This window comes from Zootoca vivipara, chromosome 1, assembly GCF_965207765.1.
Source record: "Zootoca vivipara chromosome 1, rZooViv2.hap1.1, whole genome shotgun sequence".
NCBI classification, from domain to species: domain Eukaryota; kingdom Metazoa; phylum Chordata; class Lepidosauria; order Squamata; family Lacertidae; genus Zootoca; species Zootoca vivipara.
Genome location: NC_142582.1, coordinates 131,253,034 through 131,378,780, shown reverse-complemented (window position 1 = coordinate 131,378,780; position 125,747 = coordinate 131,253,034). Strand labels below are relative to the sequence as shown.

The following is a 125,747-nucleotide window of genomic DNA, read 5'->3' as shown; positions in this document are numbered from 1 at the left end:
TGCAGAATTCATCATGCGAAAGGCTGGACTAGATGAATCCCAAGCCGGAATTAAGATTGCCGGAAGAAATATCAACAACCTCAGATATGCAGATGACACAACCTTGATGGCAGAAAGCGAGGAGGAATTAAAGAACCTTTTAATGAGGGTGAAAGAGGAGAGCGCAAAATATGGTCTGAAGTTCAACATCAAAAAAACCAAGATCATGGCCACTGGTCCCGTCACCTCCTGGCAAATAGAAGGGGAAGAAATGGAGGCAGTGAGAGATTTCACCTTCTTGGGCTCCTTGATCACTGCAGATGGTGACAGCAGTCACGAAATTAAAAGACGCCTGCTTCTTGGGAGAAAAGCAATGACAAACCTAGACAGCATCTTAAAAAGCAGAGACATCACCTTGCCGACAAAGGTCCGTATAGTTAAAGCTATGGTTTTCCCAGTAGTGATGTATGGAAGTGAGAGCTGGACCATAAAGAAGGCTGATCGCCGAAGAATTGATGCTTTTGAATTATGGTGCTGGAGGAGACTCTTGAGAGTCCCATGGACTGCAAGAAGATCAAACCTATCCATTCAGAAGGAAATCAGCCCTGAGTGCTCACTGGAAGGACAGATCGTGAAGCTGAGGCTCCAATACTTTGGCCACCTCATGAGAAGAGAAGACTCCCTGGAAAAGACCTTGATGTTGGGAAAGATTGAGGGCACAAGGAGAAGGGGACGACAGAGGACGAGATGGTTGGACAGTGTTCTCGAAACTACGAACATGAGTTTGACCAAACTGCGGGAGGCAGTGCAAGACAGGAGTGCCTGGCGTGCTATGGTCCATGGGGTCACGAAGAGTCGGACACGACTAAACGACTAAACAACAACAACAAATTCAGCTGTGGCTCCTGCCTGTGATCCCAGCTCCTTGGGAGGCTGAGGCTGGAGGATTGCTTGAGCCCAGGAGTTCTAGGCTGCGGCGGGCTACGTGGAGCAGGTGTCCTCGCTAAGGTCAGCATCAATATGGGGGCCCTCTGGGGAGCCAGGGGCTGCCAGGTTGCCTAAGGAGGGGCGAACCGGCCCAGGCTGGAGACAGAGCAAGCCAAAGCTCCCGTGCTGAGCAGTTGTGGGACTGCACCTATCCGGTATGAGTAGCGCCTGCAGTGTAGCCTGGGCAAGAAAGCAAGACCCAGCCTTTCTCTTTTGGATGCTGTTTATGTCTCTGAGCACAATGTTATTCCTTTTCTCAGCATTGGCAACGGATGTAGTGGAAGGCGTTACAGGAATTCTAAGGTCTCTGAGATATATGTATCTCATATATATAAATCATATATAAGAGTTTGGGTGTAACCTTCGACCCCTCCCTTTCCATGGAGGCGCAGGTTGCAGCCACAACAAAGGTGGCCTTTTTCCATCTCCGCCGTATTAAGCAGTTGGTCCCTTAACTCTCTCGCCCTGATCTGGCCACAGTGATCCATGCGACGGTCACCTCCAGGCTTGATTATTGTAACTCGCTCTACGCGGGGCTGCCCTCGAAGCTGACCCAGGAACTCCAGCGGGTGCAGAATGCCGCGGCGAGGCTCCTTACGGGGTCCCGGCCGCGGGATCACATTCATCCAGTGCTTTACCAGCTGCACTGGCTCCCGGTGGAGTACAGAATCAGGTTTAAGGTGCTGGTTTTGACCTTAAAAGCCCTATGCGGCTTGGGACCCTCGTACCTACGGGACCGCCTCTCCTGGTATGCCCCGCAGAGGACCTTAAGGTCCACAAACAACAATATTCTGGAGATCCCGAGCCATAAGGTGGCTAGATTGGCCTCTACTAGGGCCAGGGCCTTTTCAGTATTGGCCCCAACTTGGTGGAACGCTCTTTCACAGGAGACCAGGGCCCTGCGGGATTTGTCATCTTTCCGCAGGGCCTGCAAGACAGAGCTGTTCCGCCTGGCTTTTGGGTTGGACTTAGTCTGACCCCTGTGTTTTCCTCCCTCATGGCTTGGATTTATGGACTACTTAAAACCAGGCTGCATTTTAAACTTAAATTTTTAATTTTAATACTGTATTTTAAACATGTATTTTAATCAATTGCTTTTTATGTTTTATTGTAATTTTATTGGTGTGAGCCGCCCTGAGCCTGGTTTTGACTGGGGAGGGCGGGGTATAAATAAAAATTTATTATTATTATTATTATTATTATTATTAGTTCATAAATGTACAAGGCAAATGCACACATAAGTATATAAACCACATGCCTGAAATAGTACAGGAGAGCGATTCTGAAGCCATTTGGACTCCTCCAGTGACCTCAAATAATTCTCTGTAGTGAGGAAGGAAATGGGAAACGCCGCCCCATTCACTGGTGGAGGAACAGGGGTGTGGCGGGAGCATACTGCCCCCGGCGGCACGATCCCGGTAGGGTGCCATCACAGCTCCCCCCTTGCTGGACACGCACACACCATGCCCCCGGGATGCGCACCAGCCACGCACACACCTGTTCTCCACCCGCCCGCCCCCCACTGGAGCTTGAAGCTCTGCCACTGCCCCCATTGTCTCTTTAAAAAATCCTGTCTTAAGGGGGTATTTGTGCATGAATAGAGTGAGCCTGTGACCCGTATTCAGGAACGAAACTTTTAGCCATCACAAAAGAATGGCCAGGCTGCCCATGTAAAGCAATCAATGACCATTATAAGGTATCCTGGCGGACAGGATTGGTGCTGTCCTCCTTCTGTGATGCATGTATGATGTTTTGGGGTGGTGGTTTTGAGCTACAAGGTGGGAAGTTTCAAAAGCCTATATAGGGGCTTGCACCCCATTGTTCTGGGTTCCTCCTCCCTCCTTCATCTAGTGAGTGAGCACCCTGTTGCAACAGTTTAATAAAGGTCAGGCTTACTAGCTGCTTTGCTTCTCAATATTCTCTGGTTGGCGTCTGTTATTTTCTCCTACCAATAGAGAACCTACTTAAGGACTCAATATGGGCTCTTGGGTACCCCATAAGGGGGAAGGAGCAGTTTTTTTCTTATAACAAAGGGATTTGGAGGAATGGAACTCTGGGACATCCCCTCGCCCCCCCTGGTCAGGAGCTATGCCATCATCTGCTGGAGCACTGGGGCAACTGATGGGCTGTTGCTCTGACGGTGATAAAGAGGCTTTCAAGTTTGTTCAGAGGAAGTCTGAGAATGAGAAATAACCCTGAGATAGAGGCTGGGATCTCCTTCCTCTTTCTTTGATGGGTTTCCCCTTTCGCACGAGCAGTTTTACAAACGTCAACACTTCTTTGCAAAATGGTTTGCGTTTTTTAATTTGAATATTTTTTTTTGTTCATTTGTTGAAGGCTCAGGGTGTTTTGCAAACTTTTATGGAACGAAACGCAGCCGTTTCTGAAAACTGAAAGAATCTGCATGTTCAAAAAATGACACTTGCCTCATTTTTAAAAAATTGATTTATATTTATTGTCTGTCCAAAGGGCTCAAGATGGGATAACAAGGCAACAAACATCTGTGAGAGTTACCATTAAAATTAGTCCCAGCGGACGTAGCATAGCCCAGATACACAGAGGTAACCACCCAAGATAGTCCATGTGAACAAAAACTAGGTTTGCAGTGCTTCCAGAAGTACTCAGGCTAGGACTTTGCTGAACCTCGATGGAGCATTTTTTCACCATGAGGCTGTTTCTCGGGACAAATAGTTTCCTTGCCTCTAGAGGTTTTTTAAAAATCATTTTTATTAATTTTCCAATATTCCAATAATTTTCCAGCCAATTAACATATCCATAATCATAATCCAATTAAAAACAATGAACTAAAAAAAATTACAATCCAAATTATTAATTATTAATTTTTCCAGGCTCCCCATAGTCTGGACCTCTTGAAATATATCTCCAATATATTTGTTCCTGCCTTCTTCTTCTTGTTCTCGTATTTTCCACATTCCGATCTTAACACTTTAAAGTTCTCCGTCCCTGGCTATGTGATTCTCAGTCATGTCAGAAATCATCTATCCTTTCATCAATCAAATACAGCTTTATTTGTAAATATGTATTTTTCCAACTGTCTATTTGCCAGTGCAGCTTTTTCTGACTTCATTCCAATCTTCCAATCCGGGCTGTTGTGCAAGTCTATCGTTTAGAGTTTAATGACGCAGCAACTCCCATGTTGTTAAGTTATTCCAGTCCGGGATGTTGTCCAAGCCTGTCATTTGATGTTAAGCATACTGTTTGCATATTGCAATGTAAATGAACTGTATTCCACGGATATAAATCATTTGGTGATCGATCAGCTTTCGGAGACCACACAACCCCTCCTTCTGCGCCCTAGAAGGGGGACTGCTAGACATCCATTTAGCCTTCTCTCTTGCTCATAATGAAGAGATTCTGCAAACAGATGCACTCTATGTTATCCCAAATTATTGTCTCAAGTCACTACAAAGTCAGCCAGCAAGCATCTCCCACTTCCCTCGAAAAAGGGAGTAACTCTCATTTTTCTGTGCTGCGTCATATTAACAAGCACCATCTTGTATCTTCTTTTATCTTTATCAAGTCTTTCAAGTCTAAATAAAGCTGACCGATTGAATACTTAATTATAAATAAAAGTCCACCTGTACTTTTTTTAAAAAAATAGGTTTCTTAATGAAGCTTGGCGTAGAAAAACAATTGTAGGTATTGAGAAGAGAAAAAGAATGTACCTATCACCCCATAATCCAAACACCATGATGAGAATCTCTTTGAAGTCCGAGCTTAAACACCAGGGACTGTGCCATTCTGCAGGTTTTTTCTCAGTCTTCTTCGGTCCAGACTATTTCTGTTTATTGTCCAAATCTAATTATTTTATCAAACAGATCTTTCCGGCTATGAGAGTGGCTTCGGAGAGTGGCAGCCGTGTCGTGCTCTGGGACCCAGCATCCTGCCGCTTGCACCTTGATGCAAGCTGACAATCTCAGACAATCTGCAAGTCTACGAGACAGTCCTCCCCCACCCTGGGGAGTCTGCCAGGGCTAATTACCCCCATATCAGCCCTGAATAACTGGCACGGCTGAGGTCTGATCGTATGGGAGTCAGCCATTTCTCACCGTCGGAAACAGGAAGGCCCTTGCCCCGAGAGTTTCAATCACATCATAGGAATAAAGAACCATAGATGGTGAATGGCTTGATTCCCCTAAAACTGCCATCCCCAAGGAGTGTGTGGGACTTGCCCCTCTAAACAGGTTAGGGGAATGCACCGGTTCAATCGCAGGAAGAGGAATCATAGAATTGTGGAGTTGGAGGGGACCCCAATGATCATCTAGACCAACCCCCTGCAATGTAGGAATCTCAACTGATGCCTGGCCTCTGTATTAAGGCAACTGGTGGGTTTCAGCATTCACATCCTCCAGGGTATAGAAGGAATATGTGGAGCTGCCTTGTGCAGTATTAGACTAACAAGCCTTGGACATGGGCCAGAGGGCTCCCTGCTCTGGCTGGCTGGCGATGGGTCTCCCTAGCAGCAACTCGGTAGAGGGTTTGGTGCTCACGTGAAGTCGGAAGAAAGGACTCACGCGAAGCTACATGGCTATAGGATCTGTGTGCTGTTCCCTGAGCATTCCCCTATGGTGTTGACACCAGAGATGAGGCCACAGCTAAATGCACAAGTTAAGGCATGCTCAAGTTTCATTGTCTCTAAGCTGTGGTCCACGGCAGGGTGTCCAGCCTGAGGAAAGGCTTCTAGAGCTCCATTTTCCCCTGGAAAATGGTCATACGTTTGGCAGTAACAACAGCCAGGCGCCAGTTGCAAATAAGTCTTGGGCAAACTTGGCATTTTACGAAGTTGTCTGCTTCGTTTGTAAAATAAAATGTGTAAAATGAACCAGCTGAGTGAGATCACTTAGGTCACCAGAAAACTTTCCGATGCAACTGACCCTCATTTGCATGGAGAATTTCCCAGGCCAGGGAACCCACAGGACTGATGGTTCCTGACTGAGTCATGGAACTGTTTAACCTGCCTACAATGATCAACCGTGACTCTCAGCGACTACCCAGAATGCAGGCATAATTTTTATCGTGCGTTTGCCCTTATGATGTCATAGTGGGGCGGTTATACACAACCCCGCTTTCAATATTGTTTGTGCCTGGAGAAGTTTTGGAGGTAGGCATACTTGTTTATCTCCAGCCCTGTAACTTTTTAGACCCCCCCAAACCTCCTGGTTTATTTTTTTTGTCCCACTTCTGCTGTGCAAGAGTGCCCCCCCCCCAAGACAGCAATAAAACACTGGGGAAACATTGCAAAATAATAAACCAGAAGGAAGGGCGGATGGTCCACTGTTAATCCACTACGAAGACACTTTTATTGCGTCAATGGCATGTTGCAAAAGAAACCCATGGAAAATGTCAGGAACTGAAATTCCTGACATTTAAAACACTCAGACCACATTAACTGAAGCACCTGTCCTGAGATGGCATTTACAATTGTTCATTTGACCATGTGCATGGAATTGGGGTTATTGAGAATTCCGGTATTCACAGAATTTTAGAGTTGGAAGGGACCCTCGAGAGTCATTTAGTCCAACCCCCTGCAATGCAGGGATCACAATTCACTTGGGGACAGATGAATAAAAATGGTCAGATAGGCCTTAAAAACCAGACAGGCTCAATAAAGCCTTTATTTGTGAAGGGGGAGTTACGGTGCTACTGTTTAATATGATACTGCCATATACAGGCTATGGCTCCCTGAGATTCTTGAGGTTTGAGGCAGGAACTGGCTGCATGCACAAAGTGCCTTTGACCACCAAACGATGCCCCTTCCAAACTGCAAATCAATTATCCCCCCTTCCCGAAGAGAGCCAGTGTGGTGTAGTGGTTAAGAGCGGCAGACTCGTAATCTGGGGAACTGGGTTCGCGTCTCCGCTCCTCCACATGCAGCTGCTGGGTGACCTTGGGCTAATCACACTTCTCTGATGTCTCTCAGCCTCACTCACCTCACAGAGTGTTTGTTGTGGGGGAAGAAGGGAAAGGAGAATGTTAGCCGCTTTGAGACTCCTTAGGGTAGTGATAAAGCGGGATATCAAATCCAAACTCTTCTTCTTCTTCTTTGAAGGGGACCATGGGTGCCACCTGCAGAAAGGAGGACCTTAGGACCTCTACTCGGCTTCCGTTTGTGGTGGCCAACCATCTCCCCTCGCCCACACAACCACTCCACAACCCCAGGACGTGCTTCTCCTCTTTCTGCCACACTGACTTTGGGGTTGGGGAGGCGGTCTGAGGCGAAGAGACCCACCTGTAGGCTCCCCTTAATCCCAAAAGGCAGGGGTGGGGAACCTTTTTCAACCCAAGGGTTGCGGGAAAATTTGGGCAGGGGGCGAGGCATCTCGGAGGCAAAAGAGCAGGTAGAGTATTGATGCAGCTCTTACGCTTATGTACTGCAGGTACATTCCAGGCACATGAAAGCCAGAGATATTCTCTCTCTCTCTCTCTCTCTCTCTCTCTCTCTCTCTCTCTCTCTCTCTCTCTCTCTCTCTCTCTCTCTCTCTCTCTCCCTCTCTCAGATGCCACACTGGCACATTAGAGCCTTAGACTGAATCAGACCATTGGTCCACCCAGCTCAGTCTACACCAACTGGCAGCAGCTCTCCAGAGCCTCCCCCAGCCCGACTGGGGGGGGGGGTTGAACCTGGGACATTCTGCTTGCAAGGCAGGTGCCCTACCACTGAGCTACAACCCTTCCCTAAAGGGATGCACAGCCTTGCAGACACGCAGAAGGAATTATCCTGCCCTCATGGGCACATTCCAGCCAGGCAAGGAACCTCAGGAGGTGTGTGGAGCAGGGCTGGGGAGGGGCTGTGGCTTGTGGGGAGGGGATGTGGCCTAGGGGCCATCCGGAGGGGCATCTAGAGAGGCAAAGATGGGGTGCAATTGGTTCCCAGGCCTGTGGCTCCCCACCCTTGATTAAACATTCTCCAGGCTTGGTTCACCTGTCTGAGCAATGTGGCCCTTTGAGCAGTGATGCTTGTGGGCTACGGGGCGCCCTGAGGTCCACGTTTGGATCCTGGCCCTGAGATTCCCTGAAGAGATCCATCTACAGATCTCCCCTTAATCCCCAAGAGCCTGGGGTTCAAATCTCCCTTGTCCTCAGCTGGTCTTCTCTGCTCTGCCCACTTCCCATCTGTTTTCTCACCTCTGCTGCCCCGTCAGATCAGGAAACGAGAAACTCTAAGAGCTCTGGCGTTTCCTGAGCCCCCTGATGAGAAGATAAGCCTCGGTCTGGCCACCTTCTGGGGCTGGCAGAGCGACATTGCGCCAAAACGCATCTGGGGATAATGTGCACCCAATAACAGAATCGGGGTTTCTTTGGGGCGGCGAATGAACAGCCCAAAGGGCAGCCTTTGTCACTACTGTTAAAAGGGCAGCATTGAAAAGGCAGTTTTAAGTAAAGTGTGCTCCGAGCTGTGCAGAGACAGGCGGGTATGGCTTTGCTAAGACCCCAGCTGAGCCGCGGAGCCCAAGGTGGGCGAGGTCAGGTTCTTGACGATCCTGCCAAGGTTGGCAATCTTTTCTTCCAGCAAGTAGTTCTTCTTCTCCACCGTCTTCTGCCTCTGCTCGGTCATCTCCAAGGCCTTCAGAAGCTGTGCGTTCTCCACAAAGAGGTCCTTCACCATCTCGTCGGCTTTCGTGTTCTTGGCAAGCTGGAAAACACAGGCAGCAAATGAGGGCTTGCTCCCCAAGGGTGCAAAACAAGGGGGGGGGTACTTTGGCCAGCTTGGTGAACCTGAGCAAGAGCTGTGTTCCGTAACGCTCTGCCCTGACCCTAACCCCATAACCCCAGGAGCCCATCCCATCTCAACCCAAAATAATCTGCAGGAATGTCATTGTGTTGTGTGTTTTTTAAATGTTTGGTTGTAATTGGCTAAAAAGAAGAAAAGGGGAATTCCTCTCATTTCTAGATCCAGGTTTGGGACAAATACTCTCTTGGCGAGAAGCAAGCAAAATAAAGTGTGCAAATATAATTTGTTAGACCTTTACAATATCCTCTACTAAGTTTCTTTCCAAAGTTCCCCTTTCTTCCCTTAGCATTGAAAGAGACCACCTGTTTGGTAAGTTAAAAATGCTTTTACTTACTAACTCTTCAAAGGTCAGATTCATATGCTTTTCCATACAGCAGCAAGACAACACAGGCAGCAAAACTTAGCTTCAAAATTGATAAATGTTTCTAAATTATTTGTATAGAAACACAAAGACGACTTGGTAAAGCCACATGGCCAGGGCTCAGAGCAATCAGCTCAGACAATTCACCCAGATTTGCCAAAATGTTCTCCCAGGGTGAGGGGGTGTGACTTAGCAAAGCCTGGGAGGATGGCTTACTCTGTGGTGTTAACCCCTTCATGCATTTACTAAAGCTAAGCATGCTGGGTTTTTTTTTGCGGCTGATATTTATCCCACATATTGGTGATTCCCTGAGCTGTTGAGGAACTATCGCTTGATGACTGGAACAGGAGTGGGAACCCTTTGCCCTCCAGTTGTTGCTGGACTCCAACTCCCACCAGCCCCAGAAGCCAGCATGACCAGTGGTCAGGAATGATGGGAACTAGAATCCTGCAACCACAGGTTAGCTGCTCCAGATCTAGGGCAAAGGTTCACCTGTTCTTTCAACTGATTGACTTTGTCTTGGAGAAGCCTCTTCACAAGCCTCAGCTGCTGTTCAACATCCATCATGCGCTTTTCCATGGTTTTGAGCAGATGCTTTTGTCCACCCTAAAAAGAAACATAAGGGCACTTTATGAAGACTCAGTCCTGCTAGGCTGCAGGGCAATTAACTGGTCTTTTTAAAAATTAGTTTTTATTAAATATTTTCTTGCATTGCAAAACGAATAACAAGGAAAAGAACAATTTAAAACACACACCCCAAATAAACAACACCCACCCAAGTTAAAACCCCATTCCATGGCTGTAGCCAGGATTTAGGGGCCCGGGGGCCCAGAACCGAGCTATCTGCAATGCGACTGGTCAGTTAGTTAGGTATTTTCATTATTTTACTTGATTTGGGGGGGGCAGCTGCCCCCCTGCACCCGATGGCTACGTCCATGTCCCATTCCCATTGAAACCATAATTTTAGCACAAGGGGATTGGCCCAGGCCCTCGTTCCATTCCCAACGTGCCGCCCCCAGAAGGGACAACTCCCTTTGGTGTCACCCCTTTGGTGACAGCCCTCCCCCAGGGCAGGAGGGCTTAATAGAGCTGCCCCAGCAACTGGCACATGCCCAGCTGGGGCAGCAAGTGTTTCCAATGCTGGGTCCTGGTAGTTGGATGATGGGAGTTGTAGTACAACAACGTCTAGAGAGCCACAGGTCCCCCCCCACCTCCGATCTGGGTTGTCCAGCATCTCATTTGCAGCGGTGACCAGCCAAAAGATTATGGGAAACCCAAAACAGCCCCCCCCTGCGGCTCGCCCCTCCAGAATGTTATCTCAGATAGCCTGCCTCTGTACATGGAAGCTCCTTTTAACTTGTGGCGATTCGTAGCAGTTGAAATGACCTTTCTCCCATGGCTTGGCCCAGTCCCCCTTTGGAAGCCAACTGAGCTGGCAGACATCAACTCAGGAAGGGGCAGCAAATTCTGTAACTTGCTTAATGCTCTACGTGAAAGGTCTTTCTGTCAATCAATCCCTGGCCTTATGAGAGGAGAAAAACATCTCTATCTGCTTTCTCTACACCATGCATAATTGTATAAACCTCTATCATGCTGTTACTGGCATCCTAACACCCTTCATGGGAGGTTGCTAATCCGAGGATGGATGGGATTCTTTAGCTGTGATTCCTGCACTGCAGAGGGTTGGACTAGATGACATTTGGGGGTCCCGTCTTCCAATTCTATGGTCTCAGTTGCTCTCTCCTGTACTTTCCCCGGAGCTATAATGTCCTTTTTGAGGTGATCAGAACCGCATGCGCTATTCCAGGTGCGGTTACACCATAAGGAACAGAGGAAGCTGCTTTATCGAGAGTCAGAGCACTGCTCCATTGAGCTCAGTACTGTCTACACTGACTGGCAGCGACTCTCCAGGGTTCCGGAAACTGGAGTCACTCCCAACCCTGCCAGGGATTGAACCAGGGACCTTCTGCACGCAAAGCAGATGCTCTACCACTGAGCCACAGCACTTCCAGCAAGGAGGCGCTACAATAAAGGCGGTTGCTTCGGCTGAGAGTCCTGCATTGCATGGGGTTGGACTAGATGACCTACAGGGTCCCTTCCAACTCCTCAATTCTATGCTTCTACAATCCCTGGTGTGGGATTTGCCTTTCACAGCTGAAGCAGGTGGGGCGGATGTTTCCTTTGAGTTATCCCCCACCACGACCCCAAGATCCGTTTCCTCATAGGTCACGGATATCTGGACCTAGTCTGTCCATGTGAGCAGGGCCGGATTTAGGTTTGATGAGGCCCTGAGCTACTGAAGGTAATGGGGCTCTCTATATGTCCAGCTGTCATTTGTCAACAACAAATTGTCCCCGTTTTTTTGTGCTGAAGATATGCTATATGGTAATTTATGGACCTAATAGGTATCTATTTTTTATTTTTGTAATTTTTTATTGAATTTTCAAATTATAACAATAACATGAGCTCCCATGACTTGTGTTTACTGTGCATTTGTTTAGAAACAGTTGTAATTTTAGATACAGTTGTACTTTTATCCATTCCATGTTCACAGTATTTCCAGGTCTTGACTTGCACAAGGCACCTTAGTATGTTTGTTGTTTGAATGGTTACTAGCCCATCTCTTTTCTAGCTATTATTCCAGTATATTTCATTTTATATTGACTAGCCAGTTTGTGGTGTTGTTGTTTTGTTTCGTTGTACTATTATTATTGTCACCACATTTGATACTTTGTAATTGACATATACAATTGACATATAATTGACATTGCAAACACGACATCTAACTTCACCGCAAAGGTATCAGGATGAATATTGAGAAGCAAAGCAGCTAGTAAGCCTGATTTTTATTAACTGTTGCAACAGGGTGCTCCCCCACACACAGGAGAGAGGAAGAGGACCCAGAACAAAGGTGCGCCCGCCCTTATATAGACATTTTAAATTGCCCGCCCTGGAGTCCAAGACCACCCCCAGAAGCATCATACATACATCACAGAAGGGGTGTAGCCCAGATACATCATACCTACATCACAGAAAAGGCGGTCTACAACAGAAATCTGAGTCCGGTCTGGCAAGTTACCTGATTGCATTACAGTGGTACCTCGCAAGACAAAAATAATTCGTTCCACGGGTCGTGCTGTCTTACGAAAATTTTCATCTTGTGGAAACAAACTGCAGACGACAAAAAAAAAGCAGGGGGAAAAATCGTCTTGCGAGATGCGGCCATAGAAAGCTTTGTCTTGCGAGGCAACAAAGAATCTCTAGATGCTTTCATCTAGCGAGTTTTTCGTTGCATGAGGCATTCGTCTTGCGAGGTATCACTGTATCTGGGTTTTGGCCACTCTTTTGTTATTGGGTAAAGGTACCCCTGACCATTAGGTCCAGTCGCGGACGACTCTGGCGTTGTGCACTCATCTCGCTCTATAGGCCAAGGGAGCTGATCTGAACTGAGTGACTCTGATGAATGATCATTATGTGCTAATGACTGATTGTAAATACTGTAAGGTAAAAGTAAAGGAACCACTGACCATTAGGTCCAGTCGTGACCGACTCTGGGGTTGTGGCGCTCATCTCGCTTTATTGGCTGAGGGAGCCGGCGTACAGCTTCCTGGTCATGTGGCCAGCATGACAAAGCCGCTTCTGGCGAACCAGAGCAGCACATGGAAACGCCATTTACCTTCCCGCCGTAGCGGTCCCTATTTATCTACTTGCACATTGATGTGCTTTCAAACTGCTAGGTGGGCAGATCAGAGGTCACAGGTTCACACCCTGTTCATATCTTGAATGTCACCTTAAGGCAGGATTTGTGAGGAAAGAGACAATGGGGAGGTTTCCCACTTTGACCTTGCAGAGAAATATTTGAGGTCAATTTGTTCAGGACCTTTTCTATGGGGTTCCAGACATGTGGTTTATATATACAGTTATGAACATTATATATATATATATATATATATATATATATATATATATATATATATATATGGTAAAGGGACCCCTGACCATTAGGTCCAGTCGTGACCGTCTCTGGGGTTGCGCGCTCATCTCGCATTATTGGCCGAGGGAGCCGGCGTACAGCTTCCAGGTCATGTGGCCAGCATGACAAAGCCGCTTCTGGCAAACCAGAGCAGCACATGGAAACTGGACCATTTTTTCATTTTTTATTTCAAATGCGTCAGACCAACACGGCTACCTACCTGAACCTTGTCAAATCTGACTGTGTTGCCTTAGGCCCAGCCTTTCCAATTAAGACTACAGCCTAATAGTTACAATAAGCCCTATGGCAGGGATTGAGGAAGCTCTTTCAAGCCGGGGGCCACATTCCCTTTTGAGCAATGTTCCAGAGGCCAGCTGGTGGTGGTGGGCGGGGCAAGAGGCAAAAGTGGGCAGAGCAACATACATTTCTACAATAGGGGTGTGGCCTGAGGAGAGGGGGTGTGGCATGGGAAGAATTCCAAGGGCCTGGGAGGCAAGATTGAGCCCCGGACTGGTGGTTCCACCCCACCTCCCCCCATGGTTTAGTAAGAGAAGACACACACATATTTAAAATGTGTATTTTATTTGTCCAATTAAAATAAAAAAGAGTAGCTCTTTCCCCGTTTAAAAAGTATTGATACATCTTGTACAAAACTTTGTATAAATAACCCAAAATTTCTTCTTCAAATCCAATATATAAAAAATTTGTACCTTTTTGTTCAAAAAATAGTTACAGCATAAAATTTGAGGGCAAAAAATAACGTGTCTCTTTCCAAACTCCCCTGGATAAGCAATTTTTAAATAACATAAATAAATTTTTAAAAAATTGATTCGTAAGAAATTTAAGGGAAAAAAATAGACAACAATGTGTGATTCTTTTTTTCCCCTCCACGCACAAAAAGAAACAAAAATAGATTACGAGAAAAAAATAAATAAGGGGGAATAAAACATAATACTGGAGAGGTTTTAAATTAAAATAACTTAACAAGAAAACAAAGCGAAAAAGAAAAAGCAATTTGATCCCTGGGTTTCTCAGCTTATGCCAGTTTGTGTGAGTAAGGAATGAGGTGCATTTAGCAGCCAAGGGCAGTCAGAGGTGACCGATCCGTCTGTACGTATCTGCGTGAACTGATCTCTGCTCCGGAAGCAAGGCCTAGGGAGAGAAGGCAAGGAGGACACACCTTCACACACAGCCCTTGGCAAAACAGCACGTCACACGTTAGTAATGCAAACAAACAGCTCCACTAAAGCCATCGCAGCAAGACAGACACATCAGTGAGCGCCGGGGAATAATAAGGGAAGACCAGCAAGCCCAACATTTAGGGAAGAGCAAGCCCAGCTCCCGGGGAATAGCAAGCTTAACATGCAGGGGAATCACAAGCAACATCTGGTTAAAGATTAGTCTCGGCTTTGCAGAAAGGGCGGGCAATGGGACACCTGCCAGGTGCGCACCTCCAGATGTGATGCTTCTGGAGAGCTGGCAGGTTCTTATGCCCAATTCACACATTAGGCCAGTTTGGTCACTGGGCCTTGGGCTTGTGCGCTCTTATGAGGAACGGCTTAGGCAAGTGGGTATGTTTAGCCTGGAGAAGAGAAGGTTAAGGGGTGATATGATAGCCATGTTCAAATATATGAAAGGATGTCATATGGAGGAGGGAGAAAGGTTGTTTTCTGCTGCTCCAGAGAAGCGGACACGGAGCAATGGATTCAAACTACAAGAAAGAAGATTCCACCTAAACATTAGGAAGAACTTCCTGACAGTAAGAGCTGTTCGGCAGTGGAATTTGCTACCAAGGAGTGTGGTGGAGTCTCCTTCTTTGGAGGTCTCTAAGCAGAGGCTTGACAGGCATATGTTAAGAATGCTTTGATGGTGTTTCCTGCTTGGCAGGGGGTTGGACTGGATGGCCCTTGTGGTCTCTTCCAACTATATGATTCTATGATTCTTGTTGTGGGCCCCAACTCCCCCCCCCCAACGTCCCTTCTCAAGCAGAGTCTGGCTTTGGCACATCATAATCTGCCTGCAGAGCAGCGCTGGAAGTCCACGGAGACCATGGCTTCCAATTCTGGTTTGGAGAGCAAGACAAAGCACTGTTTGTCGATTTGGATGAACAAGGCTGGGAGGCCAGCTGTCAAGGATGCTATCGCTGAGACCCCACAAATCAGGGGGGGGGGCAACCCGAAGGGACCACGAGGGTCATCTAGTCCAGGCATAGGCAAACTCTGGCCCTCCAGCTGTTTGGGACTACGATTCCCATCATCCCTAGCTAAGAGGACCAGGGGTCAGGGATGATGGGAATTGTAGTCCCAAACATCTGGAGGGCCGGAGTTTGCCTATGCCTGATTTAGTCCAACCCCCTGCAATGCAGGAATCTTTTGCCCAACACGAGGCTCAAACCCACGACCCTGAGATTAAAAGTCTCATGCTCTACCAACTGAACTCTCCCAGCTTCAGTTGCCCCTTCCCTGGGTGAATTGCATGCCCAACTTTCTTTTCTTTCTTTCTTTCTTTCTTTCTTTCTTTCTTTCTTTCTTTCTTTCTTTCTTTCTTTCTTTCTTTTTTTAAGAGCAAGTGCCTAGCATTTGTGGAACCTGAGATCTGAAGCAAACTGTACCGTCACAATTCTTCCTTACCCTCCTCCTCCCCAAAGAAACTACAGTGGTGCCTCGCTAGGCGAATTTAATTCGTTCCACGGGTCTTTTCTTATAACGAAAAATTCGTCTAGCGAATCCCATAGGAATGCATTGATTTTTTTTGGATTTTTTTGCCCATAGGAACGCATTAATTGAATTTCAATGCATTCCTAAGGGAAACTGCGATTCGCTAGACGAATTTTTCATAAAACGAATTCGTCAAGCGAGGCAACCTCCGCTAGAAAAAAACCTTTCGTTAAGCGGAAATTTCGTTAAGCAGGGCATTCGTTAAGTGAGGCACCACTGTACTCTGCTCCTGCCTCCCAGCGTTTCATAAGAACCTGCTGGATCAGGCCAATGGCCCATCTAGTCCAGCATCCTGTTCTTACAGTGGCCCACCAGATGCCTCTTCTGCCAAACCCTTTGCGCAGGATCTAAGCACAAAGGCAGCCCTCTCCCCTCCTGCAATCTCCACCAATTGGGATTCAGAAAGACAGTATGCTGCTTCCAACTGTGGAAGGAAAGCATGTCTGTCCTAGCTAGTAGCCACCAATAGTCCTCTCCTCCTCCACAAATGTCCCATCCTATTATTTTATTAAAGATTTCTTGGTTTACAAAAGTATGTGCAATGTCTCCTTTTTCCAAGTTGCATTTTCTACAGATCAGTTTCATTTGTTGAGACATTAGTGTTACGTTAGGAAGAAAAGGGGGGAAGAGGTGGAGGGGGGGGGCATGGTGAGTGGGGGTGGAGTCAGGGGCCAATATTTCTATCTTACTTAATGTATGTGTGGGGGGTTTGTGTCAGCGTCGCTTGTGCAAGTTCTCTTTGCTATTCGCTTGTGCTCCTTTGGTGGTGAGAGAGGTTGGGGTTGGCCATGGGTGTGGTTGTCCATTTGTGATTGGCTATGATGGTCTTTGTTTTCATGTGTGCGTGGGGTGTGTGTGGGTGTGTGTTTGAATCAGGTTAGCCATATTGATTCATATGCTGTTGGGGGATTCTTGTCGTTGTCTTGTTGGGCTGTGTATGTGATAAAGGGGAGCCATACCAGGGTGAAGGCTTCTTCTTCCATTTGTCCCCGTGTCAGTTTCAGTTTATTGGTTAATTTTTCTAGTAAGGCTGTTTCCCATACTATTTGGTACCATTGGTCCATGCTTACTCCTGACAGGTATCTCCAGTGTCTGGCTATGATGTTTCTGGCTGCTCAGAGTAGGTGGGCTATGAGCTCGTTGTGATGTGTGTGGGCATTGTTGCCTTGGAAGATGTTTAGTAGGGCCAGTTCTGGGGAAACTTCTAAAACTTGCTTAGTTATCTTGCATATTTCTCGTATGGTTGTTGTCCAGAATAGTTGGATTTTGGGGCATTCCCACCACATGTGGAGGCCTCTTTTAAAGCCATCCAAGTGGGTGGCACCCATTGCCTCATGTGGGAGAGAGTTCCACAGTCCATGCGCTGCGTGAAGAAGGACTTTGCCCCACTCTGCAGAAATACAAATCCTGCGGGTTTTCCGGGACTCTGCGGCACCTTTTTTGGCAATGAAGAGCCAGCTATAAATATTGCTAGTGAATAAACGAACAAACACTGATCACAGTAATGCAGGAGGGGGAGGTCATGCTTTGGTGCAACAAACAGAAGGATAGTATCTACGGAGCATTTTAGGGAAGGGTGGGGTTTGCAACTGGCATAAACAGAGAAAAGGGTCACCATGATGAGAAAAGGAGAAATGGGGAGGCGCCTACTGGAGGTGAAGGGTCTCTACGCCCCAGGACCATGAAGGGGAAAGAGAAAGAGTGTGTGCATGGAGAACATACCTGGGCCATGTTCGTCTCCAAGGGCCGGTTTTCGAGCTCCTCCTGCAGACGCTGGCACCTCCTCTCCTCCTGCAGTAACTGGCGCTGGAGCTGCTGGTGCTCTTCCCGGGGGACCATAGGGCAGCCTTGCTGCTGGAGGTCGCGAGGATGCTGAGACGGGCTAAGCATCACGCTGGAGCTCGAGTGTAGCAGCTGCTGTGCGAGAGGAAAGGGGCAGGAGGGAGGGGGTTAAAGGACGCCTTGCAAGGACACGCCTTGGAAGATCACTCAGAACCCCAATATCCCTGCTCAATCAACCGAGATCATCTGCAGGAGCGTCACCGGCTGTTCCTTGCGTTGGGCAGGAGACTCCTTTGACAACAATGAGTAACCAAGCCTTTAGTGTCACAGGTCTGCTCTTTTCCCAGAAAAAAAAAACCAACTTCTTTCTAAAGCTCAATTGGAACAAACAGCAATTCGAGTATACCACAGATGGCTGTTTGCTCCGATTCAGCAGGAAAGAGCAGGGGGGTGGGGGTTGAGGAGAAAGCACCAGGGCAAAAAACAAAAAAAAAACCACAACTGTTCGGATACGAAGTTTTAAAGCGCAGGCCTGTGGCTAGAAAAGGAAGCCTGGAGAATTTACTTTAGAAATAGTAATTATTGATTTATTGCGGATTGATAATTTGTTGAGTAACCTCCCTTGCACATACTGGAAATGTTAAAATATCATGCATTGGCAAGTGGATAGCTGATGGTTAAGGATTATAAGTTAAAAACAACCAAAAAAACTATTGCAATATAAGGCTAATTGTAAGGAGTGGAATGCGAATTAGAAATAACTGGTAAAATAATGCAGCAACAAGAGGAAACTATGGACATATAGAAAACAGGAGTGCGGGAAACCAGCTTTTGGATTTTTAAAATTAAATTTGCTTTAATTTGGGGTTGATTTGTTAAAAATTGGAAAATCGATAAAAACAATTTTTTTGGGGGGAAAATGAAGTCGGGATGAGTCCAGCAGCTCTGCAGGGTTTCGGACCAGGTGTGTCTCTCTCTCAGTCCTATCTCTTTTTGCACCTGGTCTTCTTTTAAGCATTTCACCTTGCTGGCTGGGCAAGGCCAGCTCTGCACGGGGGCTCTGGGAGAATGGGGGAGTCTCTCTCTTTGCCTTCTGCTGATAGCTATAGCGGTGGCTCTAAGGGTTTTGTGCCTATGCAAAACCCTTGGAACCAAACCTGCACGTAAAACGTGATTACGCTGCACTTAAAAACACAAAGCATTTCTCAATCACAGCAACGTTAGAAAGCACACATTCACTGGCATTCTGTGCGGAAGCCCAGAAACCCTTGAGAACTGCATTTTCCAGAGACCTCAGAACATCCAGACATGCAAACGTCAATGGGCTCATTCCAAGAAAGGCATGCAAAAACGAGACCATGGAAGGGCAACGGCAATTGTCACAAATGGCATTTCCAAGAATGAAAGAACAGAAAATGGGATATCAGAGCCACTCTTCATTCCCCCCCAAAAAAAACACCTGGTTTTGAGTTTAAGAAAGCTTCCCCAGTATTCCTTGTAAGATCAAACTTAGAATCATAGGGTTGGAAGAGACCACAAGGGCCATCCAGTCCAACCCCCTGCCAAGCAGGAAAGACCATCAAAGCATTCTTGACATATGCCTGTCAAGCCTCCGCTTAAAGACTTCCAAAGAAGGAGACTCCACCACAATCCTTGGTAGCAAATTCCACTGCCGAACAGCTCTTACTGTCAGGAAGTTCTTCCTAATGTTTAGGTGGAATCTTCTTTCTTGTACTTAAAAAAGCTTAAACTTAAAAGCTAAGGCTTAACCTTTTTCTTTCTGAGCCCACAAGAATCAACAAGGACAGCCAGGATCCCTCCATTTCCCCTTTTTGCCCATTAAAATGAAGAGCGGCTCCTTCGCAAGAGGCATGCCAATCGCCTTTCATATTAATTCTTTAAAGAAATATAAGGAGGGGCAGAAAAGGCATGGCACTGAAGAGCTTTCTCTCTCACACACTCATTCATTCTCTCTCTCTCTCTCTCCATGCATGTGGGCTTATGGCAAGGGGAAAAGATTTCCTCTACCTTCGCACGCTACTTCAGGCAGAGCACTACGCTCCTCTCTGCTAGCTCCAGCCACCGAGGTCTGGGTACAGGTTAGCCAGGAGGGGGGGGGGAAGCACAAGGGGGAGAGAGAAGGTTATGGGGCTTCCGAGGTACCGGTAAGAAACAGCCAAGGGAGAAGCTTCCACAGGAGAGAAAAAGACAAACCAAAGGACAAGGAATATTGTGCAGAAATCAGAAGAGCTGAGGTGGGGGAAGAGACACAAATGGACCATCATTTTCAGGCTCATGGCCCACAACAGAATAGCATACAAGCCAGGGATTGGGGGTGGGGGAACCCTGCAAAACTACAACTCCCATTGCCCATGATAGCTGTTCACGGTGGCTGACGAAACTGATGGGAGCTCATGTCCAACAGCAACCACAAGTTAGGTCTCCCTGCCACCGCTCAGCCCCAATGGCTGTGCTCTACACATGCAATGCTGTGCACAGAATCCGACTTCTTAAAAACTTCACAGGGTCTTCCTTGTTCTGCCATCTCCCCCAGATAAAGGCAACCAGCCCCATTGCCCAGCCCAGACATGGAAATCTATTCTGCCGGTTCCCCCACTTTGAGAAGTGAAGCCACAGAGAACCAGGCAGAGGGCCTCCTCGGTGGTGGCGCCCTCCCTGTGGAATGCCCTCCTCTCAGATGTCAAGGAAATAAACATCTATCTGACTTCTTTTAGAAGACACCTGAAGGCAGCTCTGTATAGGGAGGTTTTTAATGTTCGGAGTTTTTTGTGTTTTAATATTTTGTTGGAAGCCACCTGGAGCGGCTAGGACAACCTAGTCATTTAAAAACGTTGACAACCCAGAAGTGAATGCTTCCATTTTTGAACAATTTTCCCCACGGGAAAATTCAAACAATTTTCAGAAGCCAAATGGTCCTCTGAGCTACGTTTTTTTTATTTTTTCCCATTGAATTTGCAGTCAGCCCAATGATACTCGGTTTTCAAACTTTTCGGAAGCCGAATGGCCTTCCGGAATGGATTAAGTTCAAAAACTGAGGTTCCACTGTACTGCCTTTCTACACGGAAGTCCCATGTAGATATTTATCTTTTAATGTTTTTTTAATACATTTCACTAATTTTACAATCATTTTAACATTTCAAAACTTTACTTCCTTTCCCCTCTTTCTGCGGTTCCTTAAATTTGTTTTGAATATCTTCTGCATATCCAGATTAACTTAATTTGCTCATTTATTCATCTACTTTAAATATATACTCTTATAAAACTGCAGGTTATTACAATAACAACAAATGTAGATATTTATCATCACAGGTAGCTGTTGACAGATGTGTCCTCCCTGATTCTGTCTATGTGAAGCTGGTGCATTAATTCCTCTTTGGAAAACTCAGCCAAAGGCCTCTTCTTTAGATGTATGTATTCTGTTGTGGGACAATCCATCTCATAAAGACCGTCATCTCATACAGCCCTTAGACCTGCAAGCTCAAATAAATAAATCCCTTAGCCTAAATCCTCAAGCAAAACGATTCCCAGTTCATTTCTTTTCTGCAGAGCGACATCAGAAATACACCGTCTAGTGAAACAGACCTCCATCACCTGTTCGTCCCGTTTGACCTGCTTCTTCCGTAGGCCTTCGTTTTCTAGATTGATGGCTTCCAGCTCGTGCTCGAGGGAATTCATCTGGCTGATCTGTCAGGGGATTTAAGGCTCGTTTTAGGAAAGATGAGGACAGAGCGGGATTCTTTTGTTTGGTTAGCTTGTTTCGCTGTGGCCAAGCACCGGTTTACGTCAAAATATCCGAAGTGCCTGCATGAGGATTTCTGCCTACATCCAGACAGCTACCAGGAAGAGCCAACATGTGCTCTAGCAAAGAGGTTCTTGGAGCAAACTGGTTGCTCCACTGTGGATCCTCTGCATGGATCTGATGGAGGGCGGGCTGAGGTATTGCTTACGTAAAGTAAGGTATGAAGCCAAAGAACATCCTGCCGCAAAAGATGGCCACAGAGACAGGGACTAAGAACTTCAGAACACACACAAAAAGAGCTTGACTGCTGGATCAGGCAAATGACCCATCGGGTCTAGCATCCTGTTCTCACAGTGGCTGCCCAGATGCCTCTGGGAAACCAGCAAGCAGGATCTGAGCACAAGAGCCCTCTCTCTTCCTGTAGTGCCCAGAAACTGGTCTTCAGGAGCACTGCTGACTCCGAATGTGGAGGCATAGCAAAGTCATAATGGCTAGTAGCCATCGATAGCCCTCTCCTCTGTGAATTTACTGCTCTCTAGAAAGTCCACAAGACAATAGTCTTCTCCCACTGTTATTCTTATTGTCCTTATTCCTCAATTCCTATAGAGGTATTCAGAGGTATCCTGCCTTAGGACATACAGGGTGGTATTCAGAAATGCTTCTTTCAAGTAGACCCCTTGAAATTAAGGAACAACACTAAAGCCATTCATTTTGATAGGCCTACTAAGAGCAGAACATCCAGGTGTTATTCAGCTACCTAACTATCCTGGTCAATGGCCTTACCCCCTGTGAATCTACCCACAAATCTGTAAACAGCAACTACTTGCCTATGGTGAGCAAGGACCAGCCCCAGGTGACCAACCCAGAAAACTATTGGAAACTGGAAGAGAGATGCATAGGTTTTTGAAGTGGTGTGTGCTTGAGTGCTTATTTTCTTTAAAGTCACCCAGGTGACATAAGCAGTAGAGTAGAAACTTGTTTTAGCGTGCAGATTTTGAAAACAGCAAGAAGATAATAATTGAGTGTTCCTTGGGCACAATGTAAGGGTTTATTTGCCACCCCAGAACTTTTTGTATATGCTGCAAGCTGCTCAGAGGGGCTGGGGCAACCCAGTCAGATGGGTGGGGTACTAATAATAATAATAATAATAATAATAATAATAATAATAATAATAATTAATAATTAGAACTGCTTGGAACTGACTGTCATGGATGAGCCAGAGGTTTCAAGTTTCCCAGAGGGAGGGGGAGACGTAGGGTTGGAGAAAGGAGGAAGAAGGAAGGAGGTGTACCCAAGGGGATATGGAGGAGAGAGTTATTGAAGTCAGTCTATAGCAGGCATCCCCAAACTTTGGCCCTCCAGATGTTTTGGACTACAATTCCCATCTTCCCCGACCACTGGTCCTGTTAGCTAGGAATCATGGGAGTTGTAGGCCAAAACATCTGGAGGGCCGCAGTTTGGGGATGCCTGGTCTATAGGAACAAGCAGGGAGGGATATAGAGCCAGGAAGTTCACAGGAGGAACAAGGGTTAAGTTCTGGTTCAGACTCGGGGGGGGGGGAGAGGTTTAAGCCAGCTCTCTCAAGGCATGTAGAGAAGAGGAGGGGCGAAAGAGGGAGCGAGAGGGTTTGCCATTTCCTGTCTTGTTGGAAGGGCAAACGCAGACCTCAGCAGAGATCTGAACCGAGTGACTCTGATGAATGATCATTATGTGCTAATGACTGATTGTAAATACTGTAAGGTAAAAGTAAAGGGACTCCTGACCATTAGGTCCAGTCATGACCGACTCTGGGGTTGTGGCGCTCATCTCCCTTAATTGGCCGAGGGAGCTGGCGTACGGTTTCCTGGTCAAGTGGCCAGCATGACGAAGCCGCTTCTGGTGAACCAGAGCAGCACACGGAAACACCGTTTACCTTCCCACCAGAGTGGTACCCATTTATCTACTTGCACTTTGGTGTGGTTTTGAACTGCTAGGTTGGCAGGAGCTGGGACCAAGCAACAGGAGCTCACCCCGTCACAGGGATTCGATCCGCCGATCGGCAAGCCCTAGGCTCTGTGGTTTAACCCACAGTGCCACCCGCTCTAAATAAAGGCTATAAAAACGTCAGGAGACTCTTGTGGTGATTTGTGAAGAGAGGAGGCCCGTCAGCCCTGACACTGACCTTCCGGTTAGCTGAGGCCAGCTCCTTCTGCAGCCTCTCACACTCCCTCTTCAGGCTCAGCTTCTCCTGCTCAATGGCGTTCACGATACCCGAATGGCTTTGGTGTTTTAAGTGCTTCTGGGTCAGGATGGCGGATTCCAGCTGACGGATCTGGCAAGAGAAGAGGCCAAATCACATTTTGTTTATAAGGATGGGAGAAGTGAGCGTGTGCGCGTGGAGGGGGGGGGGACAAACCCACCAGGAAAGCATTGTGGGCTGGCCTGGTGGCCAAGCTTCAGGAGCTGACTTGATGGGGAGTGTCCACACGCATCGTACAACAGCATCTTACATTTAACACACACAATTTCAACCGTACCAGGTTGAAGGTCAGCTGGTTGCAATCAGGGCCGGTGCTAGGGTTTTTTTGCGGCCTAGGCGAGATCACCTTCTGGCGCCCCGCCCCCCCCAAAAAAACAATAAATAAATAAATAGAAATAGAAAATAGAAGAATAGAAAAAACAAAAATAGAAAATAGAAAAAATAAAAAGTAGAAAAAATAAAAATAAAATAAAAAACAGCTGAGAGGCGCAGCGAGGTGGCCCCCGTGGGGAGTGCGAGCCAGGGGCCGCCTCCACTGCGCCTGTCAGCTGTAGCCTGTAGAGCGGCTTCAGGCCGCTCTCTGGAGGCATGCACACGCCTCGGGATAGCGGTCTGAAGCCACTCTACAGCTGACAGGCGCAGCGAGGTGGCCCCAGGCTCGCGCTCCCACGCACCTGCGGAGCTTTGCGCAGGGAGCGTGAGCCTGGGGCCGCCTCCACTGCGCCTGTCAGCTGTAGAGCAGCTTGAAGCCGCTCAGCACCGGTGGGTGGTGGGCAGGCTGGCCAGCGCCCCCTCCATTCTGGCGCCCTAGGCAGCTGCCTAGTTCGCCTGAATGGACGCGCCGGCCCTGGTTGCAATTCCACAAGTTAAATGCAAGCAAGGCAGGAGAGCTTAAAGGCTCTTTTTGCACTGGGTTTCCCCAGCATGTTGCTCCACTCAAGGTTTTGCCTCTGACCCTGCCCACCTCTGGCATGCGGCCCCCAGAAAGTTTCCCACAAGATCAGAGAAAGGTTCTCTATTCCTCCATGAGCAAGACAGAGCAGCATAGCTGCCAAGTCTCCTGTATTCCCCGGGAAACCCCCGTTTTTCCAGCCGTTTCCCCCCAGTTTACTTACCGCCCGGGGGTGGGGTGGGGGGCTCCTTCTGCGCATGTCTGGAGTCTCTGGACATGCGCAGAAGCGATTTCTGGCGCGGCAGACATTTTGGAACTGGGCAGAGCAGCATCGAAAGTCGCTTCTGAGCATGCTCCGCCCAGTTCCAAAATGGCGGCAACGCTACTTCCACTCTGCCGATCCCTTAATTTTCCCGCAGGAACTTGGCAGGTATGCAGAGCAGGCTCAATATGGACAGATTTCCCTCTCGGCTGCCGTCCCGGTTTGCCAGCTGAGCCCACAGACAGAAGGAGTTCAGCTGATTTGACCATTTGACTGTTTACCTTCCCACTGTTATCTTGGAAGGTGTTCAGTAGGGCCAGTTCTGGGGTGACGTCTAATACTTGCTGAGTTATTTTGCAGACTTCTTGTGAGCAGCAGTGATTTGATATTTACCAGCTAGATACAAGGTAAATAGATACAAGATACAAGGCACGACATGCACACCTGGAAGGAATTCCCCGTTTACCTTCTCTCTGGAATGAGCGAGATCTGATTTGGCGCTCTGGAGCTCTTGCTGGAGCCGCTCGTTGTCCTGCCTCAAGAGCTGCTGGTCTTGCTTGGCCAGGAGACCCAGTTCGTCCCAGCACAGCTGCTTCTGTTGGCTCTGCAGCCCCGCCGAATGTACAGCTGCTTCAAGGGCCCGATTCTGATGGCAAAGAGCACACACGGCGCAGGGTCAGAGCACCTGCGGCACACGGCTAGGGAGAGAAGGGCTGGCAGGGCCCGGGTTCCTTGTAGCCAGGGACAAGTCTTCATGCACTGCACAGTTAAACTGTGGAACTCTCTGCCACAGGAGGCAGCGATGGCCACCAGCTTGGATGGCTTTAAAAGAGGATTGGACAAATTCACGGAGGAGGAGAGGGCTGTGTCAATGACTGCTAGCCATGAGGACTATGGTCTCTCTCTTTGCAGCTAGAGGGAGCAAATCCTGCTTGTGGGTTCGCACAATGGTCAACCAGTTCCCTCTTCTGGGAATCCCATAAGCAGGACCCGATCAACAGCCAGACACTGCCTTCTCCTCCGTGAATTTGTCTAATCCTCTTTTAAAGCCACCCAACTAGGTGGCCATAACTACATTTATTGGGCTCAGAAGCCTTGATCAAATGAGGACCAAGAAAGAATGAAAACCTAATCAACTCTGCAAATGCAAATGGAGGCTAACAATAAGTCAATAAGCCAAAGAAGAATTTAAGAAGGAAGTTTGCTGAGGCCGGTTCAAGGCCCACCTTATCACTGCTGGTCTGCAACTGCTGGTGTAACGACATCACTTCCTGCTTCAGAGCCTCCTTCTCCTGCTGGGACACCCGGAGGTCAGACTTGAGCCTGGACACCTGGGTATTCTGCACAGCATCGTCAAAATTCTGCATCTGGGGGAAAGAAGGCCAAAGTGGAAGAAGATCACAGTGATGTCAACAGGGCCCTTACAGGATCTCCAAACCAGCAAGGGAGAAACGCAGGCCAGGTGGGAGGCACCCTGAAACCCACCACTCCTATTAAGTCCCAACTGGACAGAATCAAATTTGCTGGTGAATTCTAGCTCAGCCGTTTCAAGGTTTTGAAGTGTTCTTGTGGATGTGTAGGCCGAAAGGAACACTGCGCAGAGACTTCAGAGGAGGGAAGCCAACACCACAAAACACACACCTTGTCTTGCGACGCTGCCTTCTGAGTTTTCAGAGTCTGATTCTGGCGCTCCAGAGACGACTTCTCCTGCTTCAGGGAAGCGACGAGATCCTCCAGGAAGGCCACTTTGGCTACCTGCAACGTAAAGAGAACACATGGGAACCATAAAGAGCTGCCTTGCGCTGAGCCGGGCCACTGGCCCACCTAGGCATCTCTACACTGACTGGCAGCAGCTCTCCAGAGTTTTCGCTGCAACGACCCTGTCAGGTAGCGTAAGCCGAGAGTGAGCAGCTGGTCCGAGGTCACACCCAGAGAGCTTTGTGGGGATTTGAACCCTGGTCTCCCAGGCCCCAACCCAGCACTCTAACCACTACACAACACTGCCTCTTGATGTAGTATTGCTGTAAACTCTCACCTTCTGCGCACATCTGTTCAGCTCCTCACTGAGGGCTTCGTTCTCTTTCAAAAGCTTCTCGTTTTTCACAATTACACCGGAAATCTCATTCTGGAGGTCAGAGAGGTCCGGGCACCTGGGAATCTGTGGAAGGCAGGTATGTTTCAACCAGGGGACACCTGGTTCTTCTCTGTGCCCTCCACAGGCTGTGCTGCCATGGAGACCCCGAGGATGGTCAGCAAGGGAATCTATACTTTTTAAAAAATACTTGGGCATCCCTTGGTTGATTTGCATCAGTTATAGATTTACAGTATTGCCCTCAGAGCCAGGCAAATATGTCAGTTTTGGTGTCTTTCAGTTTCTCATTTTTCCAAGCTTAAAATTCACAATTCAGCGTCGGATTGCATTAAAAAGAAATCTCATGAAAATTCAACAACATTTTAGTGTGAATTTCCAATACATACTTTTTAAATGCAAGTTGGAGGAATGCACAGGCAATTTCCCCTAATAAAACACCATTTTTGCCTGTTGTGTCCACTCATATATGTAATCTTATGTCCACTTCACCCTGGAATATCCATCTTTGCACATGTTACTCGGCAGCACTGCAAAATTTGGAAAAGTGCAAATTTTGAAAGATGGATGTGTTTCGGTCCGTCTGTTTCAGAAAGTGCAAATTAGGTACGCTCAGACTTGCTCTGTGGTCCCTGTCCCACTGTACAGCAGAAAACAAACTAGGGTTCCTGCTGGGCACTTTGCTTTATATTTCTCGGTCTTGGCTTTTATTCAATATTCCTGCCTGGGTCACAAACTGCTTGTGTGGCTTCTCATGACATCCCTCACCCGCCATTGCCCCTGTCCCTCCCCCACCCTTGAGAAGGCTTACCTGCTTTCCCTTTTCCAGCTCTTCCTTGAGGAAGTAGTTCTCCTGCTCCAGGGCAAGGGCCTGAGCCCTGAGCTGAGACAGCTCCATCTCCAGTGTCTAAGAAGGGAATGAGAGAGGTGGCATCCTGACCTCCAAATACTATAAATCATTAAAAAACTGGTTGATACAGCCATTAACGGAGGTCGCAAATGAGATTCTAGGGGGGGGGCAGGGCACCAGAGACTTGGAAAGATGCATATATCTCTCTGATTCCAAAACCAGATGTGGATAAGACTCAGGTTAAGAACTATAGACCAATCTCATTACTGAATGTGGATTACAAAATATATGCCAGTATTCTGGCATCAAGATTGAAAAGAGTGTTGAAAGGTTTGATACATAAGGACCAGGCAGGATTCCTGCCTGGGAGGCATATGAAAGACAATATAAGAAACATAATTGACATTCTGGAGAGATTAGAAATGAAAATAAATACCAAAGCGATGTTAATTTTTGTGGACGCTGAAAAAGCCTTTGACAATATTTCTTGGACTTTTATGAAACAAAACTTAGTCAAAATGGAGGTTGGACAAAATTTTGTCAATGGTATCAATGGTATTTATTCTGAGCAAAGAGCAAAAATTATTGTAAACAATGTGGTTTCAGAAGAGATAAGAATTGAAAAAGGAACAAGACAAGGGTGCCCACTCTCCCCCCTTCTATTTATTTCAGTTTTAGAGGTCCTATTGAACATGATAAGGAGTGATGAAGGGGTTAAAGGTATTACAGTAGGTACAAAGCATTATAAGTTAAAAGCCTTTGCAGATGACTTAGTACTAACCCTGCAGAATCCTGAACACAGTGCAGTAAGAGCATTGCAGATAATACAAGAGTTTGGCAAGGTGGCGGGTTTTAAGTTAAATAAAGGGAAAACTAAAGTTTTAGAAAAGAATTTGACAATGCAAGAAAGACAAATGGTAGAGGACTGTACAGGACTGAAATGTGTGAAAAAGGTGGCAACTCGAGAACAGGGCCTTCTCTGCGGTGGCTCCCCGTTTGTGGCATGCTCTCTGCAGGAATTTCAGCTTGTGCCTTCATTATACACTTTTAGGCACCGGGCAAAAAACGTTTCTCTTCAACCAGGCCTTGGGCTGATTAACATCCTGTACTCTTTTTGTGCCCTTTTAAATGTGTTTGTGTGAGAGAGGGGTTATTGGTTTGGTTAGCTCTTGTTCTGACTGCGTAGTTTGTGTGTTCATTTTGTGTTTTTATACTGCTAGCCACCCTGAGATCCATGGATGAGGGGCGATCTACAGGTTTAATACCTAAAAATAATAATACAATAATAAGTAGCAGCCTATTGGCTTCAGGGTTGCAAATAGCCTGAAGCAAAACACAGAGGGAGAGAGACGATGGACTGGCTGCCCTTCACTGCTCCTACTGAACCATGCTAAAAGTTTTTGCTACCCTGGATCGCTCCTAAAAAGGAGAGTCCTCAAACAGCAATCGACATTCCATAGAGAACACAGAAAAAGGTCTGGAAGATCAAATCGCCTGCTGAGTGAAAACCCGCAGGATTACCAAGAAGGAACGGGATAATAATAGAATCGTAGAGTTGGAAGAGACCACAAGGGCCATCCAGTCCAACCCCCTGCCAAGCAGGAAACACCATCAAAGCATTCTTGACATATGCCTGTCAAGCCTCTGCTTCAAGACCTCCAAAGAAGGAGACTCCACCACACTCCTTGGTAGCAAATTCCACTGCCGAACAGCTCTTACTGTCAGGAAGTTCTTCCTAATGTTTAGGTGGAATCTTCTTTCTTGTAGTTTGAATCCATTGCTCCGTGTCCACTTCTCTGGAGCAGCAGAAAACAACCTTTCTCCCTCCTCCATATGACATCCTTTCATATATTTGAACATGGCTATCATATCACCCCTTAACCTTCTCTTCTCCAGGCTAAACATACCCAGCTCCCTATGCCGTTCCTCATAAGGCATCGTTTCCAGGCCTTTGACCATTTGGGTTGCCCTCCTCTGGACACGTTCCAGCTTGTCAGTATCCTTCTTGAACTGTGGTGCCCAGAACTGGACACAGCACTCCAGGTGAGGTCTGACCAGAGCAGAAGACAGTGGTACTATTACTTCCCTTGATCTAGATGCTATACTCCTATTGATGCAGCCCAGAATTAATAAAATTTACAAAGGGGATTACTAAGTGTTTCACAAACAGCTCTACAAGATTGCTTTGCAGTTTTCTCTGGCAGGACCTCATTATAAATCACCGAAATACCTGGAGTTTGCAGTTTTCCAGTTCCTCCCGGAGCCAGGAGCCTTCCCTCTCCTCCGGCACACCCTTCCCCGCCTCCTTCTGCCGAAGGACCTTCCGCAGCCGTTGGTTAAGATCCTGTGCATCCACTTGGTGGGGAGACGTTTTTCGGTCAAGCTCTGCATTCTCAAACTCCAGCTGCTGATTCCGGGCTTTCAGTTCTGAGGCCTGATCAGAAAACAAGAGCCCAGGAAAGAAATCAACGGCAAGGAAACCCTACTCCATAAAAAAACATTACTTACAACAGCTGTTTGCATGACTCACTAAGGAAAATACTCAATCAAATCCAAACCAGTAACAATTAATTGCACATTTATTCAAAATCCAATTAAAACTACAGGCAACTCCCAATTTACATGGCGGTTACCTTCCAAGGTACCCAGTATACCTGAAGGAGCATCTCCACCCCCATTGTTCTGCATGGACACTGAGGTCCAGCTCTGGGGGCCTTCTGGTGGTTCCCTCACTGTGAGAAGCAAAGTTACATGGAACCAGGCAGAGGGCCTTCTCAGTAGTGGCACCTGCCCTGTGGAACGCCCTCCTATCAGATGTCAAGGAAATAAACTACTATCTGACTTTTAGAAGACATCTGAAGGCAGCCCTATTTAGGGAAGCTTTAAAGCCCTAAATGGCCTCGGTCCAGTATACCTGAAGGAGCATCTCCACCCCCATCGTTCTGCCCGGACACTGAGGTCCAGCGCCGAGGGCCTTCTGGCGGGTCCCTCACTACGAGAAGCCAAGTTGCAGGGAACCAGGCAGAGGGCCTTCTCGGTAGTGGCACCCACCCTGTGGAACGCCCTCCCACCACATGTCAAAGAGATAAACAACTACCAGACTTTTAGAAGACATCTGAAGGCAGCCCTGTTTAGGGAAGCTTTTAATGTTTAATATACTATTGTATTTTAATATTCTGTTGGAAGCCGCCCATAGTGGCTGGGGAAACCCAGCCAGATTGGCGGGGTATAAATAATAAATTGTTGTTGTTGTTGTTAGTGAAATCACATATATTTAAAACTCCACTGAAAAAAGCCTGCAAACACCTCCTTCTGCCCCTTTTTGTGATGCTTTTGGGTCACTTCCAGGTTTGGTGCAGTGACACACATATTGAACATGCATAAATGTGGGGGGCACCTGTATTGCGTTTAATTGATTCAACAAACTTGCTGAACTTGACCCAGCAACAGTCTGATACATTGAGACCTCCTGTGCTCCCGTGCCTTTTGCTGCCCCCCAGGGGGTGGCACAACCCTCTCTGGGCACCACTGATTTATAGTGTATCCTCACAAAGATACAAAATGAAGACTTGGCTAAGGGCTTACCTGCTTCTTCAGGTTCTTGGCCAATTTTTGCGCCGCAACTTTCTCTTTCTGCACAGACTCCACTTGCTGCCTGAGGTACACAGTGTGAACAGAAATGTTACTCCTTAATATTTAGCAACAACTTCATTTGCCTTAAATAAGCATGCGCGGGGAAGCATGCATGCGTGTGCAAGGGAGCATGAGCGCAAAGGCACCTTGGGCGGCAGCATGAAGAACAGTGAAAACAGCAGGAGCATCTCATAACAGCTAAACTGAATCCTGATAGACCATCAACACTTTGGCATTTATTGGACAAGATGCAGAGGCCATCTAAACAAGACCAAAGACAAAGAGCAAGCTTTACCTGTTTGGGTTCAGAGTCCATTCTTCCACTTCCTAGTCACTTTATCTCCCCTCAGGGCCGCCCTCCTTTGGGGCTGGATGTGAGCGGTGGGGGGAGCCAGATCAGGCAGGAGGCGGTACCAGAGCCAAAACCGGAGGGCCACCCTCTTCTCGCCATTTGCCACCTCCCATTTACCCCCCCCCAAAAAAATTAAGCTGGGGGGGGGGGCGCACATGGCCTCCCTTGCTGCTGGTTCCTCGCTTCCGGTTTAGAGAGACTTACCAGAGTTCTTCTCGAGACCCGTTAAGCTCCCTCAAGCGCAGGTCGCAAATGCTGCCTTCCTCGTTCATAAAGGCGATTTCGTTCCGTAAAACAGCATTTTCCTCTCTGAGGCGATCCATCTCACACCTGGGGTGCCAAAATAGAGAGGTGCTGAAGCTCCCGTGAATTCCTCCGGCCTGGGTTTGTGTGCCGGAGTGTGCATTGCTTATAGCATAATCCCAGCTTTTTCCTAACTGCGTTGGGGGAATTCTTGACAGATTGACTCGCCTTAAGCAAGGAAACGGGAGTACCTTCCACAGAAAATTAAGTGTCTCTCTATTGTCCTATCCAGCCCCGGGGACTGTCCCCAGGTAGTGTTCCTCGTCACCCCCGAGTTGTATCCTCCTGAACTGCTCTTGCCTGGCTGGAATGTGTCCTCAGACTGAGATACTGTGGTGTGTGTGTGTGGCGAAATATCTGACTAGCTCAGCTGGCTAGAGCATGGTGCTGATAATGCCAAGGTGGCAGGTTCGATCCCCGTATGGGACAGCGGCATATTCTTGCATTGCAGGGCGTTGGAGTAGATCAGGGTTCCCCGAACTTGGGTCTCCAGCCTTTTGGGGACTACAACTCCCAGCATCCCTAGCTAGCAAGACCAGTGGTCAGGGATGATGGGAATTGTAGTCCCAAGGTGCTGGAGACCCAAGTTTGGGAAACACAGGACTAGATCTTCCTCAAAGTCCCTTCCAACACTACAATTTTACGATTCTATGACTGTTGCATGGCTGGAATGCAGCCCTGATGCAAGGCTAAGACTCACAGCCATGCCCCCCTCCCCACTTTTGCCTCCGTTCTGTTCCCACCTGCTGGGAGGGTTGCCCTGAGAAGTCTCCCCCGTCTTAACTGGACTAAGAGTCTTTGCTCCTGCGGCTGCAGATTGCAGGAGAAGATCAGCAATGGTGGTCAGGACATCTTTCCAACAAGGCCTGGATGCCATGGTGGAGTTTTCCTTCCTTCTGAGGAAACCTCAACAAGCTCAGGCTTTCCCTGAGGCGGGGGGGGGAACCCCACTGATCTAGCCTTGAGCCAAACATTCAATCATCCGTTACGTTTAACTGGCATTTAGATGCGTGAGATCTCATTGGATAAAAATAAGACAAATGCTATTTTTCTACCGACTGCAATTAAGGCAGGTTAAAAAGAGATAATGAGCCAAAAGAAGAGGACAGGAAAGAGCAGGGGTCAGCAACCTTTTTCAGCCGTGGGCCGGTCCACCGTCCCTCAGACCATGTGGTGGGCCAGACTATTTTTTTGGGGGGGGGATGAACAAATTCCTATGCCCCACAAATAACCCAGAGATGTGTTTTAAATAAAAGCACACATTCTACTCATGTAAACACACCAGGGCATAGTTGAAAACCCTCCCCCCCCCTTTTTGCGGGAAACTCCCTTATTCCAAGCCACAGCTGTCAACCTTCCCTATTGTTGCTGGAAATTCCTTTATTCCAGCCCCGTTTCCCGCTGCTATCCTGGATTGTTAGATATACCATAGACTTTCCCCGGGACAGGTGAAGCTGCTGCTGATCCCTTATTTTCAAATCCAAAAGTTGACAGCTATGCACCAGGGAGGCCCCACAAATAACCCAGAGATGCATTTTAAACAAAAGGACACATTCTACTCATGTAAAAACATGCCGATTCCCGGACCGTCGGTGGGCTGGATCCGGCCCCCGGGCCTTAGGTTGCCTACCCCTGGGAAAGAGCTACGGTGTTAAGAGAGGCACAATAGAGAAGCATCAGGCTAAGGGGGACTCAGATATTGACATCAGGAAAATTTGAGCAGCCTTTGGTGGGCGAAGGAAGCAAACCACCCCCTGGGCTGTGCCACTTGAGATATGCATCAAAACACACATGCGCACACTTTTCAAAGCTGCATTAGGAAGTGATTGGTTTCTGTTAGAATCCCAGAAGGCGCACAAGGTCTTCTAAGCCAAAGTTAAGTTACTGGTTAATACAAGAAGCCCAGAGAAGTCAGTGGAAGCAGCAAGGAGGCGGTGAATACGGGAGAAGTGGTTAGTTTCAGAAAGCAGAGTGGGGGCCAGGATCCCTGGTTACCTCATGAGATCCAGCTCCCGCCGCTGCTCGCCACAGGCGCTCTTCAAGCCCCACAGCGCTGCGTTCAAGTCCTCCCTCTCCTGAGCGTGGGTCCCCTTCTGCTTCAGCAGCGCCGCCACCTTTTCCTTGAGCTTCCTGTTCAGCTCAAGGAGCCCCCTTGCCTCCGTCTCCGCGTCCCGGGCTCCGTTCTCACCCCAGCCGTGGCGCCGCCCTGATTTCGGGGTGGTCTTCAGGGTCGCCATAAAGGCTTCCATCTTGCCGAGCCGGCTCTGCAGGACCAGGTTGGTGCTCAGAAGCTCGGCGTTCTCCGCGGACACCTGTCCGTGGGCTTCTTCCAGCTCCATCACCCGCTCCTGCAGCTGCACCTTCTCCTGCGTCAGCGCGAGACTCTCTCGGTCGCTCTCTTCCAGCCTGCTCTGCAGATGCAGCAGCTGGGGCAGGTGGTCTTCCAGCCTGGCATTCTGCTCGAGCAACTTGCCCACCTCGGCTTTCAAGGTCTGGTTCTGCAGCTCGAGTTCTTCTGGCACGGGGAAACCTTTGTTCTCCGCCCTGGAGCTCGCGTCTCTCTCGGCGGCCGCGCCCCAAAGCTCTGGCGCCTGGTTTTCCAGCTCTCCCTTCTCAGACCCAATTGCCCCTCTGTGGTCTGCCATATCCACAGCGTGGAGTTCGGCCTCTGGGGCTCCGGCCGAGGGCCTTTTGCTCCCTCTGACGCAATCTGGGTGCAGTTTTGCAACACTGGCTTGTCCCCGACAGAGACTCTCCTTGCACTCCTCGCTTCCGCAGGGCAAGGCGTTAGGCTGGGGGATCGTCTTGAGGATCTCGTCCAGCTCCTTCTCCACCTGGGAAGCCATGTCTTGCCGGTCCAGAGTGGCCTGGTCACATTCGGCCTCTAGGAGGCTGATTCGCTCTCGAAGCTGGCGCTGCTGGCGCTTGAGGGTATCGTTCTCCACCCAGATCTCCTCATAGGCCTTCTCCAAGACAAGCGTCGTCTCCATGGGTCCTTCCAGGATTGTCTCTTCAATTTCCATCGCCAGGCTGCCTGACTCTCCGATGCCACCGTCCGTTTTCACTTGAGCGTCTTCTTGGTCCCTTACGTTCAGCAACCGCGAGTCCCCCAACGATTCTGGAACCAGTGCGATAAAACTAGGAGAGCGACCTGGGCTTCTCAGCAGCTTCCCCTCTGTGGAGACAGCTGCTGCTGCGCCACCTTCTGCTGAGGGATCTTGGTCCTTTTTCTGGTCCGCAAGAAAGTCCATCAGTTCCCTTGGCTCCTGGGGCTTTGCTGGCCCTGGGAAATCACCCCTCTGCGTGTCTGCTTCTCTGTTCAAAAAAGCTAAATTTCTTTGCAGTTTGGACAGACATTGCAGCTCCTGCTGAAGCTCGTCAATGTTGCCTTCAAGAGTCAGCTCCTCCTCCTCTTCAGCCGCTCTGCTGAGCGCCTCCTGTTCCAGGTGTTCCACGGTGGCGAGCCTTGAAGTCAGCTTGCTTTTCTCCTGCTTGAATTCAGCCTCCAGCCTCCTGAGCTTCCGGAGAAGGAGCTGCTGATCTTCCTCAACTCCGGACATTTCTCCTTCGTCTCCTCTCTTCTGGAGCTCCTGCTCGTGGACCTCTTGCCTTCGCTGGAGTCCCCGGTGGAGCTCGCGCTCCCTTTCCGTCACATCCTCCAGCTGCTTCTGCAGCTGCTCCTTCTCCAGGACCAGAGAGCTCACGCACTCCTCAAAACGCTTCTCCAGAAGATGCTTCTCTTCCGTGAGGGCCGACAAAGCCTCTTTCTCCTTCGCCAGCATTTCCTTCCACCTCTCCTGGGCCTCGGCGTCTTCCTGGGCCGTTTCATCCTTCTCAAACTCCCACTGAGATTTCTCCTCAGAGGCTTCGCGCAACTCCCGCTGGTAGCGCTCCTCGAGGCCTTTCAGGGCCTCCCCGTACTTGCTCACAAGCGCCTGTCGGTCCACGGCAAACTGCTCCTCCATCCGAGAAACTCTTCCGTTAAATTCATTTTCCATTTTTGCCCTGGATGTGGTCAACACAACACATTACTGAAGCCTCCGCCAAGCGAGGGACAGGCGGCTGCAGAACACTGAGTGCCCTAGGCCTCAGCCTTTGAAGACCACAGGCCAAGATGGAGTCTCAACAAAGGTCCAAATGCAGTTTGGATCTTCATTTTTAATCCTCTCTCCTTTTGAATATTATTCCTCCCACCTCCTCTTAAATCCACCCCACAGCAACTGAAGACCAAGAATTTAACAAGATGGGGGCTTGTTTACAGCTTAGTCCAATATATTGGAGGCAATTTAACTTAAGATTGCAAGAAAAGTCTGCTGGGTCATGCAAGCAACCTATCTAGTAGTCCACCATCCTGTTCTCACAGTGGCCAACTAGAAGCTTGTGCGAAACTCACAAACAGCATCATTGATGGCCTTGTCCTGAATTCCCTGGTCCTGAATGGGGTCACTGTGCCCCTGAAGGACCAGGTGCGCAGCCTGGGAGTCATTTTGGACTCACAGCTGTCCATGGAGGCGCAGGTCAATTCTGTGTCCAGGGCGGCTGTCTATCAGCTCCATCTGGTACGCAGGGTGAGACAATACCTGCCTGCAGACTGTCTCACTAGAGTGGTGCATGCAGTCTAGTTATCTCCCGCTTGGACTACTGCAATGCGCTCTATGTGGGGCTACCTTAGAAGGTGACCCGGAAACTGCAATTAATCCAGAATGCGGCAGCTAGACTAGTGACTGGGAGCGGCCGCCGGGACCACATAACACCGGTCCTGAGAGATCTACACTGGCTCCCAGTACGTTTCCGAGCACAATTCAAAGTGTTGGTACTGACCTTTAAAGCCCTAAACGGCCTCGGTCCTGTATACCTGAAGGAGCGTCTCCACCCCCATCATTCAGCCCGGACACTGAGATCCAGCACCGAGGGCCTTCTGGCGGTTCCCTCATGGCGAGAGGTGAGGTTGCAGGGAACCAGGCAGAGGGCCTTCTCAGTAGTGGCACCCGCCCTGTGGAACGCCCTCCCAGCAGATGTCAAGACAATAAGCAATTATTTTACTTTTAGAAGACAACTGTTTAGGGAAGTTTTTAATGTTTGATGCTGTACTGTTTTTAATATTCGGTTGGAAGCCGCCCAGAGTGGCTGGGGAAACCCAGCCAGATGGGCAGGGTATAAATAATAAATTATTATTATTATTATTATTATTATTATTATTATTATTATTATTATTATTATCATCATCATCATCATCATCATCATCAATGAATTTCTCTAGTCCTCTTCTAAAGCCATCTAAGAGGTTGGTGGCCTTCAGCCGTGAGTTCCATAGTTCAACTTAAGTTCTTCAACAGTGCAGAGTTAAACTATGGAACTCTCTGCCACAGGAGGCAGACATGACCACCCAACTAGATAGCTTTAGAAAAAAAACTGGACAAATTCATGGAGGAGAGGGCTATCGATGGCTATTAGCCAGGATGGCTGTGCTCTGCCATGCTTCTGAATCCCAGTTGCTCAAAACCACAGGAAGGGAGAGCCCCTCCTGTTCTTGGGTCCTGCTTGCTGGCTTCTAGTTGGTCACTGGACGTTGGCCCAGATGGGCCACTGGCCTGATCCAGCAGGCTCTTCTTATGGCCCTGTGTTAGCTTGCCCCCCATTGCCAGCCTGGGGGGGGGCAGGCAGCTGCTGCAGAACGCAGCCCCCTCACCTTTCCTCCTGGAGCTCCTCCCGATACTTCCCCGCCAGCTCTTGCTGCAGCGCCTCCTTCTCCAGGACTTGCTTCTCCTCCAGCCTCTGCAGCTGCTCGTGGAAGCCGCCCTCCATCTCTGCTTTCTCTTCCTGCACGACCTGCACCATGGCTCTCATTTTCTCTTCCAGCCGGACCCTGGCGTGGACCAGCTCTTCCCGCTCACGGCCGAAACCCTCGCGGGCCTCCTGCAACCTGGCCTGCAGCTCCTCCTGGTGCTGGAACTTCAGCTGGTCCACCAGGCTGGCCTTCTCCTCCAAGGACGCCTGCAGGCTGCCCGTCTCCGCCTTCTGCTGGGAGTCGGCCTCCTGCCACTCTTGCCTGAGCCTCCCCAGCTCCTCCTGGAGCTCAGACACCTGGGCTTGCAGCCGGTCAACCTGCTCTTCCAAGGCCTGCCTTTCCTGGGCGTGATGCTGCTGCAGGATCTCTTGCTCCTGGCCGCAGCGAGTCTTGCTCTCCTCCAGCTGCTTCTGATAATGGCACAGCTGGAGGGAGGGAGAAAGAGAGAGAGGGAGAAAGAGAAAGAGAGAGAAAAGAGCATAATCAAAAAATGAATGTTGGAAATGTAAATATCTTTATTGCTTGTATCTATTGATCTGATTTAATAAATGACATCTGACAGATGGTTAAAAGAGTCTGCTTTCTTTCTATAGGGCTAATCAGTGTCACCTACAAGTCTACATATTGTTTACCCTTGTTGTATTATTTTTATTCAGTCCATGACTAGTTGAATATGCAGAGCTAGCCCAATTATCCAAAAAATGAAAGATTTAAGTCTAAACAAGTATTTATTGCAAAATGGGAAGTTTTCAAAACATATCTTAAAAACAACTGTTGCAATATGAACTTGGGAGCTGCCTTTGAAAAAACTTCTGCAGTTGTATTACGTAAGAAACATGGAAATAGGAGAATAATACTTTATTATAAAGTGAACAGACAGGTTTATGCATCAAGTTTGTAAATATCAAACAAAATTTGGAGAAGACGGGAAGTTAGTTGTACTTTAAGAATATTTATTGTCAGAAAACATGTCCCCCCCCTTTTTGTTATTGTTGTTTAGTTTGTATTTTGTGTAATAAGTGACGTAAATTTTCTTTCATTTTTTAAATAAATAAGGATAAATGGAAAAAGTGCTGTTTGAAAACCAAGGCGCGACTTCCGATGGGCCGCAGGAGCTTCCTGCACTCAATCAGAAATCACGAAAGCCGCATCGGATGTCCAGCTTCCAAAAAACGTTCGCAAACCAGAACGCTCACTTCTGGGCTTGTGGCATCCGGGAGCTGATTTGTTCAGGAGCCAAGCCGTTCGACAACCAAGGTGCCACTGTATTCAGAAACTGCGGAGACAGCGCTCAGCCATCGCACAGTTTGGAAAGCGATAGGAAAATGCATTGACAAGTATGGGATGACTAATGGGAAGACACGTGAGCAGCTGACAAGCAAATCGGGATGAACGCAGCGTGCCTGCTCAATTGTCGCTTAACTAACCTGCAAGCAAATCAGAAGGATTTGCTCCATAAAATCAGGAGATAAACCTAATTTTCAGGCGAGCTTTGGGCAAGAAAATCAGGTTGGCTGCTCAATAAAGATCTCATCTGGAGGGAAGTCTGGAATACTGTTTGCAGTTCTGCCTCGCGTGTTTTCATGTTAACGGACAATTAAAAAGGAGGCTTTGCACAAATCATGACAGGCAGCGGAATGAAAGTGAAAGTGGGGTGGCTATAAACAGCACTCCAGGGTCCCACCACCACAATGGGCCTGGACCAACCCCTTCAGAAGTGTCCCAAGCAAACACCACGAAGGCCTTTGATGAAGACCCTGCTCTTCAAGGGGGGCGGGCGGTTGAAGAGGTCAGCTTACCCTGTTCTGAAGCTCCTCCTGCAAGCTGCAGAGGTCCTGTTGGTGCTGATCTTTCAATTGCTCGATAGCCATTTCGGCTTCTATGCTCATATTTAGTGGGTTGCAGTCTTCAGAATCAGGCGCTAAAATGCAAAATCAGCAAGAGAGAAATGCAGGCGTTCTTGGTTTTCTACACAACGTTTGCCTTTAAAGGGGACAACAGGCCGCTAGTTAACTTTCAGCAGCTTTCCATTTTCTTCAGAATCTATTCCCAGCCCCATCGGGAGATGCCTGGGATTGAACCTGGGACGACCTGCATTCCAAACCAATGCTCTGAAACTGATCTACGACCCTTCGCCACATCCTGGCTCCCAGGGGAGAGCTCTTCTCTTGCTTCTGATCGGGCGATGCACCCTCTCAACCCAAGCTAACCTTTATCCAGAATGCGGCAGCTAGACTGGTGACTGGGAGCGGCCACCGAGACCACATAACACCGGTCTTGAAAGATCTACATTGGCTCCCAGTACGTTTCCGAGCACAATTCAAAGAGTTGGTGCTGACCTTTAAAGCCCTAAATGGCCTCGGTCCAGTATACCTGAAGGAGCGTCTCCACCTCCATCATTCTGCCCGGACACTGAGGTCCAGCACCGAGGGCCTTCTGGCAGTTCCCTCGTTGCGAGAAGCCAAGTTGCAGGGAACTAGGCAGAGGGCCTTCTCGGTGGTGGTGCCTGCCCTGTGGAACACCCTCCCAACAGATGTCAAAGAGGAAAACAACTACCAGACTTTTAGAAGACATCTGAAGGCAGCCCTGTTCAGGGAGGCTTTTAATGTTTAATAGATTATTGTGTTTTATTCTTCTGTTGGAAGCCACCCAGAGTGGCTGGGGAGACCCGGCCAGATGGGGGGGGATATAAATAATAAATTATTATTATTATTATTATTATTATTACTCTATTACTTTATTATCTCCCTCCTAGCAAGGCTTCTATTTTGCTGGCTCTAGATTATCTCTGGCATTTACACGCCATTCAATATTCAGGATGTCTATGGAACAACTGTGAACATCTACAGGATGATGGCTCTGAGGCCCCCGAGGACAGTTAAACCAAACCCCCTCCTCTCCCCACAGACACACGCGGGAGCTGATCATCATTTTACCTTGAGAGCTATCGTCCAGCTCCTCGTAGAGAGAGGCATTCAGAGGCAGCCGGACAACTCTGCCTTGACCCTGGTACTCTTCCAGCTGAGACTGAAGCTCGTCGATTTGGTCTTGGAGTTCCTGGGCACAGCAGAACAGATGCAAACAGATGTTGCGGCGCTACAGCCAAACTCAGGGCACACAAACGCAGGACTTCAAAGGCAATCTCTTACTTACCCTGCACTGCCGTTCATATGTATTCTTCATCTGCATCAGCCGCTCCTCCTGGAGGAAGAACTCTGCGCTGCCAGGATCGAGATCCCCATACTAGAGGCAAAGAACACTTCATCACCACCCTCTTCCTCCGCAACAGTGGTCCCCAAATCTTTTTGGGCCACCGCCCTGTTGGGTCAGCAACTTGGGCCACTGTTTACCATTGGTAAGAGTTCTCCCAAAAGTCCTGAATGGGAGAATCTCAGTAAACAGGATTTGCACCTCTCACGGAGGTCTGAAAGGATTTCTGGAGGACCTAAGAGGTCCTCCAAGGAGTTTGCCAACACAGCAATTGCTAATATAGCTGTGCTTCACACTCCAACACAGGCATCAGTCACACAGGCTAAGCACACAACTGTGACTAAGCCACAACAACAGGTTGTGAGACGCAACACTGTTTTAGCCAACAGAGCAAAAGCTCTGGTCCCCTGGAAAATTGGCGCACAAAAGCCTAAACTGGAAAATCCAGTCTCAGAGAGTGCCACAGCAGGAAAGTCGTATCATGTTTATGACAACTGTTTGTTTACTTCTCTCAATGATGCTTTTGCATTTGCAGCTTTTTTGATTCAGAATTCAGGGGAGATGTTAGCATTCAATTCTGTCCACTGCCCAGCTGCATGCGAGACAGGATAATTGTTTACTGTTTAGATGTGTGACTGCTGTACTTTCCCACACAGGAGAACGGATGTAAACTGATCTCCTGTCATGTGATGTACTATGTTCTCTCTCCCCCCCCCCCACTTCTGACTGAGAGTGATGGCCTACGCACTTTTCCATCGCTCTCTGGAAGCGAAAGGAAAGTCCGATGCTGTAAAGAAAAATATTGCATAGGAACCTGGAATGTAAGAACCATGAATAGAGGTAAGCTGGATGTGGTCAAAAATGAGATGACAAGAATAAATATCGACATCCTGGGCATCAGTGAACTAAAATGGAAGGGAATGGGTGAATTCAGTTCGGGTGACTATCATATCTACTACTGTGGGCAAGAATCCTGTAGAAGAAATGGAGTGGCCCTCATAGTCAACAAAAGAGTGGCAAAAGCTGTAATGGGATGCAATCTCAAAAATGACAGAATGATCTCGATACGAATCCAAGGCAGACCTTTTAACATCACAGTAATCCAAGTTTATGCACCAACTACCGGTGCTGAAGAAAGTGAAATTGACCAATTCTATGAAGACCTACAACACCTTCTAGAAATGACACCAAAGAAGGATGTTCTTCTCATTACAGGGGATTGGAATGCTAAAGTAGGGAATCAAGAGATAAAAGGAACAACTGGCAAGTTTGGCCTTGGAGTTCAAAATGAAGCAGGGCAAAGGCTAATAGAGTTCTGTCAAGAGAACAAGCTGGTCATCACAAACACACTCTTCCAACAACACAAGAGACGACTCTACACATGGATATCACCAAATGGGCAGCATCGAAATCAGATTGATTATATTCTCTGCAGCCAAAGATGGAGAAGCTCTATACAATCAGCAAAAACAAGACCTGGAGCTGACTGTAACTCAGATCATCAGCTTCTTATAGCAAAATTCCAGCTTAAACTGAAGAAAGTAGGAAAAACCACTGGGCCAGTAAGATACAATCTGAATCAAATCCCTTATGAATACACAGTGGAAGTGAGGAACAGGTTTAAGGATTTAGATTTGGTGGACAGAGTGCCTGAAGAACTATGGATGGAGGCTCGTAACATTATACAGGAGGCAGCAACGAAAACCATCCCAAGGAAAAGGAAATGCAAGAAGGCAAAATGGCTGTCCAACGAGGCCTTACAAATAGCGGAGGAGAGGAGGCAAGCAAAATGCAAGGGAGATAGGGAAAGATACAGGAAACTGAATGCAGATTTCCAAAAAACAGCAAGGAGAGATAAGAGGGTCTTCTTAAATGAGCAATGCAAAGAAATAGAGGAAAACAATAGAATGGGGAAAACCAGAGATCTGTTCAAGAAAATTGGAGATATGAAAGGAACATTTCGTACAAAGATTACCATAATCAAGGACAAAAGTGGTAAGGACCTAACAGAAGCAGAAGACATCAAGAAGAGGTGGCAAGAATACACAGAGGAATTATACCAGAAAGATATGGAGGTCTCGTACACCCCAGGTAGTGTGTTTGCTGACCTTGAGCCAGACATCTTGGAGAGTGAAGTCAAATGGGCCTTAGAAAGCACTGCTAATAACAAAGCCAGTGGAAGTGATGATATTCCAGCTGAACTATTTAAAATTTTAAAAGATGATGCTGTTAAGGTGCTACACCCAATATGCCAGCAAGTTTGGAAAACTCAGCAATGGCCAGAGGATTGGAGAAGATCAGTCTACGTCCCAATTCCAAAGAAGGGCAGTGCCAAAGAATGCTCCAACTACCGCACAATTGCGCTCATTTCACACGCTAGCAAGGTCATGCTTAAAATTCTACAAGGCAGGCTTAGGCAGTATGTGGACCGAGAACTCCCAGAAGTGCAAGCTGGATTTCGAAAGGGCAGAGGAACCAGAGACCAAATAGCAAACATGCGCTGGATTATGGAGAAAGCTAGAGAGTTCCAGAAAAACGTCTACTTCTGCTTCATTGACTATGCAAAAGCCTTTGACTGTGTCGACCACAGCAAACTATGGCAAGTTCTTAAAGAAATGGGAGTGCCTGATCACCTCATCTGTCTCCTGAGAAATCTCTATGTGGGACAAGAAGCTACAGTTAGAACTGGATATGGAACAACTGATTGGTTCAAAATTGGGAAAGGAGTACGACAAGGTTGTATATTGTCTCCCTGCTTATTTAACTTATATGCAGAATTCATCATGCGAAAGGCTGGACTAGATGAATCCCAAGCAGGAATTAAGATTGCCGGAAGAAATATCAACAACCTCAGATATGCAGATGACACAACCTTGATGGCAGAAAGTGAGGAGGAATTAAAGAACCTTTTAATGAGGGTGAAAGAGGAGAGCGCAAAATATGGTCTGAAGCTCAACATCAAAAAAACCAAGATCATGGCCACTGGTCCCATCACCTCCTGGCAAATAGAAGGGGAAGAAATGGAGGCAGTGAGAGATTTTACTTTCTTGGGCTCCTTGATCACTGCAGATGGTGACAGCAGTCACGAAATTAAAAGACGCCTGCTTCTTGGGAGAAAAGCAATGACAAACCTAGACAGCATCTTAAAAAGCAGAGACATCACCTTGCCGACGAAGGTCCGTATAGTTAAAGCTATGGTTTTCCCAGTAGTGATGTATGGAAGTGAGAGCTGGACCATAAAGAAGGCTGATCGCCGAAGAATTGATGCTTTTGAATTATGGTGCTGGAGGAGACCCTTGAGAGTCCCATGGACTGCTAGAAGATCAAACCTATCAATTCTTAAGGAAATCAGCCCTGAGTGCTCCCTGGAAGGACAGATCGTGAAGCTGAGGCTCCAATACTTTGGCCACCTCATGAGAAGAGAAGAATCCTTGGAAAAGACCCTGATGTTGGGAAAGATTGAGGGCACTAGGAGAAGGGGACGACAGAGGACAAGATGGTTGGACAGTGTTCTCGAAGCTACGAACATGAGTTTGACCAAACTACGGGAGGCAGTGCAAGACAGGAGTGCCTGGCGTGCTATGGTCCATGGGGTCACGAAGAGTCGGACACGACTAAACGACTAAACAACAACAACAACAGCCACAACTATTTACTGTCTTCTTTATCGGAGCCAGTGGCAGCAAAGAATCTAGGGCTTTACACCCCTATATTCTAACACAGCCTACCTTCTCCGCTAGGACGTTCTCCCAGTTCTTCTGCAGTTTGCTGATGGTGCCCTGGCATTTCAGTAGCTTCTCTCCGGTTTCCTGGAGTTCGTTCTCCAAGCGGCTGTTCTCCTAGGGAAAAGCCAAAGGAAAGAAAGAGGTCGGGAGCCGTATTGCAAATCGGTAAACAGAACAGGGCAGGTTTTCTAGGTAGGTGACGAAGGCAACCAACCCTAAGAGCCTGATTCAATGACTGTGCCCTTTTAAAATGGGATTATTTTATTGCGGGTGTTAATAAATAATAATAATAATAATAATAATAATAATAATAATAATAATAATAATACATTTTTATTTATACCCCGTCCTCCCCAATCAAAACCAGGTTCAGGGCGGCTAACACCAATAAAATTACAATAAGACATAAAAGAAAAGAAAACAATTAAAATCGGCATTTAATTATCAGCATTTATAGTTTTGTTTTGGTTGTGGGTTTTTTGTGTGTGCGAAACTGGTGTTTATTCCTGTAAACTACTTAGAAAGCTATTTTGGTTGTTGTTTAGTCATTTAGTCGTGTCCGACGTTTCGTGACCCCATGGACCATAGCATTTTGGTAGTAAGATCAATCGATCAATCAATCAATCGATCAATCAATCAATCAATCAATCAAGGAGTGAGCTCGGGGGCAAGCAGCTGCCTCTCAACCTAACCTACTTTGCGAGGCTGTTGTGGGGATTAAAATGAGGAGGGTGAGAGAACCGTCTGAGCTTCTTGAGCTCCTTGGAGGAAAAAAAAAGGTGGGATATAAATGCAACAAATATGATTGGCCTCTGTCTGTCCTGCAAGGCAATGGAGTGCTCCTCTGGGGGTGAAGTTAAACCGCTGTGTTAGCAGCACCGAAGTGACCTCCCTGGCGTGCTAGCCTGGGCAGTGTGTCTGGAGGTCCTGGGCTGCCCAGATGACAAGACCTCCATCTTGACCTCACTGATGTGGTCCAAAGGAAAGCAGAGCAAGATGTTTGGCCCCGGCTTGGCTGCAGGAGTTGCCACAAGGAGTCATACAAGGCTCCAGCCCAACTGCCTTAGGGACTCCAACCCAGATTTGTGTGGGGTTTACTCCTTAACCTTTTCCCTAACCTATCCCATAAGGCAGCAGAGGTTTAGGATCAGAGTTCTCCTTCTCCTAGATGGGCTCCCACCTGCACCTAATGCTATCTTTAGCCGTCTCGAGCACAGTTTCTTTCCTTAAATGGAAATTCTGGACTTCGAAGTCATTTTCTTTTATTTGTTTATTGTTCTGTATTGTATTGTGCTTATTAGTGTTTTAATTCATGTGGAGTGTCTTATCTGAGTTGATACAGCAACCGAGAAATTTAGTTGTTCACGCAAGGAGACAATGACAATAAAGATTTATCCTATCCTATCCTCTCCATCTTTCCAAAAAGGTAAAGGGACCCCTGACCATTAGGTCCAGTCGTGACCAACTCTGGGGTTGCGCGCTCATCTCGCATTATTGGCCGAGGGAGGCGGCGTACAGCTTCCAGGTCATGTGGCCAGCATGACTAAGCCGCTTCTGGCAAACCAGAGCAGCACACGGAAACGCCGTTTACCTTCCCACTGTAGCGGTTCCTATTTATCTACTTGCATTTTGACGTGCTTTCGAACTGCTAGGTTGGCAGGAGCTGGGACCAAGCAACAGGAGTTCACCCCGTCGCAGGGATTCGAACTGTCGACCTTCTGATCAGCAAGCCCTAGGCTCAGTGGTTTAACCCACAGCGCCACCTGGGTCCCTCTCCATCTTTCTATCAGTGCTATTTCTCCAGCTTATAATGGCAGATGCTCTACCACCCAACTACCTCCCGAACTCTCCTCTAACTCTGGTAACCTACTTTTAACCAGCATCTTGGGAGTAGGTTTGCAGCTTCTTGGTTACAAATGCAGACGCAAAAAAGGACATGAGTGCCCATAGTCAGTGCTATTTTTCTATATAAAGAGAGAGAGAGAGAGAGATGCTGGAACTCACCATGAATGCCTCCCTCTTTCTCTTAGAATGGCAAAGGTGCCCACCTGAGAGATGCCCAAGTTCTGGAGAGTTCCAGTTGGAAAAAAGCCCTTGGGAGCTTGGATTACAGGACCCACTGCCTTTATTGAGATTGAGGAATGTGGGTTGGCCAGGCACCGTGGCTCCTGTGAAGCCTCATCTCAGACGCCCTTCCCGCTCACCTTCAGCGTCAGAGCCAGGCAGTCCCGCAAGTCGTTCTCCTCGGTCCTCAGCTTCGCCATCTCCTGCTCCAGGTCGGCCTGCTGCTTGCTGGCTTGCTGCTGGATCTGCTCGCGCTCTCTCTGCAGCTCGCTCTTGAGCGCTGCCACCCTCTCCTTGTACTCATCTTCCAGCTTGCTGCACACACAGATCGAGAGAGGTTGCTCAGGATCAAGCCCTCGGCTCACCAGGGACCAGTAGCCTGGTTCCTGAAGTTTAACTTGTTCGGTTTCTGTTAATTGGTTCTCATGGGAAACTTACAGATTCTTGCTTCACACAATTAACTCAAGGCAGTGTCAATTTACTCTTGGCAGAAAGCCAAGGTCTGCCTGACCTGGAAACTACTCTCTGATTGGTTAACGACCAGCACTGAACTCTGTTATCTAGGAATGCTAGCACAGTTGTTTCTTGTTGGGTGTTAAGTGTAGGAGTGCTTTGTGTGGTTGGAGAGAGAGAGACAGAGAGGATTTATTTTGCTTTGCTTTGTATGCAGAAACTCTGCTGGTTTTATTTTCTTTTAATAAATACTGTAAATAGTTATTCTGCATCTAGCCGACTAGTCATTTCCACCTCAACTAGCTTCTGCACTGTGCAGGAAAACTCTGCTACGTTTGGGCTAAAGCCACTAGAGCTATGCCTGACACTTCAAAATTCTAAGATAACTGGAGTCTCCTTTCTTGTCATTTGACTCCATCGGCTTGGCTCCTGCCCTCGGGAGCAGCGGGAAACAAGCTCGCTCCACACCTCCCATGCGGCAGCCCTTCAGATATTTGAAGACGGCTCTCGTGTCACCTCTCTGTCTCCTCTTCTTCAGGCTAAACACACAGAGTTCCCACCCTCTCCCACGGACATTCTGAGCATGTGCAAAAAGCAGATCAGGAACGGGACCAGCCCAGTCAAGCTGCCCATCATCTATGGCCCTCCAGTTGCCCAGCCTGGCCAGTTTCTGCTTCTATGTTCCCAAGAGGTCTTAGGGACCCTTAAGTGACTGAGATGCTGTGAACGGAGAAGGGAAATCCCGAGAAGGGGGCAAGCTACCTTAGGTTGTATTCGTTTTGGCGCTCGATGGCAGAGTGCCGCTCATCCACCTCGGAGGTCATGAACAGTTTCCATTTCTCCGCCTTCTCCAAGTCCAAACGGAGCTTCTCCTTCTCTCGGGCTTCTTGGTCCGCTTGCTCCCTAGTGAAGGGAAAGAAGCTCTGCATTATCAGACATGCCTGCCTGACCCCAGCTAGGCCTGTGTTAGTGGCGAAGAGTTCGAAGAGTGTCTCAAGGCAAATATAAAAGAACTAGTATCTTGAAGCCCGTTAAATTAACGGGTGCTAGAACATGCAATTCCCCCCGCCCATTCCCCCCTCTCTCCCCCTCCCTTCTTTTCTCCACCCACACGTGCCGGGACTCTCCTGGGCTGCCACCAGCGCTGCTCCTCTGTCGCTGCTCCGCCTCCTCCTCCTCCGCTGCTGCGGTCCATGCCTAGGCAGGGGAGGGGGGAAGGTAGGGGCGGCCAGGGCCCTCTTTCCTTCCTGCCCTCCCCCTGGGCTCGAGCCTGCTTTTGCGAAGGGTTAGTGGGGAAGGATGAGCAGCATCCCTCCGCTGCCACCGGCTTCTTGCTGAATGCAGCGGAGGCACAGGGTAGCAGAGGAGATGCTTCACGGAGCAGGGAAAGAGGGGCGGGCGGCGGGCGGCTGCCACCCGCCCCTCCTTCCCTGCTCCCTGTCAAACATCTCCTCCCCCCCCCGGGCTGCTCTTCCTCCCCCCCCATGCGCTGTCCCCGCTTCTGTCTGCCTCTGACCCTGCACCATGAGGGAAACGGTAGGCAGAGGGGTGGGGTGGGGGAGAGAGAGCGCGTGTGCGTGACGCCCGCTTGCTGCTGATCGTCGGGGGGGGGAGCGTAGGAGAGAAAAAAAGGGGGGAAAGCAGCCTCCTTCTCCTCGCCTTTCCCAACCCACCCAGAGCTGAGCCCGCCACACGCCAGGTGGGGGGAGGGGTTGGGATGCGGCGATGGGGTGGGGGTGGGGAACGGCGGCGGCGGCGGGGACACGAATGCCCCGGCGGTGGCGGGGAACGCGCGCTCGTGTCTCAATCCCTCACGGTCCCTTCCCCTCGCGCCATTAATCGGGAGGCGAGGCGCGGAACGGCAGTTTGGAGGGGAAGCCGTTGAGGGAGAGAGAACCGCATTCCGCCCGCCCCCCCCGGCTCTGTGTGCGTCCAGTCTCTGCGTCCAATCCCTGTGTCCCTGGGGCACATGCTCAGTAGCGCGGAAAACGGGACACACAGAATCTGGATGCAGAGACACAGGGACTTTATTATATAGGATGTGGTATAAATACCAACAATTGGGAAACACTGGCCTGAGAGCGCTCTAATTGAAGAACAGTCATAGGCTTTGAAGACACTCGGACTCAGGACGCAAGGTAGAAACGTGCTAAGAGGAGAACACACTTGGCAAATCCACACCTGCCCAGAAACCAATGTCCCCACTGTGGAAGGATGTGTGGATCCAGAATTGGCCTCCACAGTCACTTACGGACTCCCTGTTAAAACTGTGTTTATGGAAGACAATCTTACTCGGCTACAAGGGATCGCCAAAGAAAAAATGGCAAAGAGACTGAACTGCGGATCAGGAAACTCCGGGTTCAAGCCTCGCCTCTTTCACAAACTCACAAGGGACACAGACGCATCACAACAACAAGAACTACATCAACAACAACAACAACTTTATTATTTGTACCCCACCCACCTGACTGGGAAAGGAGTACGACAAGGTTGTATATTGTCTCCCTGCTTATTTAACTTATATGCAGAATTCATCATGCGAAAGGCTGGACTAGATGAATCCCAAGCCGGAATTAAGATTGCCGGAAGAAATATCAACAACCTCAGATATGCAGATGACACAACCTTGATGGCAGAAAGTGAGGAGGAATTAAAGAACCTTTTAATGAGGGTGAAAGAGGAGAGCACAAAATATGGTCTGAAGCTCAACATCAAAAAAACCAAGATCATGGCCACTGGTCCCATCACCTCCTGGCAGATAGAAGGGGAAGAAATGGAGGCAGTGAGAGATTTTATTTTCTTGGGCTCCTTGATCACTGCAGATGGTGACAGCAGTCACGAAATTAAAAGACGCCTGCTTCTTGGGAGAAAAGCAATGACAAAGATAGACAGCATCTTAAAAAGCAGAGACATCACCTTGCCGACAAAGGTCCGTATAGTTAAAGCTATGGTTTTCCCAGTAGCGATGTATGGAAGTGAGAGCTGGACCATAAAGAAGGCTGATCGCCGAAGAATTGATGCTTTTGAATTATGGTGCTGGAGGAGACTCTTGAGAGTCCCATGGACTGCAAGAAGATCAAACCTATCCATTCTTAAGGAAATCAGCCCTGAGTGCTCCCTGGAAGGACAGGTCGTGAAGCTGAGGCTCCAATACTTTGTCCACCTCATGAGAAGAGAAGAATCCTTGGAAAAGACCCTGATGTTGGGAAAGATGGAGGGCACTAGGAGAAGGGGACGACAGAGAACGAGATGGTTGGACAGTGTTCTCCAAGCTACAAACATGAGTTTGACCAAACTGCGGGAGGCAGTGCAAGACAGGAGTGCCTGGCGTGCTATGGTCCATGGGGTCACGAAGAGTCGGACACGACTAAACGACTAAACAACAACAACACCTGACTGGGTTGCCCCAGCCACAATACAATGAAAACACCTGGCTTCCCCCAAGGGAATCTGGCCATGGTAGTTTGCCAAGGGTTCTGGGAACTGCAGCTTCTGTAAACTTTTAAAGACTTTTGCTTAAATTGCCTTCAAGCGCAGGCAGTCTAGAGCAAAGGCACTTGCTTTTTGAGAGTCTCCCTCTGATCGCTTATCTGCATTGGATTATGAAAATCTTGGAATAAGCAGAGATGGCAAAACTGACGGCGTCGATAAGAGATACAAAATTAGAATCTTTTAAAGTAGAGTGGAAGCCCTTTCTAGTCTACATAAAAAGTTATTTCCCATCTGCAAAGACCACAGTAGGGTTTGAAGTGTAAGGAAATTGCAGAATATATTAAGAAACATGTTAGAGAGAATGAAATTAGAAAAGGCGGGACCGATTTTGTATGTCATTTGAGTCATAAATTTCAACACTGGGTGAGTGGAAAGTCATTAGCTTTGTTGAATTGGAATATAGTTGTTGAGTAACAAATGTAACTTTCTATATGGAAAAAAGAACATTATTATTATTATTATTATTATTATTATTATTATTATTATTATTATTTCAAAAAGGCATGCCATTTGCATATGGGATCTCACTTGCACAGCAGAAATTCCCCTGCTTGTCCTCTCCCCGTATGCCCACCCCCAGTTCTGCTCTGGAGACTTGGGGGAAACCCCAGACAAGACTGGGGAGACACAGGCGGGAGGAGAGGAAGGAGAATTTCCATGGCAAAAGGGGGGAAGCCTTGAATGAACGGGACAACTTTGCTGGATAGCTTGGTTGGTAGAGCGTGAGACTCTTAATCGCAGGGTTGTGGGTTTGAGCCCCACATTGGGCAAAAAGATTCTTGCATTGACCAGAAGGCCCCTTCCCACTCTACAATTCTTTGATGCTATCTGAAAATTTGGGTAACAATCCAGAAACATAAAAAAAGCCCACATATTTCTTATTCAAAAATTACAAACTTACATTAAATGTCGGATCTCTGTTTTGAAGCTGGCCAGCACAGCCTGGTATATTCCGTTCTTTGAAATGAGAAGCTCATTTTCCAGGGCGAGAGTCAATTCCGTCAGGTTAATTCTTCCGTCCAGGTTGAAATCCAAGGCCTGCCAGACAGCAAGAGGAAAGAATTCCCCATCAATTAAAAAGCTGTATCTTCTTTTGGCTGTTTAGCTTTTGGGTTTCCAACCAGTTATCTTTGGTGTTATATAGTGATCTAAAATAAAATGTGAAAATGCCAAGGCAGCCGTCGCCACATTGAATTTACCGTTTTGGCTTACCTTCCAAGTCCTGGACTGCAGAATCCAGGACCGGCAGCTGTGTGACACCGGAAGTTGCGTCGACGTAACTTCCGGTGCCGCTTTGCCCTTCTATGGGCACCAAAAATGGCCGCCGGCGGCTTCAAAAGTCACTTGCATGCATGTCAGGAAGTGCGTCGACGCAACTTCCAGTGTCGCTCCACCCATCTATGGGCACCAAAAATGGCCGCCGCCGACACCGGAAGTCGCGTCTATGCACTTCCGGACATGCGTAGATGTGACTTTTGAAGCCAGTGGCGGCCATTTTTGGTGCCCATAGAAGGGCAAATCGGAAAGAAAAAAATGGCCACCGGCAGGAGAAAATAACGGAGAAAAACGGGAGATGAAGTGATACAGGGGACCACCGGGAAAAGGTAAGTAAAAACGGGGGTTTCCCGGGGAAAACGGGGTGCTTGGCAGATCAGGGAGGCTTTTAATGTTTAATAGATTACTGTGTTTTATTTTTCTGTTGGAAGCCGCCCAGTGTGGCTGGGGAAACCCAGCCAGATGGGCGGGGTATAAATAATAAATTATTATTATTATTATTATTAGTAGTAGTAGTAGTAGTAGTATTACTATGTGTTTTGGATGTGCCGCGGTGGCCGAGAGGCAGTAGAAGCGCTTACCTTCAGGATCTCATGGCTGTTCTCAATTCCTTCTTCCTGCCAGGCGTCAAGGATCTGCTCTACCTCAGCATAGCCCATTCCGTCATCCAAGTTGGAGAAAACGCGGAAGCCGATGGTGCTTGTCATTGCCGAAGGCGTGGTGGTCCGCCTCCCGCATTCATCAAAGGACTGAGAATGGGAGAGAGAGAGAGAGAGAACCACAGGAATGTAGAGCAGGAAGGGATCTCAAGAGTCATCTAGTCCAGCCCCCTGCAATCATCGGTTGTGCTGAAATTCCAGTGCACAAAATTCTGCCCCACCTAGAAAATTAGCATGTCAGGGTGAAGGCTGGTCTGGAATCCTTCTTCCTAACATGCTAGATATCTCAATGAATTGTTTTTGATGGGAGAGACGTAGCAGAGGTATAACTTTAATATTTCCTGAAAACCACTTGGATGTTTTACTGCAATCAAGCGGTACATATATTCTGGGTTTCTTTTTTAAAAAAACAACAACACCACACCAAACAATTCTGCTCGGTGTGGTAGTTTTTCTGCCTCTCTCATGACACTAGACCTCAGCAACACCAAATGAATGTTGGGAGATTCAGGAGAGACAAAAGCAAGTATTTCTTCACCCAGCTCACTATTAAACAACACCAACAACAGCAACTTATTATTTATATGCTGCCCATTGGACCTGGGTTGCCCCAGCTGCTCTGGGCGACTTCCAACACACTAAAATGGTATTCGCTCCCACAACAGGAAGTGACGGCCGCCAGCCTGGATGGCTTTAAAAGATTAGAGAAAGTCACGGAGGCTATGAATGGTGTTTTATACTGTTTATACGGTTTATGCTGCACTTAGAATCATAGAATCATAGAGTTGGAAGAGACCACAAGGGCCATCCAGTCCAACCCCCTGCTGAGCAGGAAACACCATCAAAGCATTCTTGACATATGCCTGTCAAGCCTCTGCTTGAAGACCCCCAAAGGAGGAGACTCCACCACACTCCTTGGTAGCAAATTCCACTGCCGAACAGCTCTTACTGTCAGGAAGTTCTTCCTAATGTTCTGTAATGTTGTAATGTTCTGTTCTGTTATTGCTAATTATGGTGTTTTGGGATTCATGGTGCTTTGTATGGTGCTTTGGGATTCATTTGAATGAAAAGCAGCATAGAAACACAATCAAATCCAACTGATTTTAGAGCATTGGGGTGGGAGGGGAGTGCATTTGAGGTGTCTCACCTGCATGGAGAGATGGCGCTTGAGTTGCCTGTAGGGGGTCGAAGCCGAAGGTGGGAGAGGCTTCCCGATTTTGAAGAAGCCGTAGAAGAAGTCTTCGATGCTCATTGTTCCGTCGTGCTCGAGGTTGCGGAAGACGTCCTCTGCCACCTGAGAGGGATCAAAATACACCCTCAGATAGAGCAGGAAAAGGGGAGAACCACTATATCTGCAGCCAGAATCGAGAAGAAGGGGAAAGTGCTCAGGACGGGTACCTGCATGTCAACATTCTGCAAGCCGTACTGTTTGCAAATGGAGACCAGCTTCTTCCTGCTGAGATGCCCGTCTCTGGAGATGCCTAGGCTCTCGCAGACCTCGTGCAGCTTCTCCTCTATCCAGTCTTGAGTGGGGGAGATGTTCGGGGAGGCATTCGGGTCGTCGGGATTCCAGAATCTCAATTGACCTTAAAAGTGGGGGGGGGGGGAGAATAAGCTTGTATTGAAAAAGAAACAAAGTTAAGAAAAAAGTACTAGTCGCTCAAAGCAGAAGGTAAATCCACGAGGGAGATTCGTAACGGCTTGATCTACTGAAATCAATGTTGCCGGATGAAGAAAAGCATGTTTTATCGGGAGCCTAAATGAAAGCATCGTTGGTGCCCGTAGAACATCTTTGGTGGGAAGGGCATCCCAGGAGCAGGATGTGCAAGTTCTGACTTGCATCGGAGACCAATCCAAATAGGTGCTGGCTTTTATATCTTCAGAAGCATCACTGCCATTTTTTTTTTTTTGCCTCAGTAGGCCTCCCTGCAAACAGAGGTCTTTTACTCCAGGCCTACTCAGTTTTGCAAAACTGGTGCCCTCCAGTCGGCTGGGATTTGTAGTCCAAAACATTTGGACCAGGTTGGCGAAGGTTGCGCTAATTTAATTAGTTTGCAAAGCGCTTCTGCCATCACCCTGAGACTATAATGAAGTGCAGGCTGAAGCTCTGCCATGTCCTCTCCCAAAAACATGCTTTAATTTTCTTCTCTCTTTTCGGGGAGTTCTGGAGAACATGAAGGCTCACTCACAGCCTATACAGTTTTATAGTTCTAGTGTGGATTCCACCCCTCCCCAAGGAGATTAACATCACTACCTTGATATGAAAGGAAGGAAGAAAAGAAAGTATCTGTTTGTCTAGTAACAACTGAATTGATTCTAATATGTTTCTCTTCCACCCTCCCTTGTTCAGAGAGAGAGGAAGCTGGGGCTGAACTGGGCACTGGAGCATGATTCTGAGCTTTGCACTCCAGCATCCCTTGCGAGTTTGCAAAAGAAATTCTGGGGAGCGTGTGGTGAAGCCGCTCAAGGCAGCTAATGTCTTGGGACAGATCGGACCTCTCCATAAAAATTTATATAGCAAGCGTTAGTATGCAGGAGCACCCCAAGAGCATGTTGGGAAATAAAGGATGATGTGGGAGGGGGGGTGATTGTGTGTGTGTGAGAGAGAGGCAGGGGGCAGAAACAAGGTGGAGAAGAAAGTAAAGGCAAATGAATGAATAAATACAATTTGAGGGCAAGGCGACTTCTGGGTTGGCGAGAGGTTCCTATCCCTGTAGGAATGCTGGAACTCAATTTAAATGGCAAACCCAGCAGAAACGTTGGCATTCTGATCCGAAATCCCACATTTTGAAACGGCCCGTTTTCAAGGCAGAGTGTGTGTGCTAGCTGCCCATTTTGCAGCTCCGATTTGAAAGCGCAAGAACACTAAAAAAGCATTCATTTCTCATTCTATAGCTGCCCTCCCTAGAGTCCATTATACTTAAAACATTTATTTGTATTTATCAATTTAGGAGGAGGAAAACACCTTGTCCCTAACTCCATGAATTAGGACAAGATCCGCAGAGGGGCTGCCGCCCTCCTCTCTTACCTTCGGCCTCATACTCCTCGCTGTCTTGGGATCTCCAGTGCTAAGAGAGAGAGAGAGAGAGAGAGAGAGAGAGAGAGAGAGAGAGAGAGAGAGAGAGAGAGAGAGAGAAACAGAAATCAGCTTCCTCCGATAAATGCAGGTGTGGACAGTGTAAAGGACGGGAAAACCCCATTGTTAGGCTTCCCCAAACTTCGGCCCTCTAGATGTTTTGGACTACAATTCCCATCTTCCCCAACAACTGGTCCTGTTAGCTAGGGATCATGGGAGTTGTAGGCCAAAACATCTGGAGAGCTGCAGTTTGGAGATGCTTGGCCCAGAGCAACAAAACCAACCAAGAGTCTGATTTTGGCACCTTAGGTTTTTTGCAGAAGATTTTTGGCAGAAGATGTTTTACAAGCCAGACAGGCAGTGCCAGATTTATGTATAAGCTAAACTTACGTATAACCTATAGCTATAGCTTAGGGCCCCACTCTCATGGGGCCCCCCAAAAATTTTTAGTGGGGGGGGGGGGAAACTGGAGATAAATTTCCAAAATATATATAAAAAAATAAAATTAAACCTACATACAGCAACCGTGTTTTGTGTTGTGTAGGCTCCTATGATGTACATCATGGGCCCCGCCTGCTAGCCTGCTCCCTCAAATATCACTGGTTTGCTCATTTCTATATATACAGTGGTACCTTGGTTCTCAAACTTAAGCCGTTCTGGAAGTCTGTTCCAAAACCAAAGCGTTCCAAAACTAAGGTGTGCTTTCCCATAGGAAGTAATGCAAATAAATTACCATATAGCATATATTCAACACAAAAACCAGCCACAATTTGTTGCTGACAAAGGACAGCCGGACATATACAGGGCCCCATTACCTTCAGTAGCTGAGGGCCTCATCCAACCTAAATCCGGCCCTGCAGACAGGTATTATGTGCTTAGGTGGCTGCCTCCATGTATTTGACAGCTCCAGGCCACAAAAAAATTCTATCCCAACTCTGGGAGTGACTACCCTTTTTTGTGGTCTGGTCTACCTTGCAGGGGGAGTTGAAACAATGGCTGAAATCAGAGTTCCAAGTGCTTGAAACATGCCTCCCTCCCCGCACGATCACACGCTGTTTGCAGCAACTTGGAGCCTCTTTTCCGCTGTGTTGGCAGGGGGTTGGACTAGATGACCCTTGGGTACCCCTTTCCAGCTCTATGACTCTATGACTCTTCTGGAAAATGGGCAGAGGTAGAGGCCTCAAAACCTCCCTGCACATAGCCACATGGATTTACCCAGTGATGAGCAGCTCCCAGGGCAGGCTGAGGAGGAGAAACCCCTTGCCTATATCTAGGTAAAGGGACCCCTGACCATTGGGTCCAGTCGTGACCGACTCTGGGGTTGCGCGCTCATCTCGCATTATTGGCCAAGGGAGCCGGCGTATAGCTTCCAGGTCATGTGGCCACCATGACAAAGCCACTTCTGGCGAACCAGAGCAGCACATGGAAACGCCGTTTACCTTCCCACTGTAGCGGTTCCTATTTATCTACTTGCATTTTGACGTGCTTTCGAACTGCTAGGTTGGGACCGAGCAACAGGAGCTCACCCCGTCACAGAGATTCGAACCGCTGACCTTCTGATCAGCAAGCCCTAGGCTCAGTGGTTTAACCCACAGCGCCACCTGGGTCCCATTGCCTATATCTAGGAAGCCAGAATAGGTGTCATTCCAAGGACACACCGGCTTGCTTCTCTCTCCTCCGGCTAAACATCTGTCTTTCCATGCAGAACACTTTTTAGCTACTGTAGGAATCAGGCAGCGGAGGCTCCTCCCATCTCTCCAAGCGCCAGACGATGATAATTGGCTGGTTTATTTTTGAAACATGAATCAAAGCAGTTCATACGCGTTCTTGAAATGATACAACATCCCCTTTCCTCCACTGGGAGATGCAGCCCCTCAGCCGCTCATGAAACAATTCACTCCTTATTTATACAAAGCTGGGGGGGGGGGGGAGGACAACAATCCAGGCTCAAGCTTCCAAAAGGGTGGAATTGGCCGTTAATGTTCTGTCATTTAAAAAAAGATGTTCTTTTTTTTTTTTAAATTGCATTCATGTGACGGATGCATTTGAAAGCAGAGCCACCGAGCGCTCGGCAAAAACTGGCGTCATGAAAATGTAATGCTGCTCGTTCAGATTACGGCTAAAAATGCCATTAATCTACTGGAGTAGCCATGGAAACTGGATTAGGTCACTCTAATTTTCAGAACTCCTGTTGCATGCTTGGGCTCCATAATCTGAAAGATTGGTAAATGGGGGGGGGGGTTGAGGGAAACCCCAAACTCAAATAGGGAAGTAGAAAGGCGTTGGGCTGAGATCACTGCAGGTAAAGTGTTCGGAACAGCAAACAGGAAAATCAGAAGTTGCTTTATTTTTATTAATTTATTCAATTTATACGCCACCCTATACCTGGAAGTCTCAGGGCCACAACATATAAAATCAATCCAAAAGCAATAACCCAATAACCTCCCCCACCCAAAAGAAGCCACATTCTAAAAGGGTGTTGGGTGTCAACAGGATCAAGCAAAGGCCTGTTTAAAAAGGAACGTGTTTGCCTGGTGTATAATGAAGGCGCAAGGTAAACCTCCCTGGGGAGAGCATTCCACAGACGGGGAGCCACTGTAGAGAAGGCCCCGTTCTCGTGTTGCCACCCTCTAGAGGAGGCAGCACACGAAGCAGAAGGGCCTCAGATGATGCTCTCAGGGACCGGGTAGGTTCATATGGGAAGAGGTAGTCCTTGATGTATTGCGGTCCTGAGCCATTTAAGGCTTTATAGGTCAAAACCAGCACTTTGAATTGGACCCGGAAACTAATTGGTAGCCAGTGCTGTCGGACCAGGATCAGTGTAATATGCTCAAACCCTCTTGCTCCAGTGAGCTGAATTCTGCACCAGCTGAAGTTTCCGAACTGTCTTCAGAGGCAGCCCTCGCAGAGTGTTTGTTGTGGGGGAGGAAGGGAAAGGAGAATGTTAGCGGCTTTGAGACTCCTTCCAGTAGTGATAAAACGGGATATCAAATCCAAACTCCTCCTCTTCTTCTACAATGCACTAAAATATGTGGGTGTGTAGAATTTAAAAGAGCAGATGATTCAGCTGGTTTTCTCCTACAGCAGTTTATTCTAAGGCGCTGCTCTGAAATATGTGTGTGTGTATGTGGCTGTGTATGGTTTACAGTGGAACCTCGGTTTATGAACACCTTGGTTTACGAATTTCAGTTTACGAACGCCGCGGACCCATCTGGAACGGATTAATTCACTTTCCATTACTTTCAATGGGAAAGTTCGCTTCAGTTTATGAACGCTTCAGTTTATGAACAGACTTCCGGAACCAATTACACCCATGCTTCGGGTTAAGTACGCTTCAGGTTGAGTACTCCGTGGACCCGTCTGGAACGGATTAATCCACTTTCCATTACTTTCAATGGGAAAGTTCGCTTCAGTTTATGAACGCTTCAGTTTAAGTACTCCGTGGACAGTCTGGAACGGATTAATCCACTTTCAATTACTTTCAATGGGAAAGTTCGCTTCAGTTTATGAACACTTCAGTTTAAGTACTCCGCGGACTGTCTGGAACATATTAATCCACTTTCAATTACTTTCAATAGGAAAGTTCGCTTTAGTTTATGAACGCTTCAGTTTATGAACAGACTTCCGGAACTAATTACACCCATGCTTCGGGTTAAGTACGCTTCAGGTTGAGTACTCCGCGGACCGTCTGGAACGGATTAATTCACTTTCAATTACTTTCAATGGAAAAGTTCGCTTCAGTTTATGAACGCTTCAGTTTATGAACAGACTTCCGGAACCAATTGTGTTCATAAACCGAGGTACCACTGTATATGGATTTGCAATAGTAGCAATGCATAACAAGCAACTTAGGAAGCTGCCGTGGACAGATCCAGACCACTGGGTCCGTCTAGCTCAGTATTGCCTACACTGACTGGCAGCAGCTCAGGGGCTTCAGACAAGGAATCTCTCCTGGTCCTTCTTGGAGGAGATGGGGATTGAAACAGGGACGTTTTGCATGGCAAATAGTTGCTCTCAGGGCTGTCTTTAGCACATGCACCGCCGGGGTGCAAAGATCCGCCCAGCGCTCCCAAATTTAGTTTAGCTATCCCCAGATTAACCTTTTTTGGAGCTTTTTTGGGAGGCGGGGAAGCCAAAGTTGTTGCTTTTGTTTCCTGACTCATCAGGGATATTTGACACTACGGAGTAACAGAGCGACGGAGGAGGGAGGCGGGGACTTTTGCTCCATTGCTTTTCACTGCTGCCGATCGAGAATTCGGCACCCAGGTGCCTCGCACCCCTTGCACCCCCGGGTAAAGATGCTCTGCCACTCAGCAAACCATTTAAAATGGTTTGACAAGCAACAATTTCTGAAAAATTAGAGTGCGCATATGAATGTATTATCACAGTTTGTGTTTGTGTGTGTGTGTGTGTGTCACTTTTATTACAAATGCTATAGTATGTTTCCAAATAAACCCTGTGGGGTGTAGCCCAGTTTCTTAGAATTCCCTCCCCAGATCAGATTCTTTGTCCTCTAACCTTAGGAGGATGCAACTGTTGAAAGTTTAGGGAAAGGGAACACAGCGGAGACTAATAATAATAATAATAATAATAATAATAATAATAATAATAAACACCTTACAAATAGCCACAAAAGTTTTAAGGAGAATTAGGGGGGGAACCGGGGGACAGCAGGAGAGAAATACAAAAAAAACACCTGTGAGGCCTTTTTGCACAATGTTTCTCCGCCCCCTACCACAAAAAAGGCCATTTTCAAAGAAAGCTGCAAAAACACCCCGAAAATCCGCACCAACTTGCAGGAAGATCATGTGAGCACCTGGCAACTTTGGTTTAATTCTGACGGCCAATTGTCAGGAGCAGAGCTGGCCATGGTGATCCAGTTGCTTATGCAAGCTTCCGCTCTAAGCCCGCTCAGATTAAAGGCCCCCCCATTGTATCCAGACACCAACTTCCTCTGCTGGCTTAGCTCCTCTGCATGCGCGCGCGCGCGCACACACGCACACACGCACACACACACAAGCTTCTTCATTACCATAGCCCAAGCTCAAGACAAGAGCCCATTGTGAAGAGGAGGCAAATGAGGTGAGGGGGTCAAGCCACCCCCAAAATAGCACCCCAGAAGGCAAGCCGGCAGCCAGGAGACAAAAGGGGGTACTTCCAGGGGCTCCGTTGTCACTCCAGGTATCCTGGCCCAGATGGCCGTTGTTCTGCAGCTGGATGAAGGTCACGCGCATTACTTGCTCAGCCGCCCTGGATTCCAGGAGCGCATTATTTCAATAGACGCACAGCCCAGCCCTTGCTGCCTTGAAGAACAGATGGCCCCCTAAGTTGCACAATGACCAGACTCAAGACCCATGGAAGCATCTGCAGTTCGGCATTCTCGCCCAGAGAAATCTCCTTGCCCTCCCAGCTCCCACCCAGCCATCTGCTGCCATAAGACGGACCTTTTCTTCCCTCCAGGAATATATATTGTCAATTAAAAGCGGCCGGGGTGGTGCTGGGGAGCTCACCCCTAACGGGCTTTGTCTTGCAGCACAAACACACAGGTTTTTTGGGGCCAACCTGTGATAAATCTAGAGCCCGGTTATCAGTATGAGTTGCAGGCCTGAAGGCACTTGCGCTCGGCTGTTCCTCTTTACTCTTGCTGGGCTGTGCAAATTTGCTTTTGTTTATTTGCTTTTACATCGCGGCGCTTATATGCTGCTTGCTTGCAATAAAACCTCTAAGTGGCTTACAAAGAAACCCACTGATGTGAAAATGATCGGTAAGAGAGAGCTGAAAGCAAGTATTTAAAAATATTCCAAAAGACTGGAATCAGTAGTGAGCAAAAGTGATTGAAAAGACATGCCAGAATTCTATAGGTGTGGAAGGCTTGCAACATCAAGTTTCAAGCAGACAGCAAAAAGAAAACAAGTTTCAAGCAGACAACAAAAAGAGTATAGTTAAGTTAGTAGGTAAAAGGTAAAGATAAAGGGGCCCCTGACCATCAGGTCCAGTTGTGTCCGACTCTGGGGTTGCGCACTCATCTCGCTCTATAGGCCGAGGGAGCCAGCGTTTGTCCGCAGACAGCTTCCGGGTCATGTGGCCAGCATGACAAAGCTGCTTCTGGTGAACCGGAGCAGCGCACGGAAACGCCGTTTAGCTTCCCGCCAGAGCGGTCCCTATTTATCTACTTGCACTTTGATGTGCTTTCGAACTGCTAGGTGGGCAGGAGCTGGGACCGAGCAACGGGAGCTCACCCCGTCGTGGGGATTCGAACCACCGACCTTCTGATCGGCAAGCCCTAGGCTCTGTGGTTTAACCCACAGCGCCACCTGGGTCCATAAGTTAGTAGGTAAGGAGCTCCAAAATGTGGGTGTTGCCACACTAAAATATTGATTTCTTAAATGTGCAAAATTTTATTGATTTAATGTCTTTGTTAGGTTTTATATATTCTACGTTGCACACCACTTTAGCGTCAAATATATATATATATGAATAAGCTTATAAATTTTATTTAACATTAAATAATAACAATACTCAGTGAATCTTCACTGGTGCACATTGGCCTTTTTGGATCACAGTGTCCTCCTTTTGTGGGGAAAAGGGGACTATTTGGCTAAACTGGATCAACATTCAAGGCTCGGCATTTTGCAACCTCCAGAAAAACCAGGAGCTTCACATCAAGTCCTTGGGAGTGTGGGGCACAGAACAGCATAAGCCGGCCACTGGGCAGTGCTGGGCAGCCTGGTTGCAAAATGCTCATGGCTTGCTTTCACCTCCCTCTCCCCGACTGCTGAAGCCTATCTGTGGAACTGCATGCCGGTTGGTTTTCAGGCAGTATAAAAATACGTACAAAATTCATTACCACCATGTTTGGCCAGGCCCAGCAGCTTATATGTTCCATCCACACGCATCAAGTCACATCAACCCTCCAGAATTAGAGGCCGTGTACCGCTGGATGCTGGCGGTAAAGAGCAGCAGCTCTTGCATCATGCCTGGAAGCTGACCACTGTTGGAGTCAGAACACTGGGCTACATTGACTTTGCATCCAGCTCTTGCCTTCTTATCAGCTGTGCCGCTGCGTAGCTTGGCCCATCCAGAAGGTGGCATGCAGCACATCCTCTTAAGACTGGAGGCTGTTTTGAAAGCGGAGTAACAATTCCGTGCCATATGGAGTGGACCACCAGCCCCCAGGACCACCATCCTTGGATAGCTGCCACAGACAACAGAAGAGTGTGGTACCCGGGTCCAGAAAATGCTTTGCCTGAGACCCCCCCCTCCTGGAGGCCGTAAGTGGCACAGGTTGGATGTAATAGTGAGGATGAAGTCATCAGGATGAAAGTCTGGGAGATAATCAGCCAATCCCCCCTTCTTGGAGCAGGCCTATGGCTTTGTTTGCACATTACACTGGACCCAGGTACAAGCTGTTTCTACAGATCTACAAACGTCCGTGTGAAAGACTGTGGAACTCTTGATGTGTTCAGCTCAGTATTGTGTCCAAGAGATATGAAGCTCGTTGAACATTACATGCAAACAGCAGCAATATTAAGAGATCAAAATGTTGAACTTTTTATAGACATTTCCCAGGATTTCAGGCAGGTATCTCTACCCGTCCTACCTGATGATGCTGAGGATGGTCAGAGGAGCTGCTCCAACATTCCTGCTCAATATCTCTTCCCAAGGACCTGCCCACCCAAATTCTGGAGACAGCACCTGCCTGCATATTTCTAAATACAGTAGATTATTAGAACCCCATGGAATGCTCTCCCATCAGATGACAAGGTGATAAATAACTATACAACTTTTAGAAGACATGGGAAGGCAGCCCTTTATAGGAAAGTTTTAAATGTTTTGTGTTTTATTACGTTGGAAGCTGTCCAGAGTGGCTGGGGCAACCTATTTAGATGGGCAGGGTACAAATAATAAAATAATAATAAAAGCAAAAACCAGTTCTCAACAGACTCTCTCCTCCAAAGGGCGCTTATCTCTCCCAATCCTCCATCACTCACAGAAGGGGGATCAGCACATTTTCAGCTGCTTTGTCTAAAAACTGCCAAATGAAATCTGGGGAGGAAGAAGCAGAGGGACCTTTCGACGATGTATTGATGAGATCTCATTAGGCACTTAATAAATCCTCGCCGGGCAAAAGGGGGAATCGCTTGGCACCAGCCGGCTCGGGATGGAGGAGGAAAGTGGCAGCCAACCAATTCCCTTAATTGACTGGCCCTGTTAATTGACTAACCTTTTACACCCATTTTTACAACTAACAGAGAGAGGAATAAAATTCAGAGCGCAGGGCTCCCGGCCTGAGGATCCCTCTGGGAGACGCCTCACCATTAATTCCAAGGTCAGCGCAGTCCACGGGGCCTGCCGGGGAGATGGATTAGTCTCTCCGTGTTGGGAAGAAAATCCATAATCGAGGGCACAGCTGTAAGAACCGGCTTGTTCACCCAGTTTTACAAGGGCTTGTTCAGAGACCCCGCTGGTTGGTAAAGGCCGCTTACAAAAGATCAGCTTCGGAGGGAAAGGAATAATATGCCAAACTGGAGGGCCACAGATGGAGAGTCAGTGGGCTGCATCCGATGGAGTGCTAAATGACTTGCGCCATCGATGCAAGGATTCACACTTGCGCAGCAGAACTTCCCCCCCCTTCTCCTCTCCCTGTGCGACCCCTAAATCTGTTCTGCGGGTTCCCCAAATCTTCCAGATCAGATTTGAGGAGGGTTGCAGGGTGCATGCAGGGGGAGATTTGCACTGGGCAAGAACGAATCTTCATGGAAGCAGAAAGAGTGCAATGGATACCCCCCCCCCCAGGGTTGGAAAGACTCAAAGACCACTTGGCCACAACTCATCTCTCATCTGAAGGCCCAAAGACTAGTCCAGATATGGGGGTCTTACAACCCAAGCGAGCTCAGTAATGGACTTTGGTGAGTTGAGTTGAGATAGATAGATAGATAGATGAATAGATGATAGATAGTTGAGAGAGAGAGAGAGAGAGAGAGAGAGAGAGAGAGAGAGAGAGAGAGAGAGAGAGAGAGAGAGAGAGAGAGAGAGAAGCTACCACCTAAATCAGGCATGTCCAAAGTCTGTTTCGGGGCCCTAATCCGGCCCGCCGGTTGGTTTAATCCGGCCCCTGTGGCAGTTTATTTCCTGGGGTAAAATCCTTAAAAAAGCTCAACAACTGCAATCCTAAAAAAAAGGTCAACACACATGTTCACTTCATCAAATCTGGCCATCTTGGGAAAAAGCTTGGACACCCCTGACCTAAATCTAAACTATATGATTGTAATTAAGTGGTAAAGAAATTTAAGTCCATAAAAGAGAGGGAAAATGCCTTGGGCGCAGCAATGATACTAAGAGCCCTTTATGGGTGAGTCTGCTCACATGTTCAGAAGAAGAAGAGTTTGGATTTGATATCCCGCTTTATCACTACCCTAAGGAGTGATACCCTGGTTGAGTAACAAACCAGTACCAGAAAGCCAGTGGGGATCATATCCCTTTGCACTCCTGCTTTGCTTAGAAATAATTAACTTTGACAAATGCACCTCCCTTTTTTTCTTTTTCTTTCTAAAAGTGTTGCTCCTGAGCAGGTTTTCCTCCCACGCTCACTCCCCATTGGTGAAAGTCCTTCTATCTCGTTTTACCTGTTCTTGGATAACCAGAGATTACCTGGGGTTTTAAAAGGAATAAAGCAAAATACTGTAGCGTGTTTGGAGAAAGAAGCCGGCAGCAGTGTGAGGAAGGAGCACCCACCGTCCCCACCCTATGGTATTATTTTTCCATGGTGTTCTTCTGCAAAAGTCTTGCGTGCCCAGTGCGAAGGAAGAAGAGGAGGAGTTTGGATTTGATATCCCGCTTTATCACTACCCGAAGGAGTCTCAAAGCGGCTGACATTCTCCTTTCCCTTCCTCCCCCACAACAAACACTCTGTGAGGTGAGTGAGGCTGAGAGACTTCAGAGAAGTGTGACTAGCCCAAGGTCACCCAGCAGCTGCATGTGGAGGAGCGGAGACGCGAACCCGGTTCCCCAGATTACGAGTCTACCGCTCTTAACCACTACACCACACTGGCTCTCAGCAGCAAGGCACATGGCTTGTGTGACACCTGTCTTCTGCAACCACTTTCCAGCAAAGCTATTCACACCAGTGATCTCACACCACATTTATTTCCAGGTATTGATCTCATGCACAGGGGCTTATCGGGCCGTCCTGAGGGAGCTGGAAGAAATCTCCTCCTCATCATTAAAATGACACGTTCTTATCAGGCACGAAGGCAGAGTCCCGTCCACAACTCAATTACCAGCTTTCACTGATTCAGAAGCTGGGACTCTCAGCCTGAGCCAGCATGGTCTAAAACAGTGTTTCTCAACCTTTTTTGGGCCACGGCACACTTGTTCCGTGAAAAAAATCACGAGGCACACCACCATTTAAAAAGTTTAAAAAATTAACTCTGTGCCGCCCTATATTATAATTATGACTGTAAGAAACACTTGCCAAATATTGCTTTCCGGCGAGTTCTTAAAAGATCCGGGTTTCTGATCCACCCCACCCGACCCCGTCGTCCCGTATCTTACCCTGTGCGTGTTCTCGGACTTGTGAGAGGACGATTTGGTCTTCATGCCTCCGTGAATTAGCAACAAACTACCTTTTGAATGATGGAGATTGAATATTTTAAAAGTAGCTACTTGAAGTCCGCTCGATTTTCCAAAAAAGAGACACACGTGCAGCACTATTAGCTGCTGGGGGCTGCCATCTTGGCTAAAGGATTCTGGGATGATCCTGTCACGTGAGGCATGGGGAAAATGGAAATAATGAAAGCTGATTGGTCTGTGGAAACTAGAAGGGGCAAAGAAATAGGACGCCCAGGGAGGTGGAGTTTGCAGCTGCAAAATCGCCCTTCTCATCGCCGCACGTCGCGGCACACCAGCCAGCATCTCGCGGCACACTAGTGTGCCGCGGAACAGCGGTTGAAAAACGCTGGTCTAAATGTGTCAATCTCTTTGGAACACCCTCCAGCCCCCAGGCGCAATCGCACCACTTTTCTTGCCCTGGCATCTCAGTAAACAAACACATCAGCTACTTTAGCCAAGAAAAAGCTTTTTTTTTTTTGCCAACTCTACTCACATAGTGGGGGGAGATGGGGGGGGAGGTTAGGGTTGGGGTTAGATCTGTGGAGGGGGTGGCTGAAGCTCACACGTAGCATCCACCACAACAATTCCTCTGGTTTGCAAAGGTTCCCCCTGGCCCCAAAGATGGACACCTATGATGAAGAGATACCCGCTGAACTCTCCAAAGACTGGAGAATGTCTCTGCTTTCTCGGATCCTCAAGCTATTTCTGCGCTTCCAACAGTAGCTCTGCTGCTCATCTCAGAATGTGCAAGTTAGCTTCTGGACCTATTAAGCCCACCCTCTCCTTTGTGGCACACACACCAGTTTTACAGAAGGGGGAAGAAATTCATGTTTCTCTCTCGATGCCATGCTGCTTTCCTGCAGCCATTTTGTTCGTTGATGGTGTTCTCTTAATGTATTTTGCTGTCTGCTGGCTCTCGGCCAGCAGCACATGGGCTCAATCCCCATATGGGATAAACTCACACTTTGTTCTGTAACTACGAGCTAAAGCCTGCCTTCAGGGATCATACTGTGGACTGAATCTGAGTAAACTTCTTGTTACTTTTAAGGAAAGCCTCCTGTGTCTTTATTATTTTAAGAGGGATCAAAGCGGAGACCAGGAAGAATCCAGTCTGATCAAGCCAGACTGGATTGCTTAACTTAAGAGATTCAAACGAATCTGCAAACTAGCTTCCTGCTGTATTGAGGGGAATCTGCTCTGCTGCATCACTCACTAGCGTGAGTGAAGGAAGGATAATATTTAATCAATATATCCTCTCCTGCTTCTTGGGAGAAAAGCAATGACAAACCTAGACAGCATCTTAAAAAGCAGAGACATCACCTTGCCTACAAAGGTCCGTATAGTTAAAGCTATGGTTTTCCCAGTAGTGATGTATGGAAGTGAGAGCTGGACCATAAAGAAGGCTGATCGCCGAAGAACTGATGCTTTTGAATTATGGTGCTGGAGGAGACTCTTGAGAGTCCCATGGACTGCAAGAAGATCAAACCTATCCATTCTGAAGGAAATCAGCCCTGAGTGCCCACTGGAAGGACAGATCGTGAAGCTGAGGCTCCAATACTTTGGCCACCTCATGAGAAGAGAAGAATCCTTGGAAAAGACCCTGATGTTGGGAAAGATTGAGGGCACTAGGAGAAGGGGACGACAGAGGACGAGATGGTTGGACAGTGTTCTCGAAGCTACGAACATGAGTTTGACCAAACTGCGGGAGGCAGTGGAAGACAGGAGTGCCTGGCAAGACAAGAGTTGAACCAAAATGCAGTTACTCAACATCATGATGACTATTGCTCTGCCTCTGTGGTCAGAGGCAGTAATGCTTCTGAATCCTTGGATACCACAGGAGGAGAGTGTTGCTCTTGTGCTCGGATCCTGCTTGCAGGTTTGCCGCAGGCATCTGGCCGGCCACTGTAAGAACCAGAGGCTGGACCAGATGGGCCATTGGCCTGATCCAGCAGGCCTTTCTTGTGTTCCTGCCACTTGTCATGACCACAGGCATTTCACTTGGGCATTAGGAAGAAAAACTAACTGTAACATGATGGGGAAGGCCCAGCTTTGTTGCTCTTTGAGGAAGAGAAGACGGGTGGCTTGGGGAGGAAACAACAACGACAGACCTTTCTGCCCTTTGTTTAAAAAAGGGGCCTCACAAGGGAGGGGGAAGTATAAGAGGCTGAAGAGGCGAGAAGTTAAATAAAAGGAGAGAAATGATTATATGTTAAATAGTGATTATAGATTCCAGATTCCAAGTAGTTTTTTTTAATTATTTTATATTTGTATGTAAAATAGAATTGGAATAGTAATGTAATAAGCGGACTAGAATCAAGAATAGAGGAATGAATTAATGAGTGCCAATGTTACCGTAGTTATAAATAGAAATGGGGAGGGGGGGAGGAGGAAGTCAAACAGGGTCAAGAATTCATAGGGGAGCAAATTTGGTTAAGGGGTATTATTGTTAAGGTATAAGAATAAGGATCCCCAAATGAGATTTTGATGTGTATTAATTATTCTTTTTTTGTACTCTTTTTTCTGTGTTTTTGCTATCTCTTTTTGTAACATTAGAAAACCAATAAAATATATTTTTTTAAAAAGGGGGGGCCTCTGCATACAAGATTCAAGACTGTTGAGCAACACAAATTCTGTCGTGGGAGACTGGAAGATGGCAACAAGGTGAAGGACTTGGGACCACACAGCGGTGGGAAAGGGGACGAGATATCAGCATGCAAGAGGGAACACACACACAAATGACTACACAGTGGAAAGCAAAAAATCAGCAGCCGAGAGTACAGGGTGTTTACTTTTTGAAAATCTTGGCAGCGAGCAGATATTGTAACAACTTTGGGGAACGCGGCATCCTGCTCACATGTCAGGGCTGAAGCAAGAAGGTGGCCCCCTTACCCTAGATGCCTCCTACTGTGGAGTCACTAACCAAGGTTGCCGCTCATCAAGAGAGGGCGCAGGGAGCACATGGGACGGTGTCACGAGTCCAGAGTCCAGCAGCAAGCAAGACACAGTCAGAGGCTGCAGTGACCGGCCGAGGATCAGGCTGAGGCTCGGGACCTACTCTTGGAGATCAGGAGGTCACAGAGCCTGAAGCGGGCAGACAGGAGTCCACAGAACCACCACCCCCACACACACTGCCAGGGTGAGAACCAGGACTCTTGTGGGCACCTTCCTCCGATCTTGGGGAAGCAGGTGCCTCCCACAGCATCTCAGTGGTGTGGCAGCTTATGAAGTACAGCGGTGGGAGGCCTTGGAGCCAAGGATCGTGGAGCCTGGCAGACAGGAGGTGGGACAAGCAGAGGCCTTTGTTGGAGCAACATGCTCAGTGGGAGCTCTCCATGGTACTGCAATTTCTGAGCCCGCCTTACAACATCAGGACCAACACCGGGGCAAATGGGGTGAGGTGGGAACTGATTGAAACATGGCAACACTTTGGCAAAGTCAGTTCTCCAACACAGACATCTGGCGTGCAGAAAAGGGCTACTGGAAATTTTCTGCTGACAGACGGTGGACGGGTGTCCTGGTGGGAGGGCCGGGCAAGCAGAACTTGGGAACTCTTTCCATATGAACCTACCCGGACCCTAAGATTATCTTCTGAGGCCCTCCTTTGTGTGCCTCCTCCTCAAGAGGTCCAGAGGGTTGCAACACGAGAACGGGGCCTTCTCTGCAGTGGCTCCCTGTCTGTGGAATGCTCTCCCCAGGGAAGTTCACCTGGCACCTTCATTATACGCCTTTAGGTGCCAGGTAAAAACATTCCTTTTTAACCAGGCCTTTGGGTGAGCCTATGGACATCCTATACCCTTTTAAAATGTGGCTCTTTTTTGGGGGGGTATTATTGAGTTATTGTTTTTATTTTATATATTGTGATCTTTTTTGTGAACTGCCCTGAGACCTCTGGGTATAGGGTGGTATATAAATTCAATAAATAAATAAAAATAATACAAATAACTGGTTTCACACATGCTTGTCAGGAGTAATTCTCAGTCCTCCCTGTACTACAGGGGGTTGGACTAGATGGCCCTTGGGGTCCCTTCCAACGCTACAATTATATGATTCCCCTGGTGAGACAGCCTCTTCTATATGCTTTTGCTCAAGACCAATTGTGTCAGAAACAAGCAAAGCACCATATAAAGAATCATAGAATCATAGAGTTGGAAGAGACCACAAGGCCCATCCAGTCCAACCCCCTGCCAAGCAGGAAACACCATCAAAGCATTCTTGACATATGCCTGTCAAGCCTCTGCTTAAAGACCTCCAAAGAAGGAGACTCCACCACACTCCTTGGTAGCAAATTCCACTGCCGAACAGCTCTTGCTGTCAGGAAGTTCTTCCTAATGTTTAGGTGGAATCTTCTTTCTTGTCGTTTGAATCCGTTGCTCCGTGTCCGCTTCTCTGGAGCAGCAGAAAACAACCATTCTCTCTCCTCTATATGACATCCTTTCATATATTTGAACATGGCTATCATATCACCCCTTAACCTTCTCTAAAGAGGTAGGCCTCCAGGGGGTTTAAATAGAGTTCTGTCAACAGGCTGAATAAACTGGACACAACAATTGGGGACCATAAACTACCTTAAATGCACACACAGGGACACACACACACACACACACACTCCCTCTTTCAATCTGAGCTCCCATCTCGACTCTCTTTATCCACCAAGGTTGCTATTAAAATCTTTTACCTCCTCGCAGTCATTGTTGGAGATGCAAGATGGCTGGGCTTCCTCATTCAGAGGCTCGATCACTGTCACCTCCGCAAAGTCCTCCACAGATTTCTGAAACTCTGGCAGAGATCGCCTCCCATAGCGCTTCCCACCTTTGATGTATTTGGGCTGGGCTTCTGGGGAAGAATCTGCGAGCAAGAGACAGAATCCAAGACGTTAGGTAATGTGTGCTTCGGGGGGGGGGGGACAAGAAGAGATGCCCCCCCCCCCGGGAGGGATGCAAGAGTTTTCTTATTCCTCTAGGGAAAGGGGAAGCTGCCTTCTACTGTGTCCGGCCATTGGGTCCTCTTTGTTCAGTTTTGCAGGCACTGACTGGCAGTTGCTCTCCAGGGCTGCAGGCAGCAGACATTCCCAGCCGTGCCCGAAGATGCCAGGAACTGAATTGTGCAACTTGCAAAGCAGATGCTTTCAAACTGAGCTGAGCTGAGCCCGACCAAAAGACACCACCAGGATCTGAACCCAGGATTTCCTGTTTACCAAACAAGCACTTTGACCAACTAAGCTACTTTTCTGCACCAGCCTATGGCTGACCTCACTTGCAAGAAACCCCCCGGAGAAATATGACACTCTCCCCAGAGCCAACATCTTTTTTGGCATCAGGCGAAGGTGTTTTTATTTAGCCAGATCTTAGACCCTGGTGGCGCTGTGGTTAAACCACTGAGCCTAGGGCTTGCTGATCAGAAGGTCGGCGGTTCGAATCCCTGTGACGGGGTGAGCTCCCATTGCTTGGTCCCAGCTCCTGCCAACCTAGCAGTTCGAAAGCACGTCAAAATGCAAGTAGATAAATAGGAACCGCTCCAGCGGGAAGGTAAACGGCGTTTCCATGTGCTGCTCTGGTTTGCCAGAAGCGGCTTTGTCATGGTGGCCACATGACCTGGAAGCTATACGCCGGCTCCCTCGGCCAATAATGCGAGATGAGCGTGCAACCCCAGAGTCTCCACAGAGCAAAAGGGCAAAAAATAAACCGATCGTAAAATTGCAAGGATTCAACAGCACGAGACGAGGAGACAGAAAGACGAGGCACATATTAGAATACGCCGAGAAATCCTTTGGAAGCCCAGACTGAGAGCCCCTCCAGTGTCGCCTCGACTATCGCTTTTATACAAACTCCCTCTCAGAGCTTGTTAGTGCAAATGTATTCGGCAGCTTAGCTATGCAATGAATTATAAAATACACAGGACCAGGAACCCTTTGATATTCTCTCTCTCCCCACCCCCTTCCTCAACTTCCCTGGACTTGCACCCCATCCATGCATATTGCAAACCCTGGGGAACGCAGGCAGGCGTGCGGGTGTTTGAACAAGGCAATTTTAACAAGATTTCCTGCAGCTGGAGCCTGGACATGAAAGCCATACGATGAAGTGCACAGATAGGGAAAATCAGAAACGAGACAGGCTGATTAAATAAGACCCAGAAGAACAAAAGCAAACCTTATCACCACCATTAAAGCTGGCCTGTTGGCAATTGCTAGCCTACAGACTCGCTCTGCCATTTTAGCTCTGATAGATTCTCTATGGCCTGTTCGTTTTCTTGCTTTGCCTTGAAAAATTGGGGTGGGGGTGGCGGTGGGGGGGGGTTATTTCATTACAGCAAAGCGCAATTGGATTTTTCCAAAGCAGAGAGAAGCTAACCCACCATGGTGTGTGTGTGTGTGCTGTGCCAGGAGAGATCTTGGGGGGGGGATTGCCAAGGCACTGTGACAACACACCTCCTTGCGAGACTTAGCCCAGGTTTTCTTCAGCCAAAGCAACAAAGGAAGTCCTGTTAAGCCATGAATCCCCTTATGACAACAACTTTCAAGATACTGCAACACAAACTATTGAAGGAATGAGTTTTCATGCACCTACTCAGATTACAAGTGGGGGGGTCCACACAGAATCATAGAACTGTAATGTTGGAAGGGACCCCCAAGGGTCATCTAGTCCAACCCCCTGCAATGCAGGAATCTCAGCTGAAGCATCCACGACAGATAACCATCCAACCTCTGCTTAGAGACCTCCAGGGAAGGAGAGTCCACCACCTCGTGTGGGAGTCTGTTCCACTGCGAAACACCTCTTACTGTCAGAAAGTGTTTTCAAATGTTTAGTCGGAATCTCCTTTCTCGTAATTTGAAGCCACGGGTTCGAGTCTTGCCCTCCAGAGCAGGAGAAAACAAGCCAGTGCCATCTTCCATTTGACTTGAGATGTTTGAAGATGGTTATATCTCCTCTCAGTCTCCTCTTTTTCCAGGATAAACATCCCCAACTCCCTCAACTGTTCCTCATGAGGCTTGGTTTCCAGACCCTTGATCATCTTGGTTGCCCTCCTCTGCACACCCTTCCAGCTTGTCAACATCCTTCCTGAACTGTGGCACCCAGGACTGGACACAGGATTCTAAGTGTGGTCTGACCAAGGCAGAATAGAGCAGGACTATTCCTTCCCTTGATCTGAACACTAGACTTCTGTTGATGCAGCCTAGAATAATGTTAGCATTTTTTGCTGCGGCATCACACTGTCAAGCTTGTGATCCATTAAGACCCCTTAATCCCTTTGGCAGTGTCCTGCTAGCAAGCCATATGTATGACTAGTAAGCCAGGTGACTGAATGGTCTTCTATAAAGCCCGCACATGCACGCACCTTTCCAGGTAAAGCTAGAAGACAGGGAGAAAATTCCTGCTTGTCTTATATTCTCCCTGAAATGCTGGATTTCTTCCACTCATCTCTGTCGCGCCCCACAAAAGAGCACTGACTCACAGAAGCCCTGCTCTACAATTTGAAGTGGTCAACTGCAAAAGGAGAAATATTGCGCTGGATCAGACCAATGGCCCATGTACTCCAACATCCGGCTCTCCCAGTGGCCAACCAGATACCTCTGGGAAGCCTGAAAGCAGGAGACAAGTGCAAGAATGATGTCGTTTGTGTTGACAGCGGAACCGTCAGGGGAAGTGCTGTGGCTCAGAGGTGGAGCACCCTCTTTTATACGTTTCCGTGTATATTTTATAGTACGTTTCCGAGCACAATTCAAAGTGTTGGTGCTGACCTTGATACCTAAAGGAGCATCTCCACCCCCATCGTTCTGCCCGGACACTGAGGTCCAGCGCCGAGGGCCTTCTGGCGGTTCCCTCACTGCAAGAAGCAAAGTTACAGGGAACCAGGCAGAGGGCCTTCTTGGTAGTGGCTCCCACCCTGTGGAACGCCCTCCCTTCAGATGTCAAAGAAATAGACAACTATCTGATGTTCAGGAGACATCTGAAGCAGGGTCGGCCCTAAGGCAAGGCTGGGTGGCGCAATGCGCCAGGGCGCTGGGCCGCCAGGGGGGCGCCACGCTGCGCCCGCCAGAGAGCCGCACTGGGAAATGGGACGGGCGCCGGAGGGATCTTCGCACCACGGCGCCAGGGCGCCAGATATGCTTAAGACGGCCCTGATCTGAAGGCAGCCTGCTTAGGGAAGCTTTTAATGACTGATGTTTTAATGTATTTTTAATCTTTTGTTGGAAGCCGCCCAGAGTGGCTGGGGAAACCCAGCCAGATGGGCGGGGTGTAAATCAGGCTTCCTCAACCTCGGCCCTCTCCAGATGTTTTTGGCCTACAGCTCCCACAATCCCTAGCTAGCAGGACCCGTGGTCAGGGATGATGGGAATTGTAGTCTCAAAACATCTGGAGGGCCGAGGTTGAGGAAGCCTGGTGTAAATAAATTATTATTATTATTATTATTATTAAGCAGTTCCCAGGTTCAATCCCCGACATCTCCAGGTACCACTGGGAGAGGTTGCCAGTCAGTGCAGACAGTCCTGAGCTAGATATGCCCAATGGCCTGACTCGTAATACGAGGCAGCTTCCTAACACAGCCACTATAGCTAGTATCCTTATCCTTCATGAACTTGCCTGATCCCCTTTTAAAAATATGTCCGAGCTGGTGGCCATCCCCACACCTTATTAAGGAGTTTTTTTTTTTGCGGGGGCCATCTCTTCTGTTTTGTTTAATATCCTACAGATATTTAAATGAGGTTGCACTTGTAGATTCCTAATTTTAAAATTGAATTTTAACATTGTATTTAATCTGCATTTTAATTTAATTGTTTCTTTTATGCTTGCTTTGATATTCTTGTTGTTAGCTGCCCTGAGCCCGGTCTTGACTGGGAAGGGCAGGGTATAAATAAAATTATTATTATTATTATTATTATTATTATTATTATTATTATTATTATTAATCTCTACTGCGCTGCTTTCGTTTGGATTTCTTTCCCTCGATTTTAATTGCTGCAGTCCATCGGTGAAAGACAGGCATGAAACCTTTGAAAATATCAATAAATACTGTACAAACAACTATCTCCCCAGCCTGTTATCTGTGGTGGATTTCAAAATCGAGGTTTGGTTTTGTTGACGTGTGGAATGGTGCTCGCTGTGGCTTTTTACTTCAAGACGGCTTCGAGATATTTTACGGAAAGCAATGCGTAAATGGAAACTGAACAGCTAAATAATCAATCAAACAGACAAACAAATGAGAAGATCATTTTCTACACACACAGACACAAAAACTTCTTGCCTCTTCAGCCTCCTGAGCAAGTCTGGTAGGAAGAGAAGAGCGGTCCATTGAAGGCAACCTCAATGCCGTTGGCTATGCATGAATTTTTATGGCTAAAGCCAAAAGTCTGCAGCCATTAAAAAATGGGGGCTAGACTCTGGATATCAGAGGCCATGGGCTGCTGTGGATCCTGCAGACGTTGCAGCTGACTCCATTCAATGAAGGGAATCAGTCTTCAGCAGGCGGAGAGCTGTAACCTGCCCCCCTCCCCTTGCCAGCCCGACTGCTCACCCCCCCACAACCAGCCATTGCCAGGGGCTATGCTTTGTTATGTATCGACATCAGATGCAAGGCTTCTCTACAAGGGGGGGGGGAAGAAACCTCATATTGACTTTCTTTGCACATATACACACAACTCAGATTTGAGCGGGGGGATGTGTGTCTGTGGAATAGAGACACTCTTGATTTCTGATTATTTATTTAACAAAAACCTTAGACCAGCGGATTGTAATAAAACCTGAGAGTGGCTTGATTTCTGAAGCCCGGGCGTGTGTGCTTCTGAAATACACACCCACCTTAGGGTGCTAAGGCAGCTTCATGTTTTTTCCTTTATTTTTAAATAAACGGCACAATTACGTATAATGTCAAAAGTCCCAAAGGGGCAAGTTTGTGTTTCATTCTCTCTTCTTTTTAACATAGCATGTTATCCTTAAAATCCTTAAAACCAGAATGGGGTACTTCTGACCTGCAGGCCCTCCCCAGTTGGCCAACAAGGCCATTTTGGCCAAGCCATGCCGACCTACCTGACACCTGATGTCAGGTACAATGTCTGGTGCAGGAAAGGTAAAGACATGGCTCAGCCAAAAGGGTTTTTTTTTGCAGGCACCTGCCGGTCAGCGCCTAAAAATCTTTATGCAAAGACCTTCTTATCTGCAAGCCCTAGACTCTGTGGTTTAACCGACAGCGCCACCTGGGTCCCTATATATAGAAAGGAGCAAACCAGTGATATTTGAGGGAGCAGGCTAGCAAGTGGGGCCCATCACTTACATCATAGGAGTCTACACAACACAAAACACGGTTGCTGTATGTAGGTTTTATTTTAGTTGTTTTTTATCTTCTATTTTGGAAATGTACAGCCAGGGTTTTTTTTTTCCTTTAAATTTTTTGTGGGCCCCCAAGAGAGTGGGGCCCTAAGCTATAGCTTATATGTAAATCTGGCACTGACTTTGCCCACTGGCCAGATCCAACTCCTATTTGAGTTGTTGTTGTTTTTTACAAATAAACAGATTGCCAAGATTGCTGCACAACGCTCAAATCTAGCAGGTTCCCACCCTGGGCAGGGTGCTGTGGCCCATCAAGTGGAATTAGTTTCGGCTCACTGAGGACCCAAGGCTTGCACCCTGCTAGAACGGAGAAGAACGTACTGGAAGGGAATTAACGCAACTCCTGTTTGTTTTCAGAGCCGGGCCAAAAACAGCCCCTCAAGTGGTGCTGAAGAATTTGGAACTGATGGGTCTTCAATACTGCATGGAATGTGAAAAAACCCTGGGTGTGGTTCTTCCGAAAATCACAATTGCGTGCCAACACAACATCACACTAGCGGCAGAAGAGCACCTCTCAGGTTTGGTCCAGAAATAATCCCAAATGACCAATCACTTGGCAGGATGCACACTGTTAAGAGATAACCATCTGGATTATTTTTGGACCATGAGGTCTGTGATTGCATCTGGCATCCCTTGATGGGGATGGCAGTAGCCAGGACTGAGGCCTCTTGTGCCCATTCCCCGGAGGGCAGGAACAGAGGTAAAAAAACAAAAATAGGAACTCAGGTCAAGACAAAAGTGATGGAGCAGCCCTGATCATTCAAAACCTGACAAAAAATGTGACTGTGTTTAGAAAGAAGGGCCTGGGGTATCTAGGTAGAGAACGACAAGGCAAATTCAATAACAGAGGTCCTGAAGGCTGGTTATTGAACCAAAGCTATTGCTTCGGTTATTACTTATTTTATTATGCTAATATTAGTGTGGTGTATTGGTTAAAGTGCTGGACTAGGACCTGGGAGACCAAGGTTCACTTTGAAAAGAGGTGGGATATTAACATAATAATAAATGGTAGCAGTAAAATAAATAGACACCACTTAATGCCAAAATTAAGGGACCCAGGTGGCGCTGTGGGTTAAATTACAGAGTCTAGGGCTTGCAGATAAGAAGGTCGGCGGTTCGAATCCCTGCAATGGGGTGAGCTCCTGTTGCTCGGTCCCAGCTCCTGCCCACCTAGCAGTTCGAAAGCACATCAAAGTGCAAGTAGATAAATAGGGACCGCTCCGGCGGGAAGGTAAACGGTGTTTCTGTGCGTTGCTCTGGTTTGCCAGAAGCAGCTTTGTCATGCTGGCCACATGACCCGGAAGCTGTCTGCGGACAAACGCTGGCTCCCTCGGCCTATAGAGCGAGATGAGCGCCGCAACCCCAGAGTCGGACACGACTGGACCTGATGGTCAGGGGCCCCTTTACCTTTACCTTTAATGCCAAAATAGGCTTCCAAGTAGTTTACAAACTTTTAAGAACCAATTACACGAGCAAGATGTCAACAATTCTGGGGTTTTTGTTCCAAGGCCGGAAGCCCCTAACAAAGCCAAAGACCAGCTTTGTGTTTCATTCTTCTTCAATCGTTCCATTCAAAAAACGACAGCAAGGGCTACTCCCAGGACAACACATACATGCACACAAACCAACAGGCAATTACGGCGCAATCCTAACCACGTCTACTCAGAAGTCAGCCCTATTGACTTCAATGGGTAAATGGAGTTAGGACTTAAATCATTAAATAAAATCACATTGTCCAAGAAGGAGGGGGGGGAGGAGGAGGAGCACTGGAAAATGATGGAAATCATTTGCCACAGTGACAGTTTAAAAGGCCTGGAACATGTCTCTAGGCTGGCATCCCATTTGCCACAGTGACCAACCCAACGCCTCCAAGATGCCCTTAGACAGCCCTCTCCTGCTCATGGTACCCAGAAACTGGTACCCAGAGGGCAACTGCCAACCTCCATGGAGCCGGCTGAAGTGTTCTACTTAGCGTGCACCCCCTGAAATCGAACCACTCAAGGAGAGGACTTGGGGCTATGCAAGTGCCGCCCCACCTGCCCCACAGCTCACATCTTATAGGGACACCAACTGTGGGGCAGGAGGGTGCACCTTGAAGAAAACAGCCCCAAGATGCAAATTAGGACCGTGGGCCAGAGACTCCCTATCATTGCTCTACCTGGTAGGATGACCAGAACCTCAATGGGTAGACAAATCATCCACCACCGAGAGTTTGGTATCACCCCACCTCCCAAGCCTTGCCAAACAGGCTGTCCATCTCTGCATGTCTTCACTAAAAGCCGCAGAAGTGCCAACTCTCTTTTTCCCTAAATGCATCGGCAAGTTAGATGGAAAACAGAAGAGAAACAGAAGCTGCAAAAGCTCCGCATTTTGTGCTTCAGCGGCTCTTGCCGGTGATTTCTCCTTCAGTTACCCTGCAGTGAGGTATTTGTTTTGCGTGACTAAACCAAGTCGGTTTTAAAAAAAATGTTTCCTTGGCAAGCACAGACATGCGCCTGTAGCCCTGGGAACTGGGCAGAAGAACACCCTATGTGCACATTCCTGTCATTGTGAACTGCGGCCAGGGTTGGTACAGCTGGGTAGCTATTTTAGTAGCAAGGTATCGCTCTCCCAGGTATGCTCCTTAGAGGAAGGGCGGGGCTCAATAGGTAGCTCACCTGCTTTGGCATGCAGAAGTGTTCAATCCCCGGCAGCATGTCCAGGCAGGGCTAGGTCAGAAACGTTTGAGAGCTGCTGCCTGCCAGTGTAGGTAACCCTGAACTAGACGGACCGAGAGCCTGGCTCAGGGTGCGCTCTTTGTTATGCTGCAAAAATAACTCAAGAGCAGTCTTTCCCAGCTGTTTTCAGACTATAATTCCCATCATCCCCGACCACAGGTCTTTCCAGCTAGGGATGATGGGAGTTGTAGTCCAAAATCAGCTGGGGACCCAAGTTTAGGAAACTCTGCTCAGGAGAGCCTCAAACAGCCAAGCCGGCTGGTTAATAATAATAATAATAATAATAATTTATTATTTATACCCCGCCCACCTGGCTGGGTTTCCCCATCCACTCTGGGCGGCTTCCAACAGAAAAATGAAATAAAATAATCTATTAAAACATTAAAAGCCTCCCTAAACAGGGCTGCCTTCAGATGTCTTCTAAAAATCTGGTAGCTGTTTTTCTCTTTGACATCTGATGGGAGGGCGTTCCACAGGGCGGGTGCCACCACCGAGAAGGCCCTCTGCCTGGTTCCCTGCAACTTGGCTTCTCGCAACGAGGGAAACGCCAGAAGGCCCTCGGCGCTGGACCTCAGTGTCCGGGCAGACTTCTTTGCCCAAAGAAAGGCAAGTGGCTTTTGTATCTTTACACAGTAAAAACTCATTCACATCTGCTCAGACGTAAGCCCCAGAGACTTCAGTAGCACTCGCTGAATTGTGTGACAGGTGGAAATGACTGCCATGAGAAGCGGTGAGCCCTCCTCCGCTGGAGGTATCTGACTTGTGGCTGGATGACCTACGTGTCAGGGATGCTGTAGTTGCCCTGCAGTGCAGATCCTGCAGTGAACAGCGGGTGAGACACTGGGCAGCCCTTGTCAAGGCCTCTTCCAATTATGGTTCTAAGCAGGGGCGGCTAAGCCACAGTTTGGATGCCTGATCCAGCCTCACAAGCACATTTTTATGGACTCCCCAAAATACCAACAACAACAACAACAACAACAACAACAAGGATGCAAATCACCCCCTACCTGATCAATCATTTGACTGGAAAGGAGGCCATAGTTGCAATGATGGCCATCAACTTTGAGGTTGGTTTTTTTTAATATAAAAAATGCTTTGTATCGATTAGATTTATAATTTAATAATAATAATAATAATAATAATAATAATAATAATAATAATAATAATATATTATTTATACCCCACCTATCTGGCTGGGTTTCCCCGGCCACTCTGGGCGGCTCCCAACCAAATATTAAAAACACAATACAGCATTAAAGATTAAAAACTGCCCTGTACAGGGCTGCCTTCAGATGTCTTCTAAAAGTCAGATAGTTGTCTATTTCTTTGACATCTGATGGGAGGGCTGTTCCACAGGGTGGGCACCACTACCGAGAAGGCCCTCTGCCTGGTTCCCTGTAACCTCACATCTCATAATGAGGGAACCGCCAGAAGGCCCTCGGAGCTGGACCTCAGTGTCCGGGCAGAATGATGGAGGTGGAGATGCTCCTTTAGGTGTACTGGACTGAGACTGTTTAGGGCTTTAAAGGTCAGCACCACCACTTTGAATTGTGCTCGGAAACGTACTGGGAGCCAATGTAGGTCTTTCAGGAGTTAAAGTCCTGTATACCTGATACAGGACTTTACCTGATACAGGACTTTACCTCGGTCCAGTATACCTGAAGGAGCGTCTCCACCCCCATCGTTCTGCCCAGACACTGAGGTCCAGCACCGAGGGCCTTCTGGCGGTTCCCTCGTTGCGAGAAACCAAGTTGCAGGGAACTAGGCAGAGGGCCTTCTCGGTGGTGGCGCCTGCCCTGTGGAACGCCCTCCCAACAGATGTCAAAGAGGAAAACAGCTACCAGACTTTTAGAAGACATCTGAAGGCAGCCCTGTTCAGGGAGGCTTTTAATGTTTAATAGATTACTCTGTTTTATTTTTCTGTTGGAAGCCGCCCAGAGTGGCTGGGGAAACCCAGCCAGATGGGCAGGGTATAAATATATTATTATTATTATTATTATTATTATTATTATTATTATTATTATTATTATTATTATTAAAGGGTGTTAGACAAATTCATGGAAGATTAGGCTATCAACAGCCACCAACTGCTCTACCTGTGTATTATCTCCAGAGTCTGAATTGGTAAGCCTCTGAATTGGTAAGTTTCTGAGGATCAGAAGTGGAGAGGAGGCTGTCATGTTCAGATCCTACTTGCAGGCTTCCCATTCGGGCATCTGGTGAGCCCCTGTGAGAATGGGATGCTGGACTAGACGGGCCTTTGCTGCGGCTCAAGGTGGATCTCCTCATATTGTCAAGGCCAGGGTTAAACATTGCCCAGCTGCCCTGCTGCTGGGGTGGGAAGCTGCCCCAAGGGAGGCCCCTGAATTCAGAGCAAAGCAGTGCAAACCGAGAAGTTCTGGAACACCTTCAGAAATGGATCCGAGCTCCGACACGCTCCCCCCAAATCACCTCCCTGACTGTTGCCAGAATCCAAGCCCATCCATGAAGTGGCTTACCTGGTTCTTGGAAGGACTCTTCATTCGTTAATGTCCTGGACAAGATGAGGATGAGGGCTTCTTTAAACTGGTCAAAGTGGACCTTTGAAAAAAAAAAAGGATAGAAAAACAACAACAATGTTTTCAGCAAACTCAGTCTGGACAAACCTTTGCAGTGCAATATGCACCCAGATCTAGCAAAAAGCGCCTTGGCCTGACCTTCCAAGCATCCTGTGGCCTTTCCCCCTCGTTACCTCTCCATGCTTATATCCCGATACTTCCCAGCCTGTGGCCTCCAGCTCCTCCACCCCGAGCCAGCCAAAGGATGTCCACTGCAAAGGCACCACTCTACCATGCTGTCACGGAGCTCAAGCATTTTAAGAAGAAGAAGAGTTTGGATTTGATATCCCGCTTTATCACTACCCGAAGGAGTCTCAAAGCGGCTCACAATCTCCTTTCCCTTCCTCCCCCACAACAAACACTCTGTGAGGTGGGTGGGGCTGAGAGACTTCAGAGAAGTGTGACTAGCCCAAGGTCACCCAGCAGCCGCATGTGGAGGAACGGGGAAGCAAACCCGGTTCCCCAGATTACAAGTCTACCCCTCTTAACCACTACACCACACTGGCTTTTAAGGAGAATAGGAATCTCCTAGCAACTCTCAGCACCCTGTAACAAACTACAGTTCCCAGGTTTTTTTGTGAGAAGTCCCGACTGTTCAAATTTTGAACTGTAAGCTCATTGGGGCAGGCACCTGCCCCCTTGTCCTCTGTACGGCACAATGCACACTGACTAAGTTGTCTAAAACAATGGCTTTCTTCTGTTTACCAGAGATGCAGCTATGACAGCCTCCTGCAGCTGAAACAAATGTGGCTGCCTCCCCATCAAACCTTTAAAGGACATTTCCCCCCCTTCAAAGAATTCTGGGCACTGTAGTTTAGCTCTCACAGTTCCAGCGCCCCATGTTCCCAATGCCTCTAATTTCTTCTCCTTCTCTCCCTCCCCTGCTCTAACAATGGATTCAAACTACAAGAAAGAAGATTCCACCTCAACATTAGGAAGAACTTCCTGACAGTAAGAGCTGTTCGACAGTGGGATTTGCTGCCAAGGAGTGTGGTGGAGTCTCCTTCTTTGGAGGTCTTTAAGCAGAGGCTTGACAGGCATATGTCAAGAATGCTTTGATGGTGTTTCCTGCTCGGCAGGGGCTTGGACTGGATGGCCCTTGTGGTCCAACTCTATGATTCTATGACCATTATTATTATTATTATTATTATTATTATTATTATTATTATGCAAACCACGCTGCCCAGCTTAGAATTTCAGGTTCTGGAGGGGGGGGGAAGCAAGACAGGTTTGAAGCAACCTGAAATCCTCTTGCTCAGGTTACACTTTTAATGTGCTTTTCCCAAGCACTTTCCTCCCCACCCCTCCCTGAGTCCTACTTCTTCTTCTTCAAAGACTTATGAAAAGCTCTGTCCAAGCAAGCTTCAAGTTTATTCCGAATGAATGAATCCCTTGCCAGCTTTAGCATAGTGGCAGCTGAAAGCTTTGCTGCCCTGTTGGGCCCCGGGGCGCTATGGAGACCGGTGCCCTAGCAAGCAAACATCTCTCCATCAGCAACATGGAAACACCCATTGCGGTAATAAAATCACAGAACTGTAGAGCTGCAAGGGACACTGGCCTGATCCAGCAGACTCCCTCTTATGTTCCTCTGGCTGGAGCAATCTGTGATGCCCCCCAGTCACCAAGACAAATGGCTACTCATCCAGGTGTTGACGTTCTTCCTACACATTAAGTTCCTGAAAACCACTGGCTGGGAATTGCAGGTGGAGGGGAGTGGTATTCAGCTGGTTGGCCACTGGGAGGGTAAGATGCAGGACTAGATGGGCCACTGGACGGATCCAGCAGGCTCTTTTAAAAAAATATATATTTATTGAAGATTTTCCAACACACACATATAGAAATACAAAACACAAAAATACACAATCCAAAAATACAAAATACAAAAACAAAAATACAAAAAAAGAAAAACAAAAAAATATCAAAAACAAAATCTCTAACTTAAATCTTAATCATCACCCTTTGGACTCCCTCGACCTCCCCCGCCTTGGGTCCCTGTTACAATATTATTTAAACAGTATTCATTATAATTTTGCTAATCTTACATATTATTCTCTCAATCCGTTATTCTTATTTTCAACCCTTCTTCCATATACCATTGCAATCACCTTTATCTAATATTTCAAATCAAATATTTCTAATTCCCTTTATTCATTCTAAAAATGTTTTCCCTTCTGCCTATAATTTTTATTAACAACGAATCATCATTCCAATATTAACTCTTAAATCAGATAATACCAACAGGCTCTTTTTAAGTTCAAATTCACCACTTTGTTTCTAAACAAAGGGTTGCCAAAAATGTCACCTACAAGATGCCTCCATCATGACTGAGAAGTCTAGCAACCAGTACAAGATTCCTGCGGGTTAATCTGGCCACTTAAGGCACGCTGTTCCTTGGGTAACAGACCCTTTTCTTCACCTGCACTTCACAAAGTCCAGGGTTGAGCCAGGTACTCCAGACATGCTCTGGGGCTTGGCTCTGGCACATGCTTTGGAGAAGACTGAACTACTCTGCTCATTTACTATACAGTCGTACCTTGGAAATCGAACGGAATCCGTTCCGGAAGTCCGCTTGACTTCCAAAACGTTCGTAAACCAAACCGTCAGGCGTTCGGGTTCCAAAGAACGTCCGCAAACTGGAGCACTCACTTCCGGGTTTGCATCGTTCAGGAGCAAAAACGTCCGAGTACCAAGGCACTTGGGATGCAATGTACGACTGTATTTATTTCATATACAGCGGTACCTCGGTTTAAGTACACAATTGGTTCCGGATGTCTGTACTCAGGACCGTCTTAAGCACCCCTGGGGCCGTGGAGCGACGGATCCCTCTGGGGTCCCCCGCCCTGTTTCCCAGCGCGGTGGGCAGGGAGGTGGACGCAGCGTGGCTGCCACAGGCGCTGCTGCGCAGCGGTCGGGCAGGCACAGCGCGGTTGCCATGGGCGCAGCTGCGCGGCGAACCGGCGGAGCGGCTGGCCAGCGGGTGGGCGCAGCTCGCGGCGCCCTCCTGACGGACCGGCGCCGTGGTGCCCTGCGGCACCCAGCGTGGCCGTAGGGCCGGCCCTGTCTGTACTTAACCTGAAGCGAACTTTCCCATTGAAAGTAATGGAAAGTGGATTAATCTGTTCCAGGCGGGTCCACTGAGTACTCAACCTGAAGCTTACTTAACCCGAAGTATGAGTGTAATTGGTTCTGGAAGTCCCTACTTAACCTGACACGTACTTAACCTGAAGCAAACTTTCCCATTGAAAGTAATGGAAAGTGGATTAATCTGTTCCAGACGGGTCCGCAGAGAACTCAATCTGAAAGTACTCAAACCGAAGCATACTTAAACCGAGGTATGACTGTAGGCTATAGCAGACGGAGAGATGGGTCTCTCTATCAGCTCTACTGAGAAACCAGCAGTCTTTGGCTCTTCCTCTCCTTGAACCGTTTCCAGTCCTTCTGGTAGTTGCAAGATTAAGAGCAAGTGCCTGTGTTTTCCTTCTCCCTCCTAAAACCTTTTCCTTTGGTGCCAGGTCTTTTAGATTATTAGCCCAATGGCAGCAGGTGTCTTATTACTGATATCTGTAAGGCATTCTGGAAGCCCCCCCCCTTTTTTTTGGCTAAAGAGTGGAATAAAAATACTTGAAATAAATTACTAATCATCCATTCATACTTTCCCCTTTTCCTCCTGAAATAATTAGATCTCGCTCCACTTCCATTGTAACTTGTTAAAAATGAAGCAGAATTCGGCACTTGCTCCGTTATGCTCCATATACTAGATAGAGAGGCTAAATGAAATTGATTAACAGCAGATTCAGGGCAGACAAAAGGGAGCCCTTATTCACACAATGCGGAGTTAATTTATGGAATTTGCAGCACTGGAGGTCACGGTCTTGGGCAGCTTTAAAAGGGGACTGGACAAGTTTATGGGATGGAGGGGGAGGAGGTCTGTCCATGGCGTCAAACAAAATTCACAGAGATGGAGAGGTCTGCTAATAGTGTCACATTAAATTAGCCCCTAGAGTAGATTTTGGAGACACCCAGAAATTAGGAATTATCCAGAAAGCTCAGCCTGGCTCCTGGAAGTGATTTAGTCCTGTAGAAAGCTGTAAGCTGTACACACTTTATGTAGGTAGTCCTGTTTAGGGAATGTTTGAAGTTTTTAATGTTTGATGTTTTATCTTCTTTTTAATATTCTGCCGGGAGCCGCCCAGAGTGGCTGGGGAAACGCAGCCAGATGGGTGGGGTATAAATAATAAATTATTATTATTATAAATCATTGTTATGTCTTTGCATTCATTCTGATAGGAAGGAATCTCCTTGCTGATATAAGATACTGTGAACTGACAAACCGATAAAATGTACAAGTTCCTAAGTGTTTCCTCAAACAATTTAAGATGCACAATAGATGCAAAACAGGCCATTATGACAAATGGGTTGATGGCAACAGTTTTTTTTTTTTTTTTGTAAAACTTATGAAAAATTTCCTCAGGAAGAATAAATCTGGATTAAATTAGGGTGGGACTTTCCTTCCCTGGAGGTTTTTAAGCATAGGTTCGTGGTCATATGTCCTGGATGCTTTAGTTGAGATTCCTGCATTGCAGGGGGTTGGACTAGATGGCCCTTGGGGGTCCCTTCCAACTCTAAGATTCTATGATACAGGCTGGCATCTTGAAGCTAACAATGGTCATGTGATTGCTGTGAAAAGCCCATATGCATGAAGAAACCTGATCCCACAATCAAAGCCCATTTGGAGGTACCCAAAGTTATATACAGTAACTATACAGACACCCAGTTATTAATTGAAAGGTTTGAGAGACTATTAGAATATAGAGCAGGGGTCAGCAAACGTTTTCAGCAGAGGGCCGCTCCACTGTCCCTCAGACCTTGTGGGGTGCCGGACTATATTTTGAAAAAAAATATGAATGAATTCCTATGCCCCACACAAATAACCCAGAGATGCATTTTAAAGAAAAGGACCACATTCTACTCATGTAAAAACATGCTGATTCCCGGACTGTCCGCGGGCCACATTTAGAAGGCAATTGGGTTGCGTCCGGCCCCCGGGCCTCAGTTTGGGGACCCCTGATATAGAGATTCTCTGGAAAAAGTCTATTAACTCAAAGGCGGCCGGGGGGGGGGGGGGCTCCGAGCAGCACTCAACTGATGGAAGTGGGTTCTACTTTGGAAAAGCTCTTATGCCATAATAATTTTTTTAAGGTGTCACAAGTGACATCGTCACCTCTGTTAGTGGTCTTCCCACCTACACGGGGGGGGGGGGGGGGGTTAAGCCCCAAAGTACTTAAGCATTTCTTTGCTCGCTACCCACCCACCACCCCACCCCAGAGCCCATCATTGTTTTGTCTGTATCAGGCTGTTGCCATCTAGCAATAGAGACCTCACTGCCGTTATCACAAAGAGTAATTAAAAGCAGCCTCGGAAAACCTGCTCTGCCAGGAAACTTCATACAGAGGGTCTCATTTGCACATTAATTGCTGCCATTCATCCTACAAATATTGCAAAGCGCTCCCTGCTCTCCACAAAAAGGGCAGTTTGCAGCGAGGAGGAAATTTTTCACTGATTAAAAAAAAATGCCTTGACATTTAAGCTAAAGGAGTGCGTGCGACAGGCAGAGAAGCGAGCGAGAGATGAGGCAGGCTCCTGCGCATTGCAATTATCACGAGGCCATCCACCCCCCCTTCCCCCCACAATGCACTGGCTCTTCGGAATATATCACTATCATGGCGGCACACCTGCCAATGTTTGACGGAGGAAATCAGGTACCCCCGCGATTTGGGTGCTTTGCGATTTACGTGCCATTTAATCAAAAAGGCCCACTCAAAGCGCCGACAATATTTCAGAAATCCAATCAACAATAAAACCAACTGTCACAGCTAATAAAACAGCAAATACTTAAAAATGCAGCCTGTGAACTCCCGACCATAAAGCGCTTCCAGGCATCTACAGCACCTCACAGGTGATCTTATTAACCCATCACAACAAACCTGCAAAGAAGGCCAGCGTTATTACTATTGCTGTATTTTTATCACCCAAAAGCACAAGGGCACAGGTCAGTTTGGGAGCTGACTAGGGAGAGGCCCTCTCCCTCTATAAGCAGGCTTGGAAGATCATAGAATCATAGAATGGTAGAGTTGGAAGGGGCCCCAAGGGTCATCTAGTCCAACCCCCCCTGAAAAGCAGGAATCACAGCTAACATGCCAATGGGTTGGTGGTAAAGGAATAATAGACCCATGGAAATTGTGGTTAGCCCAATCCTGGCAACTTACACACGGCCAACTAATCTGGTGCCACAGAAACAAACAGGCCTGTTAATGCATGAGGCTATTTTAGTTAGGGTCATTAGGCTCTCTTATTCTTAAGGGCCAATTGCTGCTGAATGGAAAAGCACATGAATTTGACCTTTGAAGAGTTTGTAAGTAAAACATTTTTAACTTACCAAACGCGTGGCCTAGCGGAAGAGGGTAACTTTGGAAGTGACTTAGAAGGGGTTGTTTCAAAGGTCTAACAGCCTATATTTCCATGCTTTACTTAGCAGTATATTCTGTGATTTTAAATCTCTGCTGGGGCTTTCTCATCTAAGAGTACTTGCCCCAAACCTGGATCTAGGTACCCAGGGAATTCTTCTTTTATTTTGCCATAGCTAGTACTTCCCCCTTTAATCAAAATACAAAATACCAACCTCCTGCAGCACCTCAACACATTGCTAGACAAACTCCCATCGTTCCTAGCCACTGTCCATTGAAATTCAACAACATCCAGAGAGCCCTGCGTCAGGACTGCCCTTCCATCACCTACAGACTTGGGATGTTAGAACCCCTGGGCCATATGAGCCATACAAAGCTGTCTTATTGCAGAGTCTGACCTCTACCCCGTCAAGCCTAGAATGCCCACTCTGACTGGCAGCAATTTTCCAACTCAGCTACCCCAAATCCCTATTTTAAAAAAACAAAACTGAAGATGACAATGATTGAACATGGGCCTTCTAGATGCAAATGGTGATCTCTGCTATTGAGGTCTGATCCCCTTTCATCTGCTGGAGCATTTAATCAACAAGAAGAGATTGATTTAATCAACCACCGAAGGCAGGAAGCAAACAAGCACTGTACATATAACTCCCCCAGTATTCATCGAGGGGAACCTTAAGATCTTGATAGCATTACATTGTGTCACTCAATGAGAAATGGTCAGATGAGGGCATATTGTTTGTATTCAACAAAACACTCATTGTCCTCAAAGGAGGCTGCAGCAGCAACCTCCCCTCCGAAGCCTTGGAGGCTGGCTGATTCATTCCCTCCCCCCACCCCGCCCCATAAGTGCCCCCACTTTTGCCAAGTCACTGTTGATTGTGCAACCGGACTGAAGTTGTACAAGTTGTGTTGACAAAGAGAAAGGAAAGAGGATGCAGAAGGTTCCTCATTTTGGAGGCGGCGATGGGAAGGAGGAGGAGGAGGAGGAGGAGAAAGTAGCGGTTTCTGCTTTAGGGTTTTAACTACAGTCTTGGAACAGCAGCTGCAGCCGGAACAGATGGCCGGGGTTTGCGGCGCACGAAGCAATTTTACCGTGACCAGCGCTGAAAAGGGAGATTAGGAGCAGTGAGTTTAAATCAAGTTCGGAAAGGGAAAGAGAGAGAGAGAGAGAGAGAATGAATGCCACAATTCAGCAAGGCAAGGTCAGATGAACGATGGAGCAATAGCATCGCTACTCCCCAGGGGAAACATGTGCTGTTGGGATCCACTGCTCAGAAATGCAAGATTCCCTGCTTGTCTTCAGTGCCACAACTTGGATGAGCCAGTGTGGTGTAGTGGTTAAGAGCGGTAGACTCCTAATCTGGGGAACCGGGTTCGCGTCTCCGCTCCTCCACATGCAGCTGCTGGGTGACCTTGGGCTAGTCACACTTCTTTGAAATCTCTCAGCCCCACTCACCTCACAGAGTGTTTGTTGTGGGGGAGGAAGGGAAAAGAGAATGTTAGCCGCCTTGAGACTCCTTCGGGTAGTGATAAAGCGGGATATCAAATCCAAACTCTTCTTCTTCTTCTACATGACTGGCCCACTAGCTTGGCCGTACTGCATGAAAGCACCCTCATTTATGGTCAATCTGAAGCAAGACTCGGCAAAAGTTTATTTGGAAAACTGGACTCTTAAGTCAGGGGTCGGCAAGATTTATCTTGCCTGGGCAGGGTCGGTCCCGCAGAGTTCCCTCCGTGGACCGGATTGCACGCATGCGTGAGCATGCACGCCTGTGATTTCCGACGTCTGCGCAGACGCAATTTCTGGCGCCCCAGAAGTGAGTCCCCGCACTGCGCCAGTTTAGCGCAGTGTGCAAGTGGGCAGCTCGGTTTGGGGGCAGCTCGTGGGCCGGTCAAACAACCGCCACCGGCCGCTTCCAGCCCGTGGGCCTTAGGTTGCTGACCCCTGCTCCAAAGGGAAGCACTGTAGTTCAACAGTAAAGCACCTTCTTTGAATCATAGAATCATAGAGTTGGAAGAGACCACAAGGGTCATCCAGTCCAACCCCCTGCCAAGCAGGAACACCATCAAAGCATTCTTGACATATGCCTGTCAAGCCTCTGCTTAAAGACCTCCAAAGAAGGAGACTCCACCACACTCCTTGGTAGCAAATTCCACTGCCGGACAGCTCTTACTGTCAGGAAGTTCTTCCTAATGTTTAGGTGGAATCTTCTTTCTTGTAGTTTGGATCCATTGCTCCGTGTCCCCTTCTCTGGAGCAGCAGAAAACAATCTTTCTCCCTCCTCCATATGACATCCTTTCATATATTTGAACATGGCTATCATATCACCCCTTAGGCAGAAGTTCCCAGGGTCAACCCCAGGTGCCTCTAGAGAAGACTGGGAATATCTTCTGCCTGAACTCTTGGAGAATCGCTTCTGGTTAGTCCAGACCATACTGAGCTGGCTAGATTAGTGGTTCGACTCTAGTATAAGGCATCTTCTAATATTCCTAAACTTGTACCATTTTCCACATTTTCCACATCTTTCCTCTTGATAATAGTAATCACAAAGGGGGAAATGTAATTTGCAAAGAGGTCCTAAGGCTTCTTCCATATTTGAATCTTCCCATTTCTGAAACTAGAAGCGGGCAGGGATCAAACTTATTTGCAATGCCAGTGGTTCCTCCAATATCCAGCAACCAATCTGGGGGAAATCTATGCAGCTTGGGCAATGCCACGTAGCAATGGGGCAAAGAAAACTAGAGTTATAAAACAAATTTACTGGAGAATGGTAGACTACAGACTAGACAGGGGTCAGCAAACTTTTTCAGCAGGGGGCTGGTCCACTGTCTCTCAGACCTTGTGGGGGGCAAGATTATTTTTTTTGGGGGGGATGAACGAATTCCTATGCCCAACGAATAACCAGAGGTGCATTTTAAATAAAAGCACACATTCTACTCATGTAAAAACACACTGATTCCCGGACCGTCCGCAGGCCGGATTGAGAAGGCGATTGGGCTGGATCTGGCCCCCGGGCCTTAGTTTGCCTACCCATGGACTAGAGGGCCTACTAGTGGTCTAACCTCCAACCAAAGGAGGTCACATGATGCACAGGTCAGCTGACACTGGCCAGACAACAGTCTGCTGTGACAACTATCTGCCTGCCAGATTTGGCCTAGCAGGATGGTCAACCGCAGACCACACTCACTGGATTAGGATTTCAGGTGCTGTGTGATAGGGAAAACCAAGATAAGAGTGAAGAAAGCTGAAACCCTCCTCGTTAAGTTACATTTTTAATGTTCTTTTCAAAGTGCTTTTGATGTCGTACTCAGCTTCTCAACCTACAGAGAACTCTACTCCGCAAGTCTCGTGGTTTTTAAAAATTGATAATGCAGAAGGCGATGTTTAGGTTATAAAGCAGGAGAAAGGAAATTCAAGGGTGCCCAATCTACTCCCAACAGAGGCTGCGATCCTGAACCCACTTAGGGCTTGTCTGTCCTGTGCCTAGAATGCATTTGTCCCAACTCTATCCTTGGGGAAACCTGCTTTTTAAGATTGGCATTTGCTCCAATTCAGCGGGAAAAAGTGGGCTTCCCTGGGGGAAAGAGGCTGGATAAGCGGAAGTGTAGCTGGATAAGCGGAAGTGTAGCCTCCGAGTAAATATCATGAGGATCTAGGGCCTGGCAATGTATCGATCCATAGTCCAAAATCAGTTTGAAGTCCACACACTGTGATAACATTTCATAATATTTGTCAGGGCGATATATTGTGAATCAAAATGTGTGTATGTGTGCTATGTAAAAAATTGCGATATGGGAGAAACTGTAGAGCTGGTAATCATTTCTCATGATTCCTGCTGCCCCTGTTGCTCTGTACAGTCGCACCTCTGCTTACGTATCCCTCTGGATGCATAAACTTCGGGTTGCGAATGTGGCAAACCCAGAAGTGTATACGTCTGGATTTTGCTGCACGCGCATGCACAGAAGCGCTCTGCGCGCCACATGCATGTGCAGAAGGGCACCTCCAGTTTTGAAGTTTTCGGGATATGGTTGGGCCTCTGGAACAGATCCCATTCATAACCAGAGGTGGCGGTTGTTGTTGTTTAGTTGTGTCCGACTCTTCGTGACCCCATGGACCAGAGCACGCCAGGCACTCCTGTAATTTTGTTTTTTCTTGTAGAGTTTTCTTGTAAAGAATGTTTTTCTTGATTTTTGCTGTTGAGTCGTTTAGTCGTGTCCGACTCTTCGTGACCCCATGGACCAGAACACACCAGGCACTTCTGTCTTCCACTGCCTCCCGCAGTTTGGTCAGACTCTTGTTCGTAGCTTCGAGAACACTGTCCCACCATCTCATCCTCTGTCGTCCTCTTCTCCTTGTGCCCTCCATCTTTCCCAACATCAGGGTCTTTTCCAGGGAGTCTTGTCTTCTCATGAGGTGGCCAAAGTATTGGAGCCTCAGCTTCAGGATCTGTCCTTCCAGTGAGCACTCAGGGCTGATTTCCTTCAGAATGGATAGGTTTGATCTTCTTGCAGTCCATGGGACTCTCAATAATTCCCCTCCAGCACCAGAATTCAAAAGCATCAATTCTTCGGCGATCAGCCTTCTTGAGCTGGGAAACCCATAGCTTTAACTATACAGATCTTTCTAGTTACAGGTAGGTAGCCGTGTTGGTCTGAGTCGAAACAAAATAAAAAAATGCACACGAAAGCTCATACCAAAATAAAAACTTAGTTGGTCTTTAAGGTGCTACTGAAGGAATTTTTTTATTTTATACGGATCTTTGTAGGCAAGGTGATGTCTCTGCTTTTTAAGATGCTGTCTAGGTTTGTCATTGCTTTTCTCCCAAGAAGCAGGCGTCTTTTAATTTCGTGACTGCTATCACCATCTGGAGTGATCATGGAACCCAAGAAAGTAAAATCTCTCACTGCCTCCATTTCTTCCCCTTCTATTTGCCAGGAGGTGATGGGACCAGTGGCCATGATCTTGGTTTTTTTGATGTTGAGCTTCAGACCATATTTTGCGCTCTCCTCTATCCTCTACTGGAAGTACCACTGTACTATAAAATAACAGTTGTAACAATGTGTTAAAGGTAAGTAAAATGTGTAGGTTTTAGATCCCTAAGTAGTAACAGTTGCCAGGACATTACCTTGTTTGCCACTTCATAGTTACATCCTCATTTCATACATCAGGATATAACAATATCGTGATGTTTAGCTGAGCAATTCTCCTATACCAACTCAATATCGTCAGCTCTGACTGGCAGGAGCCTTTGGTGAAGAAGGATTTGAAACTGGGGCCTTCTGCATGCAAAACCCCTGCTCTCCCAACCCAACTAAGGTCCTTCCCTATAGAGCCGTGGCGCTGTATGGCCGGGGGGGGGGCATAAGAGAGATGGAAGGAAAGCCACACTAAGATCTTTTTTACCCCACATATGCAGGTAAGCTACAGTCACGTGGAGGTGCTGGGAATACACCAAGCCCAGGAGCCGTAATTGGAGAAGTCAAAGAACAGCAGTACATGCAAATCAAAAGGAGCCACAGCCAGAATGGGACAACGTATGCATAGCGAGTTTGCCTTGTTCTCCCCCCCACCGCAGTCAGAAGCTAATTTGATGCTGTGTTTGATGCTGTGCAGAGAAGACTCGGGTACCCAATTTGAGAAGGAAGGTTTTCTGCGAGTGAGTATTCTTATTAGCACAATAAAGCGTCCCGTTTCAAGCCGCTCATTATTTTCCACCAGGTTTTCCCCACCCCCCCACCCCCGCACCATGGAAGTCCACACGCCCTTCAAGATGTGGGAATCTTCCTCTCTCGGGAGAGGGAGCCGGCTTCTAACACTTCCCTCCCTGTCCTTGGGTGGGGGGGGGGAGAGAAAGGCTTCCTCCACTTCAAGCAGTATAAAGCTCATTTCTGCTCAACCCCCCCCCCACCTCCCTTCCTGGAGAGCTTGGCACAGCGGTCTGGGTGCAGAGGCTACCTTCCAAGGAATTCCAAAGGAAGAGAAGGAAATGGGGGTTCTGAGGGAAGTTGAGGGGAACAGCATTCATAGCAAGAGCTGTAGCGCCTTGCAATTGTATGAGCATTTTTTTGCAGTTGTAGCATTAGGTAGAAATTACCTTGCACGGGATATTGAGGGACAAATAATGATAGAAGTTCCATGGGCCATGATTGGAATTAGTTTTAAGATGGTTTCCTTCTAATGACAGCAAAAGTGACCATCATTATTATGATGGATGAAGCATCCGTGTAAGGGATTATTAATTATTATTAATTATTATTATTATTAATTATTATTAATCATTATTATTTATAACCCACCTTTTCCCCAGAACAGGACTCAAGGCAGCTTACACAAATTAAAGGTAAGCAGATAAAATACGAAGAGCTAAAAACATATAAAAGAGACAGGTAGGTAGCCGTGTTGGTCTGAGTCGAAGCAAAATAAAAAAATTTTTTTCTTTCAGTAGCACCTTAAAGACCAACTAAGTTTTTATTTTGGTATGAGCTTTCGTGTGCATGCACACTTCTTCAGATACACTTGAAACAGACGTGTCAGACCCTTATATATATACAGAGGGTGGTGGGGGTGGGTGGGAATGGGTGATGGGCTGATAGGAGTGGTAAACCTGTTGATGGCTGTTAACGACTGCTGATGACTGCAATAGGTCCTGCGGGGGGGGGGGAGCAAGGGCTGAGGCGCTAAAGAAAGCTTGATCATGCATAATGAGATAAGAATCCGATGTCTTTATTCATCCCAGGTGGCTCTATGGTTTTAAGCTTGGTAATGAGTTCCAATTCAGCAACTTCTCTTTCCAGTCTGTTCTTGAAATTTCTCTGTAATAAAACAGTTGCTTTGAGACCTTGTATAGAATGTCCTGGGAGATTTCAAAGCAGCTGTTTTATTACAGAGAAATTTCAAGAACAGACTGGAAAGAGAAGTTGCTGAATTGGAACTCATATATTAAAATACAGATAATGAAAAAGGGAGGAGGTTTATGGAAGGGGTATGTACAGTATCTCAATGACCTAGGCAGATGAATAGGGATGTATCTGCACTTGCTGTAGCTATGGAGGTCTGGGTCTGGATAGCTGGATAGCAGATGACCTGGGAACCCCATGTAGGCTACAATCTTCTGTTCCATGACTCAAGGAAAGTAGGAAACCACTGTAATAATTACCTTTGAGACCTGTTGCCCTGCCTGACTAAGGCATCCCCTTTTCACACCAGGCTAGGCAAGGAATCGCCAACCTTGTGCCCCCTAGATGGTCTTCAACTCCAACTCCCACCATCCGTGACGGCAGGGCTGATGGGAGTTGGAGTCCAACAACTCCAACCCATCCTGTGTTCATCGCTTTGGTCCATCTTGAAATATACAAAGGACTGTCACGTGAAAGATGGAGCAAGCTTGTTTTCTCCTGCTCTGGAGAGTACGAACTGAACCTCAAGTTACAAGAAAGGAGATTCCGAGTAAACATCAGGGAGAACTTTCTGGCGGCAAGAGCTGTTCAACCTTCAGACAGCCTCAGAAAGTCCCTGGAGGTTTTTAAGCAGAGGTTGGATGGCCATCTGTCATGGATGATCCAGCTGAGATTCCTGCAATGCCGGGGGTTGCGCTAGATCATGGGTAGGCAAACTAAGGCCCGGGGGCTGGATGCGGCCCAATTGCCTTCTCAATCCGGCCTGTGGACGGTCCAGCAATCAGCATGTTTTTACATGAGTAGAATGTGCGCTTTTATTTAAGATGTACCTCTGGGTTATTTGTGGGGCATAGGAATTCGTTCATCCCCCCCAAAAATATAGTCTGGCCCCCCACAAGGTCTGAGGGACAGTGGACCGCCCCCCCTGCTGAAAAAGTTTGCTGACCCCTGCACTAGATGACCCCCAGGTCCCTTCTAACTCTATAACTCTAGGATTTTCTGGCCCTCTGGGCCCTCAGACATAGCTCAGCTGACTGTCTCTCTCTTCTCCCACATGGATTTTTCTCCCTCAGTTTTCTCTGGTCCTCTCTGGCCTGCTCCCACCCTTCCACCTTTTCTTCCGATCTCCCCATGCTTCCCTTTTCCCGAGCAGGTTCTCTCAGCCCCTAAACCATTCATCACTCTTACCCGGCTCAGGAGATCGCCCTGCAGAAGTGTCTGCTGCAGCGCCCCCGGGGCGACCGTTTCCAGCTGCAGGACGTGGCAGAGCTCGGTCAGCTCCTCGTGCCCCAGGGAGCCAGTGCCGGTGACGTCAAAGCTGTCAAAGAGCTCTTTGAGGCGGGCTTCAGACTGGTCCTGCTCAGCTTCATCCATCCCATAACCCACTGAGCTCAACTGTCAAAGGGGGGGGGGAGAGAAGGACACCACAAATAGTTAGTTACTCTTGCAAAGACTCCAGAGATCTTGAAGACAATGCATCTCTCTCTCTTGCAACTATAGTTTGCTTGAGACGTAACACCAAACCATGGTTTGCCCTAACTGCAGTTTGTACACCCAGCCGTGATTTGTGTTCCAGGTGTAGAAGCAGGCTGCGGTTTCTGGGGTTCCCGAACCTCCCCACTTTGCCCAGGAATTCCAGCAAACTATCCTCGACAGTGATTGTCGATGAGACACCAAACAACAGGTTTGCAAACTGTGGTTCCGATGCCCTCCCAGAAATTTTCCTTGCAAACCCCAGATCCACATTATATCTGAACCATCTCATAGCCTCCAGAGGCAGTTTGGGCTGATATACATTTATCCCTTCCAACTCTAGGATTCTATAGTGCAGCAGGTCCAGCTTTAATTGCCTTGCAGCCAGACACCGACTGTGCCTACATCTATTGCCAGGCTTATCTGAATTGCAGAAAGGCTGACCTCCTCTGGCAAAGGGATCCCTCCATTGTGCAGAAAAAAATAATCTTAATTGCCAACAACAAAACCTGAAACGTCTCTATGAAGAAATAATACCCCCCAGCAGCTTCCAGATCAAAAGTAAGCACCAGGACGGCAGATAGCACACAGCCCAGTAAGAAATCTCTTATCTCTCCCTCGCCTCCAGCTTTCTTTCTGTGCACGCTCCCTCCCCTTCCTATGTTCACCTCCTTTGAGCTACCTGTTGGAATAACGATGATGGGATCCTCAAAGGCCCAGGTTTTGCTTTCCACCCCAGGCTCAGTATCCCCATATTCAACAAAGGATGCATTAAAACTGGCTAGAAAGGAAAGCCAGTCTACAGAGCACAGAAACTCCACCTCATCAGCACCACGACCTTTGTATCTGGCCTTCCCAAATGCTTTTTTTAAAAATGTCTGCAATCATGAGAGCTAGGAACTTGTTTTACTGTAAACTTCTCAGGATTCCACGACACACAGCAAATGCATCATATAACTGTAGAGTTGGAAGGAAGCCGATAGATCGATATATCATCCAAAACCGGTTTGAAGAGAAAGTTGCTCTTGTGCCCAGGTCTTCCCCTTGGGCATCTGGTTGAGAGAAGAGGCTGCTAAACCGGATCAGCCCCTGGTTGGATCCAGCAGAGCTCCTCGCATGTTCTTAGAGCTCCTGTAATACATGCTCCTGTACGGTAATCTTGCTCAGCAAACACACACAGGGGCCACTGGGGAACAGATGCAAGCCAGCCTCTCGTGCCTCAACGTAAACAGTCCCTTTGCTTACACCGCATCCATTCATCAAGGAGCAGCGACTTACTTTCACTACAGACAAATGGCCCAGGCGAGGTGCGAGGGAACCGCTCTCCAGAGCCCCACCAAATCCCTGGGGGCTTGAGGTAATGCTCTGTGAAACGGTATTAGGAAGGAGAAAAACAACCTGACTTGCAGGAAGAAACATGCTCTGGGCAGTTTTAGAAAAAACACTTTGAAAGAGGCGAGACAGAGAAGCCAAACCTCTCACAACTGGTGTTTGCACTGGAACTTTAGCTATTCCCAGGAGTGTTGCAGTTCTGCAGAAATTGTGGCAGGACGGATTACCAGAGAATAACTTCCCCCCCAGCACCAGGGTCCTATCTTCTTACTGGATCAGAAGCATGGGTTTCTCAAAAGCTGAAAGACACTGATAATCTAATAACGTATCAAGGGCCCAGCTGTTCCAGGCTCGGTTCCCCTATAGATTTCCACATTTTCTTAGTCAGTTGTCCGGGGGGGGGGGGGATGTATGGCAGGAACAGCCCTGTCTCTCTGGTGCAGAGATTGCCACCCACTCTCAGATCTGATGGGGGTGCAGATTCTTCTAATGGGTGGGTAGGTTGCTATCCTAGACAGCCAAAATCTGCACGCATGGAATTACGTATCTTTGCTATAAGAATGATCACTGCTACCTGAGTGTACTTTTTCTTTCTTCTCCCTCCCACCTCTTTTGCCTTGTGTGTCATGTCTTCTTTGAAGGCAAATCTGAGGGCAGGGGGCTGTCTTACTGCAGGGGCTAAAGGGTGAGGCACAAGTGCATTAAACAATTAATAGAAACATCCTCACAGCGCTGCTTCCCACAGTTACCCACTATCTCAGTGATGGCGAACCTACGACACGCATGTCAGATGTGACACACAGAGCCCTCACTGCTGGCACGCGCCCCATCAGCCCATGCACGGTGTTGTTGTCCCCCCCCCCATTTGTGCTCCCGTTCCTCCTCACGCTACAGCTTTACAGCTTGTCTCCACTGTTAAAACCTGGATCCTTTTTTGTTGTTGTTGTTGCTGGTATCCAGAGATTGGTTTTTTAACCCGTTCTGTGCTGGGGTTTTTTGGCGCTTTGGCAGACTATGTCGGTGCTGCATGTTAGTTCCAGCGAAGGTATTGTTCGTCATTTATTTCTGTTCTCTTCCCCCCCCCAAAAAAAGCGCAGCAGTTTGGGGCACTCCCCCAAAAGCAAAGCAACTTTTGCACCCCCCCAAAAAAACCTCCAAAACTTTGGTCAGCAGCTCCCCCCAAAAAGCTCAACAACTCTGGGCACTTTGTGATAAATAAGGGTTTTTTGGTTTGGTTTGGTTAAATCATTAGTTTTTGATTCATTAAATATAGTTATATATTACAGTTACACATTTTTGTTATTTAAACTATAAATATCGTAAAATTATGTTTTTTTTCCTCGAAGTGACACACCACCCGAGTTATGATCAGTTTTTTGGCGAATTTTGACACACCAAGCTCAAAAGGTTGCCCATCTGAAGAAGTCACACTCTCACAGGTACCACCTAATACCCATTCTACATTTGCAAGAACTCGAGAGTAGCGGCAGGAAACTTTTTCCACCTGAGCTGCTCCGACAAAAGCAGGAACAACCTCCTCCTAACTACCAGCAGCTACCTGCGTCAAGACATTCCTTGGATCTCAACAGGATGGCAAGTCCTTGGTGGCTGCCTTATCGCTGGTATAATCAGGGTATGACCCAAAGGTTCGTGATGGGGCTCCCTTGCTAAAGCTGCCTGGAAGGGAGACCTCCTCCTGGAGAGGACAGGATTGCTGCTTTGGGTTCCAGGATGGAAAAATGCAGGTTATACTGTATATTCCTGCATATAAGACTACATATAAGAGAGCCAGTGTGGTGTAGTGGTTAAGAGCGGTAGACTCGTAATCTGGGGAACCGGGTTCGCGTCTCCGCTCCTCCACACGCAGCTGCTGGGTGACCTTGGGCTAGTCACACTTCTCTGAAGTCTCTCAGCCTCACTCACCTCACAGAGTGTTTGTTGTGGGGGAGGAAGGGAAAGGAGAATGTTAGCCGCTTTGAGACTCCTTCAGGTAGTGATAAAGTGGGATATCAAATCCAAACTCTTCTTCTACTACTACCTTTTAACCCAGGGAAATCTTCTCAAAAGTCGGGGGTCGTCTTATACGCCAGGTCGTATTTCTTATAAGGCGAGTATATCCCAAACTCTATATTTTAGCTGGAAAAGTTGGGGGTGGTCTTATACGCCCAGTCGTCTTATATGCCAGAATATACGGTACATTTTACCTATTGCAACTGTTTATGTACCACTTAACCCCTTGGCCTCTAAGCTCAGTGCACAACAAAGTGAAAAGGATAAAATAAAGAGAAAAAATTGGTCAAAATTAACCATAAGATCGGGGCTGGGGTGGGGAGAGCAAGCCATGAAATGCATGCAGAAATAAAAACAGGTCTTCAGCAGATCAGGCCAGTAGCCCATCTAATCCAGCATCCTGTTCTCATACTCGCCAACCAGACGGGAAACCCACAAGCAGGATTCGAACGCAAGACCCCTCTCCGCTCCTGCGGTTCCCAGCCGCATTGCTGCCTCCAACTGTGGAGGCTGAGCCTACCCATCCTGTCTGATCTCACCTGGGAGGGGGCTCCAAGGTAACACTCAGAAGAGAAGGGAAAGCACCCGTCAGGCTGAAGCAGCTCCTGCAACCGACTCGCTCGCCTGTCTCGGCTTTCTGCAGACCCACAGGAAGGTGGCTGCTCTCCTCTTGTTCTCCCAGGCTGCTGCCACCCGAGAGAGAGAGAGAGAGAGAAGAAGCCTGAGCTCATCAGATGCAGAGCATCCAAATGATGCTGGATTCCCAGCCAGGAGGGTCAATGCTCCAGGAAGATGGGGGGTGCGGTCCAGCAACCTCTGGAGTAAAGAGGGGGGCATCGGTCCATTTCGGATTCTCTCTGTTTCTCATTCCTCCCCACCGTAGGAGCCAACCTTTAGGGGCCGGTCCTTTCAGCGCCCCCCCCCAATGAAATATTTGAGGGGGCCAGGGGCTCCCCTAAGATGATGCGCATTGCCATTTAAATGGTTCGTGTATGCCGTGTCTTGTGATCAATTATTCAGGGAGGGGCTTATACCTAGAATCATAGAATCGTAGAGTTGGAAGAGACCACAAGGGCCATCCAGTCCAACCCCCTGCCGAGCAGGAAACACCATCAAAGCATTCTTGACATATGCCTGTCAAGGCTCTGCTTAAAGACCTCCAAAGGAGGAGACTCCACCACACTCCTTGGCAGCAAAATCCACTGCCGAACAGCTTTGCTAGTTTTGATAAAGACATCCCTAGTTGTATTCAAGGATAATTTGGAGGAGGAGGGGAAAGAGGCAGTGGTATCAGGGAAGAAATCGTAGAAAGCTCTTCCTAATGCAGGCATAGGCAACCTTGGCTCTCCAGATGTTTTGGAACTACAACTCCCATGATCCCTGACCACTGGCCCTGTTAGCTAGGGATCATGGGAGTTGTAGTTCCAAAACATCTGGAGAGCCAAGGTGGCCTATGCCTGTCCTAATGTTTCGTCAGAATCTCCTTTCTTGTCATTTGAATCTGTTGGTTTGGGTCCTAAACCTCTGGAGCAGGAGAAAACAAGCTTGCTCCATCTTCCTTTAGATATTTGAAGATGGCTAACATATCTCCTCTCAAGTCTCCTCTTCTCCAGGCTAAAAACATCCAAGCGCCCTCAACCGCTCCTCATAAGGCTTGGTTTCCAGAATCTTGGTCACCTTCCTCTGCACACCTTCCAACTTGTCAATGTTCTTCCTAAACTGTGGAACCCAGAACTGGACACACGACTCCAGGTGTGGTTTGACCAAGGCAGGGGGCTGGACTGGATGGCCCTTGTGGTCTCTTCCAACTCTATGATTCTATGAATCGAGCAGTACTATCAAATCACAGAATTGTGGAGTTGGAAGTGACTCCCGGGGGTCATTTAGTCCAACCCCCTGCAATGCAGGCACCTCAGCTCAAGCATCCATGAGAGATGGTCATCCAAGCAACTTAAAAACCTCCAAGGAAGGTGAGTCCACAGCCTCCCTTGATTGGGCGTGTCCTCTTGAGCGGGACACGTGACTTCTGTTGACGCAGCCTGGAATTGCATTAGTAGTATTAGGGGTGATATGATAGCCATGTTCAAATATATAAAAGGATGTCATATAGAGGAGGGAGAAAGATTGTTTTCTGCTGCTCCAGAGAAGCGGACACGGAGCAATGGATTCAAACGACAAGAAAGAAGATTCCACCTAAACATTAGGAAGAACTTCCTGACAGTAAGAGCTGTTCGACAGTGGAATTTGCTGCCAAGGGGTGTGGTGGAGTCTCCTTTTTTGGAGGTCTTTAAGCAGAGGCTTGACAGGCATATGTCAAGAATGCTTTGATGGTGTTTCCTGCTTGGCAGGGGGTTGGACTGGATGGCCCTTGTGGTCTCTTCCAACCCTATGATTCTATGATTCTATTAGTAATCACAATAATAATATAAGCCACGTTTTGACATAGCTTTTGAAAAATGCACCTAGGAGATTTGGAGGAGGTTGAGGAAGAGATGTCAAAAAGCCGGGGAAAGGGAGGGGGGGCTCCACATCACCAAAACAAAAGGCAGCGTTTCAAAGTGGGCCTTTTCATCTCCCCTCCAGATGGCCGGGCAGCTGAGAGAATGGCTGGAATGCCTGGACTGCTTTGCCGTCTGCTCAATTGCTCCCCATCCAGAGATGCAATAATAGGCCAGGCGTGACCAGCCCTCGCCACAGCTGGCAGAGCGGGGAGCAGCCGAATTCGGCCAAATCTGCGCCAGGTGCTCTTGCACAGAACCGGTCCCTTTCAAGGCTTGCTCCTGCTGGCCTGCGCCGCTGGATCTTCAAAAGGAGAGTCACGGATATCTGGGAGCGAAGTTCGGCCGGACCTCCCAGACCCCGCTAACGCGGAGCCACTCCCCCCCCATCCATGCACAACCTGAGTGTCCGTGTCACGACTTTCATTCTCCCCAAGTTGGTCTCTCTCTCTTTTTTAAGTTGGAACAGATGGCTCAGCAAGGAAAGCCTGGAAAGATCTGCTCACTTGACCGTAAGGCCGGTGGCTATTTTAAGACCGCTGCTTACTCCCACACTCTGGTAGAAAGGTATTAGGGAAACACCAGGTTTTTAGGAGACGGAAGAACAAGATGCAGCACATTGCTTCATTAAGAAAAGGGAGCAAACATATTCCCAGAACTGGAGAGTTGGAAGGGACCAGTTTTCCAATCTGTTTGTTGTTGTTTAGTCGTTTAGTCGTGTCCGACTCTTCGTGACCCCATGGACCAGAGCACGCCAGGCTCTTCCACTGCCTCCCGCAGTTTGGTCAAACTCATGTTCATAGCTTCGAGAACACTGTCCAGCCATCTCGCCCTCTGTCGTCCCATTCTCCTAGTGCCCTCCATCTTTCCCAACATCAGGGTCTTTTCCAGGGAGTCTTCTCTTCTCATGAGGTGGCCAAAGTATTGGAGCCTCAGCTTCAGGATCTGTCCTTCCAGTGAGCACTCAGGGCTGATTTCCTTCAGCATGGAGAGGTTTGATCTTCTTGCAGTCCATGGGAGTCTCAAGAGTCTCCTCCAGCACCATAATTCAAAAGCATCAATTCTTCGGCGATCAGCCTTCTTTATGGTCCAGCTCTCACTTCCATACATCACTACCGGGGAAACCATAGCTTTAACTATACGGACCTTTGTCGGCAAGGTGATGTCTCTGCTTTTTAAGATGCTGTCCAATCTGTTAGGGTCATCGTGAATCCCTATTCTGTCTTTTGCAGCATTGGCTACCTCTCCCAATTTGGTGTCATCCGCAAATTGGATGAGGATCTCCTCAATTCCTTCATCTGTCATTTTGTCATTTATAAAGACATTGAACAACAACGGTTCCAGGACAGAACCCTGTGGCACACCACTTGTCGCTTTTTCCCCAGGATGACGAGGAACCATTAAAGAATACTCTTTGGGTTCGGTCAGTCAACCAGCTCCAAATCCACCTCACAGTAACCTCGTCCAACCCACATTTTACCAGCTTCCTTGCAATAATTTCAAGGGGGACGTTGTCAAAAGCCCAACTGAAATCAAGATACACTATGTCCACAGCATTCCCCTGATCCACCAAGCTTGTAACTCCATCATGAGGCAGAGTTCAAGGGCACACCTGAGCCAGGCAAAAGCACCCAATGTGTGAAGCGAGATGGGTGAGACATGTGGCCCAAAGAGAGCCTCATGGGCCAGGAAGAGAGGCACATTTGGCCCCTGGGCACAAGGCTCTCCACCCATGTCATAGGGCATGAGTGGCCAACCTGAACTGGCACAGCAGCCAGGGTTTGAGCACTTCTGGGCCGCAGAATATCACTGCCTGGTTTGGCTCTCAACATTTACAGTACTTATTTGCTGATCTGTCAGGGGGGGAAAGTGGAATATAAATAAATATAAGAATAATAATCTACCTGAGGGCAACCCGCCCCCCCGCCCTCCAAGGACAGGTCAGGAAGCTCCTTCCCTCTCTTATAAACTCGGGGGGGGGTGAATAGTTTTGATAGGTGAGAATGAAGTTTGTCTCCAGTCTTAACTTGAGGGGGAAAGACGTAACAGGTGTCGGATGTGTAATGAAACACTCCGGTTGTGAAACCCACCAAATGTGCTGCAAATCTTGGTTTGCCAGTTGAGATACGCCAATTAAACTTCCTGATCTTGTCTGACTCCAGACCACAAGGGCCATCCAGTCCAACCCCCTGCCAAGCAGGAAAGAAGAAGAAGAAGTGGAAGAGTTTGGATTTGATATCCCGCTTTATCACTACCCGAAGGAGTCTCAAAGCGGCTAACATTCTCCTTTCCCTTCCTCCCCCACAACAAACACTCTGTGAGGTGAGTGAGGCTGAGAGACTTCAGAGAAGTGTGACTAGCCCAAGGTCACCCAGCAGCTGCATGTGGAGGAGTGGAGACGCGAACCCGGTTCTCCAGATTATGAGTCTACCGCTCTTAACCACTACACCACACTGGCATTGCTTTGATGCTTTGATGGTGTTTCCTGCTTGGCAGGGGGTTGGACTGGATGGCCCTTGTGGTCTCTTCCAATTCTATGATTCTATGAAACACCGGGGGGGGGATGGAGAGGGAGAGAGAGAGAGAACGATGAACCTACAGGCATGAGCTCTGCATTGGTAGGCTATAGAGTCCAACGGAAATGACCATTAATATTCCAAGGCCTACACGATCTGTTATGGTATAGAGTTAGAGCTTTTAGATTGTAAATAATCTTGCAGCAAAAGAACTGCTAGCACATTTGCAAAGCTAAGCAGGGTCTGGTCTGGTTTCAAATTGGACGAGGAACCCTATGTTGAGATTCCTGCATTGCAGGGGGTTGGACTGGATGACCCTCGGGGTGCCCTTCCAACTCTTACAGTTCTATGATTCTTGCACCTTTCGGGCCTAGGACTCAAAACAGGAAGCTCTCAAGCTCCACATGGAGGTGAAGTTAATGAGGCCTCCTAAGAATAATGGCATTAGCTCATCACAAATCAATCCTTTAGAGAGGAAGCTTGCAAACAAAACATGGTTATCGCAGGGGGTGGGAAGAGGAGGAGGAGAGGGACAGAGAGCTCAGGCCGACATGCTGGCTTCTGTTCAAGGGACTGTCAGAGAGTTTCAAGGGTACAAAACAGCACTGGCAATGGACACTTTCCTGGGCAAGAGCCCAGTTCTTCCCATACGTGGAACTGAGCACGGGGGATAGAGGGTGGGCATACATTCAGGTGAAGCAAGGAAGAAACAGCTAAATGTTTAGGGGATTTTTTTAATGACTGATGTTTTAATGTATTTTTAATCTCCTGTTGGAAGCGGCCCAGAGTGGCTGGGTATTAGTAATAAATTATATTATTATTATGATTATTATGATTATTATTGTTGTTGTTAATGAGGACTAGCTTCTGGAACACGACAGCCACCCGATCCCCTGCGTTTTACTCAGAAGGAAAATAGTACCCCACTTCCTCGATGATATGGGGAGCCTACCCTATAAAAAGTGTGATTCAGAATACAGTGGTACCTCGGTTTACAAACTTAATCAGTTCCAGAAGTCCGTTATTAAACCAAAACCCTTCTTAAACCAAGGCGCGCTTTCCCTAATGAGGCCTCCCGCTGACGGTGCCCTTCCACCGTTCGGATTCCGTTCTTAGACCAAGGTAAAGTGCTCAAACCAAGACACTATTTCCAGTTTTGCAGAGTTTGTAAACCAAATCGTTCTTAAATCGGACTGTTCTTAAACCGAGGTAGCGCTGTAGTGGTTTGCACACGCCACTACAGAAGATAATAACACAATAAAATTGAAAACAATCACCACTAACGGCACATTTATTCCAAAACCAATTGAGACTATGTAGTTTAATTAATTCAACAAAACTGATGTTGAGCTTGATCCAGCGATAGCAGCTATCATCAATAAGTGGCTATTCTGCTCAGATACAAACTCACGTGATCAAAGGAAATAGTGATAAGAGTGGTAAAATGTTAAATGCAAAGCAAGGAAGGCATTTCTAGTCTGTTCAGTCATAAATAAGTGACCAAGGTGCTCAGAAGGGCTCATCCCCTGGCCTCTTAGCGCCTCTCGGGGTAACCCCACTGCCCCCTCCCCAGGGAAGGTACCATCGACTTTGGGAACCAGTGTCCTAACCAATTTCACCTGGCTTGCTTCCAGGCCCCAGTTCACAGAACCATAGAATTGAAGTGTTGGAAGGGGACCCCCGAGGGTCATCTAGTCCAACCCCCTGCAATGCAGGAATACGCAGGGATCAAACCTACAACCTTGGCATAATCAGCACCATGCTCCAACCCGCTGAGCTATCCAGGCTCCTGGTGCTGCTTTTATAGGAACACGGGAAGCTGCCTTTTGCAGCACTGAACTGCTGGGGTCCCTCAAACTCAGTATTTCCAACACTGGCTGGCAGCAGCTCTCTCCAGGCGATATTCCCCACATGAAGATGCAATATTGGACTGCGTTACGGCAAAGGCTGGACCACTGAGTTAGGGCTCGTCCCCTTTCATCCTCTAGAACATTTCGGGACCTGTGACCAAGAGACGGACTCTCACTGTAATCTATGAGAATCATCTCCGGAATTCAAGACAGGTACAGAACTCTTACTATGTATCAGGAAGTTCATCCGAATATTTAGTCAGCATTTCTTTTCTTGTCATTTGGGTCCACTGGTTCGGGTCCTACCCTCTGGAGACGCAGAATACAAGCTTGCTCTACCTTCCATGTAGTAGCCCTTCAGATATTTGAAGATGGCTATCCTGTCTCAGTCTACTCTTTCCCTCAACCCTTCCTTGGTTTCCAGACCCATAATCAGGGCCGGATTTAGGTCTGATGAGGCCCTCAGCTACTGAAGGTCATGGGGCCCTTTATATGTCCAGCTGTCCTTTGCCAACAACAAATTGTCGCTGTTTTTTGTGTTGAATATATGCTCTAGGGTAATTTGTGGACCTAATGGGTATCTAAAGCCATTTGTACGTAACAAAATCTGTATTTTATCAACGTATGCGGCAGCTAGACTGGTGACTGGGAGTGGCCACAGAGACTACGTAACACCGGTCTTGAAAGACCTACATTGGCTCCCAGTACGTTTCCAAGCACAATTCAAAGTGTTGGTGCTGACCTTTAAAGCCCTAAACGGCCTCAGTCCAGTAGACCTAAAGGAGCGTCTCTACCCCCATCGTTCTGCCCGGACACTGAGGTCCAGCGCCGAGGGCCTTCTGGCGGTTCCCTCGCTGCGAGAAGCCAAGTTGCAGGGAACCAGGCAGAGGGCCTTCTCAGTAGTGGCACCCGCCCTGTGGAATGCCCTCCCACCAGACGTTAAAGAGAAAAACAGCTACCAGACTTTTAGGAGACATCTGAAGGCAGCCCTGTTTAGGGAAGCTTTTAATGTTTAATAGTTTATTGTATTTTAATGTTCTGTTGGAAGCCGCCCAGAGCCTGGAGAAGAGAAGGTTAAGGGGTGATATCATAGCCATGTTCAAATATATGAAAGGATGTCATATGGAGGAGGGAGAAAGGTTGTTTTCCGCTGCTCCAGTGAAGCGGACACGGAGCAATGGATTCAAACTACAAGAAAGAAGATTCCACCTAAACATTAGGAAGAACTTCCTGGCAGTAAGAGCTGTTCGACAGTGGAATTTGCTACCAAGGAGTGTGGTGGAGTCTCCTTCTTTGGAGGTCTTTAAGCAGAGGCTTGACAGGCATATGTCAAGAATGCTTTGATGGTGTTTCCTGCTTGGCAGGGGGTTGGACTGGATGGCCCTTGTGGTCTCTTCCAACTCTATGATTCTATGATTCTATGGGTGGGGTATAAATAATAAATTAGTAGTAGTAGTAGTAGTAGTAGTAGTAGTAGCAGTAATTGTTGAACTGAAATACAATTAAGAAGATGTACATTAATAGTGAAATACAATTAACAAGAAGTATATTGGGGGGGCAAGAGAGTGGGGCCCTAAGCTCTAGCTTGTTTAGCTTATACATAAATCCGGCACTGCTTGTGATCATCTCAGCTTCCCTCCTCTGCACACATTCCAGCTTGTGAACCTCCCTGCCAAAATCTCCCTGCATGCAGAAAGCTAGACCATCAGGTCCTTCTCTGACTTGCTAGCTCTTCGCATGCAGGGGGGGGTATCACAAAGGGATGCTTCCACGCAAGCCACCCCAAAGATCAGAGGCGGTTCAGTCCCATGAGGAAGCCAACCCACCTTCACTGAACTTGGAATAAATCCATTCCGTCCTTCCAGCAGTTCACAGCGTCTTGGCTTTCCCAAAGCCCACATCCCCCCCCCCCCCCGACTACAGATTTAAACGTTATTTAATGAAGACTCTTTCTATGGGGCGCCCAGGCCATGCTGGGACTGAATGACGACTCTGGAAGGGAGCAGTTCTTCCAAGGAACTGGAGCCCAGAGCAAAGACAGCAGAGAGCTCCCTCATATCTCCCACCGCTCTCAATTACTTCCCAGGCTGCAGGTGTTAGGGATTGATTAATCGTCAAGTAGTCAGGCAATTAACAACCTCTTAATTGAGCAGTCGGGTGTCACCACATCAGAGCAGGGAAGCAGAACTCTCAGGAAGCAGGTATCAAGGTTGCAGCCTTTTGTGCGATGGCGATGGGGGGGTTGGAAACCCCAAATTACTTCCGGGGCTGGCTTGCAAATAGGTCAACTTTGATGTCATGCATTCGGATAAGAATCTGCCAACCTTCCAAGATACCCATGCAAACGTCGCACAAAATCAACAGCAATGTCAGCTCAGTGCCAGAGCATCTGTTTGACATTTAGAAAGTCCCGTGTTCGATCCCTGGCTTCTCCAGGTAGGGCTGGGAATGTCCTCACCTGAAACCCCAAAGGACTGCTGCCAGTCAGGGTAGGTAACACTTAGCTATATGGGCCCCTTATGGTCTGACTATAAGAACCTAAAAAGAGTCTTCCGGATCAGGCCAGCCAGTGGCCCATCTCGTCCAGCATCCTGTTCTCACACTGGCCAGCCAGATGCCTGTAGGAAACCAGGAAGCAGGATCCGAGCACAAGAGCAACACTCTCTTCCTGTGGTTTCCAGCAACTGGTATTCAGAAGCATCACTGCCTTCAACTGGGGAGGCAGATCAGAGCCCCCCAAAGCAGCTTTCAAGGTTCATAGGCTCTGTGTTGGCCCATAATACTCAGGCACTAGAGAGTCAGTCAGCTAATGTCTAAACTTCTCCTGAAAACATTTCCATTCCACCAGGCCTATGCAGGCCATTGGGAGAATAAATCTTTCCACAATTGTTAATTGAATTTTTTTATATTTCTTTATGGTTTTTACGTCTTCCTGCTGTCAACTGCTCATATATTTTATGGCACAGCAGCCTATAAATAAATTTTATATGCCTTACAAGGACATTGCTCAGTGGTTAGAGCACGTCCTTTGCTTGAAGAAGGTCTCGGGTTTGATCTACCTGGCATCTCCAAGAAGGAGAGCCTGGAGAGCCTCTGCCAGTCAGTGTAGCCAATATTGAGCCAGATGGAGCCATGGTTTTAAGGCAGCTCCCTAGGAAGAGGTCCCCTCCCTCCTTGTGGCATAGGACTCAGTTCCCATCCTCACCTGCTTTGCAAACGCTGCCACCTTTCTATGAACTGCCACACCTGTCCCTCAAGCAGCGGCTAGATCTGCAGATCCCAATTGCCTCTCCTGCGCTGTGAAAAGCTGTCCATTTCGACAGATCAAGCTGATGTTAAAAATCACAGGGGCAAGTTAGGCCAACGTTTTTTATTTATTACGGTTATTCCGGTCAGTTGATAGCCTTATATGCTACTCACATGGGAGGAAACAGCTGGGGGGAGAGAGGGAGAGAATGAACTCCCAGCATCTCCAGGTAGGAATGGCTGGGGGTGGAGAATATCCTCTGTCCGAAACCTTGGAGAGCTACTGCCAGCCAGTGTAGGCCAGGCATGTCCAACAGGTAGATTGCGGGGGTGTTCCAGGTAGATCGCGAGATCTCCAGGGTGCTCCTGATCGATCCCCCCTGGAAAAGCTCAACAGCTCTGACCACCCCTTCCCAAAAAAAGCTCAACAATTCTGATCAGCTCCCCCCTCCCCCCGATCAACAACTCTTGGCAATGACAATGGGTAGATCACTGCCAGTGTTTTTTTTATAGTGGGAGTAGATTGCAGTCTCTTGGGAGCTGGACATACCACGAGGCTATACTGAGCTAAATGGGCTCTTGCTCTAACTTCCTAAGCCCCCAGCTCCACCCACGCAAGGCCAGACCTTGAAGACCACAAATAGTAATCAAGCGCAACATTTTGAAGTCGGAATCATAGCAGACCTTGTTTGTCCTACAGGCAGCACATTTAAACTTCTTTCCATTGGTGTTCAGATTTGAACTAAGCAGCACCGAAGATGTTCTTTGTTTCTTTATAGAAATCTCTTCTATTACAACCAGATCCCACTTTTCCTCTAAGGCTTGGGGCCCAAACTTGGACCTCCAGCCATTGTTGGACTCTTCCAACAAGAATGCTTTGATGGTGTTTCCTGCTTGGCAGGGGGTTGGACTGGATGGCCCTTGTGGTCTCTTCCAACTCTATGATTCTATGAAATCCCATCATCCCTAGCTAGCAGGACCAGGGGTCAGGACTGATGGGAACTGTACTCCAAAAAACAGCTGGAGACTCAAGTTTGGGAAGCCCTGCTCTAAGGAGCCCAAAGTGGTACCCGTAAGCTCTCCTCCCCTTTAACCTCACAACAACCCTGTGAGGTAGGTTAGGCTGAGGGCACGGGACTGGCTTGGTTGCGCACCAGAGTCCCCTTGAAAGGGGCAATTTGTATGGTAAGGGGCATCCCCAGAAGCTAAATTTCTGTGCACCGAGTGGCTGTTTAAAGCATATGCTCCAGGGCCATAAGCAAATAAAGACTAAGAGGTGGCGATCTTGACTCTGCCTCCCATCCATTTCCAGGAGGTGTCAATTTAATGATCCGTGCACCGTGCCTCTTGTCTCATAAATCGAATGCAGTCCAGAGCAGACAGTGCTTCACCGCAAGAGGGGCAAGAGGAGGCCCCTTGATGGGAGACTGGGACACAAAAGGAAAAGGCACCCATAACAACAGGCCATTGCTCTGCAGCCCACTCAAGCCTCTCTCTTCAAGGGGGACTGAGGACGTCAGTCTTGCAGCCGGCAACTGCCCCCCTCCTCCACCAGCCAGCCTCCCCCAGTTCCAAGGGGGCGTTCCCAGCTCAGTGCTGTTGAATTCAATGGGTCTTACTCCCAGGCAAGCGAGGTTCAGGATCCCAGCCTAAAACCCCTTTCGCGTTGGCAAAGGGAATTTGTTAAGCAGGCTGGGCTCCAAAGATTAGCCAAGGATAAAAGTTGCATGGAGAGCGTCAGAAATTTATGGTAATAGCTTCCAAACACGAGTGAGTGACTTGAATATTTAAGGCACTCCAGCACATACATTGTAATGGGGGGGGGGGTCATTCAACAACAAGCCCTCCCGCTAATCAGGAAGCAGGGTGTGGGGGGGAGACAAGTGCCCATCGGTTTTTATTTTGCAAAAAGAGAAAGAAAATTGCAAATGGGTTACGTGGGCCAATAATTCACCGAATCGCCTGCTTGAAGGCCTCATAAAGGCTCCCTGTCCCTGAATTGTGAAGGTGAGCATCAAGCTTGATGGGGGGGGGAGCAGCTGGGGAGGCGGCGTTCATAATAAACAGCAAGCCTGCCTGTCCTGCAATCTCCACTTTTGTCCAGGGATAGCAATTACGTAATTGACGAGCTCGCGGCCACCGTGTACTTTCTGAGAAATCTTTTGTTCGGCAGCCTATCAGCACAGAAGAGATGGACAAAACGTTGACCGTCCAATTAGGAAGCTGCAAACATCTGCTTCCAGTCGCAACCTTTTTAAAATTTAGTTTGTTGTAGGAAGGTGGGATACCCAGGAAAAGCAAATTCGCACCAAACACATTTCTGCAACTGGACCACTTTCAGTTGCTCCTCAGTAGCAGCTCCAGCTCCAGGCAGTTAAAACTAAAATAAATCACAGTAGCTCAAACTCTGGGGGACCACAAGGCAAAAGTAGGCAGACCATAATAGCCAGGACCTTTGCTGCTGTCCCTCCTCATCTATTGCTATTGAAAGCAAGTGCCTTCCTGGGAGAACTTCAGGCCTTTCTGAACGGCCAGACAACAGATGCTCCCTCCCAACTTACTTAAAGCGAGAGCTTTTGGGAGAAGCACACCAGATTCTCTTGCCTGCTTGAAACCCCCCTCCTCAGCAACAGGATCCGCGAGCTTTCAGGAATCCTGCGCACGCAAACAAACGCCGGGCGGCACTAAACTTTTCCTGCAAAAACAGACCCGAACCCAAAGCAGGCTTTGCAAGGGTTTGCAGGATCCCCCGGTCTCAGCTGCGGCTTCTTTTCCTGCCGTTCCTCCGACTCCTCTCTGCCTTCAAGGCCGAGGGGCGAGCAGCCTTTGGCTCGCCAAGAAACAATGAAGCCGGCGAGACCCAACGCCCCCCCCCCTCCATTGTCCAAGGCGAGTGAAAGGCAGGCGGGGGAGGAGAGGGAGCGCGTGAAAGGGAAAGTGGGAGGCAGCTTCGGCCGGCGGCAGGTGCTCGGAAGCCATCCTTGGTGGAGGAGGGGGTGGGATGGATGCAAAAGCCGGCAGGAGAAAGCGAGAGTCCGCCGCTACGGAAAGTGGCACAAGCTCCCAGCCACGGAGGAGCCCCCCCGCGCCCCCAATTCCCGGGGAGAGCGAGAGGCTCCCTCCGGCCAGAGTTTCCCGCAAGGGGTGGTGGCGGTGACCCCAACTGACCTGGCCCGAGGGGGCTGCAAAGGAAGACCAGCCACAACGCCACCCACCCACCACACAGACAGACAGACAGCAACTCACCTGCTTAGGGAACAGCACGACACGGAATGGCTCGCCACTCTCTTCTTCTTCTTCTTCCTCCTCGCCGCCGCCGCCGCTTTCTACAATCCTGCAAGCAAAGCCCCCCAAAAGCGGCTTTTGTTAGCAACCCCAGATGCGCTCGGGGGTCCTCGGCGGGGGGAAGAGCACGCGCGGCGTTGGCATCGCGGAGGGACCGCCCCTCCCCCGCCTCCCGCCCCGCCCCTAGCCCCTCCCCCTCGGAACGGCTTCCCCCTCCCCAAACACACGCACGGACTCCCCCTCCCATTTATGCCTGGTAATATTGATGAAAAAGTGTACTGTATTATATATACCGCCCTTCCTCCGAAGATCCCCGGGCGGCTCACGACGCGAGAACGGAATGGCTCGGAGTGCTTTCCTCCCTCCCTAGTCTGCACCAGACTATCCCGATTTCTGGAAAGCGCCCCCCCCATCTACAACCACCCCCAACCCACGACAGCTTCCTCCACGGTGAACCCCCCCCCCTGCCCTCCTAGTCTGCACCCCTCCCCTCCCCTCTCCGGCTCCCAGAGCAGCCAGCTCGGCATCTCCGGAACGCACCCCTGCTTTGCCAAGTGCCTCCCCAGCAGCCCCCCCTCCCCGAACCCCGCTATTTTGCAAGCAAGCAGCCTCCCCACCCCCGTAGATCCCGTCCTCCGGAGCGCCCCCCCCCCCGCCAGCTGCCACAGCTCTGCATGCACGACAGTAAGAGCCCACCCCTCTCCAAATGTCCCCGCCCCCCTTTGCCTTAAAGGCAAGACAGGCTTTGGGGAGGGGGGTCCACCTGCTTCAAAAGAGCCCCTCCAGCCCTTGCGACCCCCGCCCGCTTTGCGCCCCGCTTCTGCCCCCCCTGCCCTCCAGCCCCCTCTAGCGGCCGGGCAGCGCAGCGCCTTCGGCGGCGAGGGGCACCTTGGGCGCGATCCGGAGCCGGCCTTACCTGCGTCAGGGGCCCGGGCGGCTCCTTCGCTCCGGCCGCGAGAGCATCGCTTGCCCGGCGGCTTAGCTTAGCCGCCGCCGCCGCTGTTCCCCCGCCATGGCCGGAGCCGAGCAACGGCGCAGGGAGAAGAAGGCGGAGCGCCAGAAGCAGAAGCAGGCTGGGAAGGAAGGGGAGAGCGCGGGGCGGGCGGATGCGCTGGGCCCGCCCGGCAGGAGGAGGAGGAGGAGAGCCCGGCCGGAGACCTCCCCTCGACCCCGGAGCCGGCAGACGAACGGGCGGGCCCTGCTGTCAGGCAGAGGGAGGCAGCGGCCTCAGGCGGCCGCTTGGGGAGGGTCCTAGCGCCCAGAAACTCGCCGGCATCCTCTGCCGCCTGGAAATAGGGACCCATTTAATTCTATATCTTTCTTAATAGATCGGTTTCCGTTTTAGGTTTGGTTTAATCAGTATTTTAAAATTAACATTTAGTTAATAAAAATGCAAAATTATTAAGTAAAAAGCATATCTCTAGTTTTCTGGGGGCATGCCTACCCAAGCAGGCACTTGGAGAAACCTGGAGCTTTCTTTTTTAATAATAATAATAATAATAAATAAATAAATGTAAATGTATTAGGAATTAATTGGGGAAATAATACACAGGATGAATAAACTGAAAGTAAAACAAAGTGGAAGTATGAGGGAAGTCCAGGGGAGGGGGGCAGGAAAAAATGGAAAATTGTTAGAGAGATATTTCATAAAGGAGATATATAAGAAACTATTATTTATATAAAAAAGAAAGAAACCAGAGCAAGGGCGAATGTGGGGCCCAATCCAAAACCACAGTCGGTCTCTTGCACTAGGAGAAACAAAGATTTGCATTAGGGGTTACGAAGTAATTAATGGGAATCAGATTCCTGCACTGCGGGGGGTTGGCTTAGATGACCCTTGGGAGTCCCTTCCAACTCTAGGATTCTATGAAATTGCTCGTAGCCCAAATGAAGTCCTCAAACTGTCATCAAGCACAAATATGTAGGTGTTCTTCAGCATCTGTGAACTGTAAGGCTGCCTACGCTCCGCACCTTTAAAGCACATTCTTTCCCTCAAAGAATTCTGGGCACTGTAGTTTGTTAAGGGTTGTTGGAAATTGTGACTCTGAGCAGCAAGCAACGTTTTAGCGGATGTTGGGTTTTATAGTTTTAACTGATTTTTAAAACTGTCTTTTTGTAAACTGTTTAGAGACTGTTGTAGTCATGCAGTATATTAATGGTTTGAATAGATGCAAATGTAACAAATCAATCACTCCTGGCTGGGACCCAACACCACCCTCTCCAATTTTCTACATTCAAAAGGCAGAACAAAAAGTTTGCCACATAGCAAGGTAAGATGCCCCACTCAGCTGGCTTGGCATAATTGTTTCATACAGGGATAAAATATTTTATGCTTCTCTCCCTGAAAGTGTTCACCTCTGACTTGCTTTGAAGAGGTAGTGGCATTAGTTTGTTGCAGCAAAAATAGCCCAAAAGAGTCCTTTTAGAATTGTTTTATTTGAATGACTAGGATTGTATTTATAACAAAATACATTCATACTCTGCTTAGAGATATTCAACAAACCTGATTCCCTTGTATGATGTCAAGTCCAGTAAAGAGCAAAATAAATCCACTTTCCTGAAATTTCTCTGTTGAATTCATTCTTCCACCCTGTAATTGTTTGTATCACGTTACTTTGTTCAGCACCATTAAGTCCCAAATTTTCCTCTTCCATTGGTTGGCTGAAGGTGACTTATGCATTTTCCATGTCTTTGCAATCAATATACAAGCTGCTACACCATATGAATAGCCGAAATCCATACTCTACTCTGTGGCTGATGTTTTACAAATCCCAGAAGCATTGTTAATGCCTTCAATTGCAGTTGACAAGGCTATGGTTTAAAAGTAATAAAACTATCAATGTAACTAAAACAATGTAAAACGTATCTATTAAAATGCAGGCAGAAAGCAAACAACGTAGCAGAGTTTTCCAAGCCCTTTCCTTGAAAGCGGTCAGTTCCCCAGAGCCTGCCAAAATACAACAGTCTTCACCTGTCGGCAGAAGCTCCCTGAACTTAGCCATTTTGTATGCTTCTTATATTACTGTAGGGTTCTTTTTCCTCTCTCTTTTGAAATTGTTTTATTAGGCTTTGCAGAATAAGTAAGTGCATAAGCAGAGGAAGTTATCGGTTGAAGAAAAAGTGCTGATGCAATTTCATTACACTGTTACACTTCCCTCACTCAGCAAACACACATACACGGAAACATTACAACAAATTAACTAATTGAAATAAAGCTAAAGCACCCTTTCTTCCCCAACCAACCAACCAACAGACTCTTGGGTTCAAAGTTTCATAAGAATGCCCAGTTGCTCCTCAGCAGATAAGTGTGGCAAAGAAATAATAATTTACATGCAAATGATAATACACATCAATATATATAAAATCCCCCCCCAAAAAAATTAACTTCAAGTTGCCCAAGCCCTCATTTAATGTGAAGGAGGAGAAAGATCATTAGTTCTATTATGAACAGAGGTGGAAAATCATACCACTGTCACCCATTCATTCTTTGGTTGTCCCTAATTCATTTAAATGTATTATTATTATTCTTTGGTGAATCCTCGTAGCCGAGTAAGATTGTCTTCCATAAACATGGTTTTAACAATGAGTCCGTAAGTGACTGTGGAGGCCAATTCTGGATCCACACGTCCTTCCACAGTGGCAGGAGTTGATCACAGTGTGGATTTGCCAAGCGTGCCTTCCTCTTAGCACGTTTCTCCCATGCATCCTGAGATCGAGTTTCTTCAGAGCCCATGACACCTTTGGTCAAGGCTGTTCTCCAATTGGAACTCTCGCAGGAAAGTGTTTCCCAATTGTTGGTGTTTATACTACATTTTTAAAGGTTTGCCTTGATAATCTTTAAACCTCTTTTGTTGACCACCAGCATTACGTTTTCCGTTTTTAAGTTCGGAATGGAGTAGTTGCTTTGGAAGACGATCATCAGGCATCCGTACAACATGACCAGTCCAACGAAGTTGATGTTGAAGAATCATTGCTTCAACACTGGTGATCTTTGCTTCTTCCAATACACTGACATTAGTTCACCTGTCTTCCCAAGTGATGTGTAAAAATTTTCTGAGACACCGTTGATGGAATCTTTGGAGGAGTTGGAGATGGCGTTTATAAGTGGTCCATGTTTCACAAGCATCCAGTAAAGTTCGTACTGTAGTACAATAGCTTTGTAAACAAGCACTTTGGTTTCCCTCAAACACTCTGCACTTCAATCGGGAGAAAGCTGCACTCGCAGAGCTCAGATGTTGGATTTCAGCATCAATGTTCATCCTTGTGGAAAGATAGCTGCCCAGGTAGGAGAAGTGATCAACACTTTCCAATGTTACACCTTTAAGTTGGATTTGTGGCACTGCAGAGTGGTTATTTTGTACTTGTTGGTGCAGCACTTTGGTTTTTTTGGATGTTGAGCGATAGGCCAAGCTTTTCATAAGCTTCTGTGAATATATTTAGGATGTTTGTTTTTGTTTTTTTAAGCAGAGGCTGGGTGGTCATTTGTCAGGGATTGTTTAGTTGTGATCCCTGCATTCCAGGGGGTGGGCTAGATGACCTTTGTCGGTGCCTTACATATACAGGTGAAACTCAGAAAATTTGAATATCATCGAAAAGTGCATTTATTTCAGTAATGCAACTTATTATTTTTTCTTTTTCTTTTTCTTTTTACAAATGCTTTCTTTTGGAAATTCCACAGTAATAAGACAGTTACAATAATACAAAAATAAACATCGCTATTACATTTCATTAATTACATTCCATTTATAATTGACCCGCCTAATGACAAATAATTAGAATTACAACAAATCAAGGCTTGACATATCTTGCTTTGCATGTCATGCATCTATATCATATATTGGTTTCACCTTTTAAGCTGTGTTACTGAAATAAATGCACTTTTCGACGATATTCTCATTTCCCGAGTTTTACCTGTATACGACACATTTGAAGCTTTCCCACTAAAACTAACCCCCAGACTCCCCCAAACCAGCAATTCCTGGGTAAGACTGTTGTCAGCACAGGTAATATAAAACGGCTTTCTGCCGCTGGATGGAAATTGTAGTCTAAAACACCTGGAAGGCACCTCATTGTGGGAACCTAATATAAATGAATTTAAAATCCCTTAAAAACGATCTGTTCCAAACCTTTCCTTGACTATATCAGGTCCTACTTGAACATGTGATGTTTGCCAAACCTCTGGTGCTAGGAGGTTCAAAGCCATTCGCCACTCCTTCCTCCACCCGCCTTCAAGGTATCTCCTGAAATTTACACTTTCCTCTACAACCCCCCACCCCCAAATACAAGTGGAAGCCTGCTCACACAGTGTTGTGATCTACCCATCATCGTTGCAATCTTCAGCTCCAACCCATTGAAATAAATGAGAAATCAGCCATGGATTTTCAGCTGCTTAAACTGCATTAAGAGAGTCCCATATTTTTGGTGGTTGTCTAGCGTGGCATTCTGTGTGCTGCTTTGTCATCTGTTTTATCCTTAAAAACAAAACAAAACTGTTTTCTCCTTCAAATTACTACAACTGCAGGCATCCTTCATAAAGTAAAATCACCATTGTGTATAAATGATGAGGGTGTTATATAATGCCGCCCCCTGTGGGTGGCAATTGGAAGTGCTTGCTGGGAATCTCACATGCCCAGTGCTGTTGTTGCAATCCGTCTGTCTCGGGAAGCAATGGAGTGTGCCTCCAGGGCCTAACGCTCAACATCCAAAAAAACAAAGTGCTGCACCAACAAGTACAAAATAATGCCTCTGCAGTGCCACAAATCCAACTCAATGGTGTAATGTTGGAAAGTGTTGATCAATTCTCCTACCTGAGCAGTTATCTTTCCACAAGGATGAACATTGATGCTGAAATCCAGCATCGCCTGAGCTCTGCAAGTGCAGCTTTCTCCCAATTGAAGTGCAGTGTTTGAGGACTGGGACATTCGCAGGGGGACCAAAATGCTTGTTTACAAAGCTATTATACTACCAACTTTACTGTATGCTTGTGAAACATGGACCACTTATAAACGCCATCTCCAACTCCTCAAAAGATTCCATCAACGGTGTCTCCGAAAAAATTTACACATCACTTGGGAAGACAGGCGAACTAATACCAGTGTAATAAAAAAATTCCTTCAGTAGCACCTTAAAGACCAACTAAGTTTTTATTTTGGTATGAGCTTTCGTGTGCATGCACACTTCTTCAGATACAGTGAAATGGAAGTTTCCAGGCACTTATGTAGAGAAGGGGTGGGGAGGGGTGGGGATGGGGAGGGGGGATCACTCAGAAGGGTGGTGGAAATGGGTGATTGACTGACTGATAGCTGTTGATGACCGCAAACGACTGCAAATGGTTTTGCATGAAAAAGCAAGGGTTGAGATGGCTGAAGATCGCTTATCATGTATAATGAGATAAGAACCCGATATCTCTGTTCAAACCAGGTCCCTCCATGGTTTTGAGCTTGGTGATAAGTTGCAATTCAGCAACTTCTCTTTCCAGTCTATTTCTGAAATTCTTTTGTAGTAAGACAGCTACTTTGAGATCTTGTATAGAATGTCCTGGGAGATTGAAGTGTTCTCCTACTGGTTTTTCTGTCTTCTGGTTCCTGATGTCAGATTTATGTCCATTTATCCTTTGGCGTAGGGTTTGGCCTGTTTGTCCAATATAGAGAGCTGAAGGGCACTGTTGGCATTTGATGGCATACACAATGTTAGAGGATGAGCAATTAAATAGTCCTGAGATGGTATGTTGGATGTTGTTGGGGCCAGTAATGGTGTTGTCTGGGTGTATGTGGCAGCAAAGTTGGCATCTGGGTTTATTGCAGGCTCTGGTACCAGTGTCCATGTTAAGTCTGGTGGTTGTATTATTGTGGGTGAGGAGTTGTTTAAGATTGGGTGGCTGTCTGTAGGCAATGAAAGGTCTTCCTCCCAGAGCTTGAGAAAGGGAGCGGTCATTGTCCAGGAGAGGCTGTAGATCTCTGATGATGCGTTGTACTGTTTTAGCTTGGGAGCTGTATGTGATGACTAGTGGTGTTCTGTTATTTTCTTTTTTGGGTCTGTCTTGCAGCAGGTTCTCTCTAGGTATCTGTCTGGCTCTGTTGATCTGTTGTTTAACTTCATCAGGTGGATATTTTAGTTCTAAAAAGGTTTGCTGTAGATCTCTTAGGTGAGATTCTCTGTCTGTAGAGTTGGAACAGATGCGGTTGTAACGTAAGGCCTGGCTGTATACGATGGATTGTTTGGTATGTTTGGGATGGTAGCTAGAAGCATGTAGATATGTTTGTCGGTCAGTTGGTTTTCTGTATAAGGTGGTGTCTATACGTCCATCCTGTATTTTTATAGTAGTGTCCAAAAAATGTATTTCTTGCATAGATTGGTTCATTGTTAGGTTGATGGTGGGGTTAAAGTCATTGAATGTCTGGTGGAAGGTTTCCAGGGTCTGTTGTCCATGTGTCCAGATAATAAAAATATCGTCAATGTATCGCAGGTACAGGAGAGGTTTGAGTGGGTAGGAGTTAAGGAAACGTTGTTCTAAATCTGCCATGAAGATGTTGGCATACTGTGGGGCCATGCGGGTGCCCATGGCTGTGCCGCTGATCTGGAGGAACAGGTCATCACCAAATTTGAAGTGGTTGTGGGTAAGGACAAAGTGGCAGAGTTTGGTAGCAAAGTCCGCTGTGGTTTTATCTGAAATGGTGTTCCTTATGGCTTGTAAACCATCATTGTGTGGGATGTTGGTATATAGAGATTCCACATCCATAGTGGCTAGTATAGTATTGTTAGGAAGATTGTTCAAATATTGTATTTTCCTCAGAAAATCTGTGGTGTCACGTACGTAGCTGGGAGCACTGATAGCATATGGTTTCAGAACAGAGTCCATATAGCCGGAAACACCCACTGTAATGGTGCCAATACCTGAGATGATGGGGCGTCCTGGGTTTCCTGGTTTGTGTATTTTGGGTAGAAGATAGAAAGTTCCTGGCCGAGGTTCCGCTGGTGTGTTTGTGAGGATCTGTTCTTGGATGTGTAGGGGTAGCTCCTTAATAATCTTGTTCAGTTCTTTTTTGTATGCTTGTGTGGGGTCTGAGTCCAATTTCATGTAAAAGGCAGTATTGGAAAGTTGTCTGTGGGCCTCTTGGATGTAATCAGTTTTGTTCATGATGACGACAGCTCCACCCTTGTCTGCCTCTTTAATTATAATGTCTGGGTTGTTCCTGAGATTTTCTATGGCTCTCCTTTCAGCATGGTTTAGATTTTGTTGTAAGCGATGGTGTTTTCTGGTCACATCCGTTTGGATTCTGTGGCGGAAGCATTCGATGTACAGATCTAGTGTGGTATTGCGTCCATCAGGAGGGGTCCATGTGGAGTCCCTTTTTGTGTAACTTCTTTTCGGTGGTAGTTGGTGGTCAATGTTCTGTTCATTGATGCGTTTGGAGGGTGATGGTTGTTCCCCAGTAAGTTGAGAGGTGTTGTGTTGTGGGGATGTAGTTTGTTCTACTTTGTCTTGTTCTTGTGTGTGATGAAAATACTCCTTCAGGCGTAAACGGCGGAAAAATGCTTCCAGGTCCCCGCAGAACTGAATCATGTGTTGGGATTTGGCAGGGCAGAATGATAGTCCCCGTGAAAGGACGGATTCCTCAGCTGGGCTGAGTGTTTGCTGTGAAAGATTGACAATGTTGTTGATCTTGTTTTGATTGGTGGCCTGTAGGTTGGAAAGGTTGCAGAGTTTTTTATTTTTCTGGTTCTTCAGTAACTCCAGTTGAGAGTGGTAAATGGTTTGTTTTTCCTTGTGGAACTTCTGCCAGGCCGGGTGATTCCTGATGGAGTTCTCCAGTGCAGAGAGTTCCTCCTTTATTAACTTCTGTTTGGAATATAGAACGCCGATAAGATGTTTCAGCAGTTTCTTAGATAAAGTGTGGCATAGTTTTCTGGCATATTCTGTGGGATAAGTTGATTGAAGAGGGTTCTTAATTCTAAGACCCTTAGGTACAATGTCCAGGTTTTTGCATTTAGATAGAAAGAGGATGTCAGTTTGTACCTGGGCAAGTTTCTTGGTGAGGTTGATGGACTTCCATTTCATGCGGCTCAATGTGGTGCCTTCCATAGTTCTGGTTACAGGTAGGTAGCCGTGTTGGTCTGGATCGAAGTAAAATAAAAAAATTCCTTCAGTAGCACCTTAAAGACCAACTAAGTTTTTATTTTGGTATGAGCACCATTATTGGCACCATTACAGTGGGTGTTTCCGGCTATATGGACTCTGTTCTGAAACCATATGCTATCAGTGCTCCCAGCTACGTACGTGACACCACAGATTTTCTGAGGAAAATACAATATTTGAACAATCTTCCTAACAATACTATACTAGCCACTATGGATGTGGAATCTCTATATACCAACATCCCACACAATGATGGTTTACAAGCCATAAGGAACACCATTTCAGATAAAACCACAGCGGACTTTGCTACCAAACTCTGCCACTTTGTCCTTACCCACAACCACTTCAAATTTGGTGATGACCTGTTCCTCCAGATCAGCGGCACAGCCATGGGCACCCGCATGGCCCCACAGTATGCCAACATCTTCATGGCAGATTTAGAACAACGTTTCCTTAACTCCTACCCACTCAAACCTCTCCTGTACCTGCGATACATTGACGATATTTTTATTATCTGGACACATGGACAACAGACCCTGGAAACCTTCCACCAGACATTCAATGACTTTAACCCCACCATCAACCTAACAATGAACCAATCTATGCAAGAAATACATTTTTTGGACACTACTATAAAAATACAGGATGGACGTATAGACACCACCTTATACAGAAAACCAACTGACCGACAAACATATCTACATGCTTCTAGCTACCATCCCAAACATACCAAACAATCCATCGTATACAGCCAGGCCTTACGTTACAACCGCATCTGTTCCAACTCTACAGACAGAGAATCTCACCTAAGAGATCTACAGCAAACCTTTTTAGAACTAAAATATCCACCTGATGAAGTTAAACAACAGATCAACAGAGCCAGACAGATACCTAGAGAGAACCTGCTGCAAGACAGACCCAAAAAAGAAAATAACAGAACACCACTAGTCATCACATACAGCTCCCAAGCTAAAACAGTACAACGCATCATCAGAGATCTACAGCCTCTCCTGGACAATGACCGCTCCCTTTCTCAAGCTCTGGGAGGAAGACCTTTCATTGCCTACAGACAGCCACCCAATCTTAAACAACTCCTCACCCACAATAATACAACCACCAGACTTAACATGGACACTGGTACCAGAGCCTGCAATAAACCCAGATGCCAACTTTGCTGCCACATACACCCAGACAACACCATTACTGGCCCCAACAACATCCAACATACCATCTCAGGACTATTTAATTGCTCATCCTCTAACATTGTGTATGCCATCAAATGCCAACAGTGCCCTTCAGCTCTCTATATTGGACAAACAGGCCAAACCCTACGCCAAAGGATAAATGGACATAAATCTGACATCAGGAACCAGAAGACAGAAAAACCAGTAGGAGAACACTTCAATCTCCCAGGACATTCTATACAAGATCTCAAAGTAGCTGTCTTACTACAAAAGAATTTCAGAAATAGACTGGAAAGAGAAGTTGCTGAATTGCAACTTATCACCAAGCTCAAAACCATGGAGGGACCTGGTTTGAACAGAGATATCGGGTTCTTATCTCATTATACATGATAAGCGATCTTCAGCCATCTCAACCCTTGCTTTTTCATGCAAAACCATTTGCAGTCGTTTGCGGTCATCAACAGCTATCAGTCAGTCAATCACCCATTTCCACCACCCTTCTGAGTGATCCCCCCTCCCCATCCCCACCCCTCCCCACCCCTTCTCTACATAAGTGCCTGGAAACTTCCATTTCACTGTATCTGAAGAAGTGTGCATGCACACGAAAGCTCATACCAAAATAAAAACTTAGTTGGTCTTTAAGGTGCTACTGAAGGAATTTTTTTATTTTACTTCGATCCAGACCAACACGGCTACCTACCTGTAACTAATACCAGTGTACTGGAAGAAGCAAAGATCACCAGTGTTGAAGGAATGATTCTTCAACATCAACTTCGTTGGACTGGTCATGTTGTGCGAATGACTGATTATTGTCTTCCAAAGCAACTACTCTATTCCAAACTTAAAAATGGAAAGCGTAATGCTGGTGGTCAGCAAAAGAGGTTTAAAGACTCTCTCAAGGGAAATCTTAAAAACTGAAGTATAAACACCAACAACTGGGAAACACTGGCCTGCGAGTGCTCCAATTGGAGAACAGCCTTGACCAAAGGTGTCATGGGCTTTGAAGACACTCGAACTCAGAACGCAAGGAAGAAATGTGCTAAGAGGAAGGCACGCTTGGTAAACCCTCACCGTGATCAACTCTTGCCCAGAAACCTATGTCCCCACTGTGGAAGGATGTGTGGATCCAGAATTGGCCTCCACAGTCACGGACTCATTGTTAAAACCGTGTTCATGGAAGACATTCTTACTCGGCTACGAGTGATCGCCAAAGAAGAGAGAGCACTTCCAATGCCAGTATCAGCAGCAGAGGTGTCTTTTCCTTGAACAAGTCTCAATACCCCAGGAGGAAGCAGTTGCCTGGCATGCTTCAGCCCTAGAGGATGCTCATTAGCCCTGCTGCAAGTTGGCAGGCAGAGGGTGGAAAACGCACAGGTCGGGAGGCCCTCTGGAGACCACCAAGGTGTTTGGCAATGGAAAACAACCAGAGCGGCACAGCCTCAGGGAAGCAGGGAGAAGCTTCTGAAACAGAGCATGGCAAACGGAGACCAAATGTGATGGAGCATTTTGCCTCTTTTACTCTGCATCTACCTCCACTGCCTTGCAGGAGAAGAAAAGGCTAAGGAAGAAACCCTACACAAATCCGGAGTGGCGTCCCTAAGGTGGTTGGGAGGCAGCACCTTGTACGCCTCTTTCCGGCAACTGCTGCAGCCAAGCTGGTGCCTAATGTATTGCTTGCTTTCCTTTGGACAACATCTGTAAGGAATGAGCCAGCTCCAAGCGAAGGTTTGCAGCTGGCTGCAAAAAGCAGCCAGGAACAGAGAGGCTGGGATTTCACTCAGGCAGAGCAGAGGAGAGCCGACAACTGCAGGCTTCACCTCCTCCTGACCTTGAACGGCAGGATGATAAGGCTGTAGCTGAGAGCAGGCTGGAACACAGCCAAAGCTCTCAGGGAGCACAAAAAGGTGCAAACAGTCTCAGAGGCAGCCTCTC

The 125,747-nt window shown here is 47.6% G+C and overlaps 1 protein-coding gene and 1 non-coding gene across 12 annotated transcripts; one reads left to right on the top strand and one right to left on the bottom strand.

Moving 5' to 3' along the window:
- Positions 1 to 874: 874 nt before the first annotated feature.
- On the top strand, positions 875 to 1,175 carry LOC148687766 (signal recognition particle RNA). Its single transcript, XR_015946855.1, has one exon.
- A 5,089-nt stretch (positions 1,176 to 6,264) lies between these two features.
- Positions 6,265 to 114,559, bottom strand: NIN (ninein). Of its 11 annotated transcripts, none has more exons than XM_060270695.2 (31): positions 114,412 to 114,559; positions 113,457 to 113,544; positions 96,474 to 96,680; positions 81,823 to 81,904; positions 70,961 to 71,130; positions 55,627 to 55,666; positions 53,997 to 54,184; positions 53,746 to 53,892; positions 52,521 to 52,688; positions 51,566 to 51,702; positions 47,935 to 48,075; positions 46,860 to 47,034; positions 44,659 to 44,769; positions 40,874 to 40,963; positions 40,657 to 40,777; positions 39,520 to 39,641; positions 37,622 to 38,145; positions 33,928 to 35,937; positions 31,834 to 31,959; positions 31,230 to 31,299; positions 29,875 to 30,078; positions 27,606 to 27,701; positions 26,741 to 26,863; positions 26,347 to 26,460; positions 25,932 to 26,072; positions 25,172 to 25,351; positions 23,474 to 23,623; positions 21,156 to 21,257; positions 17,493 to 17,687; positions 9,573 to 9,686; positions 6,265 to 8,620 (listed from the first exon to the last, which is right to left on the bottom strand). In XM_060270695.2, exons 3-31 carry the CDS (start codon positions 96,657 to 96,659, stop codon positions 8,411 to 8,413), a joined length of 6,237 nt encoding a protein of 2,078 aa, XP_060126678.2. In that variant the 5' UTR covers positions 96,660 to 96,680; positions 113,457 to 113,544; positions 114,412 to 114,559; the 3' UTR covers positions 6,265 to 8,410. The 11 variants fall into 11 exon arrangements, with proteins under 11 accessions (XP_060126678.2, XP_060126688.2, XP_060126697.2 ...); XM_060270705.2 differs by having other exon boundaries at positions 17,493 to 17,684; XM_060270714.2 differs by having other exon boundaries at positions 21,165 to 21,257.
- Between the last annotated feature and the right edge of the window lie 11,188 nt (positions 114,560 to 125,747).

What these genes read in the sequence shown, in the direction of transcription:
- NIN (XM_060270695.2), bottom strand. Translation starts at nt 96,659, where the DNA reads ATGGATGAAGCTGAGCAGGACCAGTCTGAAGCCCGCCTCAAAGAGCTC. An exon ending in AGAACGTCCTAGCGGAGAAG is followed by an intron (nt 40,964 to 44,658) that starts GTAGGCTGTGTT and finishes CTTTGCCTCTAG; the next exon opens with TATGGGGATCTCGATCCTGG. An exon ending in TGGAGACGAACATGGCCCAG is followed by an intron (nt 9,687 to 17,492) that starts GTATGTTCTCCA and finishes GTTTCTTTTTAG; the next exon opens with GGTGGACAAAAGCATCTGCT.